Source organism: Ictidomys tridecemlineatus, chromosome 4 (assembly GCF_052094955.1).
Source record: "Ictidomys tridecemlineatus isolate mIctTri1 chromosome 4, mIctTri1.hap1, whole genome shotgun sequence".
Taxonomy (NCBI): Eukaryota; Metazoa; Chordata; class Mammalia; order Rodentia; family Sciuridae; genus Ictidomys; species Ictidomys tridecemlineatus.
Window position 1 is genome coordinate 79,697,812 of NC_135480.1, and position 142,993 is coordinate 79,840,804.

Sequence of the window (142,993 nt, forward strand, 5' to 3'; positions counted from 1 at the left end):
AGCACTGTTCCTCATAAAGTATCAACTAACAATTCTGGTATTGTATACATACATGCTACAGTTGCATAGTTAAAGAAATGGGTGGCAAATGATGGGAGCCAGTTTTTCACTATTAAGTAGGAGTTTACAATAAGCCAGAAGAGGCTAGAGTGATCTATGTAAATATTAGAAATGGAGATCTGGGTATGCTCATGTTTAGCTCAATAAAGAAACAAATGGTTACATATGGAAATACTCATAGATATTTGAATATACCAAGGTTAGTATTATGCAAATATTTTATTGCTCTGTCAGCTGAGAAGACCTAGAAGCAATGACACATTAGCCATGAGCACATTTAGTGCTCAGATATTGTTTTCTAGTTGCATTTTTAATTAAAGGAACCAGGGTTTATTGGAGAAATAGCTGAATAGGGCATGTATATATTTATAATTATTCTGGAACATCTTCTAATGTAGAAAATATTGAAGTTCTCCAAAACAATCAATCTTTTAAAAAATTTCCAAGCCAAAACAAAAATTCCACAATGATGAGGGTATGCAAACACGATAGAGGAGCAACTGAAAGAGTTCTCAATGACCAAAGATGGCATAACTTGAGAGAGAAAAAAAAAAGTACCTTTGGATTATAATTTAAAGAACACAATAAATATCCATGAGTCCATATTGATATAAACCATGGAAGTGAAGAGACAAATCTTGAATACAGAAGGATTCCAAGTGATTTATGCAGATACTCTGTATAAATTGTAGAGCATGACTCCCCACTCCTTAAGTGTGAGCACATAATGACTGCCATCTAAAGATTTCAGTTTGGAAGGAGGAAAAATGAGTAACTTCACAGTGAGAGACATGATGAACACTGCCCCAAACAGATGACCAAGGTCAACATCAACAGAAATAAATTATGTTTATAGTAGGTGCACTTGATATAACATGACTGAAAATAACATTTATTTCTGTGGTCTTCTTCTCGGTTTAATCCTGAGAAAAAATACACAAATTCCATTTGAGGGACAGTCTACAAAATACTTGACTAATAGTCTTCAAAACTGCCAGTATCATCAAAAACATCATCAAAATAATTTTAAAAAATAAATATTGGAAACTGTCACAGCCAACAGATGCCTAAGGAGACATGATGACTAAATGTAGTCACAGGATCCCATAACACAAAAGATGTAAATAAAAACTAAGGAAATCTGAATAAATCATGAACTTTAATTGATAGTAATTATTAGTTGGAATAAATAAGCCATACTAATATAAAATGTTAATAATAGGGGCTACTGGATGTGAGGTATGTGGTAACTCACTGTACTAAAAAATGGAAACATTTTTTTCCTGTAAATGTAAAACCCTTCTAAAGTAAAAAGTTCATTGAAAAAAAAAGGCCCAAAATAAAACAGCAAAATTATGCGTATTTTGGTTTTAGCACTGGGTGAGGGAAAACAAAAAGGAATGGGGGAAATCCTTTGAAATCTATATCATAAAACAAGGCTAACGCTTTTTTTCATTTATTCATATTACCTGTGTTGTCTGAAAATTTTAATATAATAAAGTGACATGGAGTTGGTCATGCCCACAGGCAACTGTCAAAAACAAATATAAATCCTCTCTGGAGGAATCAAACTTTAATCCTGGCCTCCAAGTTGTCCCCAAAAGAAGGTTCTCTCAGTAGAGGATCTCACAGTCAAAAACTAGAAAACAAGAGAGTGTAAGTGAGAGGTAGCAATAATAGAGTCCAAATATTTTAGAGGTTAGAATTATAAGACACAAAACAGAATATGCCTATTATTAATATGTTTTTAAATTAGAATTTAGAAATTAAAAGAAACATTTTGACAGAAAAATGGAAGTTATAAGAAATGATACAGATGATTTGCAAAATAATTTAATTATTTTAAAACAAGTACTTCTTGAGTACTTTCTACATGCCAAGGCTTGTTGTAAATACTTCCCAATATATTGTCTATTTAAATATCAGTAAATATTTTTATTAATAAATACTAGTATTATAAACACTTCATATGAAAATATTTTTCATTATTTTTCTTTACCTACAATCTGAATACTTTCTTCTGATCTATTTTCCATTTCACAAATTCTCCTTCAACTATATAAAATCTACCATTTTATATATATATATATTACGTATATCATATTCTTATGATTTTGCTCTTAACAATTTTTAGTCTTAGGATCTCTATTTAGTTTCTTTTCAAATATGTTAAATCACTTTTTACATTCAATGTTCCCTGAAGATTTTTTCAATCTTGTCTTTCAGTTCTTTAAATATCCACATTTTAAAATAATTTGTCTGATTCCCGTATCTGAAGCTTTGGTGGTTCTGTTTCTGTGATCTGTTCCACTGGTTTTCCATTCCAGTGTCTCATTTCCTGGTCCTGTAGTACATGTTTATTCTGGTCATTGGATTTGAAAAATTATTTTTAGGAATGAAAGTAAATTATTCTGAAGCCAAGAAAGATTTTATCTTCACCAGAGAGAATTTTTGTTTGATTCTTAATCTGATCTTAATCTACCAGTCCAGAACCACCCACTTCAAGTTTAATTATTAAAGTTGTTCCAAATTATCTACTAGGTGATCCAAACCAGGACTGCAAACAATGAAAATTATCGAGCTATTTTTACTTCATCATATAAATGTCCAGCTTGAAGACAGAATTTTATTTATTGATTTACAACCTTTGATGAGCCGGGCTTTGTCTTTTGTCCCTATTGCTTCATAAAACTACCAAAACTTTTCCTGCTTAGTTGTGCAGCTACTAACTACTTCCTGAGCATCAAATGCCTTGGAGGCAAAAAAAAAAAAATGCAGCATTGAAGGCTAGGCTTACTTCACTAAGTTCTTATCTTTCCCCAGATTTTGACCCAACACTTTTTCACTATCATGTTAGCTAGGAACATGGAGTGTTTTAACAAAGATAAGCTCTTGGAAGAAACTGGCCCAAGTAAAAAGAGGTCATTAACCAGATAGGCATGTGAAACTGGCATTCATTTTATTTTTGTCATTTGTTCTAATTAGCTATATATGAGAGCAGAATGCATTTGGACACATCATACATAAATGAAGTATAACTTCTCATTCTTCTAGTGTACATGTCATGTAATCATATAAGCACATAGGGCAATAATGCTTAACTCGTTCTACTATCCTTCCTACCCCCATACCTACTCCTCTTCCTTCACTCCCCTCTGTCTAATCCTCTATCTGTCCCCCAACATTGTGAATTGGCATCTTCATATCAGATAAAACATTAGGACTTTGTTTTTTGGGGGGGATTGGCTTGTTTCACTTTAGCATAATATTCTCCAGTTCCATCCATTTACAGGAAAATGCCATAATTTCATTTTTCTTTGAGGGTAAAATTTTTTTTGTGTGTGTATATATAACATATTTTCTTTATCCATTCATCTGTTGAAGGGTACCTAGGTTGGTTCCATAGTTTAGCTATTGTGAGTTGAGCTGCTATAAATATGGATGTGGCTGCATTACTGTAGTATGCTGATTTCAAGTCTTTGGAGTATAAACCAAGGAGTGGGATAGTTGGGTCAAATGGTGGTTCCATTCAAACTTTGCAAGGAATCTCCATACTTCTTTCCAGATTGACTGCACCAATTTGCAGTCTCACCAGCAATGTAGGAGTGTGCCTTTTTCCCCACATCCTTGCCAACACTTGTTGTTTGTATTCTTAATAGCTGCCATTCTGACTGGAGTGAGATGAAATCTTAGAGTAGTTTTGATTTGCATTTCTCTAATTGCTAGAGATGCTGAACATTTTCTCATATAGTTGACTAGTTGTATTTCTTCTTCTGTGAAGTGCCTGTTCGGTTCCTTTGCCCATTTTATTGGTTGGATTTTTTTTTTTTTTTGGTGTTAAGGTTTTTTAGTTCTTTATGTATCCCAGAGATTAATGCTTCATCTGAGGTATGTATATTAAAGATTTTCTCCTATTCTGTAGGCTCTCTTTCCACATTATTGATTGTTTCCTTTTCTGTGAAGAAGTTTTTAGTTTTATTCCATCCCATTTGTTGATTCTTCATTTTACTTCTTATGCTTTAGTGATCTTTTAAGGAAGTCACTTCATAAGTCAACATGATTTGGGCCTACTTTTTCTTCTATTAGGCGCAGGGTCTCTGTTCTAGAACTTATGACCTTGATCCACTTTGAGTTGATTTTTGTCATGAGTGAGAGATAGGGATTTAATTTAATTTTTATACATGTGAATTTTCAGTTTTTTCAGCACCATTTGTTAAAGAGGCTATTTTTTTCTCCAATGTATATTTTTGGAGACTTTGTCTAATATGAGATAACTGTAATTATGTGGATATGTCTCTGAGTCTTCTATTCTGTGCCATTGGTCTATGTATCTGTTTTGGTGCCTATCTCATGTGATTTTTGTTATTAGGGTTCTGTAGTATAATTTAAGTTCTGGTGTTGTGATGCCTCCTGCTTCACTTTTCCTGCTAAGGATTGTTTTGACTATTCTGGGTTTCTTATTTTTACAAATGAATTTCATGATTGCCTTTTCTATTTCTATGAAGAACATCATTGAAATTTTAATAGGAAATGCATTAAATCTGTATAACACTTTTGCTAATATGGCCATTTTGAGAATGTTAAGTCTGTCTATCCAAGACATGGGAGATCTTTCCATCTTCAAAGGTCTCTTATTTTTTTCTTTAGGGTTCTGTAGTTTTCATTGTACAGGTCTTTCACCTCTTTTGTTAGATTGATTCCCAAATATTGCTTTTTTTTTCCCTGGGGGGAGGGTACTCGTATTGAACTCAGGGGCACTTAACCATTGAGGCACATCCCCAGTCCTATTTTGTATTTTATTTCGAGACAGGGTCTCACTGAGTTGCTTATCGCCTCTGGTTGCTGAAGCTGACTTTGAACTTGAAATTCTCCTGTATCAGCCTCCCGAGCTGCTGAAATTATAGGAGTGTGCCACTGTGTCTGGCCCAAATATTGTTTTTTAAGCTATTGTGAATGGGGTAGTTTCCCCAATTCCTCTTTCAGGTCTCATCACTGATGTATAGGAACACATTTGATTTATGGTTGTTAAATGTATATCCTGTTACTTTGCTGAATTCTTTTGAGTTCTAGAAGTTTTCTGTAGAAGTTTTTGGATCTTCTAAGTGTAGAATTATGTCATTGGCAAATAGTTATAGTTTGAGTTATTTTCCTATTCATATCCCTTTAATTTCTTTCTTCTCTCTAATTGCTCTGGTAGAGTTTCAAGGACTATTTTGGATAAAAGTGGTGAAAGAGGGCATCCTGTTCTTTTTCCAGTTCTTAGAGGGAATGCTTTCAATTGTTCTTCATTTAGAATGATGTTGGCCTTGGGTTTAGCATAGATAGCTTTTATAATGTTGAGGTATATCCCTACTATCCATAGTATTTCTAGTGTTTTGAATATGAAGGGGTGCTATATTTTGTTAAATGCTTTTTCAGCATCTATTGAGATATTCATGTGATTCTTGTCTCTAGATTTATTGATGTGCTGAATTATATTTATTAATTCCATATGCTAAACCAACCTTTCATTCCTGGGATGAATCTCACTTGATTGTAGTATACTCTTTTCAATATATTTTTGTATGTGATTTGACAGAATTTTATTGAGAATTTTTGCATCTTTGCTCATCAGGGATATTGGTCTGAAGTTTTTTTTCATTGATGTTTGTCTGGTTTTGGTATCAAGGTGATGCTTGCTTCATAGAATGAGTTTGGAAGGGTTCCCTCCTTTTCTATTTTATGGAATAATTTGAGAAGTATTGGTGTTAATTTTTCTTTGAAGTTCTTTTAGGACTCAGCTGAGAATATATTTGGTTCTGGGCTTCAATTTGTTGGTAGGCTTTTGATGGTGTCTTTTATTTCATTGCTTGGAATTTATCTGTTTCTATTGTGTATGTCTTCCTGATTCAGTTTGGGTTGGTCATACACGTCTAGAAATTTGTTGATGTCTTCAATATTTTCTATTTTATTGGAGAATAATTTTTTAAAATAATTTCTGATTATCTTGTGTATTTTAATAGTGTCTGTCCTGGTATTTTCTTTTTCACAATGAATTTAAGAAATTTGAGTTTTCATTTTCTTTCTCTTTGTTAGCATGGCTAAGGGTTCATCAATTTTATTAATTTTTTTCAAAGAATCATTTTTTTGTTTTGTCAATTTTTTTGATATTTATTTTTTAGTTTTAGGTGGACACAATATCTTTATTTTACAATTATGTGGTACTGAGGATCAAACCTAGTGCCTCATGCATGCTAGGCAAGCACTCTACCATAATCCCAGCCCCTGTTTTGTCAATTTTTTGAATTGTTTCTTTTAATTTCAATTTCATTGATTTTAAATTATTTTCTGCTTTCTACCGCTTTTATTGTTGAGTTGTTCCTTTTCCCCCATGGGCTTTGAGATATAATATTAGGTCATTTATTTATTGACTTTCAATGAGCTCGATGCACTGACTTCATAGTCTCAGAGATCATGATATGTCGTATCACTATTCTTATTTACCTCTAAGTATTTTTTTGTTTCATCCCTGATTTCTTCTGCTATCCATTATCATTAAATAGAGTATAAGTTAGTCTGCTGGTTTTAGTTACTACTTTTTAATTCTATAATTTATTTCTAATTTCATTCCATCTTATCTGATACAATGCAGGGTATTATCTCTATTTTCTGTATTTGCAAAGAATTGCCTTGTGGCATAAGATATGGCTCATTTTATAGAAGGATCCATGTGCTGCTGAGAAGAAAGTATATTTGCTCATTGATGGATGAAATATTCTATATATTCTGTTAAATCTAAATTATTGATTGTATTATTTAGTTCTATAGTTTTTTGGTTTAGTTTTAGTTTGGAGGATCTATCCAGTAACGAGAGAGGTGTGTTAAAGTCACCCAGTATTGTGTTGTGGTCTATTTGATTCTTAAGATTGAGAGGGGATTTTTGTATATACGTAGATGCTTCATTGTTTGGGGAATAAATATTATAATTGTTATATCTTGTTGATGTATGATCTCCTTAAGCAGTATGAAATGTCCTTCTTTATCCTTTCTGATTAACTTTGACTTGAAGCCCACTTTATCTGATATGAGGATAGAAACCCCTGCTTGTTTACTCAATGTGAGTGGTATGTTTTTTTCACATCCTTTCACCTTCAGTCTGTGGATGTCTTTGCCTATGAGGTGAGTCTCTTAGTTGGGTCTTGTTTTTTAATTCAATCTGCCAGTCTATGTCTTTGATTGATAAGTTAAGGCCATTAACATTCATGGTTATTACTGATAAATTTTCTGATATTATTTCATTGACAAGATTGTGCATTCCTTTGGTTTGTATCTCCTTTAATTATTTCTTTAGTGTAATTCTTCTTTTTGCTGGTTTTCACTTTTTAAAAATCTCATCTTGATGGATTATTTTGTTGAGAATATTCTGTAGTGTAGGCTTTCTAGTTACAAATTCTATTAACTTTTGTTTATCATGGAAGGTATTTTTTAATCTTCAAATTTGAATCTTAATTTGGTTGGATATAGGATTCTTGGTTATTATCTATTTTCCTACAGGGCTTGGTATATGTTATTCTATGACCCCCTATCTTTGAGGGTCTGGGTTGAGAAATCAGCTGAGTTCTGAATTGGTTTCCCCCATTCATAATCTGATTTTTTTATTACAGCCTTTAAAATTCTATACTTATTCTGTATGCTAGGCATTTTCATTATAATATGCCTTGATGTGTGTCTGTTGTAATTTTGTACATTTGACGTCCTGTAAGCCTCTTGTATTTAATTTTCCATTTCATTTCGTAGCTTTAGAAATTTTCTGATATTATTTCATTGACAAGATTGTGCATTCCTTTGGTTTGTATTCCACACCTTCATCTATCCCAGTAAATCTTAGTCTTTTCATGTAACTCTATAATTCTTAGAAGTTCTGTTCATAGTTTCTTAATATCTTCTCTCCATGGCCAATTCTATTTTTAAGATTGCATATTGTCTTCATTGCCTGAGGTTCTGAATTCAAAGTGGTCTAGACTGTTGGTGATGCTCTCACTTGATTTTTTTTAATGTGATTTATTGTTTCCTTCATTTCAAGGATTTCTGCATGGCTTTTTTCTTTTCTTTCTTTTTTTTTCAGAATCTCTCTTTATTGAAGTGATCTTTTGTATTTTTGTATTTTCCCTGATATCACTACTTACTTTGCAGATCAGTTTAACTACGTACACTCTAAATTCTTCTCAGACATTTCTTTCACTATGTTGTGGAAGGATTCTATTATTGGAGTATCTTGTTTTGCTTGGGGAAATGTGTTGCCTTGTTTTTTCTGTGTGTGTCTGCCTTTCGGAGGGGGGGGGATGATGGCCAGTGTCTCATTGGGGGGGTTCTTCAGCCCAGAGGAACCCAAACCACCCTAAATGGCCCCCTAAATCTTAATATCTCAAATAATTAACAAATAATAAAACACAAACACTCAGAAATATATTTACAAAAGCAAAACCCTGATAGATCTAGTCCACATGGGTTCTTGAACTAGACAAAGACAAAATGGCTCCTGAGGTTTATTTTAGGGGGTATGTCAAAGGCAGGGGTAAGGTTTCAAGGGTGGAGTCTTGCTTTGTGATGTCTTCTGGTCAGCAGATTGATTGAAACTTGGTAGGTCACACCCCTCTCAGGTGCTGTGTGGGATCTTAGGCAGAGCTTGAGGGGAAGGATCACTTGCTTGAGGGAATCAATCTCTGAGGGGGTGCTACAGGGAGTTCCAAATGCCAGACCTATCCCCTCATTTGACTGCTATGTGCTATAGTTCACACACAGCCCATGGACGCCTGGTGACATCTGACCATCTAATAGTATGAATCTGAAGCAGTAGAGTTTCTTCCCTATGGACATACAGTGTCCCTGAAGTTTTCCAGTACCTCACTGTTTAAGGGGAGAGAAATAATAACAACTAATAAAACAATATACAGCATTAAACCAAATAGTTCCTACTATGATGTCTACAATGTTAATTATCACAATAAACAGAAATGAAGTGATCAGTTATTGCCTAAAATAAAAATAGCAGGTTTGCAAAAGAGTTTGTAATTTCAGATGGTGGACAGGGAGAGAACAGAAGTGATACAGAATGTGATAATTGTAAGGGAAGAGGAGTAAAGACAGATGTAAAAGATTGAAGGAAGAGTGAAAGTGAACAATAGAGATTGGCTGTCAGTGGAAGAGAAGAGAGAATCAAGGGAAACAGACAGGTAGGAGAAAAATTATATATATATAATGTAAAAATTTTTAAAATTAAAAATAAAAATAATAGAATACAAAACAGAACTAAAATATACTAATCAAACACCCTAGATCACAAAGAAATAATCCATGAAAATTAACTGGTGTCAAAAATGCTAGAAATGAGAAAAAAAACAAATATGAAAATGTTAAATGTCCATGTACCATCAAGGCCACAATTAAACAGAGAACAAGAATTAAAAAAAAAAAGAAACTTGATGAAAAGTTAAAGAATTTTTTTCTGTTGCAATTCAAAATATTATCAGCTTCTCAGTAGTTTTAGATGGAGTGTGATGCTCCACCCTCTCTGGATTGCTGGAGTGAGACCGGCAATCCAGTAGGCACAATTCCTAGAGAAAGGGTTTAGGCTTAGGTGGGCTCCAGAGTCGTTGCTGAATGCCAACTGGTCTGGAGATTTTAAATGAGCTCCCCTCCAGTGCCCAGTACTTGCTTCTCCACATTGGAAGACTTTACCTTGGGAATCTCCCCTGGGTTCTTCTCCTGTGGTAGGAGAACCAATTCTTAGTCTCCTATGTCACCTGCAGACCCCATGTTTCCTGGTCTTGGATTCAGTCTCTATAGGTATTGATTTAACATACAAGCAGCCATCTTAAATGTTAACTGCCATCTTATAAGTTCTGCTTTCCTATACTTCCTCTTACACAAACTGCCCCCATCCCCAATAGTGACCTACCCCATGGTACCATAACCCTAAGCCAATCTCAGAAGGACATGACCTCTTGACTCTGGAAAGCCCCATGGTGCCATCGACCTAAGCCTTTCCAATGCTATTCTCACCTGCCTAGTTCTGATGCAAGCACTCCTGAGCCTCTCCCATAGCGCCACAGCTACAATTCCAAACCCCTACCTCACAACAGCTGAACACCTGATCATCTCAGGGGCTCTCTCTCCTATAAAGAGATGGCCTTTATTTGTCAGCTCTGACAAATACACCTTTGTGTGGATCTCTGCCTGGTCCTTCATTTCTCGCTCTCCTATCTCTTGCTTTCTCACTTTCCTTTCAGTCTCCAAACAATTTCTCCCACCCCTACTCTTCCAAGTTCCCTGCCAAATGCGTCTCTCCCAGCAGGTTCTACAAGCAATCTGATTGAAGGTGAAGGGGTAGGGTTTTGGCGACCAGTTGTCCCCTGTGTAAACCTCTCTCCTTGTTTGATTTTCCTCCTGGTCACTTAAGCACACTCTATGTTATGCTTACCAGGCCTGTATTTTGGGCCAAACTTGGGCTTTCCAGGAATCAGCCCCCTCAGCTGCTGGACCCCAGCCTCATTATTGCAAAAATGTTCCTCCTTTTGTCCTCTGCAGGCCACCTGGAGAGATGATGTCTTCTTTCACTGCACATGACATCCTGGAGCAGGTCTTTTAGGTTTTCTGGGCAATGTCCTTGGTCTCTAAATGCTCTGTACCCAGACAGGCCTCATGCCTCTCTAAAATGCAGACTCCTTTCATTCCCTTATCCCTCTACTATGCTCACAGAGGGACCCTCCGGCTGGTGCTTTCTGCCTGGCCACAGTAGTGGCTATGCCTCTGGGGATATTTTCCTTATATTATCCAGCCTCCTTTGTCCCCAACCTGCTTTGATGTCCAGTTTTAAATTCCAATAAATTCCCCCACCCTTTTATTTTGTCCACCCACTTTGCAGAGAAGCTGCATGTTTGCTTTCTTGGTTTCATGCCACATAGCATCCAGGAACGCGACCTCCACTATCCTGCCCTCTTGGATGTATCTAGAATCTCAAAGTGACATTTTAAACCAGTAAGACAAATTATTCAATAAATTATGATTCATGCCAAAAAAAAAAAAACCCAAAAATCAAAAACGAACAAACAAACAAAAACAGACAAACACAACTTTCCTTGCTAGTTACAAATCTATTTTCCCCATTAGGAACTTTCACTTTGCCAATGCCCATGCCATGCCCAGCTCCTGGAAATAAATATTACATATATAAAACTTTAACTTATTATTGCATAAAAATCTCTCTCATCTCCCCTAATATTTGGAGAAATATTTACCTTTTTCAAAACCATGGTTACAAAATACTATGGGTCCATAAAAAGGAAAAGTATAAGGTGAAAAAGTCACAATAGCCATTTTCTGAACCTAAAATGAGACCTGGTGTTTCTAATTCCTATTAGGAGGACATGTTCCCTTGGTACATAAGTCCCAGACAATAAAGACCAAGAGGTAAGGTCCTCCCATCTAGTCTGAATTCTCTTTTGAAAATCATCCCTGAATAGAGACAAGAGACATATAGAAAGGCATTATGAATAAAAGGTCAACCCTGCCTGGCTAAGGGCACCAATTGATACATTTCTCTTTTGATATCCAATCATTTTCTCAATCTAGATGATAGTGAGGATTTTGAGGTGGGAAAGAGGTTAGTGAAGATTTTGAGGTGGGATATTTTCATAGACCTTCCCAAATAATTTAGAATCTTTCTTCTTGTATGGCCATTCACATTTAACAAAGGGCTTTAGTATATTGACCAGACACCAAAATTCTTGGGCTTTCCTGCTTAATATATTAGCCATGAGTCCATGTTAGCCACTAGTCATGTGTGACCATTGAGGATTTGAACATGTTTGAAATGACTGAGCTATAAATATGAATTATACATTAGACTCTGAGGACCTAGTATAAAAAATAAAATATCTCAACTTCTTTTATTCTGATTACATGTTGATATAACATTTTAGACATATTGGGTTAAATTTATTATTACAATTTATTTCATATGGATTTTTTAACCTTTTTAATTTGACTACTAAGATATTTAAAAATTACACAATCAATTTGTATTATTTTTCTGTTGGACATCATTGCAGTAGGGTGATCTTGGTTCTGAATGCTAAATCTCCTTTTGTTGCATGCTGATTTTCTTAAATATTATTGAAGCATTTCCAGAAAGTTCCTTAAACTAGCTGCCATTTTAGTAGTATGGTATAATAAGAAAAAAATCTGGTTTATAATTTTTATTCTTGCCATTAGCTAGCAGTGAGACTAGTAAAATAATTATTATTCTTTGGGTTTGAATTTCCTTATGTAAAATGAAGGAATTAGATTATTTCTCCTCTGCATAGTTATATGATTATTTGGTAGTATTAAGTCTTTTCCTAAATTATCTTCCATGCATAAGATATACTTAGTTTATACATAAATATCTTCCCATTCAATTTTTGAACTTGTTTTCAGAAACAAAATAATAAACCTGTATTTCACATATGGATACAAAACCCACATCAAATTATTCTACATAGCCGTGCATATTAAGGCTGCACATTCATTTTCTATATTTCTATTGAAAATTTTCCCATGAAAATAGTTTTGTTAAGAAGGTTTTCAATTGTTAAGATTCAGTCTATTCTAGGGGGAATCTTGCCAGTGACCCGTGCTGACAAGATGAACTGGGCTTAAAAGAGCTGGCTGCAACACTGAGCTAAAAAAATGGCAAAAAAGCATAGGACACAGAAGTAATTTTCATATCGAGGGCAGGACTGCTCTGCAACCTCAAAGGTCAGCTTCCATGCTGGAAAGAGAGCATGTGCTGGGATCTCTTTATTTTTATAGGGGGACTCACAAAGGAGTTTCAATAGAATATTCTTCACCAAATAAGGCAGGGTATAAGGTTTCAAGGATGGAATCTTGCTTCATGATGTCCTGTGGTCAGCAGATTGATTGACATCATGGCGAGTCACACCCATCTCAGGTGCTATGTAGGATCACAGGCAGAGCTAAATGGAAGGCGCACTTGCATGTGCAGCCCAATCAATGTGCAATGACAGTCCTATCCCCTCATATGGCAACTATGTGCATAGTTCACACATACAGCCCACAATAGCTCATGACAGGAGAAAAAGAAGAAAATAAATTCAGACTGTTGCTATGATTATTATTTATTTCTATAAATAGGCCATTAACTTTTCTTCCATAGTTCATCATTGTCCTTCAGGTATTGCCTCCTCTTCTGAATATTCTGGTTATATTTTGTACCTTACTCTGGGCTATGTCCTCCAGTACTCCTTCAGGACTAAGCTCTTTTACCACCTCTTACTAGCTACCTTTAGAAAGTTTTCCATGCTCAGCACCCTCTTCCTCTCCTTTAGTCTTGAGGCCTTCCTAATCTCCTCACCCCTTTCAAAATAAATTCATGTGAAAGGATCTAATAATGGGTGTATTTTGGTGCAAATTCAAGTCTTTGCACTTGGGATTAAATGAAAATCTTTATATTATTAAATCAAATGGAAAGGGGGTTGCATTCATCAGCTCTTTATTGCTGTGATTAAAATACCTGACCGAACAACTTAAAGGAAGAAAAGTATATTTTGGGCTCACAGTTTCAGAAGTTCAGTGTATAATTCACAGACTCCATTGTTCTGGAGCTGAAGTAAGGCAGAACCTCCTGGTGAAAGGGCATGAAGGAGGAAAGCTATCAGCTCATGGCAGCCCTAGAGCAGAGAGAGAGAACTCAAGTGTAATGGCACCCCTACTCCAAAGAAAAATCTTAACTAAGCTTCTCCAGAAATCTTCACCACAATCGATTTTAGGACTACCAGTAAAAGAGTCTCTACAATAGAGTTCAATGTAGGTAAACTTCCTATTTCCCTGTTGCTCTAGTTCACTTGGCCACTGGCTTGGAAGAAATCTGCACTCCAGGTGCTGAACACCCCTTTACTAGTTTTTCATAAACATTTATCCAGTATAGTAGTTTGTAAAAGTGTGTTTACAAATGCAAAATGTGATAAAAAAAAAAGACAAATCTTTTAATAAGGCCTTTGGCCTTGAGTTGGAGCTTCACAGAGATCTCTACATTTCTAAGAGAAGTAACCAATTGGGCCCCATGGTTAACAGCTGGCAGGGGGAGGGAAGAAAGAGGAGAAGAAGCTCTCCCTTTCTCAGATGTTGTCCTTGAAGGATTAACTTGCCCAAACAGTGAAAGAAAAAGCTGCTTTTGTGTGAACTTCTGCAGACTGTGAACTTCTGAGCCCCTCCCCTTACACACTGGGTATAAAGTTCTGAAACTACCTGAACTCCCGGTTCAGGGGATTAATTGATTACAGTGAAAGCTGTACCCTCTGAACCTGGCTGCAGTCAAATAAAACTGTTTCCTGCTATCTTTGGTGCCTTGCCTGGTCTGTCCCCCACAACACAAGGAGTGAGGGAGGGGGATAGAAACCCCAAAGGCACACTAGTAATCTACTTCCTCCTACCCCACCTGCCTATGGTTGCCACCCATTCAAATTATTAATCTCTCAAATGGATTCATGGGTAAAGTTACAGCTCTCTTCCTTGCCTAGAAGTCCTATGTCTGAATCATGCCATAGCACAAGAGATAATGTTTTCAAAAACATGAGGTTTTCAGGGGACATTCCAGATCCAAACCATATCAGGGGTCTTGTCTATATTTAAATTTTTCTAAAATCCATTACACTACATCTTCTCACAGGTTTGGCTAGCCTTTTCCACATCCATTCCTTCTTCTGAAAATGTGAATTCTACATACATTTACCCATACAAGACTTGAAGACACCTATTCAAAGTCTAATATTTGGTTGGAATTTGAAGAGCACTGGATTTGGAGTAAGATGACCTAGGTTCATACAGTAGTTGCACTTGATCTAGATGTATCATCTTGGAAAAATCATTTATTCTCTCTAAGCCTAGATTTCACAATCTACTAAAAGGAACTATTAATGTCATGTGTTACAATTGCCTGAAAGGATATTTCTGAGCCTGAAATAATGAGCAGGTGAAAGTCCTTACCAATGGTAAAGCACTACACTGTATAAATGATCTTGGCCATCCTAAAATTTTTAAATTTCCTCCTTAGTTAATTTTCCCTTCCTGAGTCAGGAAAAATACACTGATCCATTTAATTTAGACAATAATAAACATGACTAAGGTTTTCAGAATGAAATGTGAAAGCTGTGAAACACTATTTAGTACTGTACACAATTCATCTATGAAACCTGATTTTTCAGGAAACAGAAATGGTTTTATGAAATTCATATGGAATCTAGTTAAAGGGATATAGATTGGTTTAAGAATGATAGCTATATTCAAGTAGCAAATTGATGTTAAAGTCATGTAAGTAGAATGCAAATAAAAGAATTAGAAATTAACTGGTTGTATTGGGAAGAAATTCTGTTCTTTAATTGTAGCAATGTTTCTCAAACACAAAATTCAAGTGCTAGTTTAAAAAAATCGCTCTACATACCAGTAGAAGTAAATCATATAATCATATATAATATATAATCATATATATGAGTATAATCATATATACAAATATAAATCATGTATGTGTGTATGTGTGTGTACACCCACCTCCCCTGTCATTTTCTTTGTGAAATCAAGAGGATGAGACAGATTCTGTCATCAATTAGTCTTAGAATTTGGTGAAAAAAGTAGAATTTGGAATCAGTCACTTCAGTTCTGTTCCAGTTTCCCCCACTGAGAAGCAATTTCCTCTTCCCTAAAAATACAGACTATTGCCTAACTGGCAGATTTCCAGGACCCAATCAATGTGCTTTATGGGAAAGACAGGTACAGATGCTGCTGTTAGCACCGTCGGAGTAACTGAGGACTGAGAGGTTAAAAGAAATCCAGCTCTTCCCAGCTAGAAGACACTTTGATGAAAAGAGAAAGGCAGACCTCTTTATACCCCCAATCATTTTTTTCTTCTTCCACACCATTTCAAATCTGGGTAGGAGGCAAGAGGGCCGGGGGGATTTAAGAAACTTGGGTGCAGAATTTCCCAGCCCTTTACTCGGTTCCTTGGTTATCTCCTTGGACACTCAAATATTTCTAAGGCGCCCTTGGTTGTTGGACTACAAAGAGCAAAGGAACAGAAGGCGGTCTCCTCTGTCTAGTGGGCAGACGCCAGGCAGAGAGTGACGGAGAGTGGCGCGGGCTGCGGGGAAGTTTGCAGCGGCCGGGAGCCCGCAGAAAGCGGGGCTGCGCCCGCCGCGCCCATCCCCCTTCCCGCGGCGGCCAGCGGGGCCGCGTCTCCATGGCAACCCCTGGCGGCCGGCAGGCGGGGAGGGAGAGGCCCTAACGGCCGAGCCTCGGCAGGCGGGCCTCAGCGGCGGGAGCGCGGCGGTGGGCGCTGAAGGCAGGTGGCCGGCCCCCACGGGGCGGGCCCAGGCGGGCGGCGCTGACCTGGGCGCTCGGTCTTCAGGCCTCGAGGGCGAGCGCGGCGCGGCGGGCGGGACGCAGGTAACCCGCCCCGGGGCTCCCGGGCCCCCTCGTCCCCGGGTCCTCGCCCTCTCCCTCGCCGGCGGGGCTGCTCCGGCTGGTGCTGCGCCGGGACAGCGGCGAGCGGCTCACCTGCGAGGTCGCCCGGCGGGAGGCCGGCTGGACCCCTGCGCGGGGCCGGACGGGGCGCGCGGCGGGTGGACGGCGACCGGGACGCCTGGACCCGCCTTGCGGAACCCAGAGCGCAAGGTTCTGCCCGGGCGGGAAGGTCTGGGAGCTAGCTGTGTGGACCTGGGCTGGTCACTTACCTCGTCAGGGCCTCTTTCCCGGAAAACCTGCAGAATCATTGACTCATCTCTACCTGCGGCCAGGTTTTCATTCACCACCCTTGCCCGCCCCCCCCCCCCCAATTCCACACAGGTCCAATTCCTTTGATGTGATAGGATCCCCAGAGTCGTCTTCCTCCTCCACCACCCCCAAATACTCTTTAATTGACTTTTTTGTAGTGATTCAGAAGAGTTGTCGCGTCTTTCAATACTTTGTCCACTTATCCTCGTGCACTATTTTTTAACTAAACTTTGTTGCTTGGACAAACATTATTTTACTTTAGGCAAGGGGTAAGTCGGTACCCACAAAATCCTTTTTGTTCTATTTTAAATCCATTTTCTTTCTATCTCAAGGCATTTCTTAATTTTTTTTCTTTTACCTAAATCTCATGATACAGTCTAACAAAATGCAGAAAGGAATAAAGAACGAATGTATTCAAATAAAGGGAAAACTTTAGGCGATCTACCTGGATGGAAAGCTTCAAAACCTCTAGCTGTACCTCCTCTGAAACAGGAATTCTATTTTACTCATCAACCTGTACTGAGCACTTTGAAAAGGACCTGGTACCAAGCTATTGATCATTGAATAGTAAATTAATGCTGGTTTCTGTCAGTAACACCCATCATAAGTGTATAGGAGAGCTTTTTTAAAAAGAAGGAAAATAAAAGAACAACAAAAAAAATCACAATTTCTACATTTTGTAATACTAAGAGCTACCATACTCAGAAAAACTAACACTAAATTTGCCAATAGCAAGCTAATTTTCATGTTTTGTAGGTTGAAAAATGTAAGCATTTTAGGAATCTAGATCATTTTCCTCCAACAGATCCAAAACCAAGAAATATAAACCAGATGTAGCAGTTTCTTGACATGGAGAACCAAGCCCATACTACAGTGGGGTAAGTGCTGAGAAATTTCTATTTAATAAATTAATATTTAATTATGCCACACCACCTTGATGAAACATGAATTTTGAAATGTATTATGAATAGAAGGATGTGCCAATTATTTTTGGTTAGGAGACTTGAGGAAAATTCAAGAGACTTATTAAAATTCATTAGTGTAAGTCTTTCCAATTTTGACTCAGTCTTGTACTTGAAAATCACTATTTTTCAACTTTTAATGACTTTGTCCAATGTCTAGTATGGTGATGATGCCCAGGCTGGCCTGAGATGCTCTCCATTTCCGCAGTGCAGCAACTCCTAGACAGCTTGCTCCTTTCTAACTGCATTGAGTGTCCCTATTTTCCTCTACTTTTGCTCTTAAAACTAAACTCAACACTTAAACACAGTTTCAAAATAGATCCAGATTCTCAAACAGTAATAGCTGGATATTTTGTCAAAAGTTTCAAGAACAAACAGCTTGCAAAATGAACCAAATTCTTTTTCATAAATATGTCCATATCCCTTTGTGGCCACCAGTGCCACAAAGGTTTTTCTTCCTTTTGTTTTATTAACTAACTTGCCCCTAACTGACCTCAGATCTGGAAGATGTACTATAGCGCTCAGTCTTCATTGTGATGAACTTTGGCACTAGTCACACCACTCCAGGTGTCCCACTTTCAGTGATTCTGCTCAGACCATGACTTTGACATATGGCTCTGAAGGAAAGCTTTACAAATCTGGATGGTGCATAGTAACAACTATCACTCTTTTCCATTCCTTTTCCTTAAAACAGTCCTGCTAGGTATCATTCTCATTTTACAGTAAGAAAATAGAATATATTATTATGTAATCTGAGTTCTTATAATAGACTCCCCAAATATAGTGCCTTAAGTAAGATTACAGTTTATTTCTATTTTATACATTAGTCCAGAGATAAGCAGACCAGGACTGGTAGGGCAGCTTTGCCATCTCATTACCTTATTTCCATCTCTGGAAATAAACTCCCACAATCACGACTGTGCTCTTAATGGAGAGAAGGGTAAGGGCAAGAGGAAAGAACAAGACTTTTCCTTCTGGGAGAATGACCTGGAAGTGGCAGGCCTCACTAAGGTTTTATTATCCATTGGTCAGAACTTAGTCCCAGGTAGAGGTGAGAACGCTAGGAAATTTGGTCTCTTACCAGGCAGCCATATGTCTAAACTTAAATGCTGTATAATAGAGACATCCCCTACTCATGATGTTTGACTTATGATCAACTCCATGATTGGTATTGAAGAGAAATACATTCAATAGAACACATAGTTCAAATTTGGAGTCTGTATCTCTTCCCAATACGTGGTATAATTCTATTTGACAATGCTGCACAGCAGCAGATAGCGAGAAGATACTGATACCACACACAGTGTACTGTGTTGCTAAACTACAATATTCAATAGGTTAGTGTATCAAGCATTTTCAACTTATGATACTTTCAGCATATCCAGATGTAACCCCATTTTAAGTCAAGGAGGATCTATAAAAGAATGAGTATTACTCTGCCACATTGAGGCTCAGAAACAGAAAAGAAAACACAAATTTCTACCCAGAATATACAATTGAATTCAGATATGTTTGGCTCTGATTCCCTCTCTGTTGGAAATGAATGGCAGTGAGATTCAGGGAATACTCTATGATCCATAGCAGAGCCAAGTGTTAGAATTCTGGATTGATTGCATTTTGGCTCTCTGGAATGATGATGACATTAAGAATTAAGACACAGATTATATATCTTCAAAAATGTCTGTTTGTATTTGACCTACCTTCTTTCTCAGGTGAGTGGCTTTCTTCACATAACCCTGGGATCCCTCTGCTTTCTCTTATTTAAGAATGATAGAGTAGCCAGGCACAGTGGCATGCACCTGTAATCCCAGTGGTTTGGGAGACTGAGGCAGGAGGATCCCAAGTTCAAAGCCAGCCTCAACAAAAGTGATGCCCTAAGCAACTCAGTTGAAACCCTGTCTCTAAATAAAATACAAAGTAGGGCCGAGGATGTGGCTTAGTGGTCAAGTGCCCCCAAGTTCAACCTTTAGTATCAAAATAATGATAATAATAATAATAATAGAGTAGAAAGTAGATGTGAAGAAAGCAGGTACACATGGAGGGGTTTAATAACAGTGGTCATCATTGTGTGGCCATTTGAGGTAGGCTATTTGTTTGCAGGATTTGATGTCAGGCTGATCAGATCTTCATCCTCCTTCCTAGAGGATGTACATTGGGTTGCTAGCATTCTGGGAGTGGAGGAAGAGGAGGACGCTGGAAATTTAGACTAACACTGTGAGACTTTAACTTAACCCTCTCCCCCAGTTTCCAGCATAGTGGCCCTGCCACCACTGTGCCTGGTAGTCCCTCAGTCCAGAGCCTCTGTGTTTTCCCTTTTCCCAGAGAATATGCCTTGAGTCTAATGCCAGCGAGAAGACCTAGGAGCCCAACTCCTTCTTTGTCGTTCCTCCTAACTTCAGGTTTACACTCACGCCCTGCTTCCAGAAGTACCTACTTGGGTTGCTTCTTGTTTTCCTCTACCACCAGCTCCCATTATTCTCATTATTTTTGTCCTTGTAGACTTAACCTTGTATGTTAAAAAATCCCCTTGTTTTATTTTAGTAAAATTTAGGAAGGGAGAAAAGTGTGTGTATTCATCCATCTTTAACTAAAAGTCTCATTTTCTTCTACTGAATATTCTATATTTTTTTATTCTGTGACTTATACCTTAGCCATTGATCTCTTTCATAGGACTTTGTTGGATGCTTCCTAAAAATCTAAGTATGCTACACCATCCACCAAATTCTTATTTACCATGAGAGTCATATTTTCTTTTCTTTTCTTTTAGAGAAAGAATTTTTTAATATTTATTTTTCAGTTTTTGGTGTATACAACATCTTTATTTTATTTTTATGTGGTTCTGAGGATCAAATCCAGCACCCACCCCACACATGCCAGGTGAGCACGTTACTGCTTGAGCCACATCCCCAGCCCGAGAGCCATATTTTCAATGAAACAAGATAGATGAATATAAAGCTTAGCTTTTCACATCTGAATAAAGAAAGGTCCTTCAAAACACTGCTTTTCTACGTGTACATCTTTCTTAACCCTTAAAGTGCCCTTTCCCTGTGAGATACATTCATTCAGAATCACAACTTTACTTACTGGCATTTTTTGATTAGTTAAATATAGTTTTAATTAGTTTGTAAAAACTCATTTTTTCTGTTATGTCAATATATTGCAACTTTAATAAATTTTAGTATTATTATTCTTGCACATTGAGAGTTCCTTATAATTTGATTGATTCTCTTGATTTCTGGATGACCCAGGCTATTCTCTCTCCATCATACTTTACCTTCCATTCCATACATAAATTTATTCTCCAGAGTTATCAAATTTGACAACTTCTTCTAATTTCTTATTTCCCTAGTGAAGAAATAAAGTGAAGTAGACCTGGGGTAAAAATCTGGACATTTAACTTGAAGGTAGAGTCTGAAATGTTAGCACAATGCTAAATGATTATAGGAATTCAGTGAGTAGTTTTGAAAGGAAATTCAAAAAGAAGGGAGAAAGGGAGGAAGAAAATAAAGAAGTTAAGACTCTTTGGGGAGAATAATTAAGCTCTTGTCGAGTTTAGGGAAAGGTGAAAAAACACCACTGTGTAGATACATTTGCAGGTGACTTTTACAGAACTGTAAGATTGTTACATGCATTACAGGAAGTATCATGAAGGAGGAAGAGGGGGAAGAAAGGAGAGGGTGGGGGGAGGAAAAGGAGAAGAAAAGGGCCTGATATGTATAAACCTAGGTTTAAACATTAGAGGCTAAATACAGTTCACCTGACCTGGTGTTCTGTGGTGCTCGGTTTTCTGTCACCTTAAAACTACCTGGAACATTTGTGAACCTCTATCAGAGCATTTATAAACCAGAGAAGTGCTAAACACATGAAGGTTACAAAGATGTGAGCACAACACTTATCATCTCCCTAGACGAAAGGAGCAGTCTCATTGAATGGTAAACTTATGAAGCAAAAAGGGAGAAATAGAGACAAAAATGGGAAAATAGGAAAAAGCAGCAGTGAAAATAGGAACATGGAGTCAATTCAGCAACACTGTATGTCAGTGGATTCCAGGAGCTCCAGTTCTATTCAGCACTGTTAGTCTTCTTCCCTACTGCATCACAGGGTCCAGCACAGTGCCTGCCAGGTGTGGGTATGCAGTCAGCGTATGTGAATGAATAAATGAACTGAAAGAATGAGAACCTATAATGAGTAATAGTGTCAAACAAAGGGAGATCAGATATAAATACAACATTCAAAGGATCAGGGAAAAGTGGAGTCAAGAGTTCAGAATTAGAAGTAGAGTTGTATGAAAGCAGGGTGTGAAAAAATTAATGCTGGAAATGTTTTAGAGATTCTTTTGGGGCATTGAAGGTTTACCATTAATTGGGGAGTGTGTGGAACATGGTTATGTAGGAATGGCTTCATGGTCAGAGACAAGTTAGACTAGGGTATGCTTTTATGGAGTCTCTGAAGATAACATACTAAGGTACATTGCTTTCATCTTTTAGTGTTACTTAAATTATATTATATCCTGAAATTCATAGGAATATTTGGTCATTATTGAGTGCCATACTCAGTACAAACATGCAGCATAACTGTCCCTGGGGAAATTCATTAGCCAAGCCATAGTGCAATGGAGTGTCTAACCTTAAACTATACAAATGCCACTATGCATAAGAGGAGAGAGCCAGGTATACTATAGAATCCATAAAGTGAAATGGCTTCTAAATTTTCTCTAAGGAGAAATGAAAATACTTTTATTCTAATCTTATAATTTTCAAATTATATGCTTCTTAAAATGATTCAAGAATAGGAAGAAATTGGTGGATAAGTAGAACACTTAACTTCTAGAAAATAGCTGGTAGGATTGCCCATGCAGTGAGTATCTTAATAGAAACTGAGGTGGGATATGAGACTGGTGCTATAACCCATGAACTCAGGAATAATGAAATTGAGATACATACACACTTACAATGGCAAAGAAAAGCACGACATTTTGAGCAAAAATGGTAATAAGGCCACTAACTCAATGTCAGTAGAGGCCATGTGATGGGGAATAAAGAGGCACTCTTGCCCTTCCCAACCAAGATAGTATCGGTAAAGAGCTGTTGGGAAGCCTCAGTGCCAACTCCACATAGCAGTACTGAGGACTCTCTTCCTCCAAGTGACAATAGATTGAATCAAGAAACTGAACTTTCACCACCAACTTATAGTGATAAGGCTGTACCCCATTCTCCTGATGCAAAACGTTAGAACAGGCCTATTGGAACACAAATTTTAAGTAAGTGTTCAGAGTCTTAAAATACACAAATAAATTAGTATTCATATTTTTCTTATGGTTGGTAGTTCAAGACTGATACTGTGGCTACACAATGATATCCAGGACCTCATGGAGCTTACAATCTAGTGGGAGGATTCTTACTATAGTACATTTTTTAGATATACAATTTTCTTTATATTGGAGGCCAGGATAATAGCTGTTAGGAAGAAAAAGTAAGCAAATTATTAGAATAAAAAGTTACAGAATAAATCTGAAGGAGGCATTTGAAAAGACCTGAAGAAAGTGAGAAAACTAGACACATGGATATGCTGGGGATCAGTATTCCACAAAAAGGAATAAGCAAAAGCCAAGCTTCTGAAGCTGGTACATGCTTGGTGTTTTCAAGGAACAGAAAGGAGGCCAGTAAGATTAGAAAGAAGCAAGCAAGGAGAAATCTGGTTAGAGGTGAAATCAGAAAGGCAAATAGGGCCGGATCCTATAGGACACTGCAGACCTGGGTAAAAACTTTGGATTTCACTGTGTAAAAATCACTGGAGGACTTAGAGAAAAGATATGACATTTTCCATTAAAAATTATCATCTAGTTTTAAACATTTTACATGATATTTTCTGTTTTCAAATGTTCCTTCTAATTCCTTGGGAAGAATAGCACATTGGAGGGCAAGGGTAGGAAACACAGACAAGCAAAGCAAAAACTCTTGTAATCACACAGGTGACAAGATACTAGTAGCTATGGAAGGCACCCAGCCCAAGGAATTTATCCACTGGAAATCAGGCCAGTGTCCTGAAGTGGTAAACATGAGGATATATAGAGCATCCACAACATCTGCAACAATCCTCTTTTAAATAACTTTTGAGTAATGTTTCTTACCTTTCGCAGGCCAGATTTTGTTACATGGCCATGTCTCTCTGAAGGAACACTGAGAAATGTATCTATTTCTTAACTGTATACATTTCTACTCTGAATAATATCAGAGCACTGTAAATATGAAAGTAAGGAAAGATGGATATCTAAGGTAGTCACTATTTCATCTTCTGTTACTATAACAAAACACTTAATGTTGTGCACTTTATAAAGAAAAGGCACACATTTACCTCACAGTTTTGGAGGCTGAAAGTCCAAGATCAGGAAGCCCTATAGGAGGGTCTTACGGCAGATGGCATCAGGATGGTGGGAGCAGGTTCTGAAGAGATCACATGGAAAGAAGTCAGAAAGATTCAGTGGCCAGGCTTTCTCTTTTTTATAACTCACCCTCATAGGAACTAACGAGGATCCTGTGAGAACTACATTCATCTCTTTGAAGGGTGATATTTCCAGTGACATAATTGTCTCTCACTAGACTACACCTCTTAAAGATTACATCACTTCTCAACATCACTACAGTAGGCACCAAACTTTCAACATGTGAATCCTTTGGGGGATACAGTGAAGTCATCTCCAAACTATAGAAAACTAGCAGATGAGTGATAAGGATAATCCAGATCAACCTTTATCACTAGATATGGTAAAAAGTGGTTAGAACTTAGGACATATAGTGGAAGTAGTACCAGTAAGATATACTGTTGTTTGAGTAGTTTGAGGGAGAAATAAATCCTGAAGAATTTTTATCTTACGCGACCAGTAGCAGTTATGCCAGTTAGGAAGCCCTGGGCTGGGAACAAGTTTCTGGTGCAGGGAGTCAAGAGCTCTGTTTTGAATTCATGATATTTGAGAGGCAACTAGACACTCTATGGAAATGTCAATGTCAAATTGGTAGGAAGATATAGAAATCTGGAGCTCAGGAGCTTTGGCAGCAGGTGCACATTAAGAAATTATCACAACAAGCTGTCATAAGAGGTTCATTAGCAATTGTTCAGCCAGGTACAGTGGCGCATGTGCCTCCAGAGGCTGAAGCAGGAAGATCACAAGTTCAAGGCCAGCTTCAGCAGTTTAGCAAGGCTTGGTTAGATCTGTATCAAAATTTTAAAAGGATAGGAGATGTAGCTCTGTGGTTAAGAGACCTGGGTTCAATCTCCAATACCAAAAAAAAAAAAAAGAAAAGAAAAAGAAAAGAAATTTTTAAAAATTGTCTGGAATTGGAAAAACTGTTCTTATCATTTCTTAGCTAATTCTTCCCTGTTGGGATCTAGTGAAATAGCTGGCTCCAGTTTTAAAGAGCAAAGAATAAAATGACTAGCCTCACGTGTACTAATGCTGGTTTCTTATCAAATAGGCTTTATTTCAAGAGGAAATTCAATTGTCCTAGAGATTGGCTTTCAGAGCCCAAGTGATGCATGTATAGATAAACATTATTATTAATTGTATTATATATTTGTATATATTACTGTGAAGTAATGATTTAGGTGCATAAGTTTATGAAGACATTGAAGCTATTTATACTTCCAAATAATCATCAAGAACCACTTGAAAATAAAGATGGTGATACTAATATTTCACTGTCACTGTCTTCTCACCTCCTTTCATTGGTCACTAAGAAGTTATTTGAAATGTGAAAAGTTATTTTTAAAAAATCATTTGTAATGTAGGTATTTTAATGTAGGTATTTATGTTCTCTTTAGAACACACACAAAAAAGAGATTTTCAAATTTGTACATTCCTAGAATTCTGATAAAACATTGATAGAAACTTGGAGGATATGGCATTGCATTTTATTTCTATTAATGCCTCCCTTTTATTGTCATGATAAAGGCTTTAGAGAAGTTTTTATAAGTATATTTAAGCACCCATTTTTTTTAATAGTGAGGTTTATGCCACCTCCACATCACAGCATTAAGCTTCTTACAAACAAGAGAAAAGAATGAACTGAATATGAGCCGCCGTCTCAATTATGCAGTAAAAAAAGGCATTTTAGGGGCTGGGTTTGTGGCTCAGTGGTAGCACACTCATCTGGCATGTGTGAGGCACTGGGTTTGATCCTCAGCACCACATAAAAATAAATAAATAAATAAATAAATAAATAAATAAATAAATAAATAAATAAATAAATAAATTGTGTCCATCCACAACTAAAAAAAATATATTTTTAAAAATAGGCATTTTAGTGCTGCTAACTCAGCAAACAATAATGATGACAGTAAATAACATTTTTTGGATGACAAGAAAAGGATTGAGAAAAATTTTTTAAATCTACTACTCAGTAATTAATTTTGAAGAAGGGTAACTATGAAACTATGACCTAAAAGTCCTAAAATAACGAATCTTTCACTTTACTACTGTAGGAGAGACAACTGACTAAAGAACAGATTGATATCACAGCAATGTCTATGAATGTGTGTTCTGAGACTTCTCCTGGAGTCTCTCCTACTTGGTCTTGTTAATGTTTCTTATGGGGTACAGAATTTGATGTACAGAACAGGGTCTGTGAGTCACCATGGAAAAGTTAAATTATATTTAGTATAGCCTATTAGCTTAGGCAAATAAGTATGTAATATATTTTAGAATGAGTTTCACTAAAAAGATTTTGAAAAAGTTAAGACCTAATACAATTGCTTATCAACCCATTTGGAAACACATTTCTTAGACCATTCCATGTTTCATGAAATACTCTACTCTCTACTCTCTTTTCTCTGTTTCTCCCTGCCTCCTCCTTTCCCTCCATGATTACTTCTCTATTTGTCTTTTAAATTCCCAAACTGAACTCACTTTCTATTTCCTTTTCTCTTTTCTATTTTATAAACCTGTCTTTCCACTTCCATTTTCCAGATCTATGAATAGTACGATGACCTTACGTTTCAATTTGCCCAGAATAATCACTGTTTCCACCTGGTATCCTAGCATAATTATTACTAATACCCCTTTCACTTTCAAAACCATCTTGGTGTAGATAACAAGCCATACAGTCATTGTAGCAGTCCATCTGAAGAGGGTCTGCTTTTTCTAAGAGTCAGTATGTAAGCTTATATTTTAAAGGATTTGGGTGTTAAAGAGCCCACCAGCCACAAAACTGCTGTGGGTTACCTCCATGAATAACCATGCATCTTACCCTGGCTCTTTTTTTTTTTTAAAAAAAGGTATTTTATTTATTTGCACTTAATGTTTTTATATATTTATGAGATATAATATGATGTTTTGATTTATGTGTGCATCATATAATGATCAACTCAAGGTAATTAATGTATCTATCACCTTAAACTTTTATCATTTCTTTATGAGTAGTAAATTTAAATTCCTTTCCTCTATTTTAAGACATATAGTGTTTTTTGTTGATCATATTGACCCTGCTGTGCCCTGGAATACCAAAACTTATTTCTCCTGATATGGGAAAAAGGGTACATTCATACATTGCTGGTGGGACTGAACACTGGTACAACTACTATGGAAAGCAGTATGGAGATTCCTCAGAAGCATGGAACAGAACCACCATTTGATCCAGTTATCCAACTCCTCAACATATACTCAAAGGACTTAAAATCAGCATACTACAGTGACACAGCCACATCAGTGTTTATAGCAACTCAACTCACAATAAATAGCTAACCTATGGAACTAACATAGGTGCCCTTCAATAAATGAATGGATAAAGAAAATTTGGTATAAATACACAATGGAATATTAGCCATAATATTGACTTTTGCTGGTAAATGAATAGATCTGGAGACTATCATGCTAAGTGAAATAAGCCAAGTTCAAGAAACAAAAGATTGAATATTCTCTTTAATATATGGATGCTAACACACATTAAAGGGTGGGGGAGAAATGAAGTTCAGTGTATTAGACAAAAGGAAATGAAGGGAAGGGAGAGGGGTAGGAATAGGAAAGACAATGGAATGAATCAGATAGAACTTTTCTATGTTCATATATGAATAACTACTACAGCGAATCTTCATATCATATAAAACCACAAGAATGGGATCCTAATTAGAATAAGATATGGTCCATGTATGTATAATAGGTCAAAATATACTCTACTGTTATGTTTATCTAAAAAGAACAAATTAAAATCTTATTCTTCCTGTCAAACAACAATAGCATTGTGCACTTCTCACTGCTCCTCCAGTATCTAGAAACCATCATTCTGCTGTCAACTGCTCTAAGATTAACCTTTTTTAAACTCCACATGAATGAGATAATATAGTGCTTATTTTAAATTTTTGTTTACTTTATTTAATCTAATTTGTTACATATGACAGCAGAATGCAATTCAATTCATATTATACATATAGAGCAAAATTTATCATGTCTCTGGTTGTACACAAAGTAGAGGGACACCACTCGTGTCTTCATACATGTACCTAGGGTAATGATGTCTATCTCATTCCACTGTCTTTCCTACCCCTATGCCCCCTCTCTTCCCCTCCCTCCCCTTTGCCCTATCTAAAGTTTGTCTATTCCTCCCATGCTTCCCCTCCCATCCCCATTATGAATCACATCGTTATATCAGAAAAAACATTTGACATTTGTTTTTTTGGGATTGGTTTACTTCACTTAGCATTTACCTGCAAATGTCATGATTTTATTCTCTTTTATGCTGAGTAATATTCCATTTTGTATATGCTCCACATTTTCTTTATCCATACATCCACAGAGGGGCACCTAAGTTGGCTCCACAATTTACCTATTGTGAATTGTGCTGCTAATAACATTGATGTGGCTGTGTCCCTGTAGTATGTTGTTTTTAAGCCCTTTGGGTATAAACTGAGGAGTAGAATAGCTGGGTGAAATGGTAGTTCCATTCAAAGCTTTCCAAGGAATCTCCATACTGTTTTCCAGATTGGCTGCACCAATTTGCAGTCCCACCAGCAATGTATGAGTGTGTCTTTTCCCCCACATTCTCGCCAACACCTATTGTTGTTTGTATTCTTAGTAGCTGACATTCTGACTGGAGTAAGAAGAAATCTTTGATTTTTGAGTTCTGTATATATCCTAGAGATTAGTGCTCTATCTGATGTATGTATGTTAAAAATTTGCTCCCATTCTATAGGCTCTGTATTCATACTGCTTACATTTCTGTACTTATTTAGCTTTGCACTGTCCTCCAGGTCTGCCCATGTTGTAGCTAATAACAGGGTTTCATCCTTTTTGTGGCTCAGTAGAATTCTATTATGTATATAAACCACATTTCCTTTATCCATTCATCTCCTGGTAGACATTTAGTTGATTATATACCCTGGCTATTGTGAATAGTATTAAACATGGGATTTCAGGTGTCTTTTCAACAAGTTCATTTCCATTGTGTATATGGGACTGCTGGATTATATGGTATTGTGTTTTCAGGTTAAAAAAACAAAACAAAACAAAACTCTATACTGATCTCCATAATGACTCTACTAAATTTTCAGCAACATTGAAAAGGGTTTGTCTTTCTTCATATCCTTGCCAGTGTTGCTGAAAGCTCAGTCCTTGTCCCCAATGCCAATCCATTCATGAAGACACAGTTTTGAGAAAAAGGAAAAAGAAGGTTTATTGCTTTGCTAGCAAGGGAGAAACATAGGGGAGTCCTGTCCCAAAGCTGTGATTCTTCCCATCTGGAGGAATATAGGGGGCTTTTATAGAAGTGATTCAGAGAAAATGAGATTAGAGAGAAAAAGAAGATCAGGGAGGAGAATTTTAGGGAAAAGGAGATTGGGAAAAAGAAAAAAAAATTTAAGTTTCAAAGCCACAAGGGATATAGTCAAAACATCAAGTGAACCCCTGTTACACCAGCACTTCTTATTTTCTCTTTGAAAATAGCCATTCTTACTGCAGTGAGACCCTGAATAGCTAATACAATGCTGAGCAAAAACAAAAACAATAAAAAACAAATCAAGAAGCAATATACCAACTCACTTCAAAATACACTACAAAACAAGAGTAATCAAAACAGCATTACTGGCATAAAAACATACAGACCAGTGGAAGAGAACAGAGAGCCCAGAGATAACCCCACACATTTACAGCCAACAGATTTTTTTTTTTTTTGAGGAAAAGGAAGAAAGTTGTTTTGCTTTGCTAGCAAAGGAGAAACAGAGGGGACTCCTGTCCCAGAGGCTGTGAATCTGTCCATCAGCAGGAACAGGGGGCTTTTAAAGAGGTAATTCAAAGATTACATTCTACATATTCTCTGTTGGAGTTGTGATTCACTTGTTAATTTGGGAGAAAATCATTTCTGAGATCTTCTAGTACTATTCCAAAGTCTAGATTACTTCATTCTTATGGTAGGGGTGTGTATTCATGGACAGATGAACCTGCCTAAAATAAGGAAGAAAGGTTATCCTGCTTCCCCCCAAGATTAGGGAGGAGGAGAGATTAGGAAAGAGCAAGGAGAGAAGAAGAGAAAGAAACTAGTGCATTTAAAAAATAAGTTGCAGTGGCAGAGCAGCAAGGGCTATGTTGAAAGCATAAAATGAACCACTGTTACATTATCCCACTGTCAATTTCTACATCCGGTTTCTGTGGAAAAATGGGTGATAATATGATATATTAAGAACTAAGTAATGTTTTGAACGACCAACAATAAAAAAAATTTTAAAAAATTAAAAATAAAGAAAGAAAGAAAGAAAGAAAAATGGGTGATAACATCTCCAAGCTGCTTCCTGCTTAAAGAGGGTAAAGTTGGGGGAAGTAACCCCAAGTCCTTGTTGTTATCAGGTGGGATGTGGACAGAACAGTTAAGGGCATTCAGCATCAGAGCAGTCCAGAGGTCCACATAGCAGATAGTAGTTGATTGAACAAGGTATACATAGAGCAGGATGATGCTAAGACATCAGTAAACAATACAGCAAAGCATTACTTTCAGCCAACTGATTTTTAACAAAGGAGTATACAATGGAGAAAGGGCAGTGTGAACGGACACTCGCAGAGTCCACACAAAGTCCAAAGACCACACCACGAGCCAGAGTCTCTCACAAGAGATTTATTGTCAGTAGCATGAGGCAAACCGACAAGGCTGTTTCTCAGAGGAGAGCAGCAGCGAGTCAAGCACTCACAGAGCAGCTTTATAGCCTGCAAGAGGAATTTCATAAGCTGCTTAGGAGTTGCATCATAAACTGGGGTGGGGTTGATCCTTTAGCAGACACATGTTCTTAAGGGATGTTAAGCAAGTTAAGTTTCACACACTAGACGGGTCCCAGTTTATAGGATTAATATGTTGGTACCTCAAGGAAACAAGAGTTGTATTTGAATTTTTTTTGTTTTGTTTTTTTTAACCACAAATACATTCAATATTTACTAACTGAAGGGATTATACTAGTTACACCAACACTTTGAAAGTTGCATGTAAAATGTTTATGATAAAGAGATAATTGAACACAGCAATCAAAAAAAAAGCAGCAGCAGTCGGGAGATTTGCTCATTGAGCTAAGCTTCTTCATTCTTGCCATTAATTCCTGTCCACAGTGATGATAGAAATTTTGTCTTATTTTTCATAGAACCAAGTACAGGTGACATTTTTCATGACACATTTCACCACTAATTTCCCATCTTTCAATTTTCTTATAATTGTGCTTTCCTTCCCATCCCACTCTTGATGCTGAACAAATGTGCTGTCTACAAAGCTGCAAAACATCTGAGTTTTTATGCCATCAGCTATAGTTTCTTCTCTCCCAGGGTACAAAAAAAAAAAAAAACTATGTTGTTTTCAAGATGCTTTCCATTTTTCCATTTCTATATGAATTTCTGGTTTTCAAGAGTGATGATACAATCTGACTTAGCCATTGCACCCATTTTCCTCATAGTAAGTCCCTCTCTTAATTCATCCGGGTAGCCATCAAAGCCTTTATAGTCCACCAGGTGCCATCTTCCTTCCAGATGCTGAATGGTGGCCATGGTGGGTGCTGGTGCTGCTGTGTCAGTAGAACAGGAATGTGGGCAGTTTGCTGTTGTATTTGAATTTTACCATCATATTTTACAGGGCTTTTCATTTTTGTAGGAAAGAAAGAAAAAGTTGCAAAGTTAATTAAATGGATTAGTATCTGATAATAATAAAGGGGAGTAATCAATGGATCACTGTCACCATGAAGGGCTTGATAGTAGAATGTCACAAGGCTCTGTCCTCAATTTTATTCTTGATGGCACTTTATTAATAGCTTTTATATACACATGTAGTACATGAAAGTATATATTTTATATATCCCTATTTCTTTAATATATGAAAGTTGTGAATGTCTCTATATAAAATAGCTAATCTGCAGCGGACTAAACTGGATGGTTTAGTAAAGACATTCTCTGATGGAAGCAGGATCCCAAATATAAGCTCTCAGATATTACCTCATTTAGGACACCTGAGATAGCCCAATCTCTGTTCTAGGTCTGTGTTCAGGACTCCTCCTTTCTAAGATACCTGCTTGTATTCATCAGTCTTTTCTTCTGCCTTCCTTGAATGTCCCTTTCTAAGCACAGGTAGCCATTGGCTTCCTGTCAGTTTTCCCAGTATCTCATACAGTGGTTAATGAACCAGTTACCCAGGCTGAAAACCTGAAACTGTGAAACTGAAATTCAATAGGGATGACTGTAAAGCCCTGCCCTTGGATCCCCCTTAAGAAACTAAACAAGCAGAAGATAGTGAATAAGTGGCTTACTCAGAGCTTGCATGGAAAAAGAAAGATAAATTTAGGTAAGAATAAATAAATTTAGATAAGATGGCACCTGGTGGGCTGGGGTTTTGACTCAATGCTAGAGTGCTTGCCTAGCACATGTGAGGCACTAGGTTCAATCCACATAAAACTAAATAAATAATGGTACTGTGTCTGTCTACAACTTAAAAAAATATTTAAAAAAGAATAAACCCACCCTGTAACAGTAGCTATCACTTTTTCCTTTCCCCTCCAAAATTCTAAACTATTGTGACCTCTATCAAGTTGTATGAAAGTATATGATACCTAAAACAACAGATGTGAGTCCCTGTCTGAGCTGAAGAGACATACCTATGGTGTTATGTTAAAGTCTTGAGAGATATATTCTAAGCAGGAAATAAAAAAACAACTTGTTCAAAGGCAAATCACTAGGATTTTGAAGAGGCTGAAAATATTACAATAGTTATTTTTTCATTAATTTAAGAAATTTATTCTAAATATGTAATATTTTCCGGGCAACTGGGTAAAAAGTAGAGAACAGTGGAGAAAAATGTCTAGTATCAATCAAAAGAAACAAAGGTATTTTTTGGATAAGCAAGATAACCCAGATGAGAACAAGCAAAAGCTATTTATTTCGAGTTTGCTATATCACCAAGGTAATCACCCATGATCGCTACTTGGCAGACTCAAAGGCAGGAAGGGAAATGAGAAAGCTTTATAGTGGGAAAAAAAAAGTGGCCCAGGAGGCTTCAGGTCTGCTGTGACTGGAGACTAGTGGCATGGAGAAGCTAAGAACAGAATAACTAGAAGCAGGGCTTTCTATGTGACTAGTTTGGAGATTCTATGTGGCCTTCTGCAGTTGGTTGTGAGTTGGAAGTGGAAGCAAAAATCGGGGAAGCTGGTAGTCAGTGACCAAGTTCTGACCTTTCTGGCATGATTGCTGCAAACTAGTTGTTGCAGAAGTTGCAAGTCATAGTCTATCATGTGGTCTGGCCATCATTCATTTGTATATTCAGTCTCTAATATTTAACATTGAGAAGAAAAGACAGGGAACACTGAAAATTGCATTCAGTACATTGATGACTGTATTCAAGTATGTTAACCTTCAGCATTCTGTGTTGAAAAGTTTTGAATGGTCTCAATGGATCAAATTAGGACCTGTGCATGGAAAAGTTGTTCAATGTAAAAAAAAAATCTAACTTATTGTCATCTAGAAGCAATCTCAGACAGGAACTATTAGTTAAGGGAAGAATCCAGATATAGGCTGGGTGAGTTCTTCGCAGTGATGTTGCAAAAATAAATCACAAACTTCAGCAGGCATTGAATCGCTTGATACTTTTGTTAGTAATGCAGAATTTTGGACTCTGTCCTAGATCTGATGAATCTGATTCATGTTGTATGCCAGATGATTTTCTCAAGAAGTATTTGTAGAAGGAATGCACACACTGTAAAAGCAGTTTGACTAGATGGTTTGTAAAGAGTCCTTCCACCTGAGAGACTAATATTCTAGTAAAGAGTCCTTCCACCTGAGAGACTAATATTCTAACTTTTTTATACCATTGTCATAACCAGGAAGTAAGCCACTCATTCACTTATTTAATAATTAATTATTTAATAAATAAATTATTTAATAAAATTAATTGGGTAGATTACATTATGTCCACACTCTAGGCCTGCATTTTTATGTATTAGCATGGGGCATTCCTATATTCCAAGGAGACAGTAATGAAAAAATAGCTCATTTATTTTTTCAAAGTTTTATTGAGTATCTAATATGTGCTAGGATATTGCACTAGGCTCTGGTGAGATAGAGATGAACCAAACTGATAAAGTCCCCTTTTTCCAGAGCTTAAACTAGTAAAAGAAATATACAAAATGTATGTGTAGGAAATGATGATACCTGATAACAACAACAACAAAAAGTTGTGAGAACACCAGGCCAATTCTGTACTTTTGCTCTACATCATAATTTAAATTCAAATCAATCAAATTATTTATAGAGGAATTAGTATGCTGTATTTCCTCAGATTTGGTTTAGGTGTTAAGTTAAAGTTGAAAAAGCTTTGGGGCCTTATTCCAGGACTACTATGAGACTTCAAAATGGCACTTTGTACTTAAAACCTCTCTGATATCAAAATCAGTAAATACATTGTTGAATAAACTAGGATGATTCTGGGTATTTTAGGAAATGATTTCGGATTCTGAATCCATTAGGTTCTGACACCTGTTTCTAACCCTATTGTAATGGAATGAATTTATGCTGTATTTTTTAAACATGTTCTTGTCCATAACACCATGTCTTCTGCTGTGTGATATACAGGAAGGCATGAAAGGTAAGAAATACCTGCCTAGGATCCAGCTCTTTGAACAATTAGCTGTGTGTGACCTTGGGCCTCTGTGGGTCTCATTTTTATTTTTATTTTTTTCCAAAATGTTAAATAATCCTTAATTAGCCCTAAAATTCTGATTTGGTTAAACTAAATGGGGAAATGTTATTTCACACTTGCCTCTCCTCCTGCCCTCCTCTCTACTGCAATAATGTATTAGAAGCTTGATCAACACCATTGAAATGAATGATGAAATAATTCACTTTCCTAATAAGGATATTTTTGTGACCCTCGACTGAAGTCTGAGGTCTTAGACTGCTTATCCAGTCTAAGAGACTGGACTCTCTGTGAAGATTCAACTTTCTAGAAAAAGAACCCAGTACTGAGAAGACCTAGCAATCTGTCTTCTTCCCAGATTTCAGTGTCTATAATATTCACTGTTACCAAGTTTCAACCTCAATAGACCTTTCTAGACCAAATACAATGCCATCTATATCACTTATAGTATTCCCATTGTCTAAAGACTTATGCTATACTATCCACACCTGTCTGATCAAAATTTCTTCCAAATAGACATCATGCCCAGGTTCCCCCTTTTTGAGGAGCAGTATGACAGCATAGTTAGTACTCATGAATCTGGTCCTCTTAGCTCAGGTTTGCTCTTTTGATGTCCCAATTTGCCTCTAAAATCTTCCCAAGATGTGTGGACAGTTACACACACACACACACACACACACACACACACACACACACATACACACATGAGACAGAGGTACATATATACTTACTTGTAACAATCCTTCAGCTAAATCTTACCAGTTTTCATAATTAGTCCACTCTAGAAATGTTATTTTAAAAAATTAAGTGTATATATACTACTAGCTCTGAAATTAGCTTTTAATTTAAAATATTAGTTTTAATTTAAAATATTAACCTCTAGCTTTTAGACTTCTTCCTATTTAAATAATTGAATAATTTGAGGAAATGATCAAGCTAGGCCAAGTAATAATTTTTCTTTCCCCCACAATTCAGTCTTTTAAAATGTATTTTACTTTTCTACAATTGCCAGAGCTTCTCCTTGTGAGGCTGAGCTTCAGGAATTAATGGAACAAATTGACATCATGGTAAGCAACAAGAAATTGGATTGGGAAAGAAAGATGAGGGCTTTGGAGACACGATTAGATCTTCGGGATCAAGAGTTGGCAAATGCACAAACTTGTTTGGATCAGAAAGGTCAAGAGGTACTTAATGCGTGTATTAATAAATCATAATTCATCAGACTCTTACAAATAATATTTATTCTATTATAACATTTTTCATTATAGATACTTTTACTCAGGCATCTGCAACAGCATTTATTACTTAGCATTCTGCCAACGAATACTATGCTTAATGTACTCTAAGAAATAAGCATAGAGAATAAATCCATAGATACTTACTGATGAAGATGGTCATATAGTGTCAATGCCATCTATAAAAGTAAAAAAAAAAAATTACTGTATATGTGAAATAAATATTGTTTCCAAACAAAGATGTAAATGCTTGCTACTATAGAAACAAAGAAGTGGCTATCAAAACTGTGTCTTTCTTCAAGGCAGAGTTCAAGAGCATTTGCCTCCTCTAATCTGGGAGAAAAATACTTCCTGAAAATTAGGTGTAAGAATTGATTGTGGTAGGACAAAGAAGAATAGGGTATGGTTAAGATGTGTGTGCAGCTGAGGCACCCACCCTCCAGGAGCTCCCTCAGACCCTGCTGGGCTGCTCATTGCCAAACTGGTGGTCAGAGAATGTGAGAGAGTTCTTAGGCCTGGGAAGTTCAGGAAAACCATATGCCTTACCTAGCACTGACTTGTGTGTGTCTGTATTTGGCAAGGGGGTGAGGTTGGTGAATGAAGCATAAGAGAAATGTTTACTAATCATATATTAAAACTTCATCAGTTAATTTATTCATTGGCTACTTTTCTACCTTTATTGGCCTTTCAATAGATCTTGTTATTTGCATAGTTAACTATATTATCATTTGGCATGGTTACCTTAGTTTTGGGGATCTAGTTTCCTTTCTCCTAAGAGGAAGTTATCAGTCCTGGCATATGCAAGGGATTATTCTCTTACTTCTATACCTGTAAGAACACAGATATGTAAACAGTTGCCTTACCTACATTTTAAGCAGACAAATTTAATAAGCCAAATCCTTAACTGTCCATAGCCATTTTTCTTTTTAATATGTTCATTCTTATAAAAATGTAACAGCTATTTATAGCACCACTAAAGCAGAGCTCACTTTGCAGGCAGGAAAAAAATGAATTATGCTAGTAGAGGTTTTGCCTAAGTATTGATGATATAATTTCCTCCAAAGATAATGCAAAGTAAGTAAATTCTAAATCTTAGTTTAAAATGTGATGGTGATAAGGATCTTTTGTTAAATATCCATATTGCACTGTCATAATGTATATCTGGTGGAATAGTGCTGGCAATGTTTGGGTTTTGTGAATTTAATTATTAATAGCTATTTTAAGAACTGCAGTACAAATATTTATTCTTGGTCTGGTACAGCAGTTTTATTTAAATTATGCTCTCTTTTGCACATTTTCTGATTTTGTCAGGCAAAATTTAGAGAAAGCAAAATTAAAATTTATTCTTACTGCAGGTGGGATTACTTCGACAGAAGTTGGACAGTCTGGAAAAATGTAATTTAGCGATGACTCAGAATTATGAAGGACAACTACAAACCCTAAAAGCTCAAGTAAGAAAACTTGTTACAATTTAGTGTTAAACATTTTGATATTTTTTCCCACATTTTTGTGCCTATATTATAATTGTACATAATGATGGGATTTGCTATATTCATACATGCATACAATATAACAATATAATTTGGTCAGTATCACTCTGATATGTTTTTCCTATAAAAGTGTGTTAATTTTATTAAAACTGATTGTTCGTATATTTTAATTACATGTTTAATTGTATGTTTGCCCCTGTCATTGTTTATATACTGATTTTATCTCTTTTACTAAATTGTCAGTTTTTTATACCTTCTGTGTCCTTTAACTGTTAGCACAGTGCTAAACAAATAGCTTTCTAGGTCTACAGAGGCTTGTTGATTAATTAAATTAGAATTATTAGCTGTGTGAATGGGAAGCAAAAAACCAAAACTATCTTTCATGGTTATTACTACCTAATAGGGATGTCTTAAATTCTATGGAAATTTGTAATGTGGAAGCTTGCTATAATGAAATCGATAATTAAAAGAATAAAACTGGTCTTTATTACTGGTAAGGCTATTTCATAAGTGATAGTACTTCTTCATATGTCATGAGAGGAATACCAAATTCTTTCCTACTGTACTGGCAAGCAAAAGTCTTCTTTCCTTACCACAGTTATCACACAGGGCAGTAGTCATCTGGACATCTCAAATCTAGCAGATGCTAGCTACGTCCTTGCTTAAACTAGGAAATGAATCAATGGGAAATATGGTTTGATTGTGAAATTTCACTTTATAACTAACTTTTCTTGGAGTACAAAGATTTCATATATGATAATCTTGTCAATAGAGCCCAAACTATTTAGTGCTTCTCCTTATTTGGCCATTAATACTGGAATATGAAACAATTTGATATCACTTAACTGGTATGTTCATATCAGACTTAATCTTATATGACATTTATTAGATAATCTACCTGGACATTTTGCCTATAATTTAAGTAACAGCCGCTAATTGTGTCCGAGTTATGAAATTATGCATAGTTTTTCCTAGCTAAAACCCTAAGATTTAAACCTTAAGTAAACCAACTGGGTTTTTTTCTATGAATATAACAACATAAACATCAAATCACTATTTGAGACTTTTGTTTCTGGAAAGATAGGCTATAAGCACTTTTCCTATCATCCTCCTGAATACAGTTAAAAACAACATAAGACTCTGAGAAGTGGGGAGAAAAGATAAATTGATTGAAAACCCCGGGACCCAAAGAATGACACAGCAGTGAATTCCCTAGGATTTCTTTTTTCCTTATCTACTCCAGACTAGGTGATAGAGAAGCTAGCAAATTAGACACACCAGTGGGTGCAAACAAGCCTAGCAGAAGCCTCTTGTCTTTAGCCAAAAGACCAGGAAAGAGGCAACATCAAACACTCTTATACATTTACTGCTCCACTCCAGCCAAACACCACAGGTAAGACAGCCCCACCCCCACCCCCACCCCCACCAACAAGTGCTGAGTAGAAAACCCAGACCTCCACCTCTCCAGGCTATAACAAAGTGGCCTGAGCCCCTTGCCTGGGAGAAGTGAGCAGACTGAGTGGGAGACCTGGATTTTCATCACCAGCAGTCATGGCCTTCCTAAACCAATCGTGTCACTGGAAACCATATGGAGCCTAGTGTCTACACCCACTTCATGGTAATATGGTGTCCCTCCCCGTCATTCTCATAGTAGGACAAGGAACTTTGTGATCAGTTACTGCTTAGTGCTAACAAGTCCACCACCATCACTAGAGTATCACTGCACAGATGGCCATATGAGAAGCAGTAGGAAGGAACTCATGACCCTCCCTCAGCTAAAGGCTAGAGGTCCCTAGACTCTCAATCCCACTTAGCAGGAATAAGGAGCATCTCCCTCTGGGTACCAGTGGAAGTAGCTCAAGACCTGGACTTCTACTACCACCTGCCAATAACAAGGTGGTCCCTGAAGGAACATTGTCAGACTAGAATGGCTAAAACACAATTTAAATAAAATTCAGAGTCTCATGACACAATACCCAAAATTTCCAACTTTCAATAGAAAATGCTTCATGATAGCAAAAAACAGGAAAATCTCAACTTGAATAAGAAAACATAATCAATAGATGCCAAAGTCAAGATCATACAGATGTTAGAATTATCTGACAAGGATTTGAAAGTAGCTATTAAAAATGTTTTAATGAGCAATTACAAACAAGCTTGAAATGAACAAAAAATTAGAAAGTTGTAGCAAATAAATTTAAATCTAAAGAACTAGTTAGAAATTTTATAGCTGAAAAATAAAATAATCAAACTAAAAAAATTAGTGGAGGGGTTCAAAATGTTGAAGACAAAGGGAATGGTCAGTAGGAAAGATAGGCTATAAATACATAGGAATTACCCCATGTGAACATCAGAAAGACTAAAAGAAAATAAACCCTTAGGGGACATGCAATATTATGACAAAAGACTGAAAGTTCACATCATCAGAATTTCAGAAGGAGAGGAAAAGGTGGGAAAGTATTTAAAAAAAAATAGTACCTGGAAAGTTCCAAATTTTCAAGAAATTGAGTAAACGTCACACAGGATAAACCCAGGGGAATCAATGGCAAGACATATCATAGTCAAAGTTCTGAAAACCATGAAAGAAAGAAACAAACCACAACAAAAAATTTGGAAGCAACAAGAGGGAAATGACACCTTAAAACAAATTCACATAATAGATCTCTCATCAGAAACCATGGAGGCCAGAAGCAAGTTGGGACAGCTTATCTCAAATGCTGAAAGAGCACAGAATTCTATGCTCAGTGAAAATATCCTTCAGAAATGAAGGGAGATCAAGACATTGTCAAATGAAGGAAAACTCGGAGCATTTGTCGTTAGTAGACCTACCCTAAAAGAATGGCTTAAGGGTTTTCTCTTTGCAGAAGAAAAATAATAAATAATTCTGAAGACATCAGGAAGGGAAAACATTAGAAGAAAAAAAAACATAGGAAAATAGCAATATACTTTTTTCTTCTTTTGAGTTTCCTGTTGTTTGATTATAAAAAACATCACAGCGATATTTAAGGTATTTCTTAATATGGAGGATATAGAGGAAACACTTAAGATATTGTAAATGGGGCAGAATAAAAGAACATGATGTTTTATTATTTCATTACCCATCACTATAACAAAATACCTGAGACTGGGAATTTTATAAGTGGTTTATATAATAGTTCAGTTTTAGAAGCTGAAAATCCAAGATCAGGCAACCCCATTGCCCCTCTTATGGCCTCTGGTAAGGGCTCCCTTGGATGTGTCAAAACATGGTGGATGGCGTCACAATGGTGGAAGTCTGCCCCTGAGAGTGATCACCTGGAAAAATAGAAAGCCAGAGAGATTCAGAAGCTAGACTTGTTCTTTTTATAACAACTCTATTAGGAATTAAGCAGGGTCCTGTAAGAACTACATTAATCCCTTCAAGGAAAGTAGCCCTAACAACCTCATCACCTTCCACTAAGCATCACTTCTTAAAGGTTCCACCATCTGTCAGCATCATCAGGCTAAGAACCAATTCAGCACATGAACCTTTGGAGGACACACTCAGACCATATCCACCCCATAATGCTAGTCAATAATAAAAAGACAAATGACAAAATTTTAAAGTGGACAAAGATAAATAGACATTTCTCCAAAGAATGTATACAAATGAACAATATTCACATTAAAAAAATGTTCAACATCATTAGTCATTAAGGAACTGTCAATCAAACTCCATCAAAAGACTTCCAGAGCAAATAAACAAATTTGGCAAAGTAGCAGATGTAATTAACATGCAAAAATCATTACCTTCCTTCATACCAAAAATAAAGCTGCCAAGAAAGAAATCAGGAAAACAATTTTATTCACAATAGCATCAAAAAAAAAACAAGAAATAAATCTAACCAAGGAGGTGAAAGTCCTCTAAAATGAAAAGTATAGAACACTAAAGAAAGAAATGGAAGAAGACCTTTGAAAATGGAAAGATCTCCCATGCTCCTGGATAGGCAGAATTAACATTTTCAAAATGGCTATACTACCAAAAATGCTATACAGATATAATGCAATTCCTGTTAAAATTCCAATGATGTTATTCATAGAAATAGAAAAAAAGTCATGAAATTCATTTGGAAAAATAAAAGACCCAGAATAGCCAAAGTAATCCTTACTAAAAAAAAGTGAAGCAGGAGGCATCACAATACCAGACCTTAAATTATACTACAGAGCTTTGGTAACAAAAACGGCATGGTATTGGCACCAAAATAGACATGAGACCATAGGTAAAGAATAGAAGACACAGAGACAAACCCATATAAATACAGTTATCTCACACTAGACAAAGGTGCCGTAAACATACATTGTGGGAAAGATAGCCCTTTCAATAAATGGTGCTGGGGAAACTGGAAATCCATATATAATAGAATGAAATGAACACTTATCTCTCATCCTGCACAAAAGTCAACTCAAAGTGGATCAAGGACCCAGGCATTATACTAGAGACCCTACACTTATTAGAAGAAAAAGTAGGCCCAACTCTCCATTATTTTGACTTAGTAACTAACTTCCTCAATAAGACTACTAAAGCACAAGAAATAAAATCAATAAATAGTATGGTATCAAACTAAAAAGCTTCTTCACGGCAAAGAAAACAGGAATATGAAGAGAGAACCTACATAATGGGAGAAAATCTTTGCCACTTGCATCTCACAAAGAGAATTAATCTTTAGGATATATGAAGAACTCAAAAACTTGACACCAAGTCAAACAATAACAACAAAAAACCGAATCAACAAATGGGCAAAGGAAGTGGACAGGTACTTCACAGAAGAAGAAACATGAATGGTCAGCAAATATATGAAAAAATGTTCAACATCTCTAGCAATTAGAGAAATGCAAACTAAAAGTACACAGATTTCATCTTACTCCAGTCAGAATGGCAATTATCAAGAATACAAGCAATAATAAATGTTGGTGATATTGTGAGGAAAAAGGTACACTTACACATTGCTGGTGGGACTGCAAAGTGGTGCAAACACTTTGGAAAGCAGTGTGAAAATTCCTCAGAAAACTTGGAATGGAACCACCACTTGACCCAGCTATCCCACTCCTTCCTCTATACCCAAAGGACTTAAAATCAGCATACTTTAGTGGTGCAGCCACGTCAATGTTTATGGCAGCTCAATTCACAATAGCTAAGCTATGGAACTAAAATAAGTATATATACCTCAGTAAAATTTTATGAGGAAAAAAAAACATTCAACAGATGAATGGATAAAGAAAATATGGTATATATACTCAATAGAATATTATTTATTCAGGCATAAAGAAGAAAGAAATTATGGCATTTGCTGGTAAATGGATGGAACTGGAGGCTATCATGCTAAGTGAAATAAGCCAGTCCCAAAAAAACCAAAGGTCAAATATCTGATATGTGGATGCTAACCCACAACAAGGGAGAGGACAAGGAAGAAGATTAGAAGTTCATTTGATTACACAAACTTAAATGAAAAGAAGGGAGGAGGGATGGGAATTGGAAAGAGAGTATAATGAATTGGACATAATTTTTCTACCCTTATATATGAATACATGACCAGTGTAACTCTATGTCATGTACAACCACAAGATTGGGATCCTAATTTGGATAAGTTAAACTCCATGTATATATGTCAAAATACTCTGTACTGTCATGTGTATCTAAAAAGAAGAAGAAGAACAACAACAAAAAAAAAAAACACAATAAGATACCCCTTCACATGACTAGGAATAATAATAAATGATATTAATAATACAGACAATAACAAGTGTTGGTGAAATATGGAGAAATTGGAACTCTATACATTTTGAGTGAGAATGGACAATAGTGCAGCCACTTTGGAAAACAGGTTATTCCTCAAAAAGTCAAACTTAGCTTACTTTAGGAGCCAGCAATTTCACTCCTAAGTGTACACCCAAGAGAAATGAAAACATATATCCACACAAGAACTTATATACCAGTGTTCATAGCAGCATTGTTCATAATATTCAAAAGTAAAAATAACTCAAATGTCCATCAATTGATGAATGGTAAACAAAATGGGGTATAGCTATGTAATAGGAATACACCTCAGTAGAATTTTATGAGGAAAAAAACCAGAAATGGTTACTTCAATATCAGAAAATATAGACATAATTGTTTACAGTTTTATTTGTACCAGCCCCAAAATAGAAAATATTTTTAAAAAACATTCAATCTACGTGAATGGTTAAACAAACTGTTATACATTCATATCATGGAATATTACTCAGCAATGAAAATGAAAATCTATTGAAATATACATGAATCTCAAGGACATTAAATTGAGTAAAAAAATTCAATTTCAATAGTCATGTATTATATGATTTCATTTTATAATAGTCAAAGTAACAAATTATATAGATGGAAAACAGATTAGTAGTTGGCAGGATAAGAAATGAGGGAAATAAGTGAGACTCTAAGGGGGTACCATGAATGAGATCTTTGTGAAGATTAAATAGTTCTGTTTGGGGTTTTTTTGTTTTTGTTTTTGTTTTCTTTGGGGGGGGGGTGGCTCTGGAGTTTGAACCCAGAACTTTATGTGTAACCACCGATCTATACCCTTAAGTCCTAGTCCTGAATATTATTTATACTTGTGGTCTCTCAAATCCCCACATGTGATAAAATGGCATTAAATCATACACACATATTGGACCAGTTTTACCTTCCTGGGGTTGATGTTTTACTGTAGTTCAATAAGGTGTAAATATTTGGAGAAACTAGGTGAAACAGTTTTTTAAAACCAGAACCTCTCTGTAATAACTTTGCAACTTCCTGTGAACCTGTAATTATTTCATTAAAAAAAAAAATAGAAATTTCCTCACAGAAGTTGATGCTGCCTATAGGAAGTATTATTTTAAATTAAATATTAGGTTTTCATGAATGAAGCATAAGCATGAATGAGTTACTGAAATTAAAACTGTCAACACAAGATGGCACTAAATAAAAGTAAGAAAAAACTTAGTTTTTCAAAATTGTGGGCTTTACTACATATGGTTAAAACAAATCTGAACAAAACATTTATCAAATGAATCATTGTTTAATTGTGCAGTTAATGAATTCCCAAATTTACATCAAAGATGAATCATGTTCAGCTTCAATAATTGAGTTTTAATAACTGGTTCTATCTCCACTAATTGGAACATTTAAGCTTTACTGCACTTTCAAATCATGACTTAAATTTTTGAAGAGGTATACAAGAAAAGAAATATTGTGAAATCAAGCTAGAAATAACTGTGAATAGTAAAATGTTAGTGTTTTCTATAATTTACAGTTTTCCAAACTAACAAATAGCTTTGAGAAACTGAGATTACATCAGATGAAACAAAACAAACTTCACCGAAAAGAAATACTTCATAAAGAAGAAGTGCCCTTTGAACTGAGCAATTTAAACCAAAAATTAGAGGTAAGAGATCTTTCCTTAGTTTCTTTGTGTGTATTAGGATTGGTTTCCATGTGGCTGTGTGTAGAGTACAGAGTGGCATGTACAGCTGGGGTAACAAATCAACTCTCGTGGAATATCTGTATCTCCAGTGCACCTTCCCCTCAAGCACTTAGTGAATTAAAACATCACTTTGATTTATGTATCATTTATATAGATCAGCATTGTGGGAGAGCCAAAAAAAGAAAAAAGTTCAAAGAAACTGCAGCTGTTGAGTGAAATTGAAGGACACCCCTGGGGTCAGTTAAAGCGAATATCTAATAAATCTTTTAGTGGCCATTTAACTATTAGGTACTTAAATCCCAATGAATCCTCAAAACAGTTTCAGAGCAGGGCTTGAAGTTTCAGGGTTTTTTCCTTAAAGGTAAAGCACCACTCTAATTAAGTCACCCCACATCACCCAGGACTTCTAAACTCTCAGTCTCTAAAATGACTCAGGCTGCAGTTGTACTTGTTCTCCCTCTTTGCGCTTTCCAACCTTAAAAACCAGCTATTTTGTTTCTTTATGCTCTTGAGTGTTCCTGCTACAGGTCATTGTAAGAGCCCATAGATTCTACTGTAAATTTCTATCACATGACATTAGCTATGTTCCCAGTGCTGCTCAAATATTTTTAATGGCCTCAAGCTGACCCTCACATTATCTCAGTTTATTTCATTTTTCCCAAGTCCTAAACCTCAGCATCCCCACCCCTAGCCAATGATCTCATTTTCCAACTCATTGGTTGATGATGATCCTGTACCTCCCAATCATCAAGGTTAGATAACTTTGTGGAATCTCTCCTTTTTATTTATTCTTCATACTTTAGCCCATATTTGCCCCCCTTGCCTTTCTTCCTGTCTGGTTGTCATTACCCTCTTTCATAAGCCATCATCTTACCTTAAATTAACGATCCTTCTGCTCCAAGATCTTCTTCCCCCATATTTTTATTGGTGCATTGTAGTTGTACACACTGACGGGATTTGTTGTTACACATTTGTATATACACTCAGTATCAATATAACAATGTTCTGGCCAGTATCACCCCCAGTACTTTCCCCTTCTGTCCCCATCTTCAACCCCTTGGTCCCTTTCCACTACTCTTATCCCTTTGATTTCCATGAGGTCCACCCCCGCCATTTTTTTTTGTTGTTGTTACTTTCCCTTTCTTGCTTCTACACATGAGAGAAAATATACAACCCTTAACCTTCTGAGTTTGACTTATTTTGCTTAACATAATGATCTCTAGTTCCATTTTCCTGAAAATGGCATCAATTCATTTTCTTTATGGCTGAATAAAATGCCATTGTGTATACACACAGCAATTTCTTTATCCATTCATCTGCTGATGGATACCTAGATTGTTTCCATAGTTTGGGTATTGTGAATGTGGGTATGCACGTATCACTGTAGAGATACAATGACTTTAATTCTAGGATAAATACTGAGGAGTGGTACTGCTGGGTCATATGGTAGTTTGATGCGAGCCTTTTGAGGAAACTCCATACTGATTTCCATAGTGGTTTTACTAATTTATAACCCAGTAACAGTGTAAAAGTGTTCCTTTTTCTCCAAATTATCTCTAGCATTTTTTATTATATGTTTTCTTGATGACTAACATTCTGACTGATGTCACATACAATTTCAGTGTAGTTTTGATTTGAATTTCACTAATTGCTAATAATGCTGAGATTTTTCTTGTATTTGTTGGCTATTATTTGTAATTTTTTTGATAAGTATCTCATTTATTCATGTTGTCCATTTATTAATTGAGTTATTTGATTTTTGGTGTAAGGTTTTTTAAGTTCTTTATATGTTTTATATATTAATCCTCTGTCAGAAGAGTAGCTAGAAAAGATTTTCTCCCATTCTTTAGATTCTCTCTTCATATTCTTTATTGTTTCCTTTGCTGTGCAGAAGTTTTTTAATTTGATGCCATCCCATTTATTAACTCTTGGCATTCTTTCCTGAGATTTAAGGGTCCTATTTAGAAAATGTTGCCTGTGCCTACATGCTAGAGTGTTGACTCTATGCTTTCTTCTAAGAATTATATAGTTTCTGCTCTAATTCCTAGGTCTTTAATCCATTTTGAGTTGATTTTTATGCAGGGTGAGTGATAAGAGTCTAGTTTTATTCTTCTACATATGGATAACCTGTTTTCTCAGCACCATTTGTTTAAAAGGCTGTCTTTTCTCCAATGTATGTTTTTGTCAAAGACAAGATGACTAAAGATGTGTGGGTTTGTCTCTGTGTCTTCTATTCTGGACTATTGGTCTATGTGTCTATTTTTATGCCAGTACCATGCAGTTTTTGTTACTATATCTCTGTAGGATAATTTGAAGTCAGATATTGTGATGCCTCCAACATTATCTTTTTGGCTTAGAATTGTATTGGCAATTCTGGGTCTTTTATTCTTCCAAATAAATTTTAGAACTGTTTTTTTTTCTAGTTTTTTGAAGAATATCATTGGTATTTTGATGAGAATTGCATTGAATCTGTATATGGCTTTTGGTAGTCTGGCCATTTTAACAATGTTAATTCTGCCTGTCTATGAACATGGTAGGTCTTCTCATCTTCTGAGGTCTTCTTCAATTTCATTCTTCAATGTTCTATGGTTTTTATTGTAGAGGTCTTTTACCTCCTTGGTTAGATTTATTCTCGGGTTGGTTTTTTGTTGGTTGGTTGGTTGGTTTGATGCTATTGTGAATGAAATTGTTTTCTGGATTTCTTTCTCAGCAGCTTCATTGTTGGTATGTAGGAAGCTAATGATTTTTACATGTTGATTTTGTAACCTGCTGTTTTTACCAAATTTATTTATTAGCTCTAGCAATATTTTGGTGAAGTTTTTTGATCTTCTAGATACAAGACCATATTGTCTAAAATAGTAAAATTTGACATCTTCCTTTCCTATTTTTATTCCTTTCACTTCCTTCACTTACCTAATTGTGCTGCTAGAATTTCTAGCACTATATTGAGTAGAAGTGGTGAGAGTAAACATTCTTGTCTTGTCCTATATTTTAAAGAAAATGCTTTCAATTTTCCCTCATTTACTATGAGGTTTGATTTGGGTTTTTCATATGTAGCCTCTGTGATGTTGAGATAGGTCCTTCTATCCCTAATTTCTTCAGTGTTTTTTACCATGAATGGGTGCTGAATTTTGTCAAAGGCTTTCTTTGTATTTATTGAGATGACTAAGTGATTTTTTGTCCTAAATTCTATTTATGTAACTAATTACATTTATTAATTTGCATTTATTATACCATTCTCGCATCTCTGGAATAAAACCAACTTGGCCATGGTATGTAATCTTCTTAATATGTTGTTGCTAATATTTTATTAAGTATTTTTTCATCTAAGTTTATCAGGGATATTGGTCTATACTTTTCTTGATGTCCTTATCTGGTTTGGTATGAGTGTGATATTGGCTTCAGAGAATGAATCTGGAAGTGTTCCATCCTTTTCTATTTCATAGAATAATTTCAGGAGTATTGGCATCATTTCTTTAAAAGTTTGGAAGCATTCAGCTGAGAATCCATCTGATCCGGGGATTCTTCTGTGTTAGAAAGCTTTTTATTGCTGCTTCTACCTCATTATTAGTTATTGGTCTGTTTAGGTTTCTATGTCATCTTGATTCAGTTTTGGAAGATCAGATTTGTTTAGAAATGTATACATTTCCTCTAGGTGTTCCAGTTTATTGGAATATAAATTTTTAAAATATTCCCTAGGGTCCCACTGGATTTCTGTGATATCTGTGGTGATTTCTCATTTTTATCTCTAATTGTATTAATTTGGGTTTTCTCCATTTTTCTTTTGTTCAGTTTGGCAAAAGTCTTATCAATCTTGTTTATCTTTTAAAAAACAACTCTTTGTTTATCAATCCTTTTTAAAATTTTCAATTTCATTTATTGTGGCTCTGATTTTAATTATTTCCTTTCTTCTATGGCATTTGGAATTGGTTTGTTTCTCTTTTTCAAGGGCCTTGAGATGCATCATTAGGTTGATCATTTGGAATTTTTCTGATTTTCTTACATAGGCACTCATAGCTATAAAGCTACCTCTTAGAACTGTGTTCATAGTGTCCCAGAGGTTCTGGTATGTTGTATCACTATTCTCCTTTTAGCTGAAGAATTGTTAAATTTCTCCCTTGATTTCTTCTATCACTCATTTATCATTCAAAAGTGTATTGTTCCCAAACAACAATAAATGTTGGCAAGGATATGGGGGAAAAGGTACACTCATACATTGCTGGTGGGATTGCAAATGGTGCAACCACTTTTGGAAAGTAGAATGGAGATTCCTCAGATAACTTGAAATAGAACCACCATTTGACCCAGTTATCCCACTACTTGGCTTATACCCAAAGGACTTAAAATTGGCATACTATAATGATGCAGCCACATCAGTGTTTATAGCAGCTACATTCACAATAGCCAAGCTATGGAATCAAAGTAGATGCCCCTCAACAGATGAATGGGTAAAGAAAATGTGGTATATACACAATGGAATATTACTTAGGTATAAAGGAAGAATGAAATTGTGGAATTTGCTGGTAAATGGATGGAACTGGAGACTATCATTCTAAGTGAAATAAAGCTATCCCCCCCCCCAAAAAGGCCGAATGTTCTCTCTAACACACAATAAGAGTCAAGGTGGGGAAGAATACAAGTTTGTTGGATTAGACAAAAGGGAATGAAGGGAAGGGAAGAGGGATGAAAATAGGAAAGACAGAATAAGTCATGTCCATAACTTTCTTATGTTCACTTATTAATAATACATGACCAGTTAAACCCCATATCATGTATAATCATGAGATCCTAATTAGAATAAGTTATCCTCCATGTATGTATATGTCAAAATATATTCCACTCTCATATATATATCTAAAAAGAATAATTTTTTAAAGTAGGGGTTTGTCATGTTAATGACCTAAAAATATGTTGTATTTTGGTTAGTTTGGCTAAAGTTTGGAAAAGGTACCATGAGTCACTGAGAAGAATGTGTATTCAACTGTTTGGGGATGAAATAGTCTATAGATTTCTGTTAGATCCCATTTGATTTATAATATTTTCCAGTCCAAAGAGTCTTTATTGAGTGTATGTCTGGATGACTTATGTAATGGTGAAAGAGGTGTGGTGAAATCACCTAGTATTATTGTACTTGCGTCTACTGAGGCTTCGATTGTAGTTTCTCTTACATGTAATTACTTGCACCCTTATTTGTCTCTTCTGATTAATTTTGATTTGAAGTCTGCTTTTTTAGATATGAGAGTACTATTCCTGCTTGTTTTCATGTTATATTCACATTGTATATCAATTTCTATCCATTCAGCCTATGGCTGTCTTGCAAACAACATGTAGTTGTGCTTTGTTTTTAAATCCATTCTACCATCCTATGTCTCAACTGTAGAGTTGAGACCATTTACATTCAATGGTATTACAAAGAGATGTTTATTAATTCCTGCCTTTTAGATTTACTTTTAATGTTTAATTTGGTCATGCTCCTCATTTGCTTAACTGGTCTTAAAGTGAGATTTGTTCATTTGTGAACTCTGAGGTTTGTTTTGAATTCTTCCGTGTGGAGTATTTTGTTAAGGAAGTTTTGTAGTGTCAGTTTGTCTTGAATTCTTACAGTTTCTGCTTATCTTTGAAGGTTTGTATTTACTTTTTAATTTTGAAGGATAACTTTGCTGGAAATAGTAGTCTTCGTTGACAGTTATTTTCTTTCAGGACTCTTGGAACACATAATTACAAGTCCTTCTGGCTTTTAGAGTTTGTGCAAGGAAATTGGAAACAATTCTGATAGGAATCACTTAACCTTTAAGTCAATCACTTTACCTCTAAATGTGACCTGACATTTTTCTCTTGAGGCTTTGAAATTCTATCCCTTTCTATATATTAGGTTTTTTAATTGTAATGTGTCATGGAGAGGTTCTTTTTTGATCTTATCTATTTAGGGTTCTGAGTGTCTACTGTATCTGGATGTTCATCTTATTCTAAGTTTTGGAAATTTTTGTAATTTTTTCCCTGAAGGAGTTATCAGTTTTCTTGGTCTGCATCTCACAACCCTTCTCAATTCCAATGATTCTTAAATTTGGTCTCTTAATGTACCAGAATTCTTGTATATTCTAACCATGGTTACTTATTTTATTTTCTTTCATGTTGTATAAATGTTCAAGACTGGCTACTTTGTCTTACATTTCTGCAATTCTGTCTTCATGTCCTACTGTCTTAGGGAAACTTTCAACTGAATATCTAATTGATTTATTGTGTTTTTCTGTGTTCTCTTGAAATTCATTGATCATTTTTATCATTATTCTTTTGAGTTCTTTATCTGATATTTCAGCCACTTCAATATCTTTGGTGTCAGTTGCTGGCTCCTACCTTGGGGGGTAGGTATCATATTATCTTCTTTTTTCATGTTTCTTGCATTTCTGTATTGGGTTTTATGCATCTTTTTGGAGGTATTTCTCATATGCTTCTATATATGGGCCATTTTAGAGCACAATCTTTACTTGCCCAAGTGTCCCAGAGTGATCTAGATTGAGATAACCCTCATATGTATGGTATCCTCAAGCCTTTGTTTTAATTCTGTTTTTGCTGTGGCAGTGGATGTCTGTATAGATATAACCTGTGTATCCACCCCTATATGTTTCTAATTGGGTCTAGTCATTAGTTTGGATTTTTGTGCCTTGAATTCTTTGTTTTAACATATACCTGAAGATTAAGTGTCATTAATTTGTGTGTGGATCAAGGTGCACTGTCTTTTGGTTGAGTTTGGTTCAACAACAACCGAACCTGTGAACTTGTCCTAGTAGGTTCCCAGCACCTCACAGAATTATGTGAAACAAATACTAGCAACAACAGATGCAAACAATATAAACATTAAAATAAACAACCACTTCCTATTATGACATCAATATTAATCACCACAGAAAACAGGAATGGTGGGGTCAGCAGTTGTCAGCAGTAAAAACAATAACTATGAATTTATCTTGCTTTAAAGCAAATAGCAGGTATCAGCTATGTCTTCTACAGTAATAATAAGTTAATCAGCATTAATGGTAGGGGCAGGAATAATATAAATCAATTTTAAAAGATGATAAAAATATAGTTAATTAAGGGAAAATAACATGTTCTATCATGGCATGAAAGAGCTTAGAATTTCAAAAAGTGAACAGAGAGGATTCAGAAGAGATGTATATGGTGATGGTTATAAGGAAGGAGGAGAAAAAATAGGAGAAACAAAGTAAAGGGAGAGAGATAGAGAACAATAGAATTCGGTTGTTAATATTAGAAGAGAAGAGAGAAAGAGAAACAAGAGAAGCAAACAAATGAAGACAATACAAAACTAAACCAAAATATACAAACCCAAAACCCTAACCCTCAAAAGACAATGCAAGGAAAAAGAACTACATTAAAAACTGCCAAAAATGAGAAAAAGAAATATGTATATGTATACATGTCCCTGAACCAATCTACACATCAAGAAATATCTCTCTCTCTCTCTCTCTCTCTCTCTCTCTCTCACACACACACACACACACACACACACACACACACACACATACAAACAACAAGACAAAGAAAAAACAAGAAGAAAGGAAGAAAAAGATTCTTAATGAAAAATGATAGAACTATTTCCATTGAGATGGCCACCATAGTGTATGAGAATGCATGGACCAATTCTATTTCTGTTTCTTCTTGAGCTATGAGAGTGAAAGCAAGGGCTGGGGGTGGTTAACCCCTTCCTCTTTCTGTTTTGCTCTCTGAGCTGCTAGTTGGAGTGGCCTAAGCTTGAAACTGGTTGAATAATTCTCAGCTTCCCTTCTCACCAGTATGAGGGAGAATGGAGTGGAGTGTTTTGTCAGTTGGAGTTTTGTCTGCACAGACCAGATTGGTACATTCCCAGGGTGGACTGCTGCAGAGCTCTTAAGAGGGAGTTCCAGTGGGTGGGGCTTAGGTCTAATCAGACCTTAGGCAGGTTGTTAGGTAGTATCTGCTCTGAAGAGATTAAATCAATACACCCCTGGGGCCTGGCAGTTGCAGATCTGTCTGGAGTCTGGATCTTAGGAGCCTCTCAAGAATTCTACTCTTACAGCAGGGACACCAATCTTCCATATACTCTTTTTTTTTTTTCAAGGCATTTTTTTTCTTTTTTTTATTGGTTGTTCAAAACATTACAAAGCTCTTGACATATCATCTTTCATACATTAGATTCAAGTTGGTTATGAACTCCCATTTTTACCCCAAATACAGATTGCAGAATCACATCGGTTACACATCCACATTTTTACATAATGCCCTATTAGTAACTGCTGTATTCTGCTACCTTTCCTATCCTCAACTATCCTCCCTCCCCTCCCCTCCCTTCTTCTCTCTCTACCCCATCTACTGTAATTCATTTCTCTCCTTGTTTATTTTCCCATTCCCCTTACAACCTCTTCTATGTAATTTTGTATAGCAATGAGGGTCTCCCTCCATTTCCATGCAATTCCCCTTTTCTCTCCCTTTCCCTCCCACCTCATGTCTCTGTTTAATGTTAATCCTTTCTGCCTGCTCTTCCTCCCTGCTCTGTTCTTAGTTGCTCTCATTATATCAAAGAAGACATTAAACAGAGGTACGAGATGGGAGGGAAAGAGAGAGAAAAGTGGAATTGCATGGAAATGGAAAGAGACCCTCATTGTTATAAAAAACTACATAAAAGAGGTTGTGAGGGGAATTGGAAGAAAAATAAGGAGAGAAATGAATTACAGTAGATGGGATAGAAAGAGAAGATGGGGGGGAGGGGGATAATAGAGGATAGGAAAGGTAGCAGAATACATCAGTCACTAGTATGGCATTATGTAAAAATGTGAATGTGTAACCTATGTGATTCTGCAATCTGTATTTGGGGTAAAAATGGGAGTTCATAACTCACTTGAAACTATTGTTCGAAGTATGATATGACAAGAGCTTTGTAATGTTGTGAACAACCAATAAAAAAAAACATATGGAGAATTTTATAATAAAATATGACAAAGCATAAGAATTAAAAAAAAAAAAGAAAGAAAGAAGAAAAAAGAAACCCGAAGTTTTTTGATGAATTAAATAAATATTTATGTAAAAAACATAAATAAATACAGAAGAAAGTAATCTAAAAAAAAAAAAGAAGAAGACATTTGGTATTTGTTTTTTAGGGATTGGCTAGTTTCATTAAGCATAATCTGCTCTAGTGCCATCCATTTCCCTGCAAATTCCATGATTTTGTCATTTTTTAGTGCTGTGTAATACTCCATGGTGTATAAATGCCACTTTTTTTTATCCATTCATCTATTGAAGGGCATCTGGGTTGGTTCCACAGTCTAGCAATTGTGAATTGTGCTGCTATGAACATTGATGTGGCAGTATCCCTGTAGTACGCTCTTTTAAGGTCTTCAGGGAATAGTCCGAGAAGGGCAATAGCTGGGTCAAATGGTGGTTCCATTCCCAGATTTCCCAGGAATGTCCATACTGCTTTCCAAATTGGCCGCACCAGTTTGCAGTCCCACCAGCAATGTACAAGAGTACACTTTTCCCCACATCCTCGCCAGCACTTGTTGTTGTTTGACTTCATTATGGCTGCCAATCTTACTGAAGTGAGATGGACTCTTAGGGTGATTTTGATTTGCATTTCTCTGACTGCTAGAGATGGTGAGCATTTTTTCATGTACTTGTTGAATAATCAATCAACATTAATCAATGTCCTCCTCTGAGAAGTGTCTGTTCAGGTCCTTGGCCCATTTGTTGATTGGGTTATTTGTTATCTTATTGTCTAATTTTTTGAGTTCTTTATATACTCTGGATATTAGGGCTCTATCTGAAGTGTGAGGAGTAAAAATTTGTTCCCAGGGTGCAGGCTCTCTATTCACCTCTCTTGTTGTTTCTTTTGCTGAGAAAAAAACTTTTTAGTTTGAGTAAGTCCCATTTGTTGATTCTTGTTATTAACTCTTGGGCTATGGGTGTCCTATTGAGGAATTTGGAGCCCGACCCCTCAGTATGTAGATCGTAGCCAACTTTTTCTTCTATCAGACGAAGAGTCTCTGATTTGATATCTAGCTCCTTGATCCACTTTGAGTTAACTTTTGTGCATGGCGAGAGGAGGGGATTCAGTTTCATTTTGTTGCCCAGGAATGTAGCCTTCCTGAACTTAGTTCCTGAGAGTATTTAAACTACTTCATCCAGTCATGTGAACTGCCAGACTCAAAGGAGAAGCCAGTTGGGCTCCGTTTCAACTTTCCAACTAGAATTTCCCTTGGGTACAATCTCTTTGCCTATTTGACTCCTGCTTTTGTTAGGTACACCCTAGGCCACATGTTAGGTACTTGCCAGGACAAAATGGTAGTGTTTGCTGTGATTGCCCTGGCCCGACAGCAGCAGCAGGTGCAGTGTGGCTGCTTCAAGGTGTCTCCCACCTCACTCTCCATGGTCAGTTGGGAAAGAGAACACTTTTAAGGCACCAGTGCACGGTGCAGCCTCTGAGTCTGTTAAGTTCAACCTCTTTCCTGGTGTCAGATTTTTCTGTGCCAAATCTTATTTTCTGTCTGTGTTTACCCTCCTTCTGTGGTAAACCAGCACTGCCACAGCTGCCAATGCTGTAATCAGCTCGGCTCCAGTGTACTCTTTCTTTTTTATATAATGTAAACAAAATTTGGATTCTCTAAGATACTCTGTCTAATATTGAATTTTCATGAAATCCCTCTTTCACCTACGTATCAAGGAGCATTACTGCTGCTACTTGAATCCTAAGCCATGGAACAAGTAGAAATACAGCCTTCCTCTAAATCGCCAGCATAGCTTCAAGAGCAAAGAAAAATAAGGTCTGTGATCACAGCCTAAAAGCTTTGCCTGTTGCAAGAACTTTGTAGAAAGTTCTGGATTTCGTCCTTAAAATTTCTGCAAATTTTATATCTTACTGGATAATATACAGTTCTTCAAATATAAAATTACTATCACTAAGTGAGTTATCCTTCTAGGAAAAAGTACAATGTAGTACTTACTCTGTGGCTCTAATACAGATATAGCCAGATGCCCTCAAAATTATCCTGGTCTCATAGAAGATACCCAAAGATATGCTCTTCAGTACGTATGTTCTTTCACTGAAAATGGAGATCAAGTCACTGATTATGCATTTGACTGTCTTTTCATGGACTTTTGGTAGAGAACTACATTCTTATCCATTTTGACAAAAAAAAAAAAAGCCTTACGTTAATATCAAGTACTTTTTGTACACTCATTTTATATTTACTGGATTATATAATGAACTAAATCTCAAGAAATTATAGTGGAAATTAATAGCAAAATATCTTTTGATATGTTTATACTCATATAAAAATTTTAAGCATACTATGTAGATATAGTTTAACTTACATAATTACAAAAACAATTCATATAGATGCTTTTACTAGTAGCCATTTGAAAAATTAACAGGTAGGAAATGGGCTATTTCAGTTTTAGTCTATAGTAAGCTTGTTATTCCTTTAGGATAAAGATTTATACATTGCTATAGTAATATAAATAGAGAGCAGCATGTACTAGTGGAGGAATATGTTAGTTTATAACTTAAATCATGCCAGACCAACTCATTTATTCACCTGTGAGCTCACAAGTTATTAGCCTCGTGGAGATTCTATTGTTTCATCAACAAATGAGGCTTAAAAATACATGAGATGATATTATGGTCATTGTAAATATAAATATATATATGTATATGCATATATACATACACATATAAATATAAATATACATCCACATATATATTTAGATGCACACTGAAGCTTTTAGGAGTTAAAACACATGAGGTTATAAAGTTGCCTTAAAACACTCACAAGGAAAAGGTGGAGAAATCATAGAAATATAGAGTAAGTCGGTGGTAGTTAAACTGGGTTAAGACTACAGAGCAGTTTGTTTTACTCTCTACTTTTATGTGAGTATGAAAATTTTCCTTTGTTGGGGCACATGCCTATAATTCCAGTGGCTTTGGAGGCTGAGGCAGGATGATTATGAGTTAAAAGCCAGCCTTAGTAACTTAGCAAGGCCATAAGCAACTTGGTGAGACCCTGTCTCAAAATAAACCATTTTAAAAAGGGCTGGGATGTGACTTGGTGGTTAAATGCCCCTATATTCAACCCCCAGTACAAAAAAAAATTCTAATAAAAGGTAAAAACCATCTTACAGATGGAGGTTTATAAAGTCCCTGACAAGTAGTAATCACTATTAACCATCTCATAGAGGGCTTTTAAAAATGTAATAACATAGCTATCTCTAGAAACTAATTTAATGACCCTGACCCATCTTCAACCATAAAGACCCATGGAAAACTGACCATGAGTGTCTAGGCAAGGCTACAGATGTTTTTAAGCCGACAGCAGCATCTCCCATCTCTACAAAAATCTGGGGAAAGTTCTCTAGGGCTCTGCATGATTTTACACCATTGTTTATATTGTGTTGGCTGAAAGCAACACATCTGTATGACGAAGGAACCCACTCATACATTAGTAACATACTTTTATAGCCATTCTTAGACTCAATTTTTGCATTTTGTACCATTCATAAGGAATTAAAATTAATGCCCCTGCCTCTCCCTCAAGCATGTTGGGGAATCTTTATTCTCAATATCACTTGAGATTGGGTAGGCCATGTTAAGTCTTTATATTATCTTAAAGTCAACCTGCTTAAGTCAACCTTGATCCAAAGATGCCTTTTTAAGTTAAAACTAAGAAAAAAATTTAAAACCTAGATTGCATTGATTTTAAAATGTTACCTATATTCTACTAGCGCCTAATTTTGGAAATCGGTCACTATTACTGAAGACTCTTGTTTTCCTGGACTGCATTTTTATATCGTTGAGTATCAGAATCAAAGTCAAAAGCTTTAAATAAACTGTCTCTCTTTAACCTAGTAAGACAGTCTTTGCTCATAAGGCATTTCTACATATTTAGGAGGGGGTATCTATTCATATTTCTCAGGCCTTATACCATCACTTAATTTCAGATCACCTTTAACTATTGTAAAAGCTTCCTAACTTATAGGGTTTTTTAACTGATTATTTTGGGGCTTATGAATTTATAAAATAAAAATGTCCTCAAATGTTCTTTTAAATAATTTCTATGTAGAAAAATATGAATTGCCATATTTTTATTTTCAGTAAGATATAGCTCTCATTCTCAGAATTAGCATGTTTATTTTCCAGCATAGCCAATCCAATAAATTCAGCCATCTTTAGAACAGTACAGATTACTATGCCTAAATGAGCTATGTTCCAGTTTTACATATTAAGGGATATCTTTTATGTGACAATATTAATTGTACTTGTCATCCTGTAAAATCACTTGCTTAAGTGTACATTTTCTTACCTTACCATTTCTTGTCTTTTTTCTTCAAAAAAATTTAATCATAAAATAGTTTCAATTCTCTTCTTCTCCATAGTACCTGGTAGATAGATGTTAGGTGCTTAACAAATATTACTGATATTTGTTAACAAATATTGATGGTTGGGAACATTAATACACACTCATGCCAGGTATACATGCAAAAATATATAGCCATGGGCTTAGTAGTTCTAGAGTTTGTTTTCAACCATCTTATTTTCTTTGCACTCTTTAGTGAGAAATGTTTAATTCTAGGAAATGTTACTACTATGCTTTTGTTTGTACATTATGAAAAATAAATGGTACCTGGCACTGTGAGAAGCACAAAAGTAATAAAATACACAGTCCTTAGCCTTAAGTTGCTTAAAAACTAGAAAGAAAGATAAGATATAATGGTCAGTCCTAGGTAAAACTGAAAAGTCATGGCAGTTCCAAAGTCTTATCCTTTGCTCATGTTATTAAGTTGTGAACAGGTAATTATGCATTACTTTTTGTTTATCAAACTAGTTCCACTATTACTTTTCTAGGTAGCCCAGTTGGTATTGTTTAAGGCCTGAAATGGTTTTTCTGTCCCCAAGAATGAGTTGATTTTGGCTTCACCTTGAAAATAGATTTGGAAGTTACAAAGGGATAAAGTCACAATCCAAGTTCAGGCTGCTATAATAGAACCCCATACACTAGACTGTTTAAACAACAAACCTGTATCTCACAGTTCTTGAAAACTAGAGGCCCAAGGTCATGGTCAAATTTGCTAAGAAAGTATGGAATTTGTAACAATCCTAATTTGCTAAGTGCTAGCATGGTCAAATTCTGGTAAGGGCCCTCCTTCTGACTCAGAAATGGCTCTCTATTGGTGTAGAAGAAAGAAAGGCAGTTTTTTCATATCTCTTATTACAAGGAAATTAATCCCATTCATGTTGACTTCAACATCATAACTTAATTACCTCCATAAGTCCCCACCTCCCCATTTCATTACAGTGCACATTAGGTTTTGACATATAGATTTGAGGACACAAATATTCAGTCCCTGGCAGTCACTAAGCCCAAGCTGCACACTATTAAACAACAAGGTTCATTCAGTGACTGAGTTTAGGGATGAAAGAAGGAAAAAACTTACTGTGTCAGAAAGTACTAGTTGATGCAAAAAGTTGTTGGAAACTCCCTTATTAAAAATCATCATACGTTGTCAGAGAGATTTATATTTTAATAAATAAAATGTTTAATGTTTTTATATAAGGATTGTTACATATTCCATATTTTCTTAGCAAAAATTAGGAGATAAAGGTTGAGCATCCCTAATCTGAAAATCTTAAATCTCCAGTGCTCTAAAACCCAAAACTTCATGAGCACCGACATGATACCACAAGTGGAAAATTCCATGACTGATGTCTTATGATAAGTTTCAGTCAGAGCACAAGCATACCAAGAGTATTAAATTACCCTCAGGCTATGTAGATAAGGAATATATGAAATAAATGAATTTTGTGTTTCAACTTGGGTCTCATCCCCAATATATCTCTTTAAATATATGCAAATATTCCAAAATCTTAAATCTGAAACACTATGGACCCAAGCATTTTCAGATAAAGAATACTTAACCTGTAATAATAAATCCAACATCATCAGTGATTTGTTACTGTTTCTTCTTCTTCTCCTTTTCTTTCTCCTTCTCCTTCTCCTTCTTCTTATTTTCTAATAGATAAAGAGCAGACTTAACTTTTTTTCTCAGAATTAAGATGCACAAATGAAAGAAGCCCTACTCATTTTTTGTGCTATAAGTGAATCATATTCTTCAATTTATGATTTTTCTCTTACCTTTTTTTAAAGGAATTTAGAGCAAAGTCAAGAGAATGGGACAAGCAAGAGATATTGTATCAGACTCATCTGGTTTCTTTAGATGCTCAACAAAAATTATTATCTGAGAAGTGTAATCAATTTCAGGTAAATTATCTAAATTAGAAGATATTTGAGACTAAATATTGGTACCTGTGCCACTCAGCATGTTATCTATTTACATATAGAACCAAAGAGATATAACCAGATTAAATCTAATGGTGACTATAGCAACAGTACATGAACTAGTTATAATGGTGAGTTTAGTCTACATGTCTGAAAGAATGATGCTAATAAAAATTCCATTGTTATTATATCATAAAATGGCATATCTCAAATGCATAAGGGCAGGTACTTAAGAGTATCTAAGACTGTTTGATTTGTTTAGCATTTCCCTAGATACATGTAAGGATGAGCATCTCTTCATTTATATCATAGGTTTTTAAACTTTCTCTTCTGGAATACCTATTCTTGCGTGGTTCATTTTTTTAATGTTGTCTTTTCCTTATCAATATATATAGAATTTTATATATTAGAGATCATTAAACTTTGTTATAGGCATTGATAATTTTATTCTAGTATCCCATTTTGTTTTATTTACTGTTTTTCTTGCTTATTAAGAGTTCTCTACCTCTAGCTCCTTTTCTACTCTACAATTTTGTCTTAAGTTTATAAAATATACTTTCTCTGTATACCATCTAAAATTAAGATTTTAGAACAACCTTAAATACTGCATTATACAAGCCAAGCATCACTGTCTAGTAATGTATTTACAGATATTTTACTAGTTATTCTCTTTCACTCTTTAACTTTATGTAAACTTAAATATAATATTCTTTACTTAATCTACTCAGTTTTTATATTTTTCAGAAACAGGCACAAAATTACCAAACTCAACTAAATGGTAAAAAACAGAGCATAGAAGGCAGCAGCTCTGAAATTCCTAACTTGTTATGTGAATCAGATACCATTTGTGAAACCACTGAAAGAGATGAATTCATTATTGAAAAATTAAAATCAGCTGTGAGTGAAATAGCATTAAGCAGGAATAAATTACAAGATGAAAATCAGAAGCTCTTACAAGAACTGAAAATGTACCAAAGACAGTGCCAGGTGAAGGTTTATTTTTTCATTTTCCAACTGAAATTGCCTTTGAATTGTATACATGTTGATTGAACAGGAATAGGCTCTAGAAACCTAGTTTTCTATTACATATGAAATTCAATTAATATTTCTTTCTAGTAATTAATTATTACTTGATGAGTAATCCTAGAGGTGCCTTACCCCACTGGAGTGTACTTTGGTTCTGACAAGAATGTATTACCAGTGCATATAACAGTGTCACTTAAAGACCTCTGTGCCTAAAAATCATGGCCTATTAGTTACCTACCATCCTCTGTCCTCATTATTTTCTCTGAACCTGTGCCTCTTTAATTAACATGAATCCTGAATGAGAAACATGGGAGATCATGAAAGATTAAATGATTTGGTAACCTCAGTGTGAGACATGGGGGTTAGTCCTTGAGATTTATCACTGGTGACTTGAAGTATTAGTCAACTTTCTGTCACTATGCCAAAATATCTGAGACAATTTATAAAGAGAAAAGGTTTATTTTGGCTCATAGTTTTGGAGGTTCCAGTCCATAATTGGTTGACCCTCACTTTGGGCCTGTGGTTAGGTGGAACATAATGGTAGGACTGCATGGTAGAGCAAAACCACTCATTTCATGGCCAGGGAGCAAAAGAGAGAATGAGGAAAGGGTTGGGTCCCACAATATCCTTCCAGGGCATACCTCCTATGACTTTAAAGTCTCTCACAGGCACCACCTTTTGAAGGTTTAACTACCTCCCAATAGTGCCCCCAGGTGAGGGCCAACCAATTTTGGACTGGAACCTCCAAAACTAAGAGCCAAAATAAACCTTGTCCTTTATAAGTTGATTGTCTCAGGTATTTTGTTACAGTGACAGAAAGCTGAGGGACCAAACCTGTATGTGGGACTTTAAACACCCAAACTATCGTACCTTATCATAACCATTTACCAAAGAAGTAACTTCCGAGCCCTATTTTGTATTTTATTAGATGTGATTGATGATTTATTTATTCAAGCATTTTTTCTTAATCCAACAATCTTGAACCTTTTCTTCTTCTTGTAATTGTTATTAAATAGCATTCATCAAAATTGGTTATTACTGAGTTTCTTACTAAATGTACATTTCTTATTCACAAATATCCAGCTAGTGAAACATTTTATGTTTTCTTTCTCTCACTGTAAACATTCAGCTGCTTTTTACCATTTCCTCCATGCAATTAATTGGTCTACCTCTATGCTCCTGTTTATTCCTTCCCATCCTAAAATACACTTTTTGAAGTCACTATCTGAGTAAACCACTTCTTCCCTAAGATATTGCATGCCTGTATTTTCTGACACTTCAAATCCCAGAATCATTTTATAGTCCTGGACCAACTGCTCATCCCTCTACCTGCCACATTGTATGTGGGGTCATATGTTGCATTAGTCCTGTGACTTCTTTGTCTGCCAGCCTCTGCTCTTCTCCTGTGCTCCTCTTTCCCCACGTAAGGGGAAATCATAAGGCTCCCAGCTTCTTTTAGTGATATGTTCCCCATCTCAAACCTAGCATTATTTGAGATGGGCCTTAAACTTGTTTTACAAAATTTATATTTAACCAAACGGGAATGATTAGAGGTAAATAATACTACAACCAGGATATGTATTTGGAAAGAAATTTATCTTCTCTTTTGCAAAACTGTCATGACAGAATATTCAACATCTTACATATAAATGCAAAAAGACAACCATTTCAATTTGAATTATTATCATTTATTATATATCAAGTTCTCTTTAGTTTACAACACATTTCAATGTCAGATGCATCTGAATGGTCACATAAATCACATCTCCTCTTTTTTTTCTACAACCTTGAAATGTGTCAAAATACATATTAATTCAATTGTGTATATTTATTTGCTGTGCTACACAACATTTATGTTTGTTAACATGTAGTAATTCTCATTGGAGGTTAATGACAAAAAATAAATTTTCTGCATTTATCAAATGTCCATGCCAAAACAGTCAATCTTTTTTTTTGTTTGCTTGTTAATAGTTAATGTGTCATTAAGATATGAAAACAACACTGTCCAAAAAAAGTATAATGCAAGCCACAAATATAATTTTAAATTTTACTATCAGTCACATTAAGGAAGTAAAGAAAAATAAGTAAAATTAATATAATAGTGATATACATTATTCACTGAATCAAGTACAATTTTCAAAAATAAAAAGTCCTGGGGTTATAGCTCAGTGGTAAAGTGCCTCTGTGTTCAATTCCTAGCACCAACAATAATTTTCAAAAATAAAAAGGCCTGGGGTTATAGCTCAGTGGTAAAGTGCCTCTGTGTTCAATTCCTAGCACCAACAATAACAAAAAAGCAAACAAATAAATTGTGTGTGTGTGTGTGTATATGTGTATATATATATATGTATATATATATATATGTATATGAATAAATATAATTGTAGATGGACACAGAAACTCTATTTTTACGCGGTGCCGAGGATCAAACCCAGTGCCTCACAGTGCTAGGCACACATTCTACCACAGTCCCAACCCCCTAAATGTACCAATATTGACAAATCCTTCAAATTTTTCTTATGCTTTCACGGTCAATTTACATAATATAATCCATTATAATCAAAATTTCTTGAATATTCATTCATCTGTCAAATCATTATATCAATTTGTATTACAAAAAGTTTTAATTTCAACATATACATTATTGTACCTGTATATTTAAGTCATCAAGGAGTTTTGCCCTCCTCAATGATGCCTTCATCATAAATATTATTTTCTAAACATGATAACTCGTAGATATTATATACTACTAACAACAAACAAATACTCTTTTATGATGACATTTCAGAGTTTAAGCTAACTATGGCCTGTGGTGACACTACATTTTTTTGGCCTGGAATTAGAGCTATTCATGTACCTCTCTCCCCCAAGTAAAGTAAGCCCACTTTTTATACACAGTTTCCTATTTCCTGGTGGCAAATTTGTAAACCAGGGAGTCCAGATCATACCTCTTCAACTGTATACTAATGGGCGACACTGACAACAAATTGAATTGCTTGTTTACTACATAATCTGTTGTTTCACGTCTCTTTTCTTATTTTTCAAATTTTAGCCCCTTCTGAAAAATACCTATTGTTCAAAACAGACTTTTCCAAACAAGTCTCTTAAATCAGCATTTTGAATCTGTTTTTATGTTTATTTTCAAGTCAACCATTAATTTCTGGGGCTTCAGTGTTGATTGCCATTAGACCCTTCACTGGACCCAAGCTTCTAGGACTCCTGGAAAACATTGTATACTCGAGGTTTGGGGGAAAAAATTGTCTGGGAACTCAGATGTGCTATACCACCTACATAATTATTCTTCCAGACATTGTGAATTTTTGGATAAGAATTACTAAATAAGAAAATATGTCTATTAAAAGCCTGTACATTAATTTTCATAACAGAATTATTCATTATATGCAAAAGTAAGAACAACTCAAATATCCATCAAGTGATGAATATGATGTGTCCATATTATTGTGTATATTCACTGATATATTCTATAATATGTATGAACCTTGAAAACATGCTAAGTGAAAGCAGCCACAATCACAGAAGCCATATATTAAATGATACCATTTGTTTTCTCCTAAAGAATAGCCAAACACTTTTGCAGAAAAATTAATAGGCTATTATGATCATAAACCTGAAATAGGTATTTAACAATGCCTGGCTATCCTACTGTTGCTCCTTTCAAATGCTCCCATTTCCACTGTAAACCATTTCAAACCTTCACTCTGAATCACTCCCACACCTAACCTCCACCTCCCTTCCACTGTCAGCACATCATGTCACCTTTTACTTCACAGAAAAAAATAGAAGCCAACAGATAGCCAGTCTTAATCTCCCATATCCAAATGCATAAACCTGTTTATATTACATTTTCCTTCCTTTTTGTTACAAGAGAGGAAGGATTCTCCTTTGCTTCAGGCATTTCTTCTACTTGCCTGATGAGCTTTGGGGCTCATCCCACTACCTACTCAGGAATTTAATACCACTTTTATTGCCCCACCTCTGCCTTTGTTCCTAACTGGATCCTTCCTAATAGCTTTTGCACTTGTGAAAGGCTCTCCCTTTAACAATATAAAATGTTGTCCCCACAGGATTGCCGTTATTTCTGGTTACTGATTAGAAGAATGATTATTATTGTCTTTATCACTAGACAGTAAGCTCATGGAGGACAGTTTGTATCTGCATCCTAAGAGCAAATAATAAGAGCTCTATAAATATTTATTGAATAAATAAATGATGGAATGGAATTCTATAAGACCAAACAAAGGACTAAATATCAGTTTGTTTAAAAGTAGGCTAGTTTACATATGTTAAATATTTTTAAATATTTATATTATGATATAAAAATTAATATCGAGGACTGGATATGGAGAGTATACAGCCTACTGTCTAAAGATCAATTATGTTTCTTGTTTTGTTCTTGGTACTAGACATTGAACCCAGGGGTATTTTACCACTGAGATACATCTCTAGTCCTTTCTATTTTTTTTTTTTTTTTATTTTGAGACAGGGTCTCACTAAATTGCTGAAGGTCTCACTAAGTTGCTGAGGCTGGTCTTGAACTTGGGATCCTCCTGCCTCAGTCTCCCGAGTAACTGGAATTACAGGAATGGAAACACAATATGACCCATCTATCCCACTCATTGTTTTTTTTTCCAAAAGAACTAAAATAGCATGTTATTTTAATACATACATACCAATATTTATAGCAGAACAACCCATAAGAGCCAAGTTATGGAATCCATCAAAAGCAGCACAGATAAAGAAAATGTGATATATTTACACAATGTAGTTCTATTCATTGATAAAGAAGAATGAAATTATGGCATTTGCTGGTAAATGGACAGAACTGGAGAACATCATGCTAAGAGAAATAAGCCAGACTCAAAAAGTAAAAGGTCAAATGTTTATTCTTCTACATAGAAGCTAGAGAGAAAAAAAGAATAAAAAAAGAGAATCTCGAAAAAATAGAAGGGAGATTGGTAGAGTAGAAAACGGGAACCACTGGGGAAGAAGGAAGGTGGAGAAAGGGGAAAAACTGGGGAATTAAGTTGACCAAATTATGCTATGTGCATGTATGAATGTATCACGATGTATTTTAATTTTATATATAACTATAATGCATCAATTATAAATAAATTAAAGGAAGATCAATAGACCAGAGGAAGAGGAGCAGGGGGAGAGAGGGGAGGAGGGAAAGAGGAAGTATTGAGGATTGAAATGGAACAAACTATGTTTTATGTATTTATGAGCATGTCAAAATTAACTCCACAATCATGTATAACTATAGTCCACCAGTAAAAAGTAGGCATCAAATATTTTATGTTTTTATTCAGGCCATGGAAGCAGGACTCTCAGAAGTGAAAAATGAGTTACAATCACGTGATGATCTCTTGAGGATTATAGAAATGGAACGATTGCAGTTACACAGAGAATTATTAAAAATAGGAGAATGCCAAAATGCTCAAGAAAATAAAAAAAGGTACACTTTTAATATTTGATACTCTGAGAGAAACTATTTAAAACATGATGTTTGTATATTTTTAAGAGTTTTATATTTTCTAGTAAAATAATAAATTTATTTTAATTAACATGCTATTTATTAGTAGATAGTATTAAATATTAAAACAAAAATAATGGCTATTTTATCTTTCAATATTTACCCAGAAACATATATCATATTCTGATCTGTGGATGCATTTGTCACATTGAGTCAGAAATTTTCTTAGAACTTTTGTTCTTCAACATATCATAGCTGGGCATCATGGCATCCGCCTATAATCCCAGCAACGTGGGAGGCTTGAGGCAGGAGAATTGCAAGTTCAAAGTCAGCCTCAGCAATTTAGTGAGGCCCTAAGCAAGTTAGTGAGACCCTGTCTCAAAATAAAATAATTAAAATACACTGAATTTTAATTATTGTGATGTGGCTCAGTGGTTAAGTGACCCTGGGTTCAATCCAAGAAAAAAATATACATATTATAAAAACAATAGTACATAAGAGAACATATGGGGAGGGGTAAATATGATTACAGTGTGTTTATATAAATGTATGAATATGCCACAATAAAACCAATTACTCCATGTAATTAAAATGCACTAATTAAAAAAACAATAGTATAGAGCTGGTATTCAATTACATATTTGCAAAGAATAAGATTTTTCCAAATGTTTTTTCATTCTATCGTCCGTAAGCCTGATGTTAGCTTTCTCACTTGTAAATGTAGTAATTTTACCTTACTTACCACCTTGTCAATTCCATTAAGTTTTTTTTTAAACAGAAATTTTTCCTCTTTGAAATCAGATATTGTGTACTCCATAACCACGAAGAAAATCGGACTGCTGAGGATTATTAAGTGTTTTTGCTTATAAATAGACAGTTTGAATGCTTTAATAGTTCATTGGCATAGAACTATTCCTCATGATCAAAAAGCTAACGCTAGGCCAGTGATAGGATTTTAAAAATTGAATAGCCAAATGGTAAGGGAAATTTTATTGAAATATAATTATTGTTTCAGTTTCTTCAAAGTTGTGGGTTATGTTAGCACTTCTTTGAGGTCTATCCTTAACAACTAATGGCAAATTAAGATCCCCCAAAGTGACCTATTGTATGCCTCACCAAGGATGGCAGACTGCCTATTAGCCAGTCAGCATTATTGAGTGCTCTGTATACAAGCTATACATCATCATCCCTGATGACTAATAAATCTTTTGGCTATTTTTTATGTATAAGCTGCTGTTCCAGTGTGGTGAGTCAGTGAGAAATGTCTTCACACAAAGAAACAAATGTATGTACCCAGAAACATAAAAAAAAAAAAATTGTAGAAAAGCACACCATTCAACGAGTATCTACCTCTGGTTTTGTGAGGAATATTGTAGGCAGTTTCTGTTCCACTCTTATAGGGCCAATGCTAAACTGTAAATATTGCCCGCTTTCCTTCAAGACATAATTTGATCCAAAGTCTTGTACTTATGCACATATTTGGTCAGTACAAACTTTTGCTCTGCCTTGCCATCCTTCATGTCATTTGGTATTTATTTTGGTCTTCAAGCCATATCTTTCTCATTTGGAGGGCATCCCTCAGTTGTAGTATTCTGAGATTTGATGAAATGGTATATATGTAAATTTCCAGTTTCCATTGTCTTTTAGACTTCTCAGTCTCCATCCTTCCCACTGCAAGTTTTTGAATCCTTCTAGTTTATTCTCATATAAATATTGTTCTGTTTTGTTGTTTTGGTTTCTTATTTGGACTTTGTTTCCTTTTTGTGTCTGTATTAAGGTGAAGCAGCCCAGATTACTGAGAGCAGATGCACACTAGCTTTATATAAATAGTACAGTAATGTCTTCATTTCTTTTTCAAAACCTTAGTCAATAATGCTGATTTTCATTAGCTTTTCCTTTTCTTTTCTTAGAAGTAGAAGCACCTTGTAAGGATATATTTTGAATTCTTAAAATAATTCAAACATCCTTTTCCTACATCCTTTTTTACATATTCATATTAGCGTCTTATATTAGCATAATTATTGTTTTTATCACCTTTCTAAATTGGAGTTTGACATTTTTCCCCTCACTCAATGAACTTTGCAAGTTTACCATGAGGATTCAGTTCCGCATTACTCCCCCTAAAATCACATAGGAAGAACTGAAAAATAGGAAATTTCATTTTTCACTTTTTACAAATCATACCAAATAAGAAAATTTTAAAACTAATTCTGAAATGATCTTTTAGAAGAACATCAGACAAAATGAAAAATGCTCACAAAATATTACTAAGTGTAAAATAAAGAAATTGAAAATCAATGTGTACAGTGTATTTTAATTATAGGGGAAATGTATATTATTTATTCACACATATGCGTAAGGAAAAAGGCAATATACACAAAAATGTTAGCAACAGTTTTTCTTGGATGATAACTTTCTGTGATATTATCAAATATGCTCTGTTTTCTACACTGTGTGGGATGAACACACATGCACACACACGCACGCACACACACACACACACATACTCAATAATCAGAAAGAATTGATCTATACTTCAGGAATATCACTAATAATTTTTACCTTTTGATAGATCCTTTATTTTTAATCTTTGAATTAGTTACTTCTACATCATTACTCAGATTTTGGTTTCTTGTTTTATTTGTGTGGTTTGTGTTTTTTGATGTGTGGAACCTTTCTAAAAACTCTGGGCAATATAAAATTTTACTTACAAATGGATGTATTCCTCAAACACAAGACTCCACAGGCATAATCAAGCCTGACTTCTAAAAGAACGCTGATGTTTTTGCCACCTGGTATCTTTATTTTTTAATTTTTTTACTGATTTTTATCTTATAAACCTGCCTTACATGGAAGTGATCGTTATTTGCCTATACTTCTCCAACCTTCTTTTGGGGTATTGTACTTTTTATACTAGTCTCTGCTTCCCCTCTCCAGTATTAATACATGGTTACAATTCCATTTTATAAATGAGGCATCAAAGGGTAGTTGCCTTTCATCTGACTAGACTGCCATATGTAATCATTTTTAAGCATATTTATGGAATAGTTGTTTCCTTCATACTACTCATGATATAGATGCTCCCTGCAATGCATTAGCAAGTTGGGTTGTTTCCTTTTGGGGGCATGGGTTTCTGGGCTGTTTTATCACAGGAAGCAGGCTTTTCTTCTTATCCAAAAATCATATCTACCTATGCAATTCCAGTATTCTGGCAATTCTAATGAATAATTGAAATTTCATACTAATTACTACACTTGTTCCCCATTAAAACTATTTGTACTCCGTTAAAGATGTAAATACTTATGGGATCTGAATGTATTAGCACTTGCAATTTATATAACTAGAAATGTTTCCAACAAAGTAATGATCTATCTATCTATGCAGCCTACAACGGTCTAAATTAATAATATAATCATAACAATTTATTAAGTTGAGCTTAATTTTTTTGAGGGGAGGTCTAGGGATTGGACCCATGCATGCTTTACTACTGAGCTACATCTCCCAACCCTTTTTATTTTTTATTTTTGAGACAGGGCCTTGCTAAATTGCTGAAGCTGGCCTTGGACTTGCAATCCTCCTGTCTCAGCTGCCTGATTCATGGGAGTAAAGGCATCTGCCTTCATGCTCGGCCAGTTAAGCTTAATTTTAGCCTATTATTTTTAATTTGTAGACTTGAACCATCTTATTCACCTTCTACTAAAGAACCAGAAAGGAAAAGGAAAGAGATGTTTCCAGTGGTCCCAGACCAATCAAATCATGAAAAAGAATTAACTAAGGTATGGAAATTAATGAGCTCTATTCTTCCAAGAAGAAGTCTCTGAATATGAACAGTTAAAACAACAACAACAACTTCCTTCTAACTCTTTTCTTTTTTCTTCTGTATTTTTTCCTAAATTAAAAATCTGTCAATCTAATAATTCTGACATTGTTCTGTATGTACACAAACCTTGGATTGTCACTCTGCCAGTGGGAGATTGCCCATGAAATATGGAGGACTAGTGGCTCAGTGAGGCATGGTTTATAGCAAGAAGGTTGGTAGCACAGACCCTGGGGCTTGGCCATGTGTACAAGCCTTGGAAGGTTGCCTGTGCACACTGCTCAAGATCCTCATTTCTAGAATGGGAATGATCTGTACCTACATCATAAGGAGATGTACGTGATGGGGACAGAAAAAGCCAATAACAACTACTACTTATTGCCCTTACTATGTGCCAGCAACTGTTCTGAGGATTTAACAAATCCTAATTCATTTATTCTTCACATCCATCTTATATGATAGGTCCTAAAATTATCTCCTTTGTACATGTGAGGAAACTAAGAACAGAGAAGTAACTTTCCCCAACTTTACACAACTAATCAGTAGGTGAGGCTCAATTTGAATCTAGTCAACCTGCATCCAGACTCCATACTCTTACCTTAAGTTAAAATCTTTGAGATAATGCCTGTGAAGTGCAAAGAACAAGGGCCTAGCTAAGAGTAAGCATCTAGTAAATATTGGCTGTTAGCATTTTGGGTTACACAACATTTTCCATTGAGTGCCTGATGTGTGTCAAGCACTCTTCCACAAAATGAGGAAGGCCTGGGCATTGTTCTTAAAGAGTCATCTGTCATTCTCTAGTCTCCTACAAAAAGCATGTTCTTCTCTTCTGTTTCTAGTAAGATTTAGTAGTGTCTTTCTTTCCATGAATTTATCATAGCTGCTATTCATTTCTCTTGTCTTTAGGTTTGAGGATCAGACAGAATATACAATACTATAAAATCTAAACAACTGTTAAAAGTTAAACAAATGTTAGCATGGCTTATAACTACCATCTAGTGCCCTACACATGGCTTGACACATAGTAAATGAAAATAAACATTTAGAGAATGAATTAATTAAGACTAAGTTATCCTGTAAATGCATAAAGCCATAAATTCAGTTGCTGTTTGTGTAAAGTCAACATTTTTTAAGTATCTAGTAGGACTATAACTATTCTGTTAATTTCCATAGAAAATAAAATTATGTGAAAGATCTTATATGACAGAGTTGACTATCAGAGAACAAATATAAGTTCAGTGTAGGAAAAGTTACAAATTAATGATCATTTCTCTTTTTTGTTAAAACATTTGTTAGTTGTCAGTGAATCTTTATTTTTTATTTATTTATATGTGGTGCTGAGAATTGAACCCAATGCCTCACACATGCTAGGCAAGCACTCTGTACCTGAGCCACAACCCTAGCCCAAAACTTAATGATCATTTCTGTTATATTTTTCATATGTAATGACATATAATCCCATGAAACTTATTTTGTTCATTTTAAGAATATAACTTTAGGAAACTGTTCTTCACTGATGTGTCTCTAGTTAATGCATTATGATAAAAAATTGATTAAAGCCTTGTATAGATATACTCTTCTTAGCATTATAGATTATTTGGTAGTAATGAAATTTTCAATAATATGAAGAACCTACTGATTTCACACAGTTTTGACATGGAGGAAGAGAATATAAGGCTCAGGTCTCTATGAGCTCTTGGAGACCAATAGATAGTTCAATACTATGCTGAAAAGATAAACTGAATTCTATATAAATAGCTATAGCTTCCAGGAAGTGTTTGTGGAGAGCATTTTCATTCTCTTGCAATAAAACCAACAAGAGCCATGTATTATGAATCCTGCAAGTGTTTTCTTTTTCCAATACAAAACTATTTTTAGCCATTTGTTTTGTAATAAAATTCACATTTTTAATAAACCAAAAGTCGTTTGAAGCTCAGGTAAATTAATCTTATTTATAAGGAAGCTTTGCAGTATTGCATGTTGTTTTAATATCTAAACATTGTAAAAATAATAAAAAGTGTTCACTGCTTTTTCATAATAATGTGTTAATTTTTTTCCATTTTCAAAGTTCCATTTTAAGGAGAACATGTTAAACTGTACCACAGGAATGTACTCAGCAAAATCCAAATGGGGACAAACACCAGAATAATGCTGCTGTTTTATCAAATAAACTAAAAGGGAAGAAAACTGAAGACAGAAGAAACGAAAGGAGATTTGTTACATTGTTCTGGGGTTAGCATGTTTGTACTCCAGTCTCCTACTCTCCTCACTTGCTTTCAGGAGCTGTATGAATTAGGCCCAGTCAGTTTTCTTCCCTTTCAGGTCTTTTTTTCTTTACCTTCTGTTAAATGTTATGGTTAAGGCCATGTGGTTTCTAAGGTCATGTCCAACTTTGAAACTCTAAAAATGTTATTAATAAGAATGGAATCTGACAAGTGAGGTGTTTTCTTCAGCTTTTTCACTGCTGAGACTAAAAGACTTGACAAGAGCAATTTTAGAAGAGGAAAAATTTATTTGGGGGCTTAAGGCTTCAGAAGTCTCAGTCCCTAGACAGCTGCCTCTTTTCCTCAGGGTTCCAGGTGAGGCAGATCATCCTGGTGGAATGGTGTGGTGGAGGGAAGTGGATCAAGACATGAAGATTAGGAAGCGGAGAGAGATTACTCACCAGATACAAAATGTATACCCCCAAGACACACACCCCTAATGACCCACCTCTTCCAGCCACACCCCCTGCCTGCCTTCAGTCACCACTCACTTAATCCCTTTCAGGGGATAAATTCACTGATTGGGTTAAGGCTCTCATGACTCAATCATTTCACCTCTAAACCTTCTTGCATTGTCTTACACATAAATTTGTAGGGAACAGCTAAAATACAAACCATAATATTGTCCCTGACACCAAAAACCTCATGCTTATCTCACAATGCAAAAGTACAAGTCCAAAACCTCCACTGAGACTCAAGGCAAACTCTTTTAAGTGTGAGCCCTTGTAAAAGTCAAAAACAAGTTGCATATATCCAATATGTACAGGTACAGAGTAAACATTTCCATCTCATAAAGGAGAAATTAGGGCATAGAAAGAAGGAATGGAACTAAAGCAAGACCTAAGTACAGCTAGGCAAATAAACCTTGTAGCTCCATTCCATGTCCAGCAGGTGGGCACATGGCATCATGATGCTCTCTCCAAAGGGCTGTGTAATTAGTTCTACCTCTATGGCTTTGCTGATTGCAGCCCATATGGCCTCTCTGTTGGCTTCTCTCTGCTTCCTGGTAACTTACTGAGCCACTTTCCTCTACCACACTCTTCCACCATGGTGTTCTGCTTCACCTATTGCCCCAAGGAATGGAACCAGCTGTCTATGGACTGACACTTCGGAAATTGTGAATCCCCAAAGAACTTTCCTCTTCAAAAATTGTTCTTGTCAGGTCTTTTTAGTCACAGCAGTGCAAAAGCTGACTAAAACAAGATGGATGGTATAAAACCTGGTGATGTGTTAGATTTGCCTCTGGACATGTCAGGTCGTTCTATTCTAGGTATCATTCCCTAGAACCCAGCTTTTTCCAACATGTGAACCATCTTAAAAGCCCCTTTCATGCTGCTGAGCACAACGGGCAAGACAACAACAGGTCTGGGTATCAACTGTCTTTCACCAGGAATGTGATTAAAAAGTCATGCACCTTAATGGTTTGATCTACAAACCAGAAAAAGATTGTGGGAATTGAAAAAAAAATGAAGCATGAAAAGTATTTAGAACACACATAAAGAGAGGATTTAAAAAGATGTATGCACCAGTTTCAAGGGTAGACCATATTTAGAGCCTAAGTCAATTAAATAAAACTTAAAGAACACTTGATACATTTTTAATACAATTTTAAATTTGAATTCTTCATGGATATTTGATGATATGAATGATGTGAAGGAATTAAGTTTTTATATGTTATGTTTTCTAGCTATGTTAAGAGAGAAACAGAGTTCCTATTCTTTTAGAGATTATAGACTAAAAAGTTTCAATATTAAATGAAAAAAAAAAAAAAACCTCTTGCCTTGGGGTAAATTCCTGCAAATCTCATTGTGACTCAACTCCACTTAGCCTCTGCAGCCTTATTCCTCATAATGTACTTGGTCTAGCCACTCCAAACTCCTTTTACTCCACTAAGTGTGCATTACTCATTCACCCCATGTTTTCACTTCATTGTTTTCTGGGAGTCCTTCTCCATCTCCGTCTTCTGACTGGTTTCCATTCATTCATCAGTATTTGGTCCGATGCCCTCTCCTCTGGGAATCTGTCCTGAATCCATCCCCAGGCTGTGTTAAGCACTATCCACTACATACTGCTAACATTGATTACTTCGCTGTGCTGGAATTGTCTATTTTTTCTGTTTCCCCCATGGACAATTTTTTTTTTGAGATTGATGATTATTTTATCTCTGAATCTCAAGAATTAGAAACAATGAGTAGTTTCTAGAAAGATGCTAGGAGGCTGAGTCAAGGTAGTAGCAGTAGGAATGGAGAGCAGAGGCAAGATTTAGGAGAGCTTGAAATAGAATAGATAGAATTTGCTGCCTGCTTGGATTTGGAAGGACAAGAGAAGTTCCAGATGAGCTTAGAAAGATAGCCAAGATTAAGGATATAAGAGAGTTCACAGGGAGGAGGTAATGCATTTTCATGAACACATTAAGCTTAAAATGTTTTGTAAATTGGTTCTGAAAATCTCAGCATTTAGTGGCAAATAGTACAGCATAATTTAGTTTAAAAAAGAAAAAACACCAAATTAAAAGCCAAAAGCTCTAAGTTCCAGTCCCCACTCTATCAGTTACTAGTTTTACGATTTTAAGCAAGTCATTTAACCTCTTTAAGCCAATTTTTTTTTCTACATAAAAAAGCACTTGATAATTCTTTCTGTTCCTTCCAAAGTAATGTCAGTAGTAGATAATGATTTGTATATAGTAAGAAATAGAAATGATAAATGAAATGTTGAAATTGGAAGGAAAAAAGTAAATGAATCATGTTAAGTACCTTTTTAAAAATATTTTTTTAGTGGTCAATGGATATTTATTATTTATTTATATGTGATGCTGAGAATCAAATCTGGTGCCTCACACATGCTACGCAAGAGCTCTATCACTGAGCTACAACCCCAGCCCTAAGTACCTGTTTTTAATTTTGTATGGATCATAAAAGGAAGATACAGTAGATCCTCTTCAAGTTTTAGGATAGGAGAACTGAACACGGCCAAGAAAAACTTTGAGCTACTCTACAAATAAATGAATTTGCTCATGTTTTCTGGTATCTGTGCTGCAGATAAGAAGCCAGCTCTATCCAGAGGAAGAGTTCCACAGCTCTGAGCAGGAAAGAATGAGGAATGAAATCTCTGACTTAACAGAGGAGCTTCATCAAAAGGAGATCACTATAGCAACTGTCATGAAGAAAGCTGCCCTTTTGGAAAGACAGCTAAAGATGGAGTTAGAAATAAAAGAAAAAATGTTAGCAAAGCAACAGGTATGCAAGCAAGAAGAAAGCTCTTTTCCAGGGCACACTCTTGTTCAGTGCTCACGGAGGGCTTTGTTATTGACTCATAAAAGCATTGCATTGCTTGGTATTGTATCTGGAACTTGGCATCACAGAAATTCTTGTGTTGTCATAGAAATGCTTTGTAGAATCATAAAACCATTGTGAGATAAAGTTTCCTAAAATAAAGAATTAGGGAAATAAGCAACAATACAAGGTAATGTCAAATCTCATCCTACCATTTTCTTGTAACCATATTTTGAGCACCTCCCACATATGTGCTAATTAAACTTTTCTTTCTTAGTTGTTTTCTGTATGTCCTGTTCACTAACATTTTTATTTAAAAAAAAAAAACTATTCCAGTTTTTCTGGGACATTTCCTACCCATCATTTCATTATAAGAATTCCTTTAGGGTTTTAAAAATGTGTGCTCTAACATGAAAATCAGTTCATATTTACTGAACATTCACTCAATAAATAGCCTAGTGCTTGAGGAAAAACAGCAATAGTACCTCAATACTGAAATATCACAAGTAACTTCTATTCTCTCTCTCTCCTTCCCTCTTTGCCAGGCCTGCCTGGCTTTCCTCCTTCCTTCCTATTTATTTTTTAAATTCTCTCAATCTTTTATTCATAATCAAATTGGTAATCTGCTATTGAGAACACAGTATTTATCTGCCTTTTTTACTCCAAATCTAGATGTTTTCAGAGCACAAAACATTTATTGAAAAAAATTCAATAACTTTCTAAGCATAGAAGATCATTTCACAAATAGTGTGACTATTAAATCCTGCATATTACAGAAACAGAAGAGACTCAGCCTTTTCCCAATTATAAACCTTAAACTGTGATTAACATATACAACACACAAGAAAACAGCAACAAGATAATAGCATCAGTGGTAGCTGTGTGGGAAAGGAATATTTAAAGTTGGGTATAGTGATCTGGGTAGTTGGATTATGAATGATTCTTACTTTCACTTTTTACTCTTAAATATTTTCTAGATGTTGTCAATGAGCATATACTTAGTAATTTACAAAAGTAAATCTTTAAAGCAAGTGTTTTATATAGAAATTAGCCCTAAATAAACAAAAGGACAGGTACCATATCCAAGTATTTTCAAGTAAAAAATATCAGGGAAAGAAAAAAAATTAGAAGACAAAATGAAGAAGTCACAAACAAGAAGGGAAACTTGGTAGAAATACCAGAAAGAACAAAATTAAATATGAAAGATATGTGTAACATATTGGAAAACTTAATCAGGTGTTAAAGAAATGTAATAGATGGTATTATTTTAAGTGTGATTTTTAAACTATTTTTGTGGTGATAATTTGTATACAATAGAAAATATCAATGAGAAATGGAATTTGGGGACTGGAAGGGGGAAAAGTAAATGAATCATTATCATAAGTATGTGCTTTTAATTTATAAGAGGAGGTTATAGTGGGGCTGGCCAAAGATAGAAGAGCTGAATAAGAGTACTTAGTAGATAAACCTAAGCAGAAGTGTTTCTCTTCACTGCAATTAGAAAATATTTCTGTGCATCCTTAATTTTAATAAGATTACAAGTTTTCACTATGAATTTTACATTTCCTTTTATCTACTCATTTTTCAGGTCTCAGATATGAGATATAAAGCTATCAGAACAGAAAACACACATCTAAAAGGAATGATGGGAGATTTAGACCCTGGGCAATATATGGTAATATGCTGAATTCATTCAATAAATTGAACAAGAGTTTACACAGTGGATTTACCCAGATACCGTTTATTGACCACTTGCCATGTATCAGGCATGCAGGAGTTGGAGTGGCAAATTGTCTTACACTTCAGTTGAATTCACTTTTATCTTCAGGCTGGAACATTTTAATTTCTAGTTTTCTCCCTTCTTCTTTTCCTGGATTGAGCTCAATTCTGATAATTTCCCAAAACATGCCAAATATGCTGTTTCCTCGCTTTTGCTCTTGTTGTTGCCTTGAAGTCCTATATCCTACATGCCTGATTTCAGTGTCAACCTTCCCCTCAATGAAGCCACTCCCCAAAACCCAGTTAGAATGAATTATTTCATCAACATTTGGTTTCTGTTTTGGTCTGACTTGTTTTGTAGCCTGTCACTGGATGACAATTGGGGATCATGTTCTATTGTTTGTATCAGCAGCACCTCACAATATCAGGTGTAGAGTAAGTCTTTGATATATGTTGGTTGAATACAAAGAGGCATGAATAAATGAATGAATGAACTGATGGCTTTACAGGTTTGCACAAGGCAACCTAAGCAGGTTCTGTGTCTCAATTCCATTGTTTAATAGTTGATGGTTGATTTTTATGTGAGAATTTTTAATTCATTGAACTAATATACCAGTGTTCCATGTTTATCATTTACTTACTCTGAGAGAAGTTTTAAAATGATTTTTCTGCCAGTCAAGAATGAAGAGGATAAGATATGAGATTATAATTGCTTAACCTGGCCTCAGTTTCTTCAGTGATAAAGTGAGGGAGTTGGATTAGGCATTCTCCACACTGCCTTCTCAAGCCATGGGTCTATATTTCTGTGATATTCTTATTCTCAGAATAGTCCATATTCTAGCAGAGTAGAAGCATCTAGAAACATTCTGCCACCTTCTCTGAATATGGTTATGGATCCTGTAACTGGAGTATAAATGAGTAAAAAGTAAAACATGTATGGTTTCCTTATCTGCTACATGAAAAACACTGCTTGTCACCTAAGATGTTTCATTTCTAAACTCTAGCCATACAAAACATTAAGTAAGGTCCTGGCTCCATGGGTGTATTTTTTAAATTATAAAATAGTATTTGTATTATTTTGAAGATTCAATCTGAATGTTTTTAGGTGTTTTTTCAAGGTCATCACAGCCCTCTCTGAGGTGCTTCATTCTGGCACCTGTAGGTATTTTGTTTTGTTTATTTATTTGTTTTGAACATTTTTTTAAATAAATAAAACATAGAACATTGTTATGGCTGAGTCCCTGTAGAATGCTGTTTTTAAGTCCTTTGGATATAGACCGAGGAAAGAGAGAGCTTGGTTGAATGGTGGTTCCATTCCAAGTTTTCCAAGGAATCTCCCTACTGCTTTCAATTTTGGCTGCACCAATTTGCAGTCCCACCAGCAGTGTATGAGTGTACATTTCTCCCCACATCCTCGCCAACACTTATTGTTGTTTGTCTTCATAATAGCTGCCATTCTGACTGAAGTGAGATGATATCTTAGAGTAGTTTTGATTTGCATTTTTCTAATTGCTGGAGATATTGAACATTTTTTCATATATTTGTTGATTGATTGTATATCCTCTTCTGAGAAGTGTCTGTTCAGTTCCTTGGCCCATTTATTGATTGGTTTATTTGTTTTTTTGATGTTAAGATTTTTGAGTTCTTTATATTTCCTAGAGATTAGTGCTCTATCTGATGTGCTTGTAGTAAAGATTTGCTCCCATTCTGTAGGCTCTCTATTTACCTTACTGATTGTTTCTTTTGCTTTTCAGTTTGAATCTATTCCGATTTATTGATTCTTGGTTTTAATTCTTGTACTACAGGAGTCTTATTAAGAACATTGGTGCCAAATTCAACATGATGTAGATTAAGGCCTACTGTTTCTTCCATTAGGTGTAAGCAAGGTCTCTGGTTTAATTCCCAGGTCCTTGATCCACTTTGAGTTGAGTATAGCAACACAATTAATAATAGCTAAATTATGGAACCAACCTAGAATACCCTTCCATAGATGAATGGATAGGGAAACTTTGGTGTATATACACAGTGGAACATTACTCAGCATTAAAAGATAATAAAATCATGGCATTTGCAGGAAAATGGATGGAGTTGGATATAATGCTAAGTGAAGCAAGCAAATCCCCAAAAAAACAAAGGCCAAATGTTTTCTTTGTTATGAGGATGCTGACTCAAATTGGCGATGGGAGGGGAGCATGGGAGGAATGGAGGAACTTTAGAGAGGGCAAAGGGGAGAAAGAGAAAAGGAGGGGGCAGAGGGTAGGAATGATGGTGGATGTACCCTAAGTACATGTATGAAGACACAAATGGTGTGAAAATACTTTGTGTACAGTGACTTGAGAAATTGTGCTCTATATGTGTAATATGAAATGAATTGCATTCTGCCATTATGTATAACAAATTAGAATAAATAATTTAATTTTAAAAAAGAAATAAAACATACAAACAATATATAAAGAAGAAGCTAATTATCTATATCTCTATCCCTAATCCCAACTGGAACTTCAGAGATATCCAGTACTAACAAAGCAGTGTGCAGTATTCAATCACTTTTCTCTTACACATATAGAAAGGTGAGTTGGGTATTCTTTTACAGATATAAATATATTATATATGCATTATCTAAAGCTGCCTTTGACTATATACAAAGACATTTAAAATTTTTTTTTTTTTAGTTGTAGATGGACACAATACATTTATTTATTTATTTTTATGTGTGCTGAGGTTTAAACCTAGTGCCTCACACATGCTAGGCAAGTGCTCTACCACTGAGCCACACAACCCCAGCCCTACATAGACATTTATAAAAGACAGTAAATATGTTTTCATTTTTCCTAATTTTCTAGGAAAAAATATACTCATGTAAAATACACATAATTTTTATGAACTGATTCATAAGTTACATACTAGTAATTTCAGAAGTAATTTTTTTGCTTGCTTTAGCCCCTTTCCCTTTCTTTCATTCCTCTACTCACATCATACCCCATTCACCAGTTAAAATATGTTATCATTTTGTACTTTTTCGTGTGTGTGCATGCATGTGTGTGTGTGTGTAGTCATGGGCCTATTTATGGATTTTATCATTTTCAAAAATAAGAATTACATACTTCTGTATGTCTTGTTTTTGTTCACTCAACAATAGAACATCATGTTAAATGAAATAAGCCAGACTCAGAAAGTCAAGGGTCATACCTTTTTTCTTCTATGTGGAAGTTAGAAAGAAAAAAAAAGGTCTTGGTGGGGAGGATTTGATGAAAAATAGAAGAGACACCAGTAGGGTAGGGAAAGGAGAACAGGAGAATGGAGGAAGGATTGGTAAAGGAGGTACTAGGGAATGAAATTGATCAAAGTATGTTATAGACAAATATGAATGCACCACAATCAAACCCAATATTCTATACAATTATTACACACTAATAAAAAAATATAACCCTTGGAATCCTTCCAAATCAACTGGTTCAAGTCTTTCATTATTTATATTTTATAATATTCCATGATATAAATGTATCAAAATCTATTAAACATTTTTCATAATAATTTTAACTCTGCTTTCAGTTTTTTGCCTAAGTGAATAATATAAAAATCCATGTATGTGTGTATATATATATATATATACACACATATATGTGTATATATGTGTGTGTACATATACATGTATATACATATGTGTGTATATGTACATATATATGTATACACACACACACACACAATGTATACACACACACACACACACACACACACACGGTCTTGGAATGGTTTCCTAGAACTGGAATTGCTGATTCACAGGATGTATTTTCATTTTAATAGCTGTTATTAAATCATATTTCTAACTTTCTCTCTTTGAACCTTACCAACAATATGTGTTATTGCTCTTTTTAGTTTGTGTCAGTGTTAGGGTTTGGAAATGAGTTCTTCCTCAAAGCTTCCGTGTTGATGCAGAAATATTGAAAGGAAAAATTAGATTATGAGAGTTGTGACCTAATCTCATACAACCTAGTTTTAATGGACTAACTGGGTGATAACTGTAGGTAGGTGGGGTGTGGCTATTGGGGTTGTGTTCTGGAAGGGTTCCTCTTCCCTTTAGCCTCTTCCCCTTTCTCTTTCTACTTCTTGCCTGCCATGAGGTGGGAAGCTGCTCTCCACCACACCCTTATACCATGATGTTCTGCCTCATCTTGAGCCTAGAGCAATGTAGGAGGCTAACCATTGGCTAAACTCCAAAAATTATCTAAAATAAGATTTCCTTCCTCTAAGTTATTGTTGTCAGGTGTATTAGCCACAGGGATAAAAAGCTGACTAACACAGTCAATATGATGGTTATAAGATAATTTCTCAATAGACTTTAATTTTCACTTCTCTGAGAATAGTTGAGCATAGTTTTATTCATTTGTTGGCAATTTGTATTAATATGAATGAGAATATAGTCTTTTCTCATTTTTGGGGTTATTTGTTTTTTATTTCTAATTTATAACAGCAATTTTATAAATCTGTTGATTGATTGAAACTTTGCTTATGATATGTTTTTGCCATTATGCAGTTTTAAACTTTTATTTGTCCAAAATTTCTTGCTTTGGAGTTTCTTTTCTTGAACAACAGGGTTTTCCTAACCTCTACATGAATATATAACCCTTTAGAGTTTCTTCAAAGATTTTTATATTTTTTTATCCAATTCTTGAATCTATTTGAGTTAGAATTTTGAATTGATAAAAAATAGCAAAATTTAATTGTTTATATCAACATTAAGTTCAGTTTATCCAGTTTATTCTCGTAACTTCCTATTGTATTACATTTGGAATTGAATTAAATTTATATATTAATTTTAAAAGATATGGCATTTTAATTTTCTTTCTTTCTTTCTTCCTTTTTGGCATGGGGATTGAACCCAGGGGTGATTAACCGCTGAGGCATATCTCCAGTCCTTTATTTATCATCTTTTATTTTGAAATATGGTGTTGCTAAGTTGCTTAGGATCTAAATTGCTGTGGCTGGTCTCAAACTTGAGATCATCTTGCCTCAGCCTCCCAAGTTGCTGGGATTACAGATGTGTACCACTGTGCCCAGCTAGAAATTTTATTATAGTTTTTCCATCTAAGAGTAGAGCATGGTTTTCTGTTTCTTCATATAGTTTTTTAAAGTATTTTATAGTTTTTCTTTATGTTGGTTCTGTGCCTTTTAAAAAAATTTTTCCCAGGTATTTCACAATTCTTGTTATTATTATAAATGGAAATATTTTCCCTTTTCCATATCTAGAATCCTATTCCAATATACAAAAAATCCAAATTATTTTATTAATTCTAATAACATTTTTACTAGAGGTATTTATGTTTTTAAGATATATAATCTTATCAACAAAAATGGTTGTATCACTTCCTTCCCGCTATTTATAACAGTTTTGTTTTGTTTTGTTTTGTTGGGGTGTGTGTGTGTGTGTGTGTGTGTGTGTGTGTGTGTGTGTGTTACACTGCATTTGCTAAAACTTACAAGAAAATATTAAGTAATAAAGTGTGTGCTGGCAAGTTTTCTTGTTTCTGATTTTAAATTTACATTTTTGCTTAGTATAACATTACTTCCTGATTTGATAATTAAATCCTCCTATTCTTGTTTTACTTAGAATTTTAATTAATAATTGCTGCCAGTTTTTATCAGCATGGATGACATCATGGATTTTGCTCTTTTATTTGTTGATGTGTAATAACTATGGTTAATGTGTAATAAACTATGGTTGATATTCACCCAAATTAGAATCCTGGAGTAAATCTTCAGTCATTGTATTAATTTGATAAGGATTGCCATAACAAAGGGCCATGAACAGGGTGGCTTTCAAACAACAGAATATTTATTTTTTCAGAATTCTGGAGGCTTGAAGTCCAAAATTAAGGAGTCAGCAGGGCTGTGCTCCATCCGAAATCCATATGGGAGGATTCTTCCTTACCTCTTCCTGGTTTTTGAGGGTTTGCCAGCAATCTTTGGTGTTCCTGGGCTTGCAGAAGTGTCACTTCAATCTTTGCTGGCATGGTGCTCTTCATGTATCTCTGATTTCACAAGGGCATCCGCTTCCTGTGTTTGTGTTTCTTCACATTGTCTTCTCTCCATGTGTGCCTGCTTATGTACTAATGACATTGGATTAAGGCCCACATTATGACCTCATTTTAACTCTAAGACGTCCTTTCCAATAATGACACATTATGAGGAACTAGGGATTAGGACTTCAACATATATTTTCTAAAAGCATACAATTCAATTCATAATAGCCATACTTTAGGAATTTTAATGTATTCCTGGATTCTCTATGTTAATGTTTTATAAATAACAGATCTTATAAACTAAGATCTGTATATATACATGGTATTTGTATATAGTTCTCTCTTTTTCAAAGTTAAACTGGCTTTATAATTTAAATTGGGAGCTTTCTCATTTTATAAGTAGTCTAGAGTAGTTTAAACAATATTGAAATTATCAGTTCCTTAAAGGTTAAAAAAATGTAGTGGGCTGGGGTTGTGGCTCAGTGGTAGAGCACTTGCCTACCATGTGTGAGGCCCTGGGTTCAATCCTCAGCATCACACAAAAAATAAATGAATAAAATAAAGCTATAAGAAAAAAAGTTACCTCATTTAAAAAAAAAGAATGTAGCTGTAAAATCATCCAGACTTGGTAAATTTCATTTATATTTTCTTTTAGGTTCTTGGTATATTCAAAAATTTCACTACTTCTTAGTTCATTTTGATAATTTGTATTTTTCTAGGAAATCTTTACCCATTTCAATTTGTTTTCTTGTTACCAGTTAGTAATAGCCTACAATCTTTTCATCACTTTTATATTCTTTAAATTTCTTTTCTTATTCCTAATGTTATATAGCTAAATATGTATCTTTTGTTTTAATTCTGAATCATAAGAGTATTATTCATTTTATTAGTTATTTGAAAGCATTGGCTTTTAGATCAATTTATTTTTTTACCCACTTCATGTATTTTTAGTTTTTATCAGTTAATTTCTTTTCCCTGGTTTGTTTTATTTTGTTGTACTTTTTCTAGTTTCTTAAAAAATCATATCTGTTTTGTGAAAAAAATCCCATATCAAGGTAGTTATTTCTGAAATAATTGGAAAGGAAAAATAAACATGGGTTTAAACAACTGGTACTGAAATTTCACCTCAGGCAATAAGAAACAAAATATTTACATCATTATTTTTAAGCCTTCAACGCTTGTGATATTTGGATAACATTAAAATAATAATTCCCTTTTCCTTTCTAGACAAGGAAATTACTGATCTTCTAATTGGTCATATTTAAATAGCTATAGCTTCGAGAATATTTCTACATTACTAACTGTGAAGCTCCCTGCTCATTTTCACTTAGGGGGAGACAGTTTATCAAAAGGACCCCACCCAGTGGAAGGAGCAGGTGGTCTACACTCAGTTGTCACCAGTGTATGGACAGGGCTAAGCAGTTCCTGTTTTTAGGCAGGGAATGTTCTGCTGGGAAAACCAGCTGGTGTCTTAAGTTCCCTCGGGTCTCAGTGAGATGCTTAAGAGTATCTGAGAACTAGCAAGAGGCTCCTGGCTTGGCAAGAGATGTTTTCATTGAGTTTATGTTAAAATTCGACTGCAAAAACACGGGTTTTCTTTTATTCTTCTCCTCAATTGCTAACAAATAATCAAGTTTATCTTGATAATTTTCTTTGATTCTATATTTACTTGGTCCAATCATTGTAATTATTAATTTTACTTTGATTTAAGGAAACTGTATTAAGTTTTACTGAATTAATCAGACCTTAGAATTTATGGTAATTTTTAAGAAAACTAGTTTGCTTTTCAGTATCCATAAGTTAGCTAAATAAAGTAGTAGCATAAAAATTAGCACCCTCCTAATGATTAAATATACATTTACGTACTGTTAACTAACATGCTAACCATAAAGTATACTAAAATCTTTCTTTCTGTAGAAATATTTTGTGAGCCTAATTATTATTGTTGAATATTGTTTTAGTCAGTTATTTTGCTGCTGTGACTAAAAGATCTGACCAGAATAACTGGAGAGGAGGAAAGTTTACTTAGGGGCTCTCAGTTTCAGAGATCTCAGTCCATAGACAGCTGGTTCCATTCCTCCTTGGGGCTTAAGGTGGGGCAGGACGTCATGGTGGAAGATTATATGGAGGGAAGCAGCTCACATGATGATCATAAGGCAGAGAGAGACTCTACTTAAAATATATAAAATATATATCCCAGAGTCACGACAATAACCTACCTTCTCAAGCCACACTCTACCTGCCTTTAGTCACCACTCAGTGAATCCCATCAGGGGATTAATTCACTGTTTGGGTTAGGGCTCTCATAACCCAATAATTTCTCCTCTGAACTGTCTTGTTATCTCACACATGAGCTTTGAGGGACACCTCACTTCCAAACCAGAACAAATATACATAACTAAAAAGAAAAAACGTACATGCAAAATGCTAAAATTCAGGCATTTCAATAATTCAATTGCCTCATTCTAACCTTTCCCAATAGATAGGCACCAGGTCTTTTAACCCTTCTAAAAACAAAGAAATGAATTAAAATTATAGAACTCTAAATTTTTGAAAAAAAAATGAGAGTTGAATAATAGGTCTAAATAAAAGAACCCATCAGAAATACATAGGTAGCCCTGTGGGGCTCAGTGGGAGAACACTTGACTCAGTTGTCTTTCATGCATGAAGTCCTGGGTTAGATCCCCAGCACTACCAAAAAAGCAGGGGTGGAGATTGGGGTTGGAGGGGAGGGTGGAGAAAGAAATACAGATGTAATTTAATTAAAATGTGTTTTCAAATGATAACCACCTAGTGGGGATATATTTCTGAAATTACAAAAAAAAAAATAAGGAAAACACAAAACGAGAGCTCAAAAAACCTTGTTAAGAAAAATGGAATATGTTCTTAAATATAAGACATAAATATATTACCTGTTTTATTCTTTTAGATTATGTTCATAACATTTATCTAATTATGGTACATTTAGAAAATTGGAGGGTATTTAAAAATCATTGCTATTCTTCTTAATTGCTTTAAATCAACACTGAACCCAAAATAGTCATAGATAAAATCTAATTTTATAGAGAAATCTTGAATACAGTTTCAATTGAGCAACAAACCATCAATAATTATATATTTTGACTGACAGACGTCTTATCTGGAGTCATATTTTTAATCTCATCCAAAGATAAGTTTGTGGTCTACCTTTTTCAATCAGATTTGCCTTTATGAATTTTTCCCCTTGGAGGACAAAATTTTATAAGACTCTGCCTCTTTATGTTTACTGCAAATCTACTCTAATTTAAAAATGAGCAATCCTTCCTTTAAAGCAAAAGATTATAGATGGTTCTTTTATCTACACTGTTATCTCAGAAGAGAAAATATTGAAAAATTCTAAAGGCAAAGGCCTAACAGAAATACCTAACAGAAAGCCCCTCTTTTCTCAAAGACTACCTTGTTTGAAGATTAAGAAGCATGTAACCCACCCAGGATTGTTTTGTGAAATAGAAGGGAGATCAGTGGAATAGATTAAGAAGGAGAGGAAGGAGGGACAGAAAGGAAAAGAGAAGAAGGATGGAATGAAATTGACCAAATTATGCTGTGTACATATGTGAATATACCACAGTGAATTTCACCTTCATTTATATATAAAGCACCATTTTTTTTCAAAAACTATAAATAAATAGAAGGAAGACAAGTGGAGTAGAGGAAGAGGCTCAGGGAAGAGAAGAGGAGCGGGAAGTACTAGGGACTGAAGTGGAGCAAATCATACTCCAGGCATGTATGATTATGACAAAATGAACTACAATATTATATAGAACTATAATAGACTAATAAAAAAATTTTACAGTTTGCTCTCCTGGAACATCTTCTTCCATTCAATAACAAGATCTTCTTACATATTTACTAAAGTTCCATAATGCAATAGGCAGTAAAAGAAAGTATAGTAAGCAGACTTGGCCTTTGAATAAAAAGATAAACAGGCAAATATATTTAATACATAATCTACTATGTATGTATTTCTACATATATTTATCAGCCTTGATATTAATATGAGATTATATGGATAATTTTCAATGTGCAATTAGTCAAAAATTTAGAAAACTTAGAATGACTTTATAGGGTGGCAGCCTATATGAACGGCACTCAAAACTTTATACTTAGGAACTTCAAAAAGAAAGGTGTAAGCTCTAATCATTTAGAGTCTTACAGACTTTGAAATATCAAAAAAGATGCTTTCTTAAGTTATGCTTTTTGTGGAAGAATATTACCTCTGAAATCAGAAAACAATTATTTAATCAGCAGCTGTGCTACTCGTGGACATGCAAATCATAGGATAAGGAGGATGACATAGCTTCATGTAAAGCGTGTTATGAGTTTTTGTTCTGAAATATAAACTATCTTTTAAAACTTTTTGAGAAGTTTAGACACTAGGAAATTTCTTATAGTATTTAACTTAAAAGCCTCAGAAATCTCTATTCTTACTCTAAAACGCATTTCTGTGATTTAAACATGCTTCACTTTCTATTTTGAGGATGCATTAAAATTGAATATCCCGTACCAGATGTGGTGCTGGCATAATCACATCTGTAGGATCAGCAGGATATAATAATCCTGAATCAGACCCCACTCTATATAGATTTAGTATAATCCATTAATGATTAAATGGATGTTTGAATAATTAGAATAATTTATTATTTTAAATCTCATACCAAATTAATTACAAGTATACTAAAGAATTAAAAGAATTAAATTATGAACAAATAGAAGATGGTACAATTGCTTTTATGATCAAAAGAAAACTGCAATTTAAAAGTAAAGAAGTCACAAAGGAAAAAAACAATAGATTTCACTTAAAAAAAACTTTCTAGATAAAACACATCATACACTAAAAAATCACCAATTAAACAATGGAAAAAAAACTTTCTAGATAAAACACATCATACACTAAAAATCATCAATTAATCAATGGATTATTATCCCTAATATTAGAAAATTATTTCAGATTAGAAAAACATAAACACTCTAATGGAAAATTGAGCAAAGAACACAAATAGACAACCAACTAAAGATGGAGTGGATATTGCCAGAAAAGTGTGAAAATATAACCAACTTCACTAAAAAATTACTATTTAATGTATCGAAGTAGCACATTTTAAAAGTTAGTAATATTAAATTATTGTTAGTGTGATAAAATAGGCCCCTAATACATTACTGGTGTGAAATTATGATACTTGGGTTTCTCCAATTTATAGGGGAAAAAAATCATACTTCTTAATCAAGTTCTTCAGAAACATTTATACATTTTTTCCTAGTGATCCCCACTCTTGGAATCTATCTAAAGAAATACCAAGATTCGTGCATAAGAAAATCAAAGAGAGGGTTATTTATAATTTTGAAGGCAAACTAAATCTTCTGTAATAGAAATGATTAAATGAATTCATTTATACCTCTTTGATGCAGTCATTAAAAATCATTTTTAAAGTATACATAATTTTCAATGGGGAAAAAACAGTCTCCAAAACTCCAAAACTTTATTGCTCTTTGTACATTATAATTTTGTAATTATTATTATAATTTTAATAATTAAGTATCCATACCTTATATGTATGTATTTCTTATTGGCAGAAAGATATAATAGTTCCAGTTATCACTGAGTGGTAGTAGTGTGGAACATTTATTCTTAATATCATTCATATTTTATATAAGGATGTGAGTTATTTTAATCAGAAAAAATATTCCTTTAAAGTTGAATTTTATATTTTGTTTCCATTTTTTATCAACACTAGGAGGTATGCCTATAAACACATAAGTTTTAACTCTGGCCAATTTGTTGTAGAGAATGATAATGCACAGAGTAAACCTTGTCACTATTGAAGCACACAGACAGTACTGTGTGCCCTGCTTTCATTGGGAATGTGTTCAGCAGCTATTTTCACTGAGTATCTGCTTCTTGTGAGGAGGAGCTTTTAGGAAGTAAGCAAAATAAAACTGCATTACGTGGCTCAAATGAAAGGTCCTTAAAGCACATGTGTCCAAACACAGAAAATATGCATCATTTATAAGGACCAAGTTATTCAATGATAGTTTATTTCATTCTCTAGAGTGTGGACTTCACTAACAGGGAACATTCAAGGCATACATCCATTAACAAACTGGAATATGAGAACGAAAGGCTTCGAAGTGATCTTGCAAAACTTCAAATCAATGGAAAATCAGCATGGTCTAATCAAAATACCTATGAAGAAACAGGAAGATACTCCTATCAAAACCAAATAAAAATGGAAAAAAATGAAGATAGGTATGCCAGCTCCATTATATAAGGACATAAGTTTAAAACATTGACATTTATCTTTAATTCATTTTAGGTGTTTAGTCATTATTGCTTCTTGGTCTTTGGGCTAAGATAAAGAAAAGTTGTTAGCCATTATTACTGATATTATTACTAACAAAATTGTATTTATAATAATAGTAGTGCTTCTCTAACAACACACAGGACCTAAACTGTATGTTTTGGTGAATAAACTAATAGCCGGATCTGTTATTTCCTCAAATGCACTCCTGTGGGGGATAGGTGTGCTTGGCTCAAGTTGTTAACTAAGCATATCTACAGGAGATAAATTCAAAAGTTAACGGGACATTTAAAAAAAAAACAAAGTCTGTTCAAGATTGTCATGGGTGTAGCACAGTTCTCTCTTTTCACCATGCCAGCCCTATGTACGTATTAGAAGGAAAGACGTTCGTCTGCTACGTGAAATAAAACTGTTCAAAAGTGCCAAATTAATAACCCTCTTCTGGTGATGAAGATTGACCACTATCCCAAAAGAGTTCTCAGTGGTGGGGTGCTGTGGTGGCAAGGTGGCAGCAGCAGTATAAAAGCAGTAGAGAGAGGATGGAAGAGGCCACTCACTGGCCACAGCCATAGACCACTTCTCTGATGAGAACTGCTCATGTGTATTACCATACTAATGTGCATTCATTACCCAGCATTATCTGAAAACCCATCCAAAGGCCTTAATCTTTATTTGGGTACAAGAATATATTTTCTAATATTAAATAAACACTTTTCAAAATGCTACCCTACTTTTAGTTCTCTGCAGGTCAAATGATGACTCCCAGGTAAGAGAGACAGGCCCCTAAAAATACCATAAAGGGTCTTCCTGTGTGACCATCAGTCACCTGTCTAGTACTGATCACCCATTGGGTGCAGCACGCTGCTGCCTATAGTTTCTTGTGGAAATAACTTTGAAAGCCTTAGATAAGGGGTCCAGGTGTTGTTATTTAGAAAAAAAAGACAGTTACTGTGCCTTTTATTATTTCTAAAAAGTACTTTTCTTGTTTCAGTACCCCTTTCTTTCTCTTTGTCAGACAGTACAGAATGTGTTAAAAGTGCCTAACAAAAACAAGACAGTAGGGGACAGAGAAAGTAACATAAGAGGTAAAATGCTCAGCAGGAGATTATCTTAATAAGCAGTTTGGACGACTGTTCCTGCTGTAAAGCCTTGTGTCCTGCCAGTTTCATTTGTTGAAAGTTTCATTAAATTTGTTTTAATGCCTCATCTGATTTCAGTGTTCTCCAGTGACCTCGTTTTTAAAAGAAACAGCATTTCAAATGTTCTGAATAAATTATTACATGTAGAACCCAGTATGGGGAAGAGTTGTTAAGATGCAAGGACACTGTGAACTCACCAGTGGAGAACTGTAAAACAGAAACCTCTGTATTAATTTTAGCAAGTAAAAAAATGAAATAATTCTTTTCCTCAAAACACAGCTTGGTGAAGTCAGGTAGTCAATGCTATAGATATATATTTGTTAGGCATAAATTGATCAGAAAATATACAAGTCATGATTATATATCAATAGCTAATGCTATTGAACTATTTTTATTGAACTATTTTAGGAAAGAAAAACCTTTTAGATAAAGGTTTATGAAGATAATGCTCCACAAAAATTTAAAGTCTAGTGTAGGGAAATTCTTGCTTTTAACTGAAAAAAAAAATGTATATTAAGTAATCTTTTATTCACACTTAACCCAACTTTGGTGGTTTTCACTCTCTTCAAAGTGATGTTTTTAATGTTCACTCACTAGTCCAAAGCATTTACTTTCTAATATGATAATTACTCAGCACTTTTTAAAAAAATTATCAAATTTAGTTGGATTTGATTAGGATGTTCTGAGTATTGTCCTTAATTGTTCTAGTTTTAAAGTTTCAATGACTTATAAGCAAATTTGGCATAGTGGAATTCAGAACTATTAATTTTCAACTAATTTTAATAAATCAATTTTATAATAAATGGAACTTGTCTATCTATGAGATATTCACTTAAAAGTGAATTTATGGTTTTAAAAATTGTATCATATACTGGAAATATTTCAGTATCACAAACATTAATCATTAAAATGGCTTCAAGTCTAGCTAATAAATTAAAAGTTTCTAATACTAAAAAGCCACAAAGTCAATAGGTTTGTCATAACCACATGCATGTTTCCCTGTCAAGGAGTGAATAGTCACCTAGAAGCCAAAACTAAGTTGAGAAAATTTTATACCATGCTATTGCTCAAAAAGAAGCAACACAGCTGAATGGTTGTAGGCCAGGCAACAATGAACAGTCCACAGAATCAGGAGCTCATGTGGAGTTTTATGTGAGGCTAGAAAACACTGGCATAGTTTGTGATGGGATCTTGTTTTATGCTTAGGAGATGATCCCATATTCTAAAGGGAAAGCATTGGAGCCAGGGTTGCCTGTACATATAGAGGACAGAAAACTGCAAAGCTGACTCAAGACTCCAGTAGATAGAGTTCTGCTCCCTAGCACAGCAACTGGGACCTATCAAAATTGGACTGGGGCCTTGGAATAGGATCCATGGGAAAGCTAATTGAACAGATCAGCTTGTGAAGGGATATTAGAAGCCTTCTGAAATAATTTTAAAGATAGCTTTTAAATTGATATATGTAGCATTTTATGCAAGGTGGTTTTATGAAGTATTTGAATAGCTATATTCTAGAAGAAGAGCTTGTCAGATATAAAGATGATTTAAAACAGAAGCACTTTAGTTCATAATGTAGTCTTTCCTTTCAATCTCTACATTTTATTGATCTTACTATAAAAAGAATGTTCCTATATAAATTTTAGTAATTAACATCATAAAACTGTATCTATACCTCCATAGCAAAATGGATAATTGAGATAATTATTTAGATAATTTAGAACAAATAATACTTTGCCTGAAATCTCTGTATAATTGAGAATACAGATATATGTATATAGGTTTCTTGAATCACTTCTATGATTATCTTGTTTTTTCCACTCTGCTCTGAAGTATAGATGGCAGCCACTCAAATTAAAAGGTCTGGCCTAAGATTAAATGCAGATGTACTATGCAACTGCTATCATTCTGTTTGAATTGTGAGATGTTCCATCTTATTGTGCACATCATAAACCATGTTATTTCAGTTAATTTGCTGTTCTGTTTCCATGGTAATAATGGTTTGGAAGAATGGGGGAAAAGATTTATTTCAAGATAAGTAAAAATGGGAAACGTGTTGTATTTGTTTTTATGTACTAATTTACAGATGCCTCACTTAACTTTTATTGCTATTTGTATGCATAGCTTTGAAAATGTTTGCATAATAAGAAACAAGCCTAGGTAGAATTGGTCTTTGGATAAGAACAGAGAAATATAATGTGGATTTTTTTAAACTTTGAAGACTTTGAAAATGCTTAATACCTGTGGGAAATTTGGATGTTAGTAAAAATAAATAATTCCAAATTGGATAGATTTTTATATTTTCATGGTCTTTGATGATTAAATGTAAACCACATTATTATGGAATAGAGCAATTTAATCCTAAATAGCCCATATTGTTGGGACTCTTAAAATAAAATTTTTAGGGTAAACTGATTTGTTTCTTTGTTTTATTACTCATATATCTGGTTAGCAGACCAAAATTTAAAATCTATTAGTATTTTTTCAGTCTCATCTTCTACCTGTATTTTGGCATTAAACCATACTTTTCATACTATGTTTTTTATCAAAATTGTGGAGTTTAATATCAGGTGAACCTGGAAATGAGTCAAAGATTCAGAATCATCACTTCCTAGCAATTTAACCTGATTTTTAAAATAAACGATTGTATAAAAAAATATAGTTTTTAATTTTACTTTCCTCTTCTGTAGATAATGTTCACTAGTTAGGATTATTTTGAAGATCAAATGTGTTTAAAATAAAAGCATCCAATCTTTATTGAGCATTTAGTATGTGTCAGGCATTGTGTTCTAAATGTTTTACATATATTAATCATCTAACTCTTATAGCAACCCTTTCTTATAAATGATAAAATTAAAGTCACAGCAAGATAAAGCCATTTCCTCAAAAATACAAAACTAGTAAATGGAGGAGCTTGGGAAATATGTAAATTGAAAACATGCTATAAATTATTAAACCCTATTGAGATTAGAGTTATCATTATACAAAGACTTGTTTTAACATTAAAAATATATATATAGTTCTATTAAGATAGCCAGCAAGGTCAAAGTAACAGAGAATTAAAAAAAAGTGTGTCTGTTTAGAAATGTCAATGGCAGTTGTTGTTTGAGATTTCTCTCAAATAGCTTCAGTTATTTAAATGACCAAGAGATACAAAAGTAGAACACAGAGAGTAGAGCAATTCAGGTGATAAGGATAACAGAATTAGGAATTATGTCTTTAGGAATTATTAGGTTTTCTGCATGATTATTAGTACTTCTAAGTCTTTTTTTGACAAACTCTCTACCACTGATTCCCATCCTCCTAAACCCAATCACAGTCTTTTATGTAAAGTAGAAATTGTTTTGTTATTCAGAAAAAAAATTGTTTTCAAAGAAATACCCAGTTAATAAGCCTAAACATTTTGCTATGTTTTCCCCTAGCTGGACATCAGAATATTAAAATCCTTGACAATATAATCAAACACATACCCTTGGTAGCAATAAGGACAACTATTCTTTCTCTCATAGACTTAGCCAAGATCATGAACCAAATAGAAGTACCACGCCTCCAATGCCACCTTTGACATTTCGAACCAAAGAAATGGCAAGTCCTTTGGTTAGTGATGATGAAGTATTCCCATTGGTGAGTTGCTGGTTGCTGGATGTTTTTTTTCCTTTAACGGGTGATTACTTTTGTACTGATACCATATACTAATGTATGTAGTAGTTTAAAAAATGTCACTTCTTGAATAGACTCCAAGATGAGTCTGTGAGTCACTCAGCCATACCTATCTATGGAAGGAAAAGAGACCCATAATATTTCATTGAGTATTTCAGTCAGTGGTTTTTAACCTCTAGTGTAGAACAGAATTACTGGTGACGCTCTTTTAAAATGCAAGTGTTTGGAACTCATCCTCGGTATTCTATGAGTCCTCAAAGATCTGTATATTTTAAGAACTATAAGTGATCTTTTGTTCCTTTTTAAAAGCATATTTTTACAGACCCTGACACACTTGCAAATACATGTACCAATCATAAATGGGAAGCTTGAATCATGTAATGAAACATATTGATATAACTCTCCCAGGTAATACAGAGTATTATTAACTTCAGAAACCCCACCTGTATCTCTTCCAAAATAACCACTATCCTGATTTTTAACATCATCAGTTTTGCCCATTTTTAAATTTTATGGAAAGTGTACACACACACACACACACACACACACACACACACACACGGGATTGAATCCAAGGGCATTTAACCAATGAGCCACATCCCTAGCTGTTTTTATTTTTTATTTTGAGACAGGGTCTCACTAGGTTGCTAACGCCTTACTAAGTTGCTGATGCTGACTTCAAACCTGCAGTCCTCCTGCCTCAACTTCCTGAGCCACTGGGATTACAGTCAAGTGACATGGCACTGGGCTATATTCTTATGCCTGGCTTCTTTTGCTCAACATTGTTTCTGAGATTCAAAATCATTATCCATATTGTTTTATATAACTTTAGTTTATAGATTTTTTCTATATAAGGCCATTGTATATAAATACACAATGATGCTATAATTAATTCTGCATTCATTTGATGGGCATTTATTTCTAGTTTGGGGTTATTACAAATAATGCTGCTAAAATAATACCTTTTGGTGCACATGTGTACACATTTCTGTTGTTTCTATTGAAGATGCATCTAGAATCATTAGATCATATGATATGGTTATGGTCAGCTATAGGAGACATTACCAGACTGTTTACTATTTGAACCAATGAATACCTCATAAAGTAGTACATGAGAACTTTCCTTGTTTGCCGCAGTCCAGCTGCAGCAAAATAACCAGTGGGACAACTTGTGTACGTTGATACAGCAGGAGTGGGAGCCATTTATTGTAGGACCGGAGCAATATTTATACATTCCACACAGCTTATCTTAATTAGCATAAACTAGATACATCAGTCAACCAATAAGAAATCTCCACACTTAATGGCTTGCTGGTGTTACTTCACAAACCAGTCCCTCTGGCATTTTGCCAGGCGCCATCCAGACTTGTTTACAGACTCTAACACTTGTTCTATATCTTTTCAAACATTTGCAGTTATTAGTCTTTTGTATTTGGACCATTATGGTCTGTGCAATAGTTAATACTGGATTGTTTTAATAAATATTTCTCTACTAAAAACGAGGTTGAGCATCTTGTTATATATTTACTGGTAATTTTTATATCTTCCTTTGTGGCATGTCTGTTAAATGTCCTTGCCCAATTTTCTTTTGGATTATCTTTATGCTTGTTGGTTAGTAGGATTTTTTAAACATATTCTGAATATAAGTCCTTTATTGGTCATATATATTGCAAACACCTTCTTCTACTCTTACATGCCTCTTCTATTTTGATGAGCAGAAGTCCTAATTTTAATATACTCAAATTTATGAATCTTGACCTTTGTAGTTAATATATTTGATAGTTTATTTTTCATTTTCTGAAGATTCCTATTTAAACCTGTCAGAAGGTTATAAAATAGTGTTATCTTTTAGAAATTTTATTTATGTTTCAAATTTAGATAAATAATCTAACTGTAATTAATTTTTGCATATGATGCAAAGGAAATTCTCAGCCTCTTTTTCTTTTGGAAATGTTCAATTAACCCTAAACACTTATTCCAGTCCTGTCAATTCTTTTGGATTTTCTATATTCACTCAAAATAATGCCAGTTTTATACATTTTTTCCTTTTCCTTCCCTTATTGTACTGACTTATATCTCCAGTAAATATTGAGAAATGATATTACCAACATCCTTTACCTGTGCCTCATTACAAGAAGAAAGCTCTCAACATTTCACCTTTGTGTATGACATTTCTTGTAGATATGTGGTAGATCCCTTTTAAACGATTAGGGAAATTCCCTTTTATCCCTGTATTGCTAACTTTTTCACGATACAAGATTTTATCAAATGCCTTTTTTCTATCTCTGTTAAAATGAATATAGAATTTTTCTCCTTTGCTATGAAAATATAATATTTTATTATATTATATTTTATCTTGATTTTAGATTAATCCAGATTTGTGTTCTTGGAATAAACCTAACTCAATCACTAAATTTGGTCTCTTAATATTTGGTTTAGAATTTTTATTTGGTGTTCACAAGACAGATTGACCTGTAATTTCCTTTGTTGTCCTGATCAGGTTCAAGTGTCATATTATGCTGACCTCATAAAGCAAGTGGGAGGGAAGTGTTCTTAATTTTAGTTTTAACATTTTTCATGGTTCTTGAATTTTTATTTGATACTTTTTTATAGTTTACGATTCTCCACTGAAATTTTTATACTTTTTGTTTTAATATATGTACATAAAGTATTGAAATAATAATACTTTTAGCAATCACTTTCCCTTGTATTCAAAGTATATTATGTAAATGTTGAGTTCTCTCCATGATATCCTAATATAGCATACAAATTACAAAAAAATAATATACAACAGAAAATATTTAAATTGAATAGGGTGTGCCATGAGTATTTTTCTATTTTTTTTTTTTTTGGAATATGTCACCTCATATTGGTAGAGACTGGAAGTGAGAGTTAAGCAATTATAGTAGAAAGAGAAGGCTTTAAACTATTAACTTTTGAAGATTTAGAGATTTCTAAAGCCTCATCATATTGTGTTCATAAAAACATAAAATGTCAACTTTTAAAACAGAATAGACTTTCATACTAATAAACTAAACAAACTTCCTTACTTATTATGGGAATCTCTAAGGAAACTTTGTAATATCTATACCAACAAAAACTTTGATCTTTTTGTGTGTGTGTGTGTGTGTGTGTGTGTGTGTATGTATGTGTGTGTGTGGTGCTAGGGATTAAACCCAGGGTCTTGTGCAAAAACTTTGATCTTTAATGACTTAAAGAAATCTTGTATCTGGTCCAGCAATAGGGGGAAAAAGTAATAAGCTGATAACTACTTCATTATTCTAATATCCAGTGAGTTTATTTTGGATTTGAAGATCATCAGTTTTCTGCACAGTGGGTTCCTTTACCACTAAGCAGGACTCAATGTCAGCATATTCATCAGTCTATGAGCTCTCAGATAGTGGTGCTGACAAAGGCAAAAGGCAGACTCATAGAATGCACATTAGTTTTGGTAAGGATAAAACATTGCTCTTTCCAAGGTGTAAGGGACTTGATGTGATCAAGTTGCCACCAAGAGGCAGGTTGGTCCCCTTAAAGAGTACTGCATCTCAGGAGCTCAGCTGCATTTTCTACTATGAGCAGATTCAGATGTTCAACAGCAACAGAAGTTAGGTGACTCTTGGTGAAAGGGAAACCTTACTGTTGGACCCATAAATTATTTTCATTGGAGTCGCCAAGGACAAAATAAGATCAAGCCATCCTGTCCACTTGCTAGTGCTCTATCTCAGTCACAACTTAATAGAATGGCAGGAACAACTTTTCCACTGAAACTTACCAGACTCCATATGGCATTTTTTCTACTAGAGATTTTTTTTTTCTATTATGGGAACTGCCAAGACACAAGTAGCAGGATTTCTGTGCTCTACGCTGAAACTATTGTTGAGCTCTTTCTTGTTCTAGGAGTGCTCAAAAAACAAGGACCGGACTTCTGTGTCACTCAATAAATGGGTCAGATTATTCCACCCAAAAGTAGAGCGTTTTCACAATGGATTCACTTGTACTTTACTTAAATGTCCTGACATGCCCCATACTGCTAGACACCTAAAAACAATGTCATGGCCTTGAATTTTTTATTGGATTTATCTTTCACCATCTGGAGTATACATGTCTTTGACAAACTTGCCACTTCTTGCTTATTAGACCTCATCCATATGATGTTAGTGTTAATATCATATGTTGTATGTGATAGTCTTTGGTATGGTCCAGATGGTCCAGGTCCCTTCAGAATTTACTGTGACAACATCATTAACATAGTTTGGGCAAAGGCCATGGATGTATGCTGTTGTCTATCCCATGCAAATGCTGATTGCTTCTGATCCTCCTTTAAATTTGATATTAGAAAGAATTCATTTGCCAGATCAACAGCAGCCTTGTACCCAAGGCTAATATTTCATTCTTCCCAATAAAATAAAAACTAAGACCAGTGAAGGAACCACAGGATTGGAAAATTAAAGTTCAAATTTCTCCAACTTTTTTTTTTTAATAATGAAGGATTGTAAAAAGTATCTAATATTGTCCTTTATTTAATAAACAAATTTTTTCTCTTTTATGTAAATAAGCACTAAACAAATCACAAATCATTTCCACATTAATAAGAAACATGGAATTGGGGCATCTCAACTTTAATAGAACAGATAAGATGCATCAGCACTATGGCCTTCCCTAACATGGGACCACTCTTACCCCTGAGATATGCCATGCAGCCAGACGTCCCAAGTATCAGTTGGTTCCTGTGTTATACTAATCCTTTTTATTTTTCTACATAGACCTTTAATCCAGTTCTGTTATAGTCTTCAGGTTTTTGGAGTTGCCTATTTTCAGATGGGAATCACTGGCTTTACAAATGAGTAGAACAAGTTTTAAGCAGTTCCCTAGTGATTACATTGCCCCTGCATTTGCAATTGGCCACTATAACATTTCTAGAGCTTTTAAGGTAATGGTACTGTGATGTGTGTCCTAGTTCCATGAGGATTCATGAATGGTGACGATGTTACACTGGTAGGATTTTAGCCCAACATGAATTATTTCATTACCTGCTGCAGCATTTGACAACATGTCAGAAATGGAGCATGCCTAGAAAAATGAAGATTTTAAATGGCTCTGTATTCCTCATCTCACTTTTCTTTCTTTCTCTCCTTAGTCTCCCCCAGATATCTCCTTCCCTGCTTCTTTGGCTGCACAGCATTTCCTTATGGAAGAAGAGAAGCGAGCAAAAGAACTTGAAAAGCTTCTAAATACACATATTGATGAACTGCAAAGACATACAGAATTTACTCTTAATAAATACACCAAACTAAAACAAAATAGACATATATGAGCTTTTAAACTTTTTTATTTGCTCCCCAACCCCAAGAAAAAAAGCTCTGGCAAAATATTTACAAAGCTGAGTATTGGAGCTAAGAAATTTTGTTCTATTTTCTTGAGTAAATAATTTCTGTAAGGCAGCTAGAAAATAGCATTTTGTTTGATAAAGCTGTTTGTATTTCTGCATTAACATACTAAATTGTTCTGCTATAGAATTGCTATAAAATAAACATGACTACTCCAAAAGAGAATTTTTTTCTAGTCTGAGGAATAGTTTGGAGTTAAAAATTCAATTTTTCCCACCTGAATCATGTATACTAAAAACCCATTTCCTCTTTAACAACATAAAATGAGAGAAAAGGAAGTGCTATATTTCAAATATCAATGAATCAAGTGCAGCTCAGTTGTACTAGGTGTGAACTCAAGGACTTTTTAAAATGAAAAAATGTGTAAATATTTTGAACTATGTAAACATCGTAAGACTTCTTTTAGGGGAAAAAAAAGATATAGCTGTATTGTTTTTACACTTACCTTTGTAATGTCTGGTTTAATACCATAAAGGACATAGAATGTGCAGTATATACACTTAAAATATGTGTCAGAGATCAATGCTTTCCTGTTACTTCATAAACATGAATAAGAAAAAAAACAAATATAAATCAATACTGTTTCTACATTCTCCTTTGTAATCACCTGTTAATTAATAAAGAAATTCAAATTCAGTGGACTTAAAACACAAATGCCAAGTTTATACTGGACAGTAATAGCATGGTAGTGAACAATAAAATATACAAGAATGATAATCCAATATTCTATTTTTTCTTTAAAATGGGTTATATTATCTGTTCTAGCTCATCTTTCTATATCCTATAATAGAAAGAAAATTCAAGTTAAGTCCTATAGCTTTTATGGTTTTCCTTCTTTTCAAAGAAACAACCTCAACATACTGAACAAGAAGTCAAAATGTCCATAGATAACAAATGTCATTTTCATGTTAAAAATGCAGAGCATTATTCACTTTAGGTAACATGACCATGTGTATTTGTATAGCTCTTGGTGTTTGAAACAGTCTCCTTAGTTCAGGCTGCTATAACAAAAACACTACAGGCTGTTTGTGGCTTAAACAACAAATATTTATTTCTCATAGCTCTGGAGGCTGTAAAGTTCAAGGTCAAGGTCCCAGATGAGCTGATGCCCGGTGAGAGCCCAGTTTCTTTCTTAGGGACAGCCACTCATTTGCTATAATCTCACATGATGGAGGAAAAAAATCATCTATTTCATGTCTCCTCTTTTTTTTAATATGCTCTTTTTAAAAATACCTTTATTTCATTTGTTTTATTTTTATGTGGTGCCAGGGATTGAACTCAGTGCCTCATGAATGCTAGGCAAGCGTTCTACCACTAAGCCACAACCCCAGCCCTCATGTCTCTTCTTATAAGAGCACTAATCCATTCTATTCATGGGGTGCCACCCTCATGAACTAACTAGTTCCTAAAGGCCCCATTCCCTAATACCATCACATCAAAGGTTAGTATTTAACACACGAATTTGAGGGGACACCAACACTGGGCCCATAAAACTTCATATAGCATCTTTCATTTAAATTTAAAAACAAGCCTGTGGAGTCAATAAGGCTATTATCCTTGTCCCTGTGAACCAGAACTATTGAGTACTTGCGATCATGGTAAGAAATAAGCTCAGAAAGGAAATGCTGGCTTTCTGGTTCCTGACCCTAGCTCTATTACTTGTCAGTACTATTACTTATAAACAAGCATCAGTGAACAAAGCTATGTACACAAAGCCAGGTTTGAATTGTATCTCAGGGATACAAATTCACTAATATTCCCATTAAAACCCCACATGAGGAAAAGAATAGGATCTTGTAGTACTTTTTAATAACTTAGTAATTTCTTCCAGTCTAGATGTAAAGAAAACCAAACATTTTTCAATGTCATCTTAAGAAGATGAGAAGAAAAAGTATATTTAGGAAAGCAGCATTCCTTTAACAAATGATGTAATTTTTGTTTCTCTCATGCAAACTGAAACAATTTTGAAAAAGTGCAAAATATATCTATACTATGTATCTTTGTAATCCTCTATATCTAAGCAAGACTTCAGGATAAAGGTGTGGCTGAAAATTCTGAAATAAAGTTCTAGGCTACAGAAGTCTTAGAAGTCAGCAGGGTCAAGACAGCACGAATGTGGAGTGTGCTCAGGACTAATGTTGAGTTTGCCCTTGTGGATTATTACATGAAGACCAAAGGAAAACTTGTTTTAAGTCACCAGTTCAACATTCCACTCAATACCTGCTTTCTTAAAACAGTGGTTTGCATGATTTTTGCTTCAACAGTAAGATTCAGTGTTCAACAGTAAGATTCAAGTTATGTATATGTTGGACTATGCCCTAGTCCAACATATACATAACCAAGATCAAAAACAAGGACTTCTAGTTGAGCTTTAAAAACAGGAAGAGAGTGGGGCTCCCTGCTATTTATCCCCGCCCTTCTTAGCTCTTCTAGCCTCCTGCCCTCCATATGCCAAAGGGATTCCATGGATGCTATTATGGAAGGGACTAACAGGGATACTGTCATTACCTTACACAGAACACATTTTCCCACAGAAACCATTTCATGGATAATGTTACAACTCCCCACATACTTCAAAAGCCAAGTCAGCCTGTTTTCAAAGAGGGAAGGCTTCAGCAAGGCACAGAACTAAGGAGATTCTGAGAGCTACCAACTGATTCCAGGGCCAGACCAGTAATGTTTAGGTCTTTAAGGCTATCAGTACCACAGGACAGGTTAGATGTGTTGGAGACAGGCTTCCCATGCCGTGCCCCTGTGACCTTAATAGAGCTTCCATATCCTCATCTTTAAATAGGAATACCACTACCCATGTCAGAGGTTTAGGAGGATGAAAGGCCATAGTATGCACAGAGTGCCTCGTGTTCAGTGCAGGCCGACTGTGAGCACCACGTGTCCGACTTCCTTCTGAAGCATTAGGTGTGAGTCCAGAAGATATAAATGTCCTTAAAGAATACTATCATTTTTTGAAGACAATATGCCACTACATGTTAAACTTCTTTAATCATTAACAGTGTTAAGAACTATTTTACATATTATAAAATTCACCCATTTCAAGGGTACAATTTAATGATTTTTACTAAGTTTAAAGAGTTGTGTAATCATTGCCACAAATCACTTTTACAGTGTTCCCATCACCCCTAAAAGATCTCTAGGGCCCATTTTCAGTCTCACTATTCCCACGCCCAAACCCAGGCAGCCACTGAACTACTATAGAAATTTACTGGACGTTTCATGTAAATGGATTCATATGATAAGTGGCTTTTTATATTTGGCTTCTCTCACCATAATGTTTTTGTGGTTCATATATTATAGCAGTATTTTGTTCTTATTGTTCAATAGTATTCCACTGCATGAATAAACCACATTTCTTTTACCCATTTCAACAGCCGATGGACTTTGTTTTCAGTTCAGGGATATTACAAATAAAACTGCTGTGGACATTGACATACAAATTTCTGTATGTTTTCATTTCTATTGAATAGTTTCCTTGAAATGGAATTTGAGTTACATGGTATATTCATGCTTAAGTTTCGTAAGAAAACTATCCAACTCTTTCTAAAGTAGCTGCACCATTTATGTTCCCACCAGCAATGGTAAGAGTTCCAGTTTCTCCAAATCCTCTTTCTCACTTGTTAGTCTTCCCCCTTTGCTTACAATACTGGGGTTGGACCTCAGGACACTTTACCACTGAGCCATACCCGCAATCCTTTTTAGTCTTTATTTCAAAACAGGGTCTTGCTAAGTTGCAGAGACTGGCCTCAAACTTGTCATCCCCCTGCCTGAACCTCCCAAGTGACTGGATTACAGGTGCTCACCACCACACCCAGCTTGAATTTTTTTTTAACTATAGCTATTTCAGTGTGTGTGTGTGTGTGTGTGTGTGTGTGCGCGCGCGCAGTGGTATTTCATCCCAATCTTAACTTGCATTTCTCAAATGATTAATGATGTTGAGTATCTTTTAGTGTGGTTTTTGACCATTCACATATATTCTCTGGTGAAACATCCATTAAAATCTTTTGCCCATTTTATAATTGAATACTCTTTTCAACTTGAAGAATTTTTCATATAAACTTATTTTTTCATAAAACTTTCATATAAAAGTTCTTTATTGGATATATTATTTAATATAATTTCTCCCAGTTTGTGGCTTCTTTCAATGCCTTAATCTTGTCTTTTGAAGCACATACATTTTTAATTTTGATGAAATGCAATTCATCAATATTTTTCTTTTATGGATTATGCTTTTGGCTTCATATCTAAGAAATATTTGTCTGACCAAAGGTTATGAAGATTTTACCATTTATTTTCTTCTAATACTTTTTTATTTCTCGGTTTTAAACTAGGTCTATAACCGTTTTTACTTAATGCTTTTGTGGGGTATAAACATCTGGATTCAACTTTTTAATCATCTCAGCACCATCTGCTGAAAAAAAACCTTTTCTTTCCTTCTTTGAATTGTCTTGTCATCTTTGTTGAAAATCAACTTTAAGAATATTTATTTTTACACTCATATCTTCTCCATTGATTTATGTTATTCCTTATCCATTGCCACACAATCTTAATTACCATAGCTTTATAGTAAGTTCTGATATTGAGAAATGAAAATCCTCCATATTTCAAGATGATTTGGTTATTTTGGGTTTTTGGATGCTTTGCATTTTGATGTAAGATTTAGGGTCAGTTTATTAGCTTGTCAGGGTTTTTTGCAAAAAAAAAAATTGCCTGCTGGGATTTTTGATGGGGATTAATTATTTCCAAAGTGATCTATAGTGAATCTCAATTTGGGGTGAGTTACCATATCAACAATATTGTCTTTGAATCTGTAAATTTCTGCATTAATTCAGATTTTAAAATTTTTCTTAGAAATGTTTTATGCTCTTCAAGTTACAAGTCTTATGTTTCTTTTGTTAAATTTATTGCTGAGTATTTTATTCTATCTAGTGCTATTACAAATGGAATTAATTTCAAAACAGTAGATTTTTTAATATTGGTCTTATATTCTGTGATCTTGCTAAGCTCATTTATTTTAGTAGGTATGTGTGTATATGTCTGTCTCTTTGTGTTCTTTAGAATTGTCTACATATTAGATCATGTTCTCTTTAAATAAAGACAGGGTTCTCTTTTTTCATTTGTGGGTACACTGTATTTCTTTTTCACACCTGATTGCACTAGCTAGAAACAATATTACAATGTTAAAAGGAATGGTGAGAAGTGTTTGCCATGTTCCTGATCTTAAAAGGAAGATTTTAATTCTTTACTTAAGTATGATATTAATTATAGATTTTTTTGAAGATGCTTTTTGCCAGGTTGAGGAAGTTCCCACCTATTCCTAGTTTGTTGAAAGTTTTTATGATTGGGTGTTAAATGTCTTTGTCTAATGCTTTTTTTTTGCATCTATCAAGAATTTGTCTTTATGAATGTGTTATTTATATTAGCTTTTAAAAATGACAAAGCTATCTTGCATTCTTTGGGATAAATCTTACTTGACCATTTCATCAATCCATTTTCTGTCACGATAACAAAATATCTGAAGCTGAATACATTATACAGAAAATACTTTATTCAACCTATGGTTTGGAGAATTCAAAAGCATGATGCCCACATCTGCTTGTCTCTCCTGAGGGCCCCTTTGGGTGTTGCATGACATGATGGGTGGCATCACAACAGGAGCAAGAGGGAGAAGTTACATAACAAGACATGAAGCCAGAGGGATTCAGAGGTAAGCCTTGCTCTTTTTTTTAATAACCTGTTCTCACAAGAACTAACTTATCCTGAGTCCAGCATTAGTCATTAACAAGGGTAATGCATCCACTGGTCTAGTTGTCTTGCACTAGATGCTCCCCCTTCAAGGTTCCACCACCTCTTAATTCTGCTGCATTGAGAACAAAGCTTCCAACAAATGAACCCTTGGAGACACACTCAAACCACAGCAATGATATATAGTTCTTCCTATATGTTGCTAGATTTGGCTTGCTAATATTTTACTAGGAATTACATGTATTCATGAGAAATATTGGTCTTGTCATATCTTTGCTTTGGTATCAGGGCAATTCTTGCCTCATAGAATGGATTTGGGAATCTTCTCTATGCCTGTATTTCTGGAAAAGCTGTACAGGACTAGCATTATTACTTTTAAAATACTAGTGGAATCCCAAAATAACCTTGAATGCAAATGGTTAAATGCATCAATTAAAAGAAATAGACTGGCATATTGGATTAAAATCCAAGACCCAACAATATTCTGTCTCTAAGAGACTTACCTCATAGGCAAATATGTCCAGAGATTGAAGGTGAGAGGATGGGAAAAAAAAAACATATCACTCACATGGATCAAGTAAATAAGCAGGGATTTCTATTCTCATATCAGATAAAGTGGACTTCAAGCCAAAGTTAATCAGAGGGACAGAGAAGGACATTTCATATGCTTAAGGGAATTATATATCAACAAGGCTTAACAAATGTAAATATTTATGCCCCAAACAATAGAGCAACTACATTAATCAAATAAACCTTTCTCAAATTTCAAGAATCAAATAGACCATAACACAATGGTGCCTTTAACATGCCTCTTTCACTGCTGGATAGATCCTCAAAACAAAAACTAAATAAAGAAACTATATAATTAAGAGATGCAATAATTGAGACTTAACAGACATGTATAGAATATTTCATCCATCAATGAGTGAATACACTTTCTTCTCAGGAGCACATAGAGTCTTCTCTAAAATAGAACATATCTTATGCCACAAAGCAATTCTTAGCCAATACACACAAAAATAGAGATACTACCCTACATTCTATCAGACTGTAATGGAATGAAATTAGAATTCAATGATAAAATAAAAAATAAAAGCTACTCTAATACCTGGAGACTAAATAATATGCTATTGAATGATGAATAGATAGCAGAAGAAACCAGGAATGAAATTTAAAAAAATACTTAAGATGTAAATGAGAATATCAATGAAACATATTAAAATCTCTGGGATACTGTGAAGGCAGTGCTGAGAGGAAAGTTCACTGCATTGAGCTCATTCATTAAAAAAATAGAAATTCAACAAATAAATAACCTAACATTATATCTCAAAGCCAGAGAAAAAGAAAAACAATATCAAAAGAAAAAGACAGGAAATAATTAAAATCAAAACTCAAATCAATGAAACTGAAACAAAAGAAATAATTCAATTCAAAAATTGTCAAAACAAAAAGTTGGTTCTTTGAAAAAATAAATAAAATCAATAAACTGTTAGCCAAGCAAGTGAAGAGAAAGAAAAATCAAATTGCTAAAACTTGTGATGAAAAAGGAAATATCAGCATGGACACTATTGAAATACAGAAGATAATCACAAATAATTTTGAAAATTTATACTCCGATAAAATAGAAAATCTTGAAAGCATCAACAAATTTCTAGAGACATGACTTACCCAAACTGAATCACAATTTAAACAGATCAATTTCAAGCAATGAAATTAAAAGATGCCATCAAAAGCCTACCAATTAAGAAAAGGTGAGGACTAGATGGATTCTCAGCTTAATTCTACAAGACCATCAAAGAAGAATATCTCAAATTATTCCATGAAATAGAAAAGGAGGGAACTCTTCCAAACTCATTCTATAAAGCTAGTATCACTCTAATAACAAAAACTGATAAAGATACATCAAGGAAAGAAAAAAATCAGACCAATATCCCTGATGAGTATAGATGCAAATATTCTCAATAAAATTCAGGCAAATAACATACAAAATGTGTTTTAAAGATCAAGTGAGGTCCATCCAAGAGATGCAAGGTTGATTCAACACACAGAAATCAATAAACATAATTCATCACATCAATAGACTTAAAGATAAGAATCATATGATTATCTCAATAGATGCAGAAAAAAGCATTTGACAAAATACAGCACCCCTTCATGTTCAAAACACTAGAAAAAACAAGGGTTAGTAGGAACATACTTCAACATTGTAAAAGCTATCTATGCTAAACCCAAGGCCAACATCATTCTAAAGAGAAAAATTGAAAGCATTCCCTCTTAAAACTGGAACAAGACAAAGATGCCCTCTTTCACCACTTCTATTCAACATTGTCCTTGAAACTCCACCCAGAGCAATTAGACAGAAGAAAGGAATTAAAGGGATATGAATAGGAAAATAAGAACTCAAATTATCATTATTTGCTGAAGACATGATTCTATATTTAGAAGATTTTTTTCAAATCCACCAGAAAACTTCTAGAACCAATAAATGAATTTAGCAAAGTAGCAGGATGTAAAGTCAACACCCATAAATCAACTGTAATCCTATACATCAGCAATGAATCCACTGAATAAGAAATTAGGAAAACAATACCATTCACAATAGCCTCAAAAAACATTTGAAAATCAATCTGAGAAGAGGTGAAAGACCTGTACAGTAAAAACTAGAGAACACTAAAGAAAGAAATTGAAGAACACCTTGGGAGATGGAAAGGTTTCCCATGCTCCTGGATAGGCAGAATTAATATTGTCAAAATGGCCATACTACCAAAAGCATTGTGCAGATTTAATGCAATTCCTGTTAAAATTCCAATGACATTCTTCACAAAAATAGAAAAAAGCAATCATAAAATTCATTTGGAGAAATAAAAGACCCAGAATAGCCAAAACAATCTTTAGCAAGAAGAGTAAAGCAGGAGACATAACAATACCAAGCTTAAACTATACTACAGAGCCATAGTAACAAAACAGCATAGTATTGGCACAAAAACAGACATGTAGACCAATGGTACAGAATAGAAGACACACAGCCAAACCCACATAATTACAGTTATCTCATACCATACAAGGGCACCATAAACATACATTGGAGAAAAGATAGCCTCTTCAAAAAATGATGCTGGGAAAACCGGAAATCTTTATGTAACAAAATGAAACTAAACCCCTATCTCTCCCCCTGCTGAAAACTCAACTCAAAATGGATCAAGAATCTAGGCATTAGACCAGAGACTTTGCACTTAACTAGAAGAAAAAGTAGGCCTAAATCTCCATCATGTTGGCTTACCAACAGAAATCCTCAATAAGTCACTTAAAGCACAAGAAGTAAAAATCAAGAATCAACAAATGGGATGGAATCAAACTAAAAGTCTTCTTCACAGCAAAGAGAACAATCAAGCCTACAGAATGGAAGAAAATGCTTGCCATCTGCAACTCAGACACAGCACTAATCTCCAGGATATACAAAGAACTCAAAAACCTTAACACCAAAATAATAATAATATTAATATTAATATTAATAAATGGGCTAAGGAACTGAACAGACACTTCATAGAAGAAGAAATACAATTAATCAACAAATATATAAAAAATATTCAATATCTCTAGTGATTAGAGAAATGCAAATAAAAACTTCACTGAAATTCCATCTCACTTCAGTCAGAATGGCAATTAACAAGAATACAAGGGGCTGCCCAGGGCCAACAATAAGTGTTGGCAAGGATGTGGGGGGAAAAGGTACACTTATACATTGCTGGTGGGACTGTAAATTGATGCAACCACTATGAAAAGCACTATGGCAATTTCTCAGAAAACTTGGAATGGAACTACCATTTGTCCCAGCTATCCCACTCCTCTGTCCATACCCAAAGGACTTAAAATCAGCATACTATCAAGACAAATATACACAATGGAATATTACTCAGACCAATAGAAATAGAAATAGAAATACAGAATAGAAAACACAGAACCAAACCCACATAATTACAGTTATCTCATACCATACAAGGGCACCATAAACATACACTGGAGAAAAGATAGCCTCTTCAACAAATGATGCTGAGAAAACCGGAAATCTTTATGTAACAAAATGAAACTAAACCCCTAAAAAGAATGAAATTATGGCATTTGCCAATAAGTGGATGGAACTGGAAACTATCATGCTACGTGAAATAAGGCAATCCCAAAACATCAAAGGCCGAATGTTCTCTCTTACATGTGAATGCTAACACAAAATAAGGGGTACAAGAGGAAAGAATAGATGTTCACAAAGGGGAGTGATGGTTAGGGAAGGGGAATGGGAATAGGAAAGAGAGTAGAATGAATCAGACATAACTTTCCTATGTTCATATATGAATATACAGTAAAACTCGTTGTTTTTGTCAGCTTTTTTGCTGTTGTTCCCAACCAGAACAATTATAGTGGAGGGAAAGTTTATTTGGAGGCTCACAGTTTCAGAAGTCTCAGTCCATTGACAGAAGGCTCCCTTCCTCTGGGCTCTACATGAGGTTCAATGTCAGGAACTGCCACATTCGAGCTGAGAACCCCCAAACTCTGAGCAATGAAAATGTGGAAACTGGCTTCCCTGACCAGGAAGCAGGTGGATCCCCATCTCTGCTCAGCAGAGGAACAAAGCTTTGGGAGTGGGTGTTACCCAATGGAGTGGGCTACTTTCTTGTTCCTTTGTAATACTACCCCTGACCTTTTTTGGAAAGAACATTCCATGGAACCTCCCTTTGAGTGTCCCCCCATATATGAATAAAGAATACAGGTGGTGCTCTCTCCAATGAAACCCCAAGGTCAAGAGCCATCACAGAACCCAAAGAAAAAGGTATTTTCTATCTATGTGTAATTATTTTGTGTCAACCCAAATTCACCTGGAGTGACCCTGACTGATTTAGTTATGTGTTGTAGCAGGTGGCACCTGAACAGGGACCCTAGCATGATTTTTAGAAATTTAATGGGTTTGGAATTTATCTCCAGAAGTTAAGCATACTTAAGATTTCAGAGTATTGTGGGTTTATTTGTGGAAAGTAACTGAATTAGAAGAAATATTTATAACGCTAAAGTGATAACATCTGGGAATTTTTAGTCTTTAGAAAGAGAAAAAATTTATCTTTTGAAATTAAGAAATAAGAGAATTGAATGTACCACAGAGATTGTTAAGGTGATTGATATAATAAGTTCAGTCCTCTCCCATGGGAAAAGCACTTTTGTGGATTTTTTGGATGTTTTTATGGATTATGTTTTGTTTTTGTTTTTGTATTTTGAAATATTAGGTAAAGATTTTTCGGGTTTATATGCTAGGACTCTATGCTTGGAGAATGAGAGAAAAGAAGGAAAGATTTTTTTGTGGTGAGACTTGATACCAGGGATTCTTTACCTATACAGTGGTGAATTTTATTTTTCTATTGTGTTTTGAAAATACTCAGACAATTTATACTAAACCTTTTCACTGCATTTTTGTCTTACTGGGATCAAAATGACTGTGACCTAGCTATTCTGGGACAGGGAAAGGCTTTGACCACTATTCCCTATGACACTGTCCACCACAAGCAATATTTTTACTCCTTGGAAAACCTAGTCTAAATGCCAGACATAAACCGCCTTAAGATCTAATAAAGGCACCAGCGTCTGCCACTGAAGCCATTTCTGGGTTTGAAAAAAAAATTTTAAATGCCCACATGCTTCAGAAGAGAGCTGCAGGAGACAGGAACACATGCACAGTAAGGGGGACAGGAGTGCGACTGCTCCACTCCACCGCTCCAAAAGTGCTGGCCACAACTGGCAGATACTCAGGCCAAGCTGGTTGTCTTGCCCCTACCCACAGAGTCAGCTAGAGCTGCCCGAGCCTCCAGGCTTGGAACTCACGGAGTGGGAAGCAGCAAGGCGCTGGATGGCCGCCTGCAGGGATGCAAGCAGGATCGTTGGCCCACCTTTGGATTTGGGGTTCTGAGGGGACATCCCAGGCGTGCTGGCCCTGGGCAGCCCCAGCAAGGCAGAGGGCACTGCAACTTGCCACACCCAGACTGGCTTCCTTCTTCCACCTCCTATAGGCTGGCCCATAGGTCAGGGGAACACAGAGCCACCCTCTCTACCTCTGAAACCCCAAAGGACTGGTGAAATGCCCACTCAATGCAGTCACAAGGAGATCTGAAGTGCAAGTAGGAACAGACATCTGCCCCGGGAGCTAGACTCCACACGGAACTGTGTTCCATGGGACAGGCAGGCTGAAGCCAACCAAAGGGTCCTTTGTTGCTCGTGGCCAAAACAGCAACCAAATGCTAAGCAAACCTGGGCCATGTACAGTGACAACTATTTCTTGTAACCATGGTAACTGCTCAGTTGGAGCGGGGGTGGGGTGGGGGGTACACAAATTGGACAGCGCCAAACCACAGACATGTGTTGCTGGGCATGGTAGAACCTCAACCAGAATAGACAGTGCATGGGGTAAAAATTCTAAAATTCCAAACAAAACCTTGGGTTATGTTCTAGTTCTATACTTCTACACAAAGGAGTTCTCTAGCCACGTGGAGGGAGCAACAAGGCTATGAGTCCCACCTCCTGCATTCTTCATAGGCTCCCCATTGGTCCTTCCAACTGTCACTCAAGCAGGCCTCTGCCTCCCAGCAACTAACATATCCTTCTTTCTCACACAGGCTGACAACGGCAATTACAGGACCTGTGCACAGCTGTTAGAAAATTTCTTCATGATTTTAATACATTTCCACTAAGAAAGATATTTCCTTTTCAGGCAGAATCGGGTTTAATAGGCTTCTATGCTGCCGCTCTAATCCTATGTGTTCTCAAAGCTAAATAACCTGATTTTTTTTTTTAATCCCTCAACAGGTTCCTTTGAGATTCTTCCTTTTCCTCTCTATAGTTATGTTACTAAATAATGTTTCATTGATGAGAGGTGTCATACGTATGCTTCTTTGTGTTTCCCTTTTATTTTTGGAGATTATGAGGATGCATTTTGCTAGTTATAGGAACAAAAGCCAGCAACCTGAGACGATTTTCTAACAATGTTCCAATGATGACCAAGAAATCCTTATTCTTCTCATTTCTGACTATATAAATACAGAAAATAAATAAATATATACACAAGAATCATATTTTAGCTACATACATGAAGTCACATGTAAGAGTGCTCTCATAGTTGAAAACAAATTGAAATGGGTCCAAATATTTTAAGAACCATGTGGTTTTCATAAAATTTACATAATTATAAGCTATACCTTTATTCTTAATTCATATTTTTCCAGTTGCTTAAGTAATCTATATTCTTTAATTCATAGGATAATTAACATATATGTCTATTTGTATAATTAATGTGTCTATTTTCTTCTAATCATTTTCCTTCAACACAAAACACATAATTTATATTTTCTATACATACATTTATCTGATGCTCTGCCTTTTATAATTAGACATATTTATGATAAGAGAAACTCACTAGATTATAAAGTTGAAATATAGCCATCAAATGATCTCTAATTCCTAAATCATTGTTTACGCTTCTATAAATGACAGACATAATTTTGTAAACAGAGAAGTCAAAATTTTAATTTCTTTTAAATTATCTCTTCTTAATAAAATATAACAATTGTTTAGATTCTGAGATTTACAGGAATTATTTAAAAATAAAACCAAGGAAAAATTCTATAAGGAGACAGAAGAGGCTGGGATTGTGGCTCAGTGGTATAGCACTCGCCTAGCATGGGCAGGACCCGGGTTCAATCCTTAGCACTGCATAAAAATAAAGGCATTGTGTTGTGTCCATCTACACTTAAAAAATAAATATTTAAAAAAAGGAGACAGAAGGAAATACTTCTGTGGAGAAAAAAAAATTTGGAAGAGTCCTAAGTGGAAGAAAGAAATCATCCCTGGGTAAAAAGAAAAGGTCTATATATTCTAAATTTTAATAATGAAAGCATTTTCCTAAATGAGGAAAATCCTTATATTATTGTCAAGACAGTGATATAGAAAACTGAGATAATTAGGAAACCCATTTATATATGACTGGATTAACTATATAAGCTGATCAATTCTAGGATATTTCAGGTTATTCCCCTGATACTAATATCCTCATGTAAGCTAAGATTATTGTCCATATTCTGACATGACAGAGCTTATTAAACATTAAGATATTACCAAATGATTTTTGCTGTTTGAACAAGGATAAAATTTTTAGTGAATAAAATTCTCACATTCTTGATTAAACAATAAATGTTTTTCAATATTACCTTGAGTTCCAATTTTGAAACTTCTTAAGACTAAGATTTAATTGATTCCAATAATTACTGCTAATTCTTGCATATGTTAGTGTTGAATAATAAAGTTGTAAACTTTATTGGAAATCTCTGATTAGATTTATTCTATCAGATATATGATAAGACTTGTATGATACTCACTACACTAGGAGATAGCCTTAATCACATTTTTAAAGATAACTGAGACACTAACCCATTTAAAAAATAATATTTATTCTGAAATATAAGGATATTTTGAGATCTTCTCTTGGGAGGGGATTACAAGTTCCTTTAATTTGTTGGTTTTATACATAATATCAAAATTGATCAGCTAGTCTATATACTGGGAAATCACAATGATTAATAAAAGGTATCTCAATTTTATATCTAGCCTCAATTACTATCAGAGAAGACCTTAAAAATTGCCTACTAAAAAGAAAGATCAAAGGGAACCTCTCAGACTTGATATAGACCAGAACAAATTCAGGGAGATTTTCAAGAGATCCAAATTTGTGTATTGTAATATTTCAAAATTTATGCCAGATGTCTCAACTCACCTGGAAGGATATTATGCTATTACTTAGCTAAACATTAAAATGAGAGGCCATCCTAAAAACAATTTTTAAAAGATTTATCTTAATCATGTCCCAATAACACAGAATAGGGACAAAACTAATAGTCTCTCTGGAGCACAGACAACTCCCCAAAACAAATTAATATCCAACAGATAAACAAAAATGCCTAAAAAATAATTTTAGTAAGACTTTATAAAAATCCTACTATTTTCATAGAGAGACTGAAAAAGATATTACACAGCACCTTAAATTTATAGAGGGCCACCCAATTTTAAAGAATTACAGAAATTGGTATGATCCTAACCAAATTTAACTGTTACCCCACAATTTGTACAGAGATCAAATAGAAAAAAAAATTAAAAACCATACAAACAGAAAGAGATTAAAATGTTAATCCTAGCCCCAAGAAAAATAAGCTTCCTGTGTAAAAATTTTACTCCTCTTCTAAGTTATAAACAGATTTTGGAAGCCTCTAAACATTGAAACAGTGCATTACTTCAAGCCCCTGTCAACAGTTTATCACTGAGGAAAATAACTCTTAAAATAGTTACCCTTAAAATACTAGACAGCCATAAATAAATAGGCTCAATAGCCAACAGTTTATCTAAAAAAAAAGTTTGAAATGTAATAAACCCATTCTCTACCTTAACTAAGAACAAAGGAATGCCCTACATCAAATGTTGGTATTTTAAAAATTAGTAAAGTCATAAGTTATACAGAATTATTAAAACTAATCTTGCTACATTAAGTTATTAAAGATGTTCATACAAATGCTTCTATATACATAAAAATTATTTTGACATGAATTCCTCAAAATGTCATTACTAACTCAATGTTAAATAAAATTCTAAATTAGATCACTGTCTTAAACAATAATGTTGACTTATTTTTACCCATTAATATTTGAGATACTAATTCCCCATACTTAGGTCAACATTAAGCTTGATAACAATAATAAGAGCTTTTCAAAGATTGGTAAATAAAGGCTATTCATTTTTCTAGTTCATTTTTTTGTTAATTGTAAAAAAAACAAAATATCTTTCCTATTCTTATTAAACATGTATTTTCTATTCTAGAAAGATGTCTCTAGACACATATTTCTCTGTCCTTAGTAAAGGTCAGACCTCTGTAGAAACAATGAATAGGTTTCTAGGTCTGGTTAATTGGCATGCACCAATTAAGAACTCTGTCTCTCTCTTCTTTCCAAATTAAGATAATTATTTAAAATTCATCTAGGGCTAATTTTAAAGTAAAAATTTTTATATACAACATTATATTTTTTATTATTGATAATTCTGTTAAAGTCAAAATCAAGTCATACATTTAGTAAAAGCTAAGTTTCTATTTAACATGGTCCCTTTCCAATCATTAATGTTAACATAACTAACAAATGACTTTTGTCAAATATCATGACCAATTAGAGATGATAAATCTTTTATTATCATTTAAATACTTGTACTATTTTCTATAACTTAAACTAAATTTAATAAAGAAAGGGGGAAAACAGGACCCCATATGCATACATTAGGTCTTCAAATATTTCAAAAATTTTTCTTTAATTGTGATATTAAAAGTCTTACTACTGCTGAACATGATTTAGTAAGTTAAATTAAATTTCAAAAGCTAGAGTTTAAACCAGTCATCGTGAAAAGGCTGAAAACCTTGACACAGGAAGATAGATCTCTCAGCTGCAGAGTTTACAGCCATGTAAACTTCAGGAGCTTGTCATGTAAGTAAAAATTATGAAGAGACTTCTGTGGACCCATTTTTCAAGTCCACTTTTAATGTACATTACAATGTGGACTGGAAATCCATCCATGTGACTAGATTAATTGACTATAATGGTCAGTTATACCTATATGTTGATCCTATGTAAACAGGCTGTCTGGGAGTATCTTTTGGGAAAAAAAAAAAAAAAGACAGCATATGAGAAATCTAAACCAGGCAATTATGCTGGTCCTTAGAAATTAAGACTATATTTATATATCTGGGTAATTATCAAAACAGAAAGATTGTTAAAATATAATTTTTCTTTATAGGCCAGTTATTTGCAGACTGATATCCTAGAATTGACAAGGACAATTACACAAGCCTTAACACTCAGTGAGATGGCATCCAAAAGAATGTCTGATGCTTAACTTCTGCCTCCAGAATTTTTGCATTACTGACAGACCTAAGACACTCCTTAAATGTGAGAATTGAGAGAAAGGATAACAAATATCCTGTAGCCTATAAAAATGCAACTTGCCTAATTGTATCACTAATTATAATAGAAGAAAAGGACATTGATCCTTCATCAACATTCCACTGTCCTATTGTCAGCTAGCATTTTGGAACTATGGCATGCTGAAATTAACATCCAGGCTTTGAAACAGGTGCATGCTAATTTACTAGACCTAGGCAAGCTCTTGATCTCATGATCTTTGAAGTGACTACTTAAAATATTATTTATTGTTTCTACTATTACAGCCTTTGTGACTATGTCTCAAAACTTACAACATGTGAATTTTCTTAATAATTTGACTTAAATTACTTCCAAGATCCTCCATAGTGAGATAAGTGCTGACGGGAGGATTGGAACTAAGTTGAACACTCTAGAAGCCACTGTAATGAATAACATAAATGAGCTCTCTGCTCTATGGTTTGAGGAAAGGCTTAATGCTGTGCCAATTAAATATGTCTCTGTTACTATGACCAAACACAATGCTTCCCAATAATATTGGGAAAAAATTAAAAATCTTCTAATGGGTGTTTGGCAGAGTAATAATAATAAGCTGGATCTTTTGAAGTTAATTAAATGACTTTAATATTAAAAATATGTTAAAACATTCTATATGGTATGTTATTAGAATGACATGTTTTCTACTAATTCATTTTGTGTCTCAATAGTAGGTCATGACGACCTCGGACCAAGAACTCAGTGACTGGAAGATATAATTCTGCAATTGCCTGTATATATTAAGAAAGGGGGAGTATGTTGGGAGCTGACACATAGGAGCTGAGCACCCTCTCGCTTTGAGCAATGGAAATACGGAAACTCCTTCCCTGACCAGGAAGCAGGTGGACCCCCAACTCCACTTACCAGAGGAGCAAAGCTTTGGGAGTGGGTGTTACCTAATGGAGTGGGCTGCTTTCTTATTCCTTTGTAATACTACTTGGAAAGAAGATCCTGTGGAACCTCCCTTTGTGTGTCCCCCCCCCCATATAAGAATAAAGAATTCAGGTGGTGCTCTCTCTTTCCTAAAAAACCCTAAGGTAAAGAGCCATCACAGAACCCAAAGAAAAAGGTATTTTCTGTCTATATGTAATTATTTTTGTGCCAACCCAAATTGATTTGATCAAATGTTGTAGCAGTTCAACATAAGGGCAGAAGACAGCAGTGTAGGGAAGCAGCTCTCATGATGATCAGAAAGCAGAGAGAGCGACTCCACTCACCAGACACCAAATACCTATTGCAAAGGCATGCCTCCAGAGACCTACCTGCTCCAGTCCCACCCAACCTGCCCTCAGTTACCATTTGGTTAATTCTATCAGGGGATTAATTCATTAATTGGGTTAAGACTCTCTCAGAACCTAATTGTTTCTCCCTTAAACCACTTGCATTGTCTCACACATGAACTTTGGGGAACACCTTACATCCAAACCATAATACTCCACATCATGTACAATCTCAATAATGGGGTCCTAATTAGAATAAGTTATAGTCCATGTATGTATAATGTGTCAAAATATACTCTACTATCATATATACCTGAAAAGAACAAATAAAAACAAAATACCTTAGATCAGATAACTTATAAATGACTCAAATGTACTTTCTCAGCCCCAGAAGCTGAGAAATCCACAATCAAGGAACCAGCAGGTTAGATGTCTAATGAGGACCTATTCCTCTTAGATGGCACCAACTATGTGTTTTCACATGGTAGAGGCCCTTGGGGATCTTCTGTAAAGGCACAATCCCTTCTAATTATGTCACCTAATCTCTTAACCACTCCAACTCTTAATACTATTACATTGGAGACTGGAATTCAGTGGGTGAACTTAAAGGGGGACACAAATATTCTGATGATAGCACCTCTCTAAAATTATTATATAAGATATAATCAAGGGACCCATATTAAGTTTACCTTATGTTGTACTTGAAATATGCACAACAAATCTCTCTTAGTTCTAAATTTTTATACAATTAAAATGACAACACAGAGAAGTATTGAGCTATTACTCTTCCCATTTGGTTTGATTTTTTTGTTTGTTTTGTTTTTGAAAACAAGAATATTACAGCTTTGAAATTCCTCCTTTTCATGCTTGAGGAAAATCTTCCAAAAGTCAGTATTGATTGATCTAAAACCTCTTCTAATCCCAAACATATCTCTTGGCTGAAATAAATTATCTGATGAATCACTCCCAAGTAATTTTGATGTGTAAAATTCTGAGTAATCAAACCAAAACAGTTCTTTGGCTTCAAATATATTTGCTATATACAAAGCTTACTTTACAAACAGATTTTTATACTAACAAGCATTGTACCCAATAACTTAGGAAGAGCAAATACATAACTCTATATGTGTGAGTATACATGTATATTCATTACATTATGTATAGATATATGTAATCATGTATACATATACACACAAAACTCTGAAAATAATTATAATAAGAAAGGAGCCAGGTGCAGTGGCACATGCCTGTAATCCCATCAGCTTGGGAAGCTGAGGCAGGAGGATCTTGAGTTCAAAGCCAGCCTCAGAAACTGCAAGGTGCTAAGCAACACAGTGAGACCTTGTCTCTAAAATAAAAAAACATAATAGGGCTGGGGATGTGGTTCAGGGATCAAGGGCCCCTGAGTTCAATCCCTGGTACCCACTTCCAAAAAAAAAAAAAAAAGAAAGAAAGAAAGAAAGAAAAAATCAAGTACAGTATCAGATCTTGGAAAACATACGTAGTTCAGTCACTGTCTTTAATGCTGAAAGTACAAGTACTAAAGAAAAGACTTACTGTCCCAAGTTTATCTTTATTTTGGAGAAAATTCATATATTTTATTGAAGACAAATTGAATGTTATAATGCACCCCAAATGTTGTGGAAATAAAATTTTATCTACATGAATATTTATAAAATATATTGGAGAGTGAAGTCTAGGAGAACAACCAAAAGATAAAAATAAATTAGAATACTACGAGGTAGAACTGATAAAAGTGCCATAAAAACCAATGGGATTAGAATGTTTTGAATGAGATAAGATTAACCCAGAAGCCAGTATTTCAACTAGACCATACACCACTAAAAAGGTGTGGCCACACCCACAACAATTCACACTCCCAAAGACTAAGGTAGAACCTAGAGTTCCACCTTCACCAGTCCCTATCATGACTTGGGAAAGAGGTGTATCAGGAGGAGAGAAGTATGCAGACGCTTGCATGTGTTTTTACCTGATTTGTGTTTCATTTCAGACACTTACTGAGACCCTGCTGGGGTTAGACATTGGCTCAGATAATAGACAATAGCCCAAAATCCTGAATAATATACATGGATAGCATTTTTCAATTTTATGTTCATTGGTTGACACACCAGTGAAATGGTTGTTCTCTATTTTTACAAAGATTTTTTTAAAAAAAATTTTGGAGCATGTTTATAAATAGTAATTGGGTTCATCCTCAGATATGTATGGAAATCAACTTTGGTTCATGATCCCCCCTTTTCCCTCTTTTCCTCCCTCCCCTCTCCCCTCGCCTCCCCTCTACTCTACTAGACTTCCTTTCACTTGGAAAGACAAATACTTTTAAATAAATTTTAAAGACTGTCCTGAGTTATCAGGCTTTCACATAGATTGAAGGAACACTTCCACCCAGGTGGATGTGGAGGAGATGGGAGACAGGAGAACAGCTAGCTCACTAGTTTGCTATTCCTTTCATTCAGCAGCACTTTCAGATTGACTGATAAAATGATCCATCTTAAAACTAGGTTTGGGAGATAAGAAGTTGAGTAAGGAAGAAATCTTCCTGCACTCAAGGAGCTCTCAAATGCATAGCAGACACCTAAGCAGATCATTTAAAAACACATGCAATATTAGAGGCATGTGCACAGTATTATGGAAACCTAAAGGAAGATACATAACGCTACTTGGGAGGTATGCATGTTGGGAAACAGTGGAAAATGGGAGTTATCCACAAAAGCCTCTGAAAGGAAGCAATATCTCAGCTGAGTTTTCCAGGATGAGTAAGAGTTAGCAGCAACCAGAAGGACAGGCAGGGATGGCTTTACAAGTATGTGACCATGGAGTCACATAGAGCTGGTGCTCAGAGAGGCGCATGCCTGGTATAATGTTCTACTATTGCTTTCTTAGGCTTCCTAAAAATTTTTGAAGAAAGTACACTGCATTTTCATCTTGTACTGACCCCTGAAGGTCATTACCTGCTCTTGAGGATAAGGTGAGATTGGGAAGCAGGCAACCTTCCAGATGAATGAAGCCATGTGTACAGGTCATGAGACTCTTAATAGGAGTACCTTTGTCTTGTGTTTCTGTGTTCCATCTTAGGCCACACATTCTCAAGTTGTGCTTTTCCCTCACATGTATTCTACCTGCTAAGTACAATGAAAAACCCTTAGATTTATATAAAAAATACCCTCAAGATGACCAAAGGATAGAAAAAAAAGAAGGCAGACTGGTTGGAGTCCCCAAGACATAGAAAACAGGAAGAGAGTGAGTTTCCTAGATTTTCTTTTTGCTTCATAATTATAGATTAAAATTCATAAATTGAATTATATGTTGAAGTGTTAACTCCAAGTCCCTTGGAATGTGACCTTACAAGGAAACGGGGTCATTATAGATGTAATTAGCTAAGATGAGATCATATTGAAATACAATGGTCCTCTGAACCAAAATGATTATGTCCTTACTAACCAGGGAACATTTGGACCCAAAAGCACATCAGGAGAGTATCATGAGAGGATGAAGACAGAGATCAAGTGCTGAAGTCTGGCTGGGCACAAAATCACGAGCCACACAAACAGGAACAAACTTTAATTTTGAAACTGCCGCCAATGCCCCGTACGCTCCCGGGAAAATGCCGACCGACCCACACACATGGCGTTCTCCCAGACCCACTTGCCAACAGAAAGTCCTTCCTCCGGAATTCCCTCCTACCACACTTCCCCAACCAATGGGAACTCTCCAGGAGTCACTTAGCAGGCTGAGGTGGACAGCAGGGGTCTAATATCCATATGAATGCAGATCTTAACATAATCATATCATCTCAATGGCTTGCTGGCATCACCTTCCAACCAAAAATGCCACGCATCATACTACTTGGCTATGGCTCTTAGCATCTCCCCCCTTCTGTTTAATTAAGCAACAAGCAATGTGGCTTAGGGACCATGCCTGTTAGGTTGTCCAATTCAACATATGGTTCTTACCAGTCATCGGATGAACTGACCTCTAGGTGTCAGCCTCCTGTCTTCGGTTGATACCACTGCAATTGGATCATGCCAGTCACTGACTACCGGTCCAGCATATAGCCATACTTGTAAATAAGCCTATGCACCAGTGGGGGGGTGAGGCTCTTTGCCTCGCCTCTGTTGGTTCCCAAATTTAGACCATCACTAGTAGAAGGGAGGAGGATACAGAAATGCCACAACACCAAGCCAATTGATGGCTCCTTTGGAAAAATTGCATCACTGGTGACACATCAGCAAAGATACACCAGCACTACCATAATTTGCTGCATTAACAGATAGTTCACAATGCATACAAGTGATACATAGTCCAGGCAAGTTCTGCAAGCAGTTAAAAGCGGAGGAATCTATCAATATGTCCACTTCCTCCCAAAATAAATCGACTCCTTGATTGATCATTACTTGTTGAGTTATTATTCATTGATGCATCAGTTTATACAGTTTGTTGTGATAACTACCGAAGAAGTGGTAGTTTGGTTTCATCTTTGTCTTCACGGGCACTGGGATGAAAATAGGAATTCTGACAATGATACTAAAAAAAAATTATGTAACATTCCAACAGGTACTAAGAAAACAATTTTCTGAACAATTTACATTATCCTGAACAGAATTATTAAATATAATGAAAAGGAAAGGTGAAAGTAGAAAAACAGATCTGTTAACCTCCTTATTTGTTCACATATTAAAACAATCCTCAACAGCTGTTTATCAAATTTAAATTAAACCATTAAAATCACGTGAATAAAAAAAAATTAGGATCCATTTATACATGCGCGCTCCTCATATATGATATATGGACATACGCACATACAGACATACAACACAAAACAGAAGTGTGCACACAAACATACAACACATAAGACAATAGTAAAGGCCTTGTAGCTTACATAGGTGAAATCTCCATTGCAATGTTTAAAAACTCCACAGTCAATAAATAGAACTGATCAGCAAAACATTAACCTAGGTCTGTATGAGCTCAAAAATAAAATAGAACTTTATGATGTGGGAAAAGGCAATAATAAAATAGATATTGAAAAAAGCATTCTGGTTAATTGCTGTTACAGATGTAAGAATAGCCAAGCTGGAGCTCTGGATATCAGCTGTTATGGATTTGAGTCAAATCATCTTCTTTTTGGTCTATAGAAATTGCTTTGGTTAGTCTCTCTGGAATCCAAATCAGCTGTTGTTCTCCCTGTGGAAACACACAAACAGAACCCCGACTCCAGACAATCACTGGGTCAGCACCTTTCCATTGTCCTGTTAGAATATCCTTCCAAAGTACCTTAGGCTTATGTACATTTTTTGGATACATATGTCTTTCTACAGCACTAAGCCCTGATGAATCCAAATTTTAAAAGTTTAGAGTAAAAAGGGTTATTTTAAGTTTATCTTTGGGGGATATATACCCCTTTCCAATTCCCTCTTCTTGCTTTAATAAGTACATTTTAATAGTTTGATGAGCTCTTTAAACTATGCCTTGTCCTTGTGGATTGTATGGAATTTCTGTTATGTGAGTAATGCCAAATGATGAGCAAAATTGTTTATAAGAGTTAGAGGTATAGCCAGGACCATTATCTGTTTTTAACTGTTTTGGAACACCCAGAGTGGCAAAATTTTGTAAGCAATGAGCTATAATGTCTTTAGTTTTTTCTCCAGCATGAAGGGAGCCCATCAAAAATCCAGAAGAAGTATCAACTGTAACATGCAAATATTTTAATTTTCCAAATTCTGGCAAGTGAGTGACGTCCATCTGCCAAATATGGTTAGGTATCAGTCCTCTAGGATTGACTCCAAGATTAACTTGTGGTAAAAATGTCACACAATTTTGACATTGTTTTATTATATGTCTGGTTTGTTCCTTAGTTATTTTAAAACACTTTTGTAAAGTATTAGCATTGACATGGAACCTTTTATGAAAATTTATAGCTTCTTCTATTGTGGAGAAAATATGTATGTCATGTGTAGATTTATCTGTTAATTCATTGCCCAAACTAAGGGCTCCAGGCAATCCTGTATGTGCCCTGATATGTCCTATAAAAAATGGATCTTTTCTGTCCCAGATTAGACTTGTATAGTGGAAAACAAAGAGAAAACAATAGAGGAAGAGGAAATCCTACCAGCATCTTCAAGGGATACTATAGCATTAACTACATACTGACTATCAGAAAATAAATTAAATACAGAATCTTTAAACATCACAAAAGCTTGTAATACTGCATTAACCTCTACCTTTTGAGCTGATTGTTTGGGTACTAAAAATGTAAAAGTTTGATCAGGGGTAACTCCTGCTACTGTACCATTATTTGACCCATCAGTGAATATATTTGGAGCATTCATGATAGGGTGTTTTTTTTTTTGTCATTTTTGGAAAAACTACAGGATGTGAAGACCAAAAAGACAACAAAGGATTAGATGGTAAGTGATTATCAAATGAAACATTAGATTTACACATGATTATTGCCCAAGTATATAACTCATTAGCTAACTCATCAATTTGATCCATAGCATATGGAGTAATAATTTTATTGGGAGAAATCCCAAACACTCCTTTTGTTGCTCTTATTCCTTTGAGTATTAATTGTCCTACAGCCTCAGGATACCTAGTAAGAATAGTGTTAGGAGAATAAGATAAATGTATCCACAATAATGGACCTTCTTGCCAAAATACTCCTGTAGGAATATTTTTTGATGGTATTACAATAAATAATAAAGGCAAACATATCAATTCTATCCAAATGCATATTTTCCATATATGTTTCAATGATTTTTAATGACTTTCTTGCTTCAGGCATTAACATGCGGGGTGAATTTAGATCTGATGGACCTTTTAGGATATCAAATAAAGGTCCCAACTCTCCTGTTGGTATGCCTAGATAAGGCCTTATCCAATTTATGTCTCCCAAAAACTTTTGAAAGTCGTAAAGTGATTTGAGTTGATCTACTTGTATTTGAATTTTTGGTGGACGGACCATGGTTGAGGATTATAGAAGTCCTAAATAATTAATTGGAAGATTTAATTGTACTTTATCTATTGCTATCTCTAGATTATAATTTTTTAATAAATATGTAACTGTGGCATAACATTCTAGCAATGTTTTTTATCTTTATGTGCCAATAATACATCATCCATATAGTGAAATATTTGTAGTTCAGGATTTTGATTTCTAAGTGGCTGGATTGCTTTGTTAACATAAATTTGAAACATAGTTGGACTATTAGCCATCCCTTGAGGGAGTACTTTCCATTCATATCTCTGATCAGGACCTTCATGATTCAGTGCAGGGATAGTAAATGCAAAACTTGGACTATCCTCAGGATGAATTTGAATTGAAAAAAAACAATATTTAATATCTATAGCTAAAACATACCAGGTTTTTGGTGAAGCAGACAATTGGGGAATCCCTGATTGAGCAGGTCCCATAATAACCATCTCATTATTAATGGCTCTTAAATCTTGCAATAATCTCCATTTACCAGATATCTTTTTAATGACAAAAATGGGAGTATTATGGGGAGATACGGAAGGTTGTATATGTCCCTCTGCTAATTGTTGTTTGACCAGGTTATGGGCTACTTGTATCTTTTCTTTCGTCAGGGGCCACTGAGGAACCCATACTGGTCTTTCTGATTTCCAAGTAATTTTTATTGTCTCAGTGGCCCTTTCTGAAAACCCAATCCATGTCTACTTATTCCTTGATCTATTTAAATTGGTGCTATTATACCTTGTTCTTGTTCTTTTAATCTTTTTTCTTTCCTAAAGCCTTGTCTAGCCCTAGTAGTGGGCGTGTTAGGATTGATGTTATTTGTTAATGTCAAACCTAATTGATCTAGGACATCTCGTCCCCATAAATCTACAGGAAGATGATCCAATACGTATGGATGTATAGTTCCTTCACATCCTTCAGGATCCTTCCAATCTAATACCATTGCACTTCTATCAGGATTAGTTGCCACTTCTAGGCCTCGAAGAGTTTGAGTGGCTTGTTGTAATGGCCAATGTTTTGGCCATTCTTGATGAGATATGATGCTAAGGTCAGCTCCTGTGTTCAGTAGTTCATTAAACTCATGACCTTGAATATTTAGTTTTAGCATGGGGTGAGAATCTAAATTTAAAGACAGCATAGCCCAATCCACATCTGTGGAGCCTAATCCCTTGGAACCTCTTTCTACAGTACGACTGGAAAATTTATCATGCAGGCTGGGTATTATTAATAACTGTGCTATTCTATCTCCTGGTGAAATTACTGATATACCTCTTGGAGAACTAGCTATAATTTTTATTTCACCTTCATAATCGGGATCAATTACCCCAGGACTTATCATAAGTCCTTTTAGTGTAGATGAACTGCATCCCAATAATAAGCCTACTGTTCCTTGGGGAAGAGGTCCTTTTACTCCTGTGGGAATTATTTGAATTCTCATCTCTGGAGTTAGTACTGCTCTGGCAGAGGTGCAGATGTCCAACTCTGCGCTCCCTCTAGTTTGTCTGATGAGGGATTTAAAGGATAATGTGTCCTGAGCACTACCCTGATGGTGTTGCTGGGTTCCTGCATTGCCCCGTATATTTGTGGTTGTGGGCCCTGGAGCATTGGGCCCCCCAGTCCGTTTTATGGCAATGGAGCCTGATGCCTTTCTCCACGATATCATGGGTAAACACTTGGTCCTTTTCCGTTTTTCGATAATGGAATACCCTCTATGGTGGTTTGAGAATGGCATTCATTAGCCCAATGTCTCCCTCTATGGCATCTTGGGAAATACCCGGTATTCTATTCCTTTGATACCTAGCTTTGTTAAACCCTCCTATGGGGCAACTCCTTTTAAAATGTCCTGTTTGTTCACAATTGTAGCATGTTTTTGGCCTTGCATCTAAAGCCTGTTGTACTGCAGCTGCCAAGACTTGCCCTTGTTCATTAATGTATCTACATAATTTAATATATGTGTTTAAATCTTCATGTCTCCATGGTCTAATGACCTCTCTGCAGCAACGATTTGCTTGGTCATAAGCCAGTTGTTTTATTAGTGGCATTGCTTGTTCTGTATCCCCAAAAATTCTGGAAGCTGTTTGAATAAGCCTATCTACAAATTCAGCATAAGGTTCATTAGTTCCTTGTATTACCTTATATAACTGTCCTTGTAAATCTCCATGACCCTGTAAAGTTTTCCATGCCCTAACCGCATCTACAGCAACTTGTGTGTATATGGCAGGATCATATTCAATTTGTTGCCGTTGACCCTCATAAGGTCCTTTTCCTAACAACATATCTAGATTTCTTTGAGGGTAACTGGCTGCTGCATTTCGCCTGGCTGTCTCTGTGAAAAAATTCCTTATTGGCAACCTTTCATAACAAATATTGTCCTCCATTTAGCACAGATCGACACATGTTAACCCAATCTGCTGGCGTCATGTCCAAGTTGATAATGGATTCGACCATGCTTATGGTGAAGAGTGCTTGTAGACCATAAGTTGTTACAGCCTCCTTTAATTGCTTCACTGTTTTAAAATCTAAAGCATGGTGAATTCGTTGCCCTTCTGCCTGCTCAAGTACAGGGCATGCTAATCTTTGAGGTCCTGCCTGAGGATTCCGTCTATCAACTACAGGGGTTGAGGGCCACTCAGCTGTCTCTATAGATGGAGCTGTTGGTTGAATTACGCCCTCTGGTGATAGAACGGAGTTAGTAGCAGCCTCCTGTTATAGCTCCCCTCCTGATGGTTGTTTGTCCTTTAAGCTTTCTTCCTTTAAATTTTCCTCTGTCTGACTAGCTCGAGAGACCTTATCTTTTGCTTGACCTAACATGTTTTTTACCATAGTCTGGACCTCTAACAATTTACTTAACAGTCTTTCAGTTTGTTTTTTACTAATTTCTAATCTACTATAAAGGTAACGCAACTCAATAAGATAACATAAAACAAAACCGAAACAGAATGAAACAAAAACGGAACAAAAAATCGTTGTATCAATTTTCTCTTTCTCAGGGCCGAACAACTTCAAAACTTGAGCCAACCATTTTTCCCAGTTTGCCTGAGAAAGTTCTAGGGATAGGTAGCTTGAAACAAAAACAAAATGAATCAAAACAAGAACACATTGTTTTTTGAAATGGTCACCCATTCTGTCGCCTTCCCTCAGGAGCGAGCAATTTTGCTTACCTCCAAGCTTCAGGCGTCCCCCACACGGGCCACCAATTGCCGCAGTCTGGCTGGGCACAAAATTACAAGCCACTCAAGCAGGAACAAACTTTATTTTTGAAACTGCCGCCAATGCCCCGTACGCTCCTGGGAAAATGCTGACCGACCCACACACGCAGCGTTCTCCGGGACCCACACGCCAACAGGAAGTCCCTCCTCCGGAATTCCCTCCTACCACACTTCCCCAACTAATGGGAACTCTCCAGGAGTCCTTAGCAGGCTGAGGTGGACAGCAAGGGTCTAATATCCATATGAATGCAGATCTTAACATAATCATATCATCTCAATGGCTTGCTGGCGTCACCTTTCAACCAAAAATGCCATGCATCATACTACTTGGTTATGGCTCTTAGCAATCAAGGTGACACTACTACCAGGCAAGCAAGATCAAGTATTGCCAGCAAACTACCAGCAGCAAGAAGAGAGATCTGAAGTAGACTCTTCCTCACAGCACTCAAAAAGAACCAACCCTGCCAACACCTTGATTTTAGACTTCTAACCTCCAAAACTCTCAAAGGCTAAGGTAGAACAATAAATTTATGTTGCTTAAGCCACCCAGTTTTTGGTGCTCTACTATAGCAGCCCTAGCAACTAACACACCCAAACATCCCAGAATTGGAGCTGATAAAGCTAGCAACAGGAACAAACAAAAAAGCCTCAGGAAAATTCTTCTTTCTAGGCAAAACCAAGAAAGATGGGAAACTATTAGATAAGAATCACTGCAACACAGACAAACTCCACTGGAAAAGCTGTGGCCATGCACAAACCCTCAAAGGCTAAGGTGGAACCTGGATTTCCACTCTCTCCCCAACCTACCAGAGGCATCAGAGAGGGGCCAGCACGGCAGTAAAGAGGCATCCACCTCAGCAGCCTGCGGGAGACCATGGGAGAGTAACAGGGAACCTTAGCCCTCTCCACCAGTTGGGGCCAGAGCAAGCCTAGTGAAGGGTTAAGGTGTCCACTTTTGGCTTAGTGGTGAGGACCCTCCCACCCTATCTCTAGTATTAAGAGGGAAATTTATGCCCTAATTGCATATATGAAAAAAATGGGAAAAGTCTCAAGCCAATCATTTAAGCTCACATCTCAAGAATCTAGGGGTGAAAAAGACCAAATTAAACTTAAAGGAAGCAGAAGGAAGGAAATAATGAAGAGTAGAAATCAATGAAATTGAAAGCAGAAAAACTAGAGAAAATCAATGAAACAAAGAGCTATCTCTTTAAAAAAATCAATAATATTGACAAATTTCTAGCAAGACTGACAAAAAAAAGAGGCGGTACAAATTACCAGTGTCAGGAGTGAAACAGGTACTCTCACTGCAGACCCTGCAGAGGGCAAAGGATAATGAGGAAATGCTCCAAACACAAATACCTATTTGGAAACTTAGTTTAGATGGACTAACTCCTTGAAAAACACAAATAACTACAACTCAATCAATATGAAACAGAAAATTTGAAAAGTCCCAAAAATATTGAGGAAACTAAATTTACAAACTTAAATTACCAAAAAAGAAATCCCTAGGTCCAAATAGTTTCACAAGAAAATTCTAACAAAAACTTAAAAAGAATTAACATACATTCTACATACCTTCTTCCAGAAAATAGTAGAGAATAACTTCCCAATTCATTCATGAAAAAAAATATATTATCATGATACCAAAACCAGACAAAGACAATAAGGGAAGAGAGAGAGAGAAAAAAAAAACCAAAATTCCTCATGTGTATGCAAAAACCATTGCTTGCTTCCTGGTCTTTCGGCTAAGATAAAGTGAAATATGATGAAAAAATCCTTAACACAAATATTAACAAACACAGTTCAGTAATATATAAAAAGGATTATATCCCAGGATTAGGTAGGATTTATTCCAGAGCTGCAAGGCTGGTTCAATACTACAAAACAATCAATGTAATCCACCAAAAGATGTGAAAAGACTATAAAAGAAAAATCATATGGTTATATCATTTAATTCAGAAAAAGCATTTTATAAAACTAAACTTGTTCATGATAAAAACTCTCATAAAATATAGGAACAGAAGGGAACTCCCTCAATTTCATAAAGAATATTTACAAAGAACTTATGGTTAACATTTTGCTTAATGGTGAAACCCCCTAAAATAAAAAAAACAAGGCAAGGGTGCACATTCTCACCCCTTATTCAACACAGTGTTAAAAGTTTTAGCCAGTGTGATAAGTAAAGAATAAAAACAATAAAAGGTACGTAGCCCAGAAAGGAAGAAACAAAACATTTCCTATTTGTAGATGATGTGATTGTCCCATAGAAAGTCACAAATAATCTATTTTTATAAATTCCTAAAACTAGTAAATAAACTTACAAGCCCATGTGATACAAGAAAATCATACAAAATCAATTATATTTCTATATATCAGTAATAACAGATATGTGAATATTGAAATTAAAAATATAATCCATTTGTAACCACTCAAATAAATGAAACACCCAGGTGTAAGCCTAACAAACACATGCAGTACTCATATATTATAAAACTGTTAAAAACTGATGAAAAAATAAAGACATACCAGGGACTGGAAAACTCAACATAGTAACAATCTCAGTTCTCCCAAAATTGATATACCAGTTTAACACAATTCCTATCATAATCCCAGCAAAATTTTTGATTGACACAGACAAGATTATTCTAAAGATTATATAGAAAGTTAAAGAAACTAAAATAGTCACAACAATTTTGAAAAAAAGAAGTAATATGAAAGGATCTAATCTACCCAATTTTGAGACTTAATATACAGATGCTCCTTTACTTATGATGGGATTCTGTTCTAATCCATGATCAGATGAAATACCCTAAATTGAAAATGCCTGTAATACATTAACCTACCAAACTTCATAGCTTAATAGCCTAACTTATATATGCTCAAAACATATGACCTACAGTTGAATAAAGTCACCTAACACAACCTATATGTAAGTTATTAGATACTCTACCGAAAATAAAAAACAATAGTGGTACGGTATGTTTTCATGCCATCATAATGTTGAAATATCATCACTTGAATCATGATAAGACAGGGACCATCTGTTTAAGGAGGGCAATCAAGACTGTGTGGTACTGATGAAGGACTAAGAAACAGAAGCACATAAATATACCCAACTGATTTTTTACAAAAGTACAAACAATTCAATGAAAGAATAATAACCTTTCAATCAATTGTGCTGGAGCAGTTGAACATCTGTAGGCAAAAATGTGAATCTTGACTTAAGTCTCATACTTCATATAAAAATTAACATTCATATAACTTACAAGTCACAAGATTAGCTAGTTATATAAAATGAATCATTTTATCACTATATATTACACAGTAAATATAAAACACTATGAAAATTTTAGGACATCAACATAGGATAAAAGTTGTGAGGTCCAGAGCTAGGCAAAGAGTTCTGAGATGTCAAGGGAAAAATTCACAACCCATAAAAAGGCAAAGTGATAAACCGGAAGCTACCAAAATTTAAAAAAAAAATGTTTTCTCTGCTAATGTCCCTGATAACAGAATGATAAAAAAAACTACTGGGAGAAAATGTTTGCAAAACCACATATCTGACAAAGGACTAGCATCTAGAATGTACAAAGATCTCTCAAAACTCAGTAATAAATAAATAATAATGAATAAACCTGGAATAAATAAATAAATCCAATTAGAACATGGTTAGGGAATGTAAAGACCCATTTCACTGAAGAGAATAAATATACAGGTGGCAAATAAGCACAAGGAAAGATGATGTCCAATATTATTAGCCATTAGGGAAATGCAAATTAAGCCATAATCCAAGATATCACTACACATTACCAGGATAACTAAAATTTTGAAAAATAATGATAACACCAAATGCTGGCAAGAACACAGAGAAACGAGATCCCATTGCTGATAGAATGTACAATGCTACCACTACTCTGAAAAGTGGCTTGCCAAGTTCTTAAAACTAAATATGCAACTGCCATATGACTCAACATTTGTACCCCTCATCATTTATCCCAGAGAGGTGAAGACTTACATTCACAAAAAAAGATTTATGTGAATGTTCACAGCAGCTTTATTGAATACAGTCAAAAACTAAAAGCAATATAGATATCCTTCAATGGGAGATTAATTAAAAAACAAAGTGTTATGGCTATACAATAGAGTACTATTCAGCAATAGAAAAATCCCAAACTTCTGATGAGCAAGACCTGGAGGACTGTCCAAAGAATTATGGTGAACAAAAAATAGTCAGTCCCAAAGGTTACATTCTATACTATTCCATTGGAATAATGTACTTCAAATGACACCATTGTAGAAATAAAGACCAGATTAGTGGGTATCAGGAGCTCTGGGGGACCAGGAGAGACCCTGCATGATTAGCTGTGCATCTTAACTGCATCAGTGCCAATGTTCTGGGGATTCTAGGATATTGCACTACAGGTTCAAAGAGGCTAATCTTGGGGAAGGGGGAAACTAGGGGAGAGGTACATAGCATCTCTGTGTTATTCCCTACTACTTCATGTAAATCTACAGTTATTTCAAAATAAAAAGTTTAATTTTAAAGAAATAACTATTCTTAGCTCCCCATCTGTTCAAAAACAGGTGGCAGGCTGGATATGGCCCACAGGCAGTAGTAGTTTAAGTTACAGCGTTTAGTGCAAACAAGAAACATTATGTGTTCATTCAATGGGGTGTTTTAGATACTTAAAAAAATGCAGAAGTCTAACCATAATCGGAGATCTTAAAATGCATTTACAGTCACTCATTCTTAGAATTACTGTGGTGCTCTGGAGGGCTGGTGTCCACTCCCAAGCCTAACTTGGAGGAGATAAAAGCAGTGGCTGTGTAACCTCCTTTGGGATTGGAATCTTCAGTCCTCTGGATCACGCCATTGTTTTAGCATCAGCATTGCAAGCTCATCTCCAGTTGCTTGCCTCTCCTACACTGCTTTCCAGCATCCGGGGCCACACTACATCATGGAAGCTGGTGCTTGTTTTATTCAGTCTGTAATGGGCTAGGTGATTATGATTGTCCTTTGAACAGGAATTCTATTTGAATTGTATATATTGAGTTTTAACTTTCTCAGCCCTTCCATTCACAACCTGTTTTGTCCACTGTGTAGCAGAAACATGATTTTAAAACCATATTAAAATATATTTACATTCACATTAGGAAATCTACTTTGATCCAACACAGCAATCACGATTCAGTCATTCAGTATGGTCTCTATTTCCTTTTCCTGCTGTTTAGTTTACGAATTTTGCTTATGTTGTTTAAAAAGTGTATTGTTACCCTCACCTGCCTGCTTGATTTTTAGGGCACTGAAAGGCTCTGTATTCACAGGTGAGCCTGATGGAACTTACTGACCAGAGGCATTACTATAGGTTAACCCAAACAGATCATTTCTTTGGTTAGCTTCAGTGTCTTTATGTCCTTTTTCTTGGACATGTTAAATTCCCCAGAGGAGATGCCTCTACTTTTCCATCTAAGGATATAAGACTCCTAGCCACATTCTGTTAGCCAAGTGTAAGAAAAAAAAGGTTAGGAATCAGTATTTGATATGTACATCATTTAAGCCTCACATTTTTAGTACAAGTCTGCCTCCTTCAACTATATCTTGTGTCCTGTCAGAAGACCCTGTGTTACCTTCTGCAAATGAATCACTTGCCTTCTGCCAAGGTTGGAGAAAGAATCTGGGATTTTAATGAGGTTTTAGATGGACTTTCCATCAATCTTCTTTCTTCTAGCTCCATCTTCACAATCACTTCCAAAAGAATCTGCTTCTGTCAATTCCTGAGCCTTGTGAGGATCTACAGTGAAAGGTGGGTTGATTCGTGGGTGCTCCCACTGCAGCTCATAATTCAGTGTTCTCAGGTCTGCTCAGCCAACTATCACTCACCCATTTGCTTTCCATCTTCCCAAATGATTTAGCTCTTACTTCAGCTTCCTTTCTCTTTAGTGTGAGAATTTGTCTCTTTCCCCTCTTACTGTTGTTATCATTAGGAGGGAGCATGTATTCAAGTCATCATCATTAAGCACATTTATTCAGTCTTTATATTAAATAATGATAATCTGAACTAAGGCATCAGGAATTAATGGGGCAATAAGGGCTCAACATGACATGCGGGTTTGTCATTCTTCTTAGCCAGTTAAGAGCTGGACTATGGGTTCCTCTCTCATGGATACTTCTTGCACATGGATGCAAATCACCATTTTGATTGAAGCTGAGATTAGTGCATTTCAATACTTCAGGTGAAAGAATATCAGACAGTGTTTGAATCTCAAGCATAACTTGAAGGTGAAAAAACAGTGAATAAGATATCCATATTTAGATATAGAATCTTCAAATCCTTTTTATTCTTTTTTGGTTCATTTATTTTGTTCCATTTTGTTCTTTTAACACAGCACATGGAGCCTACCTCCTTCAGTTGTAGACTCTCCTGATGTTAGATACATAATTCGAATCTATCCAAGTGCTAAAGGAAGAGGTAGGAGACTAAACCAGGTTCTCTCTAGGGATCTTTTCAAAATTTGAATAGGTTTTTGTAGAATAGTCTGAAAATCTAACCACAAAATATACACCTTCATTTTTAAATGAAAATATGCTCTGGGTTCCTTGCCCCAAATTTACTTGTCAGCAATAAGTTAAATACCAGCCTTGGGGAGACAGTTTCTTGGGGGATAGCAGCAGAATGGGGCAGGCAGACTGACAGTCACGGACAAGAGCAGTTAAGCAGATGCCCCGTGAACCCAGTTCAGGAGTCAGTTGACCTCTGTGTGGGTCTATTAAGAGAGTATGCCAGTCTGCCTGGGGAAATGCCACCCAGGAAAATACAGAAGTTAAGAACTTGACATAACATGAAGTAGTGTCATTCCTTATAGGCTGTAACTTACCTTGCATGTTTGCTGAAGGGAAATGAGAAGGGAGAAGAAGCATTTCCTGTTCCTCTCTACACCTTTCAGAATTGACAATCTAGGTATTCTTTTATACAAGAATTGTATAAAAGGTATTGAAGCATGTTGTTACTTAAGACTTTTGCCAAGTTAATGGGTAAAATGGTAGTCTATTATTATTTGAACAAGAATAACTTTGTTTATATAGTTGTGCTTTTTTTCAAGAGCTTACTGGTCATTCATATTTTTCATTTGCTTATTCAAAAATATTTATTGAACATTTCTTTCAGTTCCTGGACAAATATAGTTCACAAGACAGACCTTCCCATCTCATGAAGCTCACAATTTAGAGGAAATAGACTAATATCAAAAAACTATACAAGCTAAACTGTGGAACCAACCTAGATGCCTTTTACTAGATGAATGGATACAGAAAATGTGTTATATATACACAATGGAATATTATTCAGCATTAAAGAGAATAAAATCATGGCATTTGCAGGTAAATGGATGGAGTTAGACAATATAGTGCTTTGTTAGCCAATTCCAAAAAAACAAATGCCAAATGTTTTCTGTTATAACGAGGCTGACTCATAATGGGGTTGGGGAAGAAGGGAGGGAGAGGGCATTGGGGGTAGAAATGATGGTGGAATGAGATAGACATCATTGCCCTAGGTACATGAATAAAGACACAAATGGTGTGAGTATACTTTGTGTATAATCAGAGATACGAAAAACTGTGTTCTACATGTGGAATATGAATTGTAATGCATTCTGCTGTCATATATAACAAATTAGAATAAAAATTAAATAATTTTAAAAAGTATATAAATATCATAATTTTGGTAGATGTTTCTGGAACTTGAAAAAATTCAGACTTTGCTTTAAGGGACAGAATTTGACACGTCAGTCATATGTATTTTATTACATTGTTTGCGTCTTCTAAACACTTATGTTTTATTCACTTGCCCTGTCATGGACTGAAAATGGTGATATAAAGTCTCCATTACTAATATATTTCTGTCACTCCTTGAATTTCCTGTAATCTCTATTAGAAACAAATTTTTCACTGGTGCACATTCAAAATGTTTAGATCTTCATTATAACTTTATCATCTTAATGCACCCTTTATCTCTTCTATGCTATTTGCTCCCATTCAACTTTATCTGATAGGTCATGACATGTGCTTTTTTGTTTTCCTGACAACTTCATTTTTTTTCATGTTTACAGATTTAAATATTTAAAGCTTTAAACTTTCTTCTGAGCTCTCCTTTAATGGTATTTTCCTCTTAGATCATCACAGATATACTTTTGCCCATTCTTTCATTTTCAATTCACATTAAGGTATATCTTTCTAATAATGCATATACTGGGTTTTCTTTTATAATCCAATTTGACTTTTCTTTAAATAAGTATATACAGGGTATTTACCCTTACAAGTATGACAGCTATGTTTGGTCTTGTTTCTTCCATCATGTTACATTATACTATTTCCATCAATAGTTTAAAATAAATTACAAGGTTCATGGGTTGCATAATGTTTCTGTCATTTGTCTGGTCAAGAAAGGGCCATGTATAACAGTGGTCTCATAAGATTACATTGCCTTCATGACATCATAGTCCTTTTAGATTGTGTAAGTTCACTTTATAAGACTTGTACAAGGACAAAATGGCCTAATGACACATTTCTCAGAACATATCCCCTTGTTAAGCAACACATGACTATATATATAGCTTGTGAGATATGTATATGTATATATGTATATAACACACACGTATAGCACACACACATGACTTGTGTGTATGACTGTGCAGAACTTGTGCTTCCTTTATTGTGTCTTATCCTTTATGGTTATCAGTATTTCACAATATCTATTGTAACAGGTATGATGATACATTGTGGTTTAATTTGCATGCCTCTGATGATTACTGATGTTGAACATGTTCAATACAATTGTTGAAACCAAAATTAGAAATTTTACATGATGGTAATAAAAAGGTAAGAAATCAGCATATTTATGCCACCTTCTACCATCTTTTGTCACCTCCAACTTGTGACAGTGTTTCTGAAACCATAACTTCAGAAATATGACCATAAAAGGTTTCATTCTAAACCCTACGCACATTCTTTGGCTGTTGTTCCATTTATCTCATTTGGCTCTATACTCTTAGTTTCTTCATAAAATACTCATTAAAAAATGTAGTCCCTAATTTTTCCAGATTTAGAAATGCTTGTGTTACCTTCTAGTGTGTTCGCTTCCCCTGCTAGTAAGCACACTACATAAGGAGAGGAATGCTGTATGTTTTCTCATTGGTGTATGCCAGTGCCAAGAACAGTACCTGGCATATATTACTGCACCATAAATATCTCTGAAGTAAACAATGTAACACAGAAAAACACAAGAGAGCTGTTGAGCTGGGCCTTTTCTCCTCAGTATGTGGTTTTGTTGCTTGAAGCCTGTCGGATTTCCATACCTACCAGTTTATTTTTGGTTTTCAAAAATGTGACTCTGAGATACCTACATGTGGTTTTCTTTGTTCATCCTTCTTACAGCTTATTGAATTTCTTGATCTGTGTATTTATATTTTTCATCAAATTTGAAAATTAAGCCAACTTTTATTAATGTTCCATGTGAGTTCTTAAAAAATGTATTCTCAGTTGAGTGAACAGATCTATATTTATCTACCAGTTCAAGCTTGCTAATTTTTATTATTCAAATATTTGGCATCTTTATTCCTTTCAGCTGGCTTGATCTATCAACTTCTGAAAAGTATATCATACAAACTCCAACTAAACTTAATGTACTTTCCCCATAGTTCTGCCAATAGTCTTTCACTTTACATATTATATACTTTATATATTATATAGTATATATACTTTATTATATTATATACTTTATATATTTTTATATATATAGTATATATATTATATATATAAACAACCTACCATATTATCAACCTACCTGTCCACAGCCATAGATTTTTAAAATTGTATTACTAGTATATGTCATCCTTTGTACCTTGTTTTATAATGTTAAAACTGATGCCATGGCTTTGTTCATATTTGCCTGCCATAATTTTTTCCATCTTTTATTTTCAATCTTTGTACACCTTTTCTTTAAATATGTCTTTGTAAACAATTGCTATGTCTTTTAAAATCCAATCTGGGAAGACTGTGTGAGGCAGAAATTTCAATGTCTTTAGAATCCAGATGAATGGAACAGACTTGGGCAGGACTTCAAAGGAGCCAGTAATACAGTTGGAGGCAGAAGTACTTCAAGGTGGAGGGTTTTGCAAAAGCAGTTCAGAGTGGTCTTTCTTAATTTATTCCATTCTAAACCAGTTGGTGCCTTGGGAGTTAGGTCTGATCCCAAAAGACTTAATATGCTTTCCAAAAGAGCTCAAGTAATGAGCATGTGACCAGTTGTGTTCTGTTTCAATTTGAAAACGAATATTCAAAAATTGGAGAAAAAAGTTTTCTACCAGGGAGAGTTCAAACACAGACAACCTTCATGAAACCAGGGGGAATAAATGCCAAGGTCAGGGGAAGCCTTAACCATGACATTACTTGGCTCTATGTTCCTCAAACCATTACTCAACAACTAAAGGGATTAAAAGCTTTTTGAAGAGAACTGGTTCTTTTCCAAAGAACAGGCAGGTAGGAAGATAACACAGATGACCCCACTAAAGTACACTAAAATCAGAGACGCTTGCCGTGAACAGTAATGAGGAAATACTCAGAATAGGCAAGCCTCACATATACAACTGCTCTGCCTGATATTTAAAGCAAAGCGTAAAGGGACAAGAACCCAAAGGACTTGTAAACCCTTCTTTAATTCTACTGCTTATATTCTAGAAGGATTTAGAAGAAGCTACTCATATTTCCTTGATCCAAAGATTCTGTATCTTGTTTCTAATGTTTAAGCAATAGTCTGTGGCAAAGACTGCTGAGAACACAAAATTAGACATGGCTCCTGAAAAAAAAAAAAAAAAAAACAACAAACCTCATTTATTCTTAGGCATATGATCAGGAGACACACAACACGTGTCAAGGCAGAGTTGTAGAAAATGCACATAAACATGACGGTAGACTTCTCCCAAGAAGTCTAAGAGCCACAATTTTAAGAGATTTACTTATTTTTCTACCTCTAATAAGTAAATGATGATGAATCCTTTGGGCGGAGAGGGACAATCATCTGTTTGATTTTCCCAGCAACAGATTTCAAGTGCTGCCATCTCCGATTTATAGATGAGTCTGGGTGCATATTTTCTTCCTATGACCACATAAAGGATGCATGAAGGATGGGTGGGTGCGTGCTACTTGGCCCTTGAGCTGACAGGGAAGGAATTACAGCTGGTGGTCTCAGAGCCTGTCAAACTAAACTTTGCTGTCTCAGATTCAGACCCATATCCACAGATCTCCTGTTCGCAGAAGCTGCAGGTTCTCTTGAGCTCTACACTGATCATCCATTCAGGTAGGGACTTTATTGACTCTACATTCACAGACTCTCTGGGATACAAGAGCTCTTATGAGAATCTAGCCCAACATACCTATAGAAGACTGACCAATGTCACACTGAGAGGCAGACTGGGTCTGGATTCTTCACATCGTCTCACACCCCAAGTGACTGCAATGGTGAATCACAAAGATTTGGCTTGGCCAGAGAATAGGCAAATACACATCTTAGAATTATAATTTTTTTTAAAAAATACATCAAACGACACTTTCTAAAGCAATGACAATGGTTTCTATTTCCGTTTCCAACCCAAATTCTCTTTTGGAATATGCTCAAGAAATGTTAGCCTCAGTAATGAGGACTGAAAGCCAAGAGTCCCAAATCCTACTGCAGAAACCTCAGCATGACTTTCTGTGAAACTCCTAATAAATCATTCAGTTTTGCCTTGAAACCACTGAATAACTGGGAATAATTTGGAAGCTAGTGTCTCAAATCATTACCTAGTGCACCCACATGAGAGTACTATTTACCTTGAGAATTGTTAAAATTCTACCCAGCAAGTCCACAGTAAATTGGCATCTCATTCCTGCCAGGAGGTGGCTCACATCAAAGTTGTGTTAACTTTAAAAGTCCATTTTCAGGCTGCCTTCACCAAGCCTGCCTAGTAATTGCCTTCGGAAAATCCAGTTCAAATCTACTAGGCCTCCCAAAGGACAAAAAAAAAGAGGAAAATAGTGATGAAAATAAGACTCAAAAGCACCTAACGGATCTATTATACAGTGTAGTATTATGTTACTCTGCCAGGTAAAGCCTTAGGCAGCAGGCCTACGTTTAGGTTGTATGAGGTTTTACACACACTGGCAAGGAAGGAAGGAAATGGCCATTTGCTGAGCACCTACAATGTACTAGGCACAGTGCTATGCCCTTTCCACATTTCAATTTATCATCCCATCATCCTCTAGATGATAAAATTAACCTTACTTGATAGATATAGGGCAACTACAGCACAGGTTATGGGGCCTGACTGAGGTTGTTTGGCTACAAAGTGACTGATTTATAAACATCTTTGCTTCAAAAAGCTCATGCTCTTCTCAAGTCCTATTCAAAATCTCTAAGCCAAGAACACTGTAATGTTTTAAGGAGCCCACAGAACAGATCCTTCTCCTCAGTAGCTAGGAGGACAAGGTTCCTCTTCTCCAAGCAACAAAGCAGATTGCGCCCCGTGTTAAGATACCCCGGAAGGAAGGCTCAATTTGTCTAAAGATGCATCTGAGGCTGTTCACTGTGACTGTTACCAGGTAAGGAAGGTCAAACACACCTGGCAAGTAAAGGTTTCTTTTCTCCACAAGAAGAGTGGAGAGAAGGAAATAGTCATTTATTGAAAAGCAATAGATTTAATGATAGAGAATAGTCTCTGGAACTAGACTGGCTAGGTTTAAGTCCCGTCTCTTGTTTGGCCTTAAGAGAATCCCATGTTTGTGCCCATGGGATGTCTTGGGTGGGAAACATCAGACGGATGGCAGGGTAGCCATGTGTTGGTATTTGCAGAAGCTGTCAGTGAGGACATGCGGTATACTGTATATTCTATTTTTGTGCATGTTAGAAATTGTCAATAACAAAAGCTTAAGAAACAAAAAACTTGTAACTGTGACATGGCCAAGTTTTCTGTCCTGCATCATTAGTACTCATTTGTAAAACTGAGTACTAATAGTACCTACCCTCATAGGGTTGTGTGAAAAATAAATGGATTAAAAGAAGTGCTAAGATATTATTATTTATGAAGTAACAACATCCGGACATGGGACTTGGCTTGACCAATACACTATTTGAATTAAATCCTCCCAGCAATCATATGAGCCAAGATAATTTCATTTTCACACAAGGAAATGGACTCAGAAATTTCAGCAGCAAAATCTACATAAAAACCCAGGTTTACTCTAGAACCTCATTTTCTACTACATGACTCACCTCCCTAAAAGTGACTTTAGCAGTCATTCAGACAGGGAAATTGAGGCTCAGTGGGGTTAAATAAGCAAAATTCTGAGCAATAGGCAGAGAAATAAATGCAGGTCAGAAAACATGCAGACCAGAGTCTTTCTACTAGTTGACAGGCTATCCTGGCTTTGTCCTCACAGCATCCATTTTGGGAGGGGACAGCCAGTACCCTAGAAAATGTCAATAGGTGCATCCCTCCAGCCCCTGAATGAGAAGGACTTTGGGGAAGTGGCTTTTAGTTTTTCCCAGACCAACAAGTACTAAGACTCAAAATAGAACGATATAAGGGGAAGGAAAATAGAAACCTAAGAGGAACTTTATGCTAGCAGCCTCTGCATTTGATAAATATTTTCAGAGCTCTGTCAGCCTCACCCAGTCTCAGGATCTCTGAACATCTGCTGGAGTCCTTCCTTTCCTCTTCCTGAGAGACTAACTCCAAGAGGCCCCAAATCTCCAATAGCAGCCTGTGTCATCAGTGAGCAAGTCATGCAGCCACTGAGATTACAAAAGCACTTCTCTCATGCACAAATCTCTCTATAATCAGCAATGACAGAGCAATGAGACACCCTCAGAACAGTTACCTGAATCTGACTTCCAAAGAGGCTGCTCCATCAGGGACCAGGACCTCAAGAACCATGCTGCTAGAATAAAATGAGGCAACACATCCAGCATGGCCAATTTGCATTAGAAACTCAGTTGGAATGCCAACAATTTGCATCCTTTCAACTAAGAACAAAACCAAGCCTGACCTTTACCTACAAGCACTGCTTTGTGTTGCTGTTTGCAAATACAGTATTTAAGTGGGAAAGGCTAACTGGTATAAAACCAGTTGAGGTCATATTCCAATTAGAACTCTCACA

The 142,993-nt window shown here is 35.3% G+C and overlaps 1 protein-coding gene and 1 pseudogene across 6 annotated transcripts; one reads left to right on the top strand and one right to left on the bottom strand.

Annotated features, from left to right (window-relative positions):
• Nucleotides 1-16,039: 16,039 nt before the first annotated feature.
• Nucleotides 16,040-118,389, top strand: Deup1 (deuterosome assembly protein 1). Of its 5 annotated transcripts, XR_013437829.1 has the most exons (15): nt 16,041-16,536; nt 17,669-17,741; nt 35,970-36,141; nt 37,548-37,643; nt 44,966-45,097; nt 60,322-60,435; nt 61,198-61,440; nt 66,810-66,955; nt 70,644-70,749; nt 76,093-76,290; nt 77,915-78,001; nt 90,152-90,348; nt 95,046-95,160; nt 106,209-106,305; nt 118,051-118,389. XR_013437829.1 is itself a non-coding variant. In XM_078046866.1 (14 exons), the coding sequence occupies exons 2-14, from the start codon at nt 17,713-17,715 to the stop codon at nt 100,511-100,513; spliced, it is 1,695 nt and encodes a 564-aa protein (XP_077902992.1). In that variant the 5' UTR covers nt 16,040-16,536; nt 17,669-17,712; the 3' UTR covers nt 100,514-101,303. The 5 variants fall into 5 exon arrangements, 4 of the variants coding, with proteins under 4 accessions (XP_077902992.1, XP_077902991.1, XP_077902994.1 ...); XM_078046866.1 differs by lacking the exons at nt 106,209-106,305; nt 118,051-118,389 and adding an exon at nt 100,337-101,303 and having other exon boundaries at nt 16,040-16,536; nt 35,970-36,024; XM_078046865.1 differs by lacking the exons at nt 106,209-106,305; nt 118,051-118,389 and adding an exon at nt 100,337-101,303 and having other exon boundaries at nt 16,042-16,536.
• LOC101971645 (fatty acid-binding protein 5 pseudogene) lies at nt 30,896-37,101 on the bottom strand (annotated as a pseudogene). Its single transcript, XR_013437830.1, has 3 exons — nt 36,934-37,101; nt 36,340-36,371; nt 30,896-31,914 (listed from the first exon to the last, which is right to left on the bottom strand). The product of XR_013437830.1 is annotated as a fatty acid-binding protein 5 pseudogene (transcript).
• Nucleotides 118,390-142,993: the final 24,604 nt, after the last annotated feature.

Coding starts and splice junctions, on each gene's coding strand:
- Deup1 (XM_078046865.1), top strand. CDS start 17,713: ATGGAGAACCAAGCCCATACTACAGTGGG. Junction 17,742..35,969: donor CAAGCCCATACTACAGTGGG/GTAAGTGCTGAG, acceptor TACAATTGCCAG/AGCTTCTCCTTGTGAGGCTG. Junction 76,291..77,914: donor AAATGTTAGCAAAGCAACAG/GTATGCAAGCAA, acceptor CTCATTTTTCAG/GTCTCAGATATGAGATATAA.